Here is a 140,285-nt window from a genome sequence, read left to right as displayed (position 1 = left end):
TTGTTCAACAAGGGTATAATGGATTATAGAGCCAAGTTGGAGTTAAGCTACAGGCAGCAATGGTCTCATTGAATGGTGGAATGGGCTTGAGGGGCTGAATGGCCTCCTCCTCATTCTGTGTTACCTGTCCTAATATTTCCTTCTTTGGCTTGGTATTAATTTTGAACAATCCAAAATATTCGGCTCCAGTGAAGCACTTTGGGATGTTTTACAACATTGCAGGCGCTATATAAATGCAAGTTGCTCTTGCTATTAGCAGCCAATGTCTCACTACTACTAACATTAAAATTTAACTGGCATTCGGTGGGCTGGGAGGGGGGCAGTGGTGGGGGGGGCGCGGGATGGGGGGAAGGAAGGATACAGGGAATATGGGAATGAGAAAAGGTGGAAAGGAGGGAGGGGAGGAAGGAGAGATTGAGGAGAGGAGGGTAACTAACACTCAGTTAGAGGGGCAGCACATACTGTAAATAACTACACGTTAAAGAATGAAGAACCATCAATCATGGAAATATGTAGATTAACTTGCTCGAAAGTCAGCAAGAGATAGGTTGAGAGTGACAGGTGGAGAGTTTGCCTGCTCATGAATAAACAGATCTTAATCAGAATAAACTCTGACTATAATTGTAAATTTATCAGAAAAATCTAAAACACATCTGTTCACATAGCTCACCACAGAATTACATCACTTCTGGTGCAGGGGAATGCATCTTCAGCAACTCACTCACATGTCGTTACCAGTGTGAGAACTACCATGTCCGGGCTTACAGGCTTCACAAGATTTCATTTATACTCCTTGAGCACTTTGTGATAATCACTGAGAGTGGATCTAGATTCTCTACCTCGTCCCAATCCCTTCTTTTAATGAGTAAATGACTACGCACTGGAGAAAAATGTGGAAAATAAGAACTTGTGACTATTTCCTCCTGGCTGCCTTGTTTTACTTTGTCGTACATTTAGAAGGTAAGGGAGATACCCAATTGCCATATGTGGCAGAAATACAAATTGTCGTTTAATATGTAAGTTTTATTTTAGAGAAAGCTTTGAGGTATGGCTGTCACAGCTCAGAGATAGTGCAATTATCCCTATTTTTGTTAAAAATGCAGACAGGTTTCATGTTAACAGTAAACAGGTGATTGTTTGCAAAAAGCTTCACAAGAACATATATTTTTGTGCAATGTACATTCTTAGATTATTGGTCAGTGTGTTTTAAATTCTTTTTAGAACTGTCCAAACACAGAAGCAAAGGTATTTGGTAGAGAGTACTGACTAACTCTTTATCAATTGAACACAAAGCAGGGCTTCAGGAGCTGTAGCTTTACAATGGAACACTGTTGGCCACATCCCAGTTATTCAGAATATTCACTGCTGTTAGGTTCATAGAATCGTACAGCACGGAAGGAGGCCATTCAGCCCATCGTGCCTGTGCCGGTTCTTTGAAAGAACTATCCAGTCAGTCCCGCACCCTCTGCGCTTTCCCCATAGCCCTGCAAATATTTCCTTTTCAAGTATTTATCCAATTTCTTTCTGAAAGTTACTGTTGAATCTGCTTCCACTGCCTTTTCAGACAGCGTATTCCAGATCACAACAACTCACTGCGTAAAAAGAAATTCTTGTCATCCCCCACCACCACCTCCCCGTCCCCCTCCAACCCGTTGGGAATTTTTGCTGATTACCCTAAATCTGTGTCCTCTGGTTACTGACCCTCCTGCCACTGAAAACAGTTTCTCCTTATTTACTCTATCAAAACCTTTCTTAATTTTGAACACCTCGATTAAATCTACCCTTAACCTTCTCTGCTCTAAGGAGAACAATCCCAGCTTCTCCAGTCTCTCCACATAACTGAAATCCCTCATCCCTGGGACCATTCTAGTAAATCTCCTCAGCATCCTCTCTCCAAGGCCTCAGTTACAAGTAAATTCCAACACTGGAGTCAATGATGTCTGCCTGGTTATCGGAAGAAACTCGGCTTCAGATTGAGGGATCTCACTGGAAGATTAAAAGAGTAAGTGGGAAGAAATAGTTTCATACAGAGAGTTATTGGAGCAGGGAGTTTTATCTTACCGTAGAGGCAACTGTAACATAATTTAAAGAGAGGTGGGATCAGTATTTAACATGAAGAATATCAAATGATTATAGCTGAAGTGCAGGCGAATGAGGTCAGAGTCAACAGCTCCAGTTAAAGAGCTAGCATGAGGGGCTGAATGGCTTCCCCGAAACAAAGCAACCTAGAAGGAACATTGGACATGAATGGTATGGAAGGAGGCTTTTTGGCCCATCCTGTCTTTGATGGCCAAAATAGAGCCATCCAACCTAATCCCACTTTCCAGCTCTTGGTCCGTAGCCCCTGTAGGTTACGGCACTTCAAGTGCAGATCCAAGTGTTTCTTTTTAAATGCGATGAGGATTTCTGCCTCAAACAGTCTCTCAGGTAGGAATTCCAGATTACAACAACTCACTGCATAAAAAAATTCTCCTCACCTCCCTTCTGGAATTTTTGCCAATTATCTTAAATCTGTGTCCTCTGGTTACCGACCCTCCTGCCAGTGGAAACAGTTTCTCCTTATTTACTCTATCAAAACCTATGATGATTTTGAACACCTCGATTAAATCTCCCCTTAACCTTTTCTGCTCTAAGGAGAACAATCCCAGCTTCTGCAGTCTCTCCATGTAACTGAAATCCCTCATTCTTGGTACCATTCTAGTAAATCTCCTCCGCACCCTCTCTCTAAGGCCTTGATTACAGGTAAATTCCACCCCCTCCCCTCCCCAATCCTTCTGCCAATTACTTGAAATCTGTGTCCCTTGGATATTGACCTCTCTGCTAAGGGAAATAAGTCCTTCCCATCGACTCCTCATATTCTATACATCCGAATTAAATCTCCCCTCAGCTTCCTCTGTTCTAAAGGAAGCAACCTCAGCCTATCCAATCTTTCCTCATTGTTAAAATACTCCATTCCTGGCAACATCATCATAAATCTCCTCTATACCCTCACTAATATGATCACATCCTTCCTGTAATGAGGTGACCAGAACAGTACCCACTACTCTAACTGTGGCCTAACCAGTGTTTTATACAGTTCCAGCATAACCTCCCTGCTCTTATACTCTAGGCCTCAGCTAATAAAGGAAAGTGTCCCGTATGTCTTCTCAACCACCTTATCTACCTATCCTGCTACATTTGGTTGCTTTGTTAGCCTTCCCCAATTACGTTACTTCACACTCTTTCGGATTGGATTTCATTTGCCACATTTCGGCCCAACCAACCAATCCATTGATGTCTTCCTGCAGTCTACAGCTTTCTTCCTCACTATCAAACACATGGCCAATTTTCATATAGAGTCATAGAGTTATACAGCACAGAAACAGGCCCTTCGGCCCATCGTGGAGATTCACCAGGATGTTGCCTGGGCTGGAGCATTTGAGCTATGAAGAGAGACTTAAAAGGCTAGGGTTGTTTTCCTTAGAGCAGAGAAGGCTGAGGGGGGGACATGATTGAGGTATACAAAATTATGAAGGGCATGAATAGGTTAGATAGGAGGAAACTCTTTCCCTTAGCGGAGGGGTCAATAACCAGGGGGCATAGATTTAGGGCAAGGGGCAGGAGGTTTAGAGGGGATTTGAGGAAACATTTTTTCACCCAGAGGGTGGTTGGAATCTGGAACACACATTTAAGAAGTATTTAGATGAGCACTTGAAACGCCACAGCATACAGGGCCATATGATCTGCAAACTTCTTAATCATACCCCTATGTTAAGTCTTCAGTGATTTCTTTGGTTTGATCAAATATTTAAAATTTCCTTGTAAACAGCACCTCATTACACAGAATATTGTCCATTGAGTCTGATATGAGTGTTGATGAGATGGTGCTACTGTGTTTGATAAGATATAGATCCTTTCCAAATATCACTGAAGCAGAGTAATTATTTCTGAGAAGTATTACCCACAGAATCATTCTGACTGCTATTTTTTGGTAAAGGGTGAATTTTCAAACCTTTTTTCTTTGAGTTATACAATTTAAATGCTGATTTATACATCAAGAGCAAAGAAATGCCACAGTTCAAAGAGCAGTGTTCAGCTTTCTTCAAATGGATTGTTGCTCTCTTATGTTTAACATTGGCCTCATTTTTTTAACATTACGCAAACTTTGGGTCATATCGTATTTGACCCAGCTGACTGCTTAATATAATCATTGGATTCAGTTAATGCAAACATTTGTGTCGCTCCATCATTTACACTGTATATGCTTATCACGGACAACCTCTTACTTTGGACAAATGGTACTAACCATTCACCATTACCATCAATGCCAATTACAAAGGTGCCCTTTATAATGAACAAAACGTGCTGACCAAATCTTTGAAGGTGGCACGGCAAGTTGATAAGGTGGTTGAGAAAGTGTCCGGGATACTCCGCTTTGTAAACAGGTGCATTGAATACAAAAACGAGGAAGCCAAGGAAACCTCTAGAAATCATTGGTCAGAAAGGAAGGATGCCAAGGCTTTGGAGAGGGTGCAGAAGAGATTTATTAGAATGGTCCCAGGGATGAAGGTCTTCAGTTATGTGGAGAGACTGAAGAAGCTGGGATTGTTCTCCTTAGAGCAGAGAAGGTTAAGGGGAGATTTAACAGAGGTGTTCAAAATTAAGAAGGGTTTTTATAGAGTAAATCGGGAGAAACTGTTTCCACTGGCAAGTGGGTTAGTAACCAAGGGAGGCAGATTGAACATAATTAACAAAGGAATTAGAGAGGAAATATGGAGACATTTTTTCACACTGGGGGTTGTTGTGATCTGAAACACGCTACCTGAAAGGGTGGTGGAATCGAATTGCTGAGAACTTTCAAACAGCAATTGGGCATGTACTTGAAGAGAACTAATTTTCAGGGTAATGTTGAGAAAGCTGGGGTGTGGGCCTAAATTGATCAGCCCTTTTAAAGAGACGGCAAGGGCATAATGGGCTGAATGGCCTCCTTCTGTGCTGTAAAAGTCTATGATTATGTGACTATTTCAGGCAGTTCAATAAGGATTTGTCCATTTAAAAGGCTCTGCTATTTCAGCCAAAGTCAGGCCTTTGAGCAGTTTCAGTCAGCTGTTTGCAACTGGTTAAAGACCTGAGTGAGAAGTTTCTGGGCAAAGCAAATGTAACTTCTGACAATTAGAGCAGGGGGATTACTAAGTGAGATTTCCTGTTAAAACTATGTTTGTAACTTTGTTTTTTGGTTTTAATGCTCTCTGTGTACAGCTGGAAAATCCCATTAACAGTAATGCACTTACTATAAATGGTGGACTTAGTAATAAAATCATAGATCATTCATTTATTGAAGCAATATGACTGTTGAAGATTAATGTCTGCTGACTATATGATTATAGATAATTGATGGATCTCTCCACAATGTGATTACAGATCTTTGATGTAACCCCACTAAATGGGTGTAGGTTATTGATGTGTTCTGTTACGTGACTATTGATCCTCAAGTGATTATCATTTTGAAATAAAAAAAGAAATGAAGAATTTGTATTTCTACAGGACTTTTCATTGCTCAGGATGTCGCAAAGCGATTGAGAGCAAGTGAAATACTTTTGAAGTGTAGTCACTCGGTAACGTAGGAAACATGGCATTCGGTTTGGGCACAGCAAGCTCCCACACACAGCAACGAGTAGATAATCTGCTTTTTGTGATGTTGGTTGAGGGATAAATATTGACCAGGACACCAGGAAGAACTCCCCTGCTCCTCTTTAAAATAGTGGCTGTGAAATCTCATATATCGACCTGTAGGGACAGACAGGACCTCAGTTTAACAACTGCTCTGAAAGTCAGCACCTCTGACAGTACAGTGCTCCTCTCAGTATTGTACTGGAGTGGCAGCCGAGAATCATGTACTCAAAGTCTCTGGAGTGAGACTTGAACTCATGATCTCTTAACTCAGAGGTTAGTGTGTTACCAACTGAGCCACGGCTAACACAGAAAGTGCAGAGGCCATGGCTATGCAGGTAATGATTCGCTCAGCTAGATCCCATCTAATCAATGAGATGAATGACCAATTGTGTGATGTTAGCTGCGAGAGGAATATTGGCCAAAATTATTGCCACCTTTGAAGATTTGTGAATATGAATCCCAATGTCTCTGTTCTGGCAGCTAAGAAATGAACGTTCTTGTTTATAAATTTATGTTATTCAACAAGATAATAGGGTTTCAAAGGCATTTATTGGCTTTCATAGGAATTAAGCATACAATGATAACAATTATCACCAACAATTTCACATGTACAATGATACCCATTGCTAATAATAATGACTCAGATACTCTTTAACATCATAATGGGTTTATATAGGGTAAATAAAGAGAGGCTGTTTCCAATGGCTGAAGGGTCGATACCAGAGGGCACCTATTAAGGTGATTGGCAAAAGAACCAGGGGGCAACATGAGAAAAAACTTTCTGACACAACAGGTGGTTGGGATTTGAAATGCACTGCCTGAAAGAGTAGTGGACACAGAATCAATATTGACCTTCAAAAGGGAATTGGAGAAATACTTGAAGGAGAAAAAATTGCAATGCTATGGAGAATGAATGAGAGAGGGACTAACTGGAGAACTTTCAAAAAACTGGTGGGCCAAATGGCCGTCTTCTGTGCTGTATGATTCTACAAAGACACCAGGAGAATTCTCGTGACCTCTTTCAGTAGTAGTGTGGGATTTTTAACATACATACAAACATACGTACATACTAACAATGACGGCAAGAAACAACACTCTTGCCAATCCAGCCTGTCCCACACAATTGTGACACTTTGTGTATCACAACATAAACACTCCTCACCCCACCCTAAACCACATGACCTCTTGGGAGGGGCGAAAACCAGAGAAATCATGGAATCATAGAATGGTTACAGCACAGAATGAGAGAGGGACTAACTGGAGAACTTTCGCCATTCAGCCCGTCGTATCCTTGCTGGCTTTCTGTAACAGCAACTCAGCTAGTCCCACTCCCCTGCCCTTTCTCTGTAGCCCTGCAAAATATTTTCTCTTCAGATAATTATCCAATTCCCTTTTGAAAGCCACAATTAAATCAGCCTCCACCACACTTTCAGGCAGCACGTTCTAGATCTTTCGCCAGGCCATTTAAGGAAATGAAATTGAGGAAACTTCATTCTGACCCGAATTGAAACTATTCCAGGAGACCCCTCTGGCCCTGAATTCCATGCTGTAACCCTTTTGTATGAGGTGATCTCTGCCCCAGGCAGAAACAGGTCCAGCTCTCACTTGAAGGAATTCGATGAATCTGAGTCCACTGCACGAGACGACAGACTGTTCCAGGGACCACCATTCTCTGAGGAAAAAAAAAACATCTCCTGATATCTAACCTAGATCTAGCCTGAGACAACTTAAAATTGTGACAAAAACAGAAAATGCTGTAAACGCTCAGCAGGGCTGGCAACATCTATGGAGAGAAAAGCAGAGTTAATCTTTCAGGTTGATGACCTTTCATCAGAACTGGTCCACCTTAACCTGTTTAAGTGGAACACACTCTATTAACTTCATTATCCTACAAACCTCAATTAGATCAGTCCTAGGTCTTCACTTCTGTAAAGTGTAGAATCTACTGCACGAGCAGGCATGAATGGCCTGAAGGATAGTATATCAAATGCTGCGACACTCCTTCAGGAATGCACTGTGCGGTCACTCCTCATTAGCCTGAATCCTGGAGTAAGGGATTGAACTTGTAACATTCTGACTCAGAGTTGGACTTGCTGCCAAGCAGACATCTCACAAACTAAATTTCAAAGTAAGAGGAAGATAAAGGCTGTAGGAATGTGCCAAGGTTAGGCTCAGCATGCACAGGGTGTGGGACAGTGAAATCCAACACTTTACAGTCCGTCAATAAGATGTGTAGGTTGGAAATGGAGAGGAAAATCGTATCCAATTTGTTATAGGATGTGGGAATGCCGGCAAGCCCGGTATTTACTGTCCATCCACAGCTGCCCCGAGCAGGTAGTGACAGGTCTTCTTGAACCATTGCAATCCTTCTGAAGGTGATGGTGATCCCACATTGGGGTTGGGTGGGGGATTCCAGGATAAATTATGTTGCATCCTTGTCTTCAAATCCCTCCAGGGCCTCACCCCTCTCCCTGTAACCTACAACCCTCCGAGATCTCTGCACTCCTCCAATTTCGGCCTCTTCCGCATTCCCAATTTTAATCTCTTCGCCATTTGCTGCCGTGCCTTCAGCTGCCTGGGTCCTAAGCTCTGGAATTCCCTCCTTAAACCTCTCCTCCTTTCCCTCCTCCTTTAAGATGCTCCTTAAAACCTACCTCTTTGACCAAGTTTTTGGTCCCTGTATTAATAGCTCCTTATGTGGCTCGGTATCAAACTTTGTTTGATAATACTCCTGTGAAGCACCTTGGAATGGTTCACTGTGTTAAAGGTGCTATATAAATGAAAATTGTTGTTGTTGCTGAAAGAATACTGATTAATAAGTATGAGATAGAGGGGACTGAAAATATTGTGACTGATTTCAAAGTCTCATTTGAAACTGAAAAGCAAAACCAGTGATTAAGTTTTCTGTACAATATAATACAGGCTCAGTGGACTGTCATCACCGATTGGATAAACTATGTTGATGCCTGGTAACTGCCCTTTAAAGATACTTCATCAAATAGTGTCCTGTGGTTCTCAGTAAAGAGAGAAAGATTTGCATTTCGATAGCACTCTCTAAGTACTGAGTTGTTTTCTGGTGCCTGTGCTTGTCCATTGCAGTTTGAATTACAGAGCCTGTTGAACCAGTTCTATGTTTGTTACGTTCAGCACAGACTCGGAATATTCCAAAGTGCTTCACAGCCAGTGAATTGACACAATTGCAACACCAAATTGTGAACAGCACTTTCCATGATTCATCACGAATATGGTTCTAGCAGAGCATTAGGGCATGAAAGCAGCCACACTAACATTATAACCACCCACCCTCTCCTCCCACCTTATGTATCAAACTAGACCATTCAACAATTTAACTGATTGAACAAATGAAATTTGACAATGGGATTCCCAGAGATCTGAATAAATAATTCAGGCCAACTCTCCCGGTGCAGTACTGAGGGAGTGCTGCACTGTCAGAGGGGCAGTACTGAGGGAGTGCTGCACTGTCAGAGGGTCAGTACTGAGGGAGTGCTGCACCTTAGAGGGTCAGCACTGACGGAGTGCTGCACTGTCAGAGGGTCAGTACTGAGGGAGCGCTGCACTGTCAGAGTGTCAGCACTGAGGGAGTGCTGCACTGTCAGAGGGGCAGTACTGAGGGAGTGCTGCACTGTCAGAGTGTCAGCACTGAGGGAGTGCTGCACTGTCAGAGGGGCAGTACTGAGGGAGTGCTGCACTGTCAGAGTGTCAGCACTGAGGGAGTGCTGCACTGTCAGAGGGTCAGCACTGAAGGAGTGCTGCACTGTCAGAGGGTCAGTACTGAGGGAGTGCTGTGCTGTCAGAGGATCAGTACTGAGGCAGTGCTGCACTGTCAGAGGGTCAGTACTGAAGGAGCGCTGCATTGTTCGAGGGTCAGTACTGAAGGAATGCTGCACTGTTAGAGGTGCTGTTTTTTGAATGAGACTTGAACTGAGGCCATATTTGCTCTCTCAAGTGGACATAAAACTTCCCTTGGCCATTATTGAAAGAGGAGAAGGTGTGTTCTCTTGGTGCCCTGACAACACATTTGTACGAAAATAGATTAACTTGTCACTTAACTCACTGTTTTGGTGGGATCTTGCTGTGCCTTAATTGACTGCCGCATTTACCTACATAACAACAGTGACCACTTTTCCAAAGTTAATTCAAGAGCTTTTGGACATCCCAAGGAAGTGAAATGGATTAACAATCCAATACTAGTAAATACAATAATTTGATTTATAAGAATTGCCTACTTATTACTGGTTGTAATAAATCACTGTAAAGCCTTGTATTAGATGGGATTTTTCAGTGTAAAAGTACACCTTGATAAATTGCAACCAGACAGTGGGTATCAGTGAAAGCGCAGTGGGAGTTTAGTTCCTCTTCTGTATGACACACTGAATTTGTTTTGTCGTGAAGTCTGACTGGGATTTCCAATTTGCTCAAAACAGTATTGGCAGCTAAAATATTTGATGATAGCTTTTCTCTATTCTCGGGATCCTGGTGACACTGGAAAGACCACATTTATATATTGCCGATCCTGGTAATTCAATGTTCAGCTGGGTGGCTTGCGAGATTACTTAAGAGGATATTTAGGATCAATCATAATAACGTGGGATTGGACTCACATGTAGGCTAGACAGGGTGAGGGCAGTAGATTCCCTTCTCCAAAGGACATGAATGAATCAGCTGGGTTTTTACATCAAGCCAACAGCTTCTGTGGTCACTTTTCCCAAGACCAGCCCACAAATCAGAAACTTTATCAAACTCCGTTTGACAACGTGCCCTGGCGGGATTTGGTTGAATTGGGCAGTTTCTTCTTTTCTATTCCCTTTCTGCAATGGCATGGACACGATGGGCCGAATGGCCTCCTTCTGTGCTGTAACGAATCGTCGGACTCTATTGTATGATGGGATTGGAACTCATGGCCTTCTAGCTCATGACCATGAACACAACATCATCATACCCACAATGCTTAACATTTCACCTATTTGATAGTTGCCACAATTCTGGGTAACATCAGAAACAAGAGATTGCACCCGGTAATCTCCCTGCAAAGAACGACTTGCATTTCTATAGCATCTTTCACAACCTCAGGACATTCCAAAGTACTTTACAGCCAATGAAGTACTTTTTTGAAGTGTAGTCATTATTGTACAGCCAATTTGTGCACAGCAAGCTCCCAAAAACAGCAAAGTGATAATGACCAGATAGTCTGTTTTGCGATGTTGGTTGAGGATAAATATTGGCCCCAGGACACCAGGGAGAACTCTCCTGCTCTTCCTTGAAATAGTGGCCATGGGATCTTTTACGTCCACCCAAGAGGGCAGGCGGGGCCTCCATTTAATGTCTTATCCAAATTTCTTCCCCAACTTACAGTCATAGAGTTATACAGCACTGAAGCAGGCCTTTCGGCCCATCGTGGCTATGCCGGCCAACTATTCTAATCCCATATTCCTGCACTTGGCCCGTAGCCTTGTATGCTATGGTGTTTCAAGTGCACATCTAAATACTTAAATGTTGTGAGGGTTCCTGCCTCCACCACCTCTTCAGGCAGTGTGTTCCAGATTCCAACAACCCGCTGGGTAAAAATATTTTTCCTCAAATCCCCCTTAAACCTCCTGTCCCTTACCCTAAATCTATGCCCCCTGGTTATTGACCCCTCCACTAAGGGAAAAAGTTTCTTCCTATCTACCGTATCAATGCCCCTCATAATCTTGTACACCTCAATCATGTCCACCGTCAACCTTCTCTGCTCTAAGGAAAACAACCCTTGTCTTTTCAGTCTCTCTTCATAGCTGAAATGCTCCAGCCCAGGCAACATCCTGGTGAATCTTCCCTGCACCCTCTCCACCTTATCAAAATCGGCACAGTGGCGCAGTGGTTAGCACCGCAGCCTCACAGCTCCAGGGACCCGGGTTCGATTCCGGGTACTGCCTGTGTGGAGTTTGCAAGTTCTCCCTGTGTGTGCGTGGGTTTTCTCCGGGTGCTCCGGTTTCCTCCCACAAGCCAAAAGACTTGCAGGTTGATAGGTAAATTGGCCATTATAAATTGTCACTAGTATAGGTAGGTGGTAGGGAAATATAGGGACAGGTGGGGATGTTTGGTAGGAATATGGGATTAGTGTAGGATTAGTATAAATGGGTGGTTGATGTTCGGCACAGACACGGTGGGCTGAAGGGCCTGTTTCAGTGCTGTATCTCTAATCTAATCTAATCTAAACATCCTTCCTATAGTGTGGTGACCAGAACTGTACACAGTACTCCAGCTGTGGCCTAACTAGCGTTTTATACTGCTCCATCATAACCTCCCTGCTCTTATATTCTATGCCTTGGCTAATAAAGGCAAGTATCCCATATGCCTTCCTAACCACCTTATCTACCTGTGCTACTGCTTTCAGTGATCTATGGACAAGTACACCAAGGTCCCTCTGACCCTTTGTACTTCCTAGGGTCCTACCATCCATTGTATATTCCCTTGCCTTGTTAGTCCTCCCAAAATGCATCACCTCACACTTTTCAGGATTAAATTCCATTTGCCACAGCTCCGCCCATTTTACCAGCCCATCTATATCTCCCTGTAATCTAAGGATTTCCTCCTCACAATTTACAACACCACCAATTTTCGTGTCATCTGCGCACTTACTGATCATACCTCCTATATTCACGTGTAAATCATTAATGTACACTACAAACAGCAAGGGTCCCAGCACCGATCCCTGTGGTACACCACTGGTCACAGGCTTCCACTCGCAAAAACAACCCTCGACCATCACCCTCTGTTTCCTGCCACTGAGCCAGTTTTGGATCCAATTTGCCAAATTGCCCTGGATCCCATGGGCTCTTACCTTCTTAACCAATCTCCCATGCAGGACCTTACCAAAAGCCTTACTGAAATCCATGTATACTACATCTACTGCTTTACCCTCATCTACACATCTAGTCATCTCCTCGAAAAATTCAATCAAGTTAGTTAGACACCATAATAAAAGCAAAATACTGTGGATGCTGGAAATCTGAAATAAAAACAAGAAATGCTGGAACCACTCAGCAGGTCTGGCAGCATCTGTAAAAAGAGAAGCAGAGTTAACGTTTCGGATCAGTGACCCTTCTTCGGATCTTTAAACAAGCACCGGCCCAGGGAGCAGAGGGGGAGGGGGGAGAGGGGGATAGACACAGAGGGTGGGGGAAGGGGGATGGACACAGACGGGGGGGAGAGAGGGATGAACACAGAGAGGGGAGAGTGGGATAGACACACAGAGAGTGGGGAAGGAGATATGACACAGAGAGGGGGGAGAGAGGGATGAACACAGAGAGGGGAGAGTGGGATAGACACACAGAGAGTGGGGAAGGAGATATGACACAGAGAGGGGGGAGAGAGGAATGAATACAGAGGGGGAGAGAGGGGTGGACACAGAGAGAGAGACAGGGGGATGGACACAGAGAGGGGGAGAGAGAGGGATGAATATAGAGGGGGAGAGGGGGGTGGACACAGAGAGAGGGAGAGAGAGAGAGATCACAGTCACTCCTGACAGATGGACATCTATCCAAATTCCCTGCATCACTACATTAAGTGTGCAGGCAGACTTCGACTACTTGTGCAAGCAAGAACAATGCCAGTTATCTCACTAAATAAGGAGAAATGTGTTTTAAATCAGACTGTGTTTTTATAGCGTTAGGTTGGTTGTACACTTTATATACAGATTAATTGTCCCCATGCCTGTGGCTGAGTCAATAATTTTGTCAAATGTTCGTGGTGCAACATATCAGTGCCTCTCCTGATTACAACAGTAAAAAGCACTTAAACTGGCTGTGAAGCACTTTGAGATATGCTGAGGTCATGAAAGGTGCTATAGAAATTCAGGTCTTTCTGTGACATTCTGCTTTCATATCAACTTTTCTTCGCCTCTCTTCCTGGCCTCTTGCTCAATGCTTCAATCACAGTCACCATTGTGCCGATTTCTGCCGACAATATTCCTCTGCTATTCCAAGCATACAGAAATGACAGGAAGGAAAGGTCCAGCAGGGCCCAGGACTGCCCCACACTCACGGCAGGATCATTGCTGTAGATACGTCCTAACACCCACCTACCACTCCACAGCCATGTAATCTCCTGCGAGAGGTAGTCAGTACTGACCCTCCGACAGTGCAGCACTCCCTCAGTACTGACCCTCCAACAGTGCAGCACTCCCTCAGTACTGACCCTCCAACAGTGCAGTGCTCCTTCAGTACTGACCCTCCAACATTGCAGCTCTCCCTCAGTACTGACCCTCCAACAGTGCAGCGTTCCCTCAGTACTGACCCTCCGACAGTGCAGAGCTCCCTCAGTATAAGCTTTCACTAAAGCTCAGGAAGAAGTAAATTCCAAAGAGTAACATCCCAGTTGACGATGCATCGTGAATCGAGTATTTGAGATTTGAAGTGGTCCATTATGAAAGAAGGCCTGGCAGGATGACCAACCAGCAGGCAAGTAGATTCAGACTGCCAGCATCTGTAATTGTACCATTAGTGGATACTGACACTGTGTCTGAATTAAATGGATCTCACTGTGAGACTCTGGGGGAATCTTAATCTGCTGATTATTTTGCACACCCTCTAGTTAGATCCAGTGAAAATCATGACAGTCCCACACAGTGCAAACAATAGACTGAATGTTCACCACATTTCACTGAACCTTTTAACTGCAGCTGCAAAAAGCAAACACGACGTAACATGAGATTGTTACCAGAAAAGATTTATATCTCTGGTTTAAAAACTCAAATTTTTTCTTTATTTGTCCAGGTTTGCTGCTGAAAGCATCTATTATATACTTGGGAGTGTTTGCTCAGAGCCCTCCATCCAATGACAAACACAGAGAACTTCAGTTCTGGCGAGACTGGAGAAGCTGGGATTGTTCTTACAGCAAGAGAATGTTAAGAGGAAATTTAATAGAGGGGTTTTGTCAGAGTAAATAAGGAGAAACTGTTTCCAGTGGCAGGAGGGTCGGTAACCAGAGGACACAGATTTAAGGTGATTGGCAAAAGAATCAGGGAGGCGATGAGGAGAATTTTTTTACACAGTGAGTTGTTGTGATCTGGAACGCGCTGCCTGAAAGGGCAGTGGAAGCAGATTCAATAGTAACTTTCAAAAGGGAATTGGATAAATACTTGAAAAATAACATTTACAGAGTTATGAGGAAAGAGCAAGGGGGGAGGGGGTGGGACTAATTGAATAGCTCAATAAAGAGCTAACACAGGTACAATGGGCCAAATAGTCTCCCTCTGTGTTGTAAGATTCAATGATTCTATCCTGGGATACATTGGGAGTACAACAACAGCAGGTTAATTAATTTAAAAAATTGCATGGTGCTTTTTTTCTATTATGTCACAGAATCAGCTGCCTAAGGACTCGTTGGTCTCTGAAGGCAACCTGATAATATAGAGGTCTGTCTGATGGATGATTATACACAGATACCACTTGAGATATCTGACCACATAACACCATGTAACACATGGTCATGTATCAGAAATCTAATGCTCTGGTCAAGTATGTGATCTGTTCAAATGTGGTCTCCCACTTGACCCTGTGGTGTTCTATTTATACAACGGGTTAGTCATTGACATTTATTTTAGATTTTAAGCATCTGTTTTAGGAAAGAAAAGCTATTTTTCATATAATGGAGAGTATTGACACCACCATGTTAGTGAATGGGTAGGAAGTGGGCAGGACTTCAAGCAGGGCTTATAGCAAGCAAAGTCTCATTTACAGAAATAAAAACAGAAAATGCTGGAAATACTCAGTGTTTTGTGTGTACACCTTTAAGAGATATGGCTACAAGATAATGTTAGTGATGTAAGAGCTATGCTGTAACACACCATGTGATTCTGTGTCAGTCAGTCTTGACCATACAGCTGTACAGTAACCATCTCAATGTAATTGCTGCTCTCAGTAATCAATAAAGAATGCATAATATTGTGTTATTGATCCCATCTTGAGTGATCAGTCTTTGTGTAGTTTATACAAACACAGAGGTTCCAGGAATGCACAACACTCAGCAGGTCTGGCAGCATCTGTGGAGCAAGAAACAGAGTTAACCTTTCAGCTTGATGACTTTTCATCAGATCTAAGTATCTCCAAGGACTTTACAAACTCTCTGTACCAGAAAAAAAAGAGTTAACTTGCATTTATATAGCACCTTTCAGGACCTCAGGATGTTCCGAAGTGCTTTGCAACCAATTAAGTACATTTTGAAGTGTAGTCACTGTTGTAATGTAGGAAATGCTGCAGCCAATTTGTGCACAGCAAGATCCCCTAAACAGCAATGAAATAAATGACCAGACAATCTGTTTAAGTGAATAAAAGCAAAATACTGCAGATGCTGGAAATCAGAAATTAAAAACAGAAGGTGCTGGAAATACTCAGCAGGTCTGGCAGCATCTGTGGAGAGAGAAGCAGAGTTAACGTTTCAGGTCAGTGACCTTTCATTGGAACTGGCAAAGGGTAGAAATGTAATAGGCTTTGAGCAAGTGAAAGGGGAAAGGGGGGGAAGAACAAAAGGGAAGGTCTGTGATAGGGCAGAGGGCAGGAGAGATTAAATGACAATGATGTCATGGAATAAAAGGCAAAGGGAGTGGTAATATCTGAAGTAAAAGAATCTGTTTTAGTGATGTTGGTTGAGTGATAAATATTGGCCAGGACACTGGGATTCCCTGCTCTCCTTCAAAATAGTACCGTGGGATTGTTTACACCCACTTAAGAGGGCAGACAGGGTGCCAGTTTGACATCTCATCCAAAAGATGGCACCTCTGACAGTGCAACACTCCCTCAGTGCTGCTTTGGAAGTGTCAACCTAGATTATGCATTTAAGTCTCTAGAGTGTGGCTTGAATCTGCAACCTTCTGAGTCATGGCCTATTGCCTTTCTAGTGCTCCTAGCATGTCCAGGGATATTGCAGTCTCCGGCCCCAGCTTAACATCCTTCACTTTAAACAGCACAAAAAATAAAAACAAATAATATGTATTAATCAAGAGAATGGACACCAACATTGGTGAGGAAAGCTGAAACCATCCAAATTAGGGTTGGCAACCCTCCAGGATTGGTCTGAAGTCTCCAGAAATGGAAGATTAATCTCCAGGACACTGCCGGAAGCAAATCCAGGGGACAAATCATAGGCAGGGGCATTTAAAAAAGTTCTCATTTTCTATGAACACTTTCGTCTATTAGTTATGACAATATTGAAGATGAGGGAAAAGTTTGGTTTGACTTACCGTCAAGAACTATCCAATCAGCTTCCAGTTGGCGTGGGCGCCACAGGGATGGGACTGTTGGGTGACCAATGGCGTGAGCATGAGGGCGGGGCTGTTGAAGGTAGAGGTCATTTGATGAAAACTCCAGGACTATACATGACCATTCTGATGAAGGGTCACTGACCTGAAACGTTAACTCTGCTTCTCTCTCCACAGATGGTGCCAGATCTGCTGAGTATTTCCAGCACTTTCTGTTCTTATTTACTATACACGTGACCATGGTTGGTGACCCCTAATCCAAATTTGTCTAGTGTTGGACAACTTCACAAAATTGAGAACTTTGCATATTTCGACTCTGGAGAAAGGGCTGATCCTGCAGTAATATTAAAAAGCGGTCTGCGTAATTAGAGAGGAAGTCTGGCTATAAGATAAAAGTGTTGCAAAATGTTGCTGCAAACCTGTCAGAATCCCCTGTTGAAACACTTTGCAGAGAGATAATCTCACTACAAACCCGTAGAAGAATACCCTCAACTCAGACTGTTCCAAATATACAACGACAGAGTGCGTCCAGCCCACGGAACCCTATTAAGACAAAAAGATCAATGAACCAATATCATAGCACATTATCTCCAGCAAGCACAAACCTGCCCCCTGATGTTCTGATCATGAGCCAATTTAACAAGCTTTTAAAATGTAAGATTGCCTGGGAAGAAAACAAGAAATGAAAGACTTTTATTTATACAGCATCTTCCTCGGCTTCACTTTCTGATTGCTTTTAGTGGGATCTTGCTGTGTGCTTGTCTGCATTGCAACAGTGACTACACTTCAAAGTTTCTTCATTTGTTGCAAAGTGCTTTGGCACATCCTAAGGTCGTGAAAGATGCTATAGAAATGCAAGTTTTAGTTTCATTCTCTGTGTCTCTCTCTGCTCCAAGCAAGAAAAGGGTGGTTGACTCACCAAAATCACTCCTTACCCTTTCCCAATCTGTGTGTTTTCTCTCTCCAAGGAATACAGAAGCTAACAATGGAGTTGTATGGTTACATTCCCAGCAACATAGAAATCTCCTTTTACTGTTGGTTTAGTTTAAATTTAAAAATAAAATAATTAAATAGCATTATGTCAATGAAAACAGTTGAACATTAGAATTTACACCGACTTTGCTTTCTAAGTCTGAAATTGAGGTTTGCTTTTGAAAAGAAGTTTCTGTCCGCATAACTACGTCAGACTGTAGCCCTGTGTCCAATACAGTGAAGAGATATTCCATCCTGTGTTTGATAAAGGCACTGAGAGGAGGATTTAAGTAGGATTTAATCGCCGGTGCTTTCTGACAATGTTCAGCCGACTCTTCAATTTGTTCACTGGTGAGATGATAGTGAATGAGGCTGTAACCATTTCATATTTGAAATTAGCCACGTAACCAAAACCCTTCTCTCTCCTTCTCCTTCTTTCTCTCTCTCTAAATCTGATGCCTTCACAGGTATGCCTGTTCATGCTAACAGACTGACTGTACTCTGCTCCCACCCCATTCTGCACCCCTTTGCCCTGCATCTGGGGGTTTCTGTCAATCACATGATTCCCGGGATTTTGTGTGGCCCCCTGAGCAGGAACAGAGTCACCTACCCATCACCATGCAATCTTCCCGTGGGTGGGATAGGTTGACGATGGCCTTCCCGCCAGAGGCCAATTGAACCCCTTAAGTGGCTTATTAACTGCCAATTAAGGGCCTCCTTGCTGCCGCTGGGATCTTACCAGCAGCAGGCCAGGGGGGTGGGGGGGGAGGGCCTCCACCACGTGGGGAGCTCGCCTTATAAACGAGGCGCCCTCCCTGTGGGCTTGGGGAGAGGTCCCTCTGCCATAGCTAATTTGTGACCCATGGAAGACCCCACCAGTAACTGCTTTACCCCCTGGGATTTCCCCCCCTCCCCATCCTCTCCTGGACTACATGACCATCCCACAACACCCCCCCCCCCTCACTCAAGTCTTCCGGACTGGCCCCGGCAACCGCACCTCACTTACCTGCCGATACTGCTGAGCTGCTGGCTCTCTGATTGGTCATCAGCTCTTGGAGGCGGGTTCCCCATTTTTAAAGGGACGGAGATCCCGGCTCGTGAAACTTAGAAGCTAAAAGACTGGAGGATCACTCCAGGGGGGCTGCGAATAGTCCAAGACGGGGCTTCCGCAGCCTTTTCAGCCCAGCGCCAGGAGCCTCCCCTCCAGCACAAAATCCAGCCCAATGAACGAGCACAGTCTCCCTTTTGTGTTTGTTTTATGACTTTTACCTCCATAAATGCATTTTCGTTTGCATGAATGCATCCAAATAATAAAACCCAGAGAGATTATTAAGGATGTAAAATGCTTGCAAAATAATTACACAGCTGCAGTTGTGCAAGGGGTTCATGAATACTTCTTGTAAACAGCAGCGTGGAAACATTAGAGTGGAGAGTAGGCACAGAGGTGGTGAAACCATTGTTGGTAGGACATTGTTGTGGGGTGGTTTCAGAGCAACCCAAGAGCATCATCTTCTCCACATCCTGTTCAAATTCAGTAAAGAAAGACAAGGCAAAGGGCATAACTTTCAGTTTGTACATTTGGAAAGTACACCTCACAGGTCATACACTTCAGATTGTGGCTTGGGAGACAAATTAGGAAGAAAAATGATTTCTAAGGTGTTTGTTTCCTGCATTTGTGGATCTGTTTCTGTAAAAAAAAAAGCAACAATATTTGTATTAAAGATAATAAAAAAAACTAATTTATGACATTATGTGATGCCCAATAACCAACTGGCAGCCATTTACAACCATGCATTTAATATTCACTCATTCACATTAACTCATACAGTTACACTCCTTGGTTAATTCAGCGTAGAAGACATAGAATCATAGAATGACACAGTACAGAAGGAGGCCATTTGGCCCATCGTGCCTATGCTGGCTCTTTGAAAGAGCTATCCAATTAGTCTCACTCCTCTGCTCTTTCCCCATAGCCCTGCAATGTTTTCCCCTTCAAGTATTTATTCAATTCCCTTTTTAACAGTTATAAACACAGCACAATTCAGACATTGACCACGTAATAATTTTATAGCACACTATTCTATAGCCAGTCAGAGCTCAGATGTAGTGGCCATGTAATTAGCATGAGCCAATTAAGTTGCACAAAATGGATGGACAGACAAAAGGATAGCATTTTTATTGAACACAAATGATTTATAACAACAACAACGTGTATTTAGTGTATATAGTGTCTTTAACATAATAAAGCGTTCCAAGGTGCTTCACAGGAGTGTTAGCAAACAAAATTTGACAATGAGTCATATTAGGACAGATTGTCAAAAGTTTGGTCAAAGAGGTAGGTTTTAAGGAGCATCTTAAAGGAGGTGAGAGAGGTGGAGAGGCTTAGGGAGGGAATTCCAGAGCTTAGGATCCAGGCAGCTGAAGGCACGGTCACCACTGGTGGGCTGGTTAAAATCGGGAATGCGCAAGAGGCCAGAATTGGAGGAGTGTGGCAATCTCACAGGGTTTTGGGGCTGGAGGAGGTCACAGAGTTAGGGAGGGATGAGGCCCTGGAGGAATTAGAAAACAAGGATGAGAATTTTAAAATAAAGCATGAACTTTTTTGACAGATGTGCGATTAACGACACAGCTACATTTATGTATTCATATTCCAAAAGTGAGCCTGACACATCACTCTGTCTTGTCTCATTTGTTCCTCTCACTGACCCTACACCACATCACTGGCAGCCACACCCAGCACATCATACTCAGCTCAGCAACTAGTATCACTGGGAACCTGAATTGGTCATCTTGAACAGTTTCCACAGGAGACTGCAACCATTAAAGGTCTTGTAATCTAATATTGGCTGTTCTCACCCCTTGATGTCCTTCACCACTGGTGTTTCCATTTACATTAGTCTATCTGCTTGACAAGAGAATTCAGCAAGTAGAGAACTGACCACCAGGAGATAACATGAACAGGAGGAGGCCATTCAGCCCATCGAGCCAGTTCTGCCTGTTCAGTTGGATCATAGCTGATCTGTACCATGACTCCCCTAGCCTGCCTTTTCTATATAACCTTAACCAATTAAAAATATTTGAAACCTAACTAAAATATAAATAGAGATGGAGTCTGGCTCCAATATTCCCAACAAGCGAAATACCTGAATAATTTTATGCAAAAAAACATACCAGACTTGTGTTCAGATTAAAGCTGGAGTCCTGAAATTATTAAAATGTTTGAAAGAAGAAAAACTGTTTATTGTAAGTGCATTGCAATAAGCTAAAGAGGTTTGCCTGTGGTGTACTTCAGTGCAGATGTTACTAACCTCAAAACAGTGATCGATGCAGAGCAGCAGGTTGATTTCTGCAAGGCCTTGGAGAGGGTGCAGAGGAGATTTACTAGAATGGCAACAGGGATGAGGGAATTCAGTTACGTGGAGAGACTAGAGAAGCTGGGATTGTTTTCCTGGGAGCAGAGACAGCTAAGGGAGATTTAATACAGGCATCAAAATCATGAGGGTTTTGATAGAGTAAATAAGGAGAAACTATCCAGTGACAGGAGGGTTGGTAACCAGAAGACACAAATGTAATGTAATTGGTAAACGAACCAGAACGGAGCTGAGGAGATTTGTTTTTACACAGTGAGTTGTTGTGATCTGGAACGCACTGCCTGAAAGGGCGGTGGAAGCAGATTCAATAGTAACTTTCAAAAGGGAATTGGATGAATACTTGAAAAGGAGAAATTTTCAGGGTCATGGGGAAAGAGCAGGGGAGTGGGACTAATTGGATAGATCTTTCAAAGAGCTAGCACAGGCACGATGGACAGAATGGCCTCCCTCATACTGTAAGATTCTATGATTCTCTGAAATGCCAACATTAATAACAGCAAGGCAGAGTCAGGAATTGTTGTGACAGTATTGAAAGGAACCATGATTTTTGCATTACATCACTTCTGCATTTTAGCAGCCTGGCAACACACAGTCTGCTATCCAATCCCAGGGCCCCGTCTGTTATCCAATCCCAGAGCCCCATCTGCTATCCAATCCCAGGGTCCTGTCTGCTATCCAATCCCGGGACAGGTCTGCTATCCAATCCCAGGGGATGCTCTGCTATCCAATCCCAGGGCCCCATCTGCTATCCATTCCCAGGGTCCCATCTGCTATCCAATCCCAGGGCACCGTCTGCTATCCAATCTCAGGGCAAGGTCTGCTATCCAATCCTGGGGCAGGGTCTGCTATCCAATCCCAGGGCACTGTCTACTATCCAATCCCAGGGCACCATCTGGTGTCCAGTCCCGGGGCAGGGTCTGCTATCCAATCCCAGGGCACGGTCTGCTATCCAATCCCAGGGCATTGTCTGTTATCCAATCCCAGGGCCCCGTCTGCTATCCATCCCAGGGCATCGTCTGCTATCCAATCCTAGGGCACCATCTGGTGTCCAGTCCCAGGGCATGGTCTGCTATCCAATCCCAGGGCACGGTCTGCTATCCAATCCCAGGGCACTGTCTGCTATCTAATCCCAGGGCCCCGTCTGCTGTCCAATCCCAGGGCACTGTTTGCTATCCAATCCCAGGGCACAATCTGGTGTCCAGTCCTGGGGCAGGGTCTGCTATCCAATCCCAGGGCATGGTCTGCTATCCAATCCCAGGGCACTGTCTGTTATCCAATCCCAGGGCCCTGTCTGCTATCCAATCCCAGGGCCCTGTCTGCTATCCAATCACGGGACAGGGTCTGCTATCCAATCCCAGGAGATGCTCTGCTATCTAATCGCAGGGCCCCATCTGCTATCCAATCCCAGGGCCCCATCTGCTATCCAATCTCAGGGCCCCATCTACTATCCAATCCCGGGGCATGGTCTGCTATCCAATCCCAGGGCACCGTCTGATATCCAATCCCAGGGCACCATCTGGTGTCCAGTCCCTTGAACTTCTTCGTGCCATCACTCATCTTGGGATTGTCCTCAAGTCCTGGTGTGACCCCCAATCAGATCGAGAAATAAAAGGTTGCTTTCAACTAAAAGTGAATCCGTGAAACTGTTGGATTGGTATACAAATCCCAACTTGTTCACTATATGATCATTTTAGGGGAGGAAATCTGCCATTCTTTCTTGGTCTGGCCTATATGTAACTCCAGAACCACACCAACAGAGCTGACTCTTAACTCTCCTCTGAAGTGGCCCAAAAAGCCACTCAGTTGTATTCAGGGCAAGTAGGGATAGGCTATAAATGCCAGCAATGCCCACATCCCACGAATGAATAAATGAAAAGTTCATGGGTCTGATTGCTGGCTCACTAGAGTACATCCCACAGACGTGCAACAAGTGATATGTGATTAGTGTGATGAAGAACAAGGTTCACCCTTTACTCCAATCAACAAAATCACAGCAGAATAACATGAGTACAATTCCCAGCACTTATCCCGGAATGACGATCTCTGACCATTTTCCATTACCTTAGGGGTCAATTACTAAGGCATCACTTAGACTGTATTCGGCTCACTGACTATTCAGGTGGTTCAGGCAGCTGATCGCACCTTGTTAAAATAGGATTACCTGTCATTATGTCCTTTCAGTCACCCTCTTCCCCCTCCCCTCTGCCTCTTGTCTCCTCCCCCTCCCCTCCCCTCCCCTCCCCTCCTGTGAGCTCTAGACATGCAGCAATTTTTAAATTTTAAACTTTTTAAACCAGGGACAAAGATAAGGCAGGCGGTCTTGCTGTCACAGCCAGAGGGAAATGCAGGAATTAATCAACAACATAACTGACACAATAGAAAGCTGGGATCCTCAGGATTATGAGCACTATGTGTGTGTATCAGCCCAATTCAGCTCTCCCTGGGTGAAGTGTTGTTTGATCTCCTTGATATTGTTATTACAAACCAAACTGGAGATGAAGCAGACTAGAACTCCTTCTCTATCTCTCGGTCTTTCTCTCTCTCTCGGTCTTTCTCTCTCTCTCTCTCTCTCAGTCTCTTGGTCTCTCTCTCCCTCTCTCTCCCTCTTGGTCTCTCTCTCCCTCTATCTGTTTCTCTCTCCCTCTATCTGTCTCTCTCCCTCTCTCTGTCTCTTGGTCGCTCTGTCTCTCACCCTCTCTCTGCCTCTCCCTCTCTCTCTCTCTTGGTCTCTCCATCTCTGACCCTCTCTCTCTCTCTCTTCCTCTGTCTCTTTCTGCATCTGTCTCTCGACAATCAATGAGTTCAAAAGCCACTTGAAGGAAATAGACTTATAGGGCTATGGGGATTGAGCGGGGGAGTGGGGCTGACTGAATAGCTCCATGGAGAGCCGGCATGGACTAGATGGGCCGAATGGCCTCTTTCCATGCTGTAAATGACTCCATGACTCTATCTCTGTCTTTCTCTCTCTGTCTCTCAGTCTCTCTCTCTTGCTTGGGTCATTTCCCCAGTGTGAGTAACAGCACTGGCCATTTAGTAGAGAGAGAAGATGAAGATCCACTCCTGCTTACACCAGCCGTCACGTTTAGTGGGAAAATTGTGTTGATGCCAGTGTACCTGGCTTGTAATGAGAGTGTCTTTCCCACCTGCCATATTGGAGGGCACTTAACAGCCAGGAAATGGGATCTGCACTGTGGAATCTCAGGAGCATTGTTTGCAAATTTCTTTGTGTGAAAACGACAATAGAAAAACATCTGAACTTTTCTTTTACAGGAAGTGATCTTTGTTCATTGAGGGTAGGATGTCCCAGCATGATGCTCAATTACTCTGTTGGAGACAGTCTGACATTGAATTGTACAGTACTGTATTGTGCAGCAGATCGGCCTATTGTACACTGGTGTAAACTCCATTCAAACAGCTGCCAGCCACTGACTGAAGGATACAAGACAACCCTGAGAAATTCTTCCAATGCCACAGAATATGAAATGCTTCTAGCTTACACAATCTCTTCGCTTAACCTGACCGACAGTGGCACCTATCGTTGTGAAGCCACAGTAAGGGATACACGTGGAATGGGAAACGGAATCACTGTGACTGTGTTCGGTAAGTGCTGATACTTCTATGGCTGAGAATATTCATCCACCAAAACATTTTTCCTTCGTATCAAAGAAATATAATTTCACTGTCTGTTTCATGACTGTTGTCTGGAAATCTCTGAGGCTGAATCAGACAGTTTGAAACCTTACTGTCCCATTTGACCCTGAGCTGTGTTTCTGACCCCCATGCCACTCCATCACTAAGACAACCTACCTCTACCTCCATAACATTGATCGTCTGCGACCCTGCCTCAGCTCATCTGCTGCTACAACCCTCACCTGTGCCTTTGTCGCCTCCAGACTCGATTATCCCAGTGCTGTCCTGGCCAGCCTCCCACCTTACACATCTGTAAACTTGAGGCCATCCAAAGCTCTGCTGCTCACATTCTAATTCACACCGTACGATTCACCCATCACCCATGTCCTCACTGACTTACATTGGCTCCCAGTCCAGCAATGCCTCAATTTTTAAAATTCTTCATTCTTGTATTCAAATCCCTCCATTGCCTCACCCCCTCCCTATCCGGAACCTCCTCCAGCCCTACAAACCTCCAAGATCTCTGCATTCCTCCAAGTCTGGCCCCTTGCACATCCCTGATTTTCATCACTCCATTGGTAGCCGTGTATTCCCCCCCTAAACCTCTCCACCTCGCTACCTCTCTCCTCCTGTAAGATGCTCCTTAAAACCTAACTTTGAGCCCAAGCTTTCACTGATCTGTCCTAATATCTCCTTATGTGGCTCAGTGTAAAATTTTGTCTGACTTACGCTCCTGTGAAGCGCCTTTGGGATGTTTGAAGGTGCTATATAAATGCAAGTTGTTGTTGTTGACAGCCATTTTTTGGTGTAATTATCAGTTAATTTTCTCTTTCTCACAGTTTAATCTCATTAATATAGAAACCACCAGTTCCTTTTGTTCCTTGTTCAAAATATCCTTTACCAGCTGAGAGTTCTAACCTTCTGGTCCACATTTTCCAAATCTATAGTATTGACAATTGAACTTCCCATATTAAAGACTGTGGCTGCGTCGTTCACTAAACTACGTTTACTTCTCTTTCCCTTTATTACTCCCTCATCACCAAATTCTTGTCACAGCAATTGTTGCAGTAATACCTTGTACAACTCTCGGGTCTTCCCAGGGGACCAGTCAGTTAGCTGGATATCTGAGATATTCAATATTACCGGTAACAACTCATGCTGTGTATTATATACAATTTTATGAGCTTTTATTATCGCAAGCCCATTTTCTGGTCCTGCAGTTAGGACAGGGCAAGGGAGATCAGTCACTTGTGGCTGCTGGGTCGTAACCTTACTCGTTGGTAATTCGGATGTGGGAGTAACTGTGAGGCTTGGTGCTTCTTGTCCGTTTAATCTCACGACCTGGATTAGGAACTGTCCTTTTTTATTTTTCCCAACACAATAGAGCCAATAGCCCCTATCATTGTGTGGTTTCACACATATTGATCAGTTTCTACAGTCTTTATCATCGGAACCCGAGGCCATGTGGTGGGTCCCTGAAGGTGGTCCCTTTTGGGCATTCGACACATACCCACTGTCCAACAGTAACATTTACAAGAAAGACCCATCTCTCGTCGGAGTCTGGGACTTCCATCTTCCTGTACAAGTAATCCACACCCTGTCTGCCTAATCCTGTCCTCCACTGTAAAAGAACCCCCAACAAAAATTTTGATTGCCAGTTTGTTTGCTGGCTCCTTCCCTTGTACACCCCACACCCCCACTGATTTTGACACAAAAGGTCCCTTGAGGGCCTTTGCTGTCAAAACCTGACACTCATGGGGTTCACCCTGGTAGATTAAATTGCTGCCAGTTGTTTTTTTAGGAGATCATATCAAGGGGCTGCCTTTAAGGCAAATCCATCAATATGGTTCCTGCAATACCCAACAAGGCCCAAAATTGATCTCAGAGCCTTAATATCTTGTGGCAGTGGGAGTTGGAGGATTGTCTGTACTCACATCTGCCCTATCTCATGCTTTCCCTGTGTTATTACTATTCCCAAATAGGAAAACATTTCCTTCATTATCTGTGCCTTTTTAGGGTTAACTTTCACTCCGTCCTTCCAGAGGAGTCAAAGGAGCTCCTCCTTACTCTGTGCCAACCGCTGGTGGAATATCAACGGACTATTATGAAATGTCTGGGGTAGACATGTCCAGGTGAACTGTTGTCCCTGGAATGTAAATGCAAATTTATATTGACACTCTTGTGCCAGCGGGATGGAGCAAAACCCATTGCTAATGTCCAACACAGTAAACCACTTAGACTGGTTTTGTTTTTCTTTATTTCCTAAAACTTTGATTGTCCTCTTAAATGTCAGATAAATTTCCCTTTGAGTGCTTTAAATAACCACTCATATCAATTAAATTTTGTTTATCAATTCCAATCTCTTATGCCCAGACTTGGTGGTATTGCATTTTTTTTTATATACACAGTAAAGACAGAAGTGCTTGCAACTATCTCTCCTTCTCCAGCACTTTGTCTCATTGATGAAGATGCTGTGACATTTGATGTCTGCAATTAAGTTCTTAAATTCTTAAAGCTGCTGGATCTCTTGCTGTGACATCAGTTCTCATGTGGCCTTGGAATCTACCATCACCTGCTTAAAAAAAAAGAATCCATTGTGGCTCTGCCCCTGAGCCCAATGGGTTAATTTGTCCAATTATATCTGTCAATTTAGAAGTTTAAAATTTAATAATATATATAAATGTTACTTTCAGCAATACAAAAATTGTGTGTTGGATTAAATGGAAAAACAATAGCTGCAGCGAGGTTAATTTCTTTGTTTGTCTCCAAGGGGGTGGAGCAAAACATTCTCAGCTGCGTCACTTTATGTAACTTTTTTTTCTGATCGAAAAGAACTACACTCCATTTTAAATGGTTTTTTGTCAATTCTTTTGGTATCCTTAGGGTTTGAAAATAACAAAATAATTAGTAACATTCTCAACTCCAAAGGAAAGCATCTCCATCAGGAAAGACAGCATTTTAGATTAAACTCTAATTGTTTCCAAACTTTTAGCATCTTTTGTAAGAAGTTTCTAATCCAAGGATTTTTTTTTTACACAAAGACGATTCCAAATTCCAATTCACGGCAATAAACATTTAAAAATCAAAACTGCCGATGTTATATGAGCGAGTCTTACGTCCGGAATTAAAGACGCCCTCAAAACTTGACATAATAAACTTGAAAGTTCATTGTGGCCACAAATGTAATTCCAATTTTCTCAACTTAACAGGTCAGTTAACCTTAATAGTATAATCTTAATTCAGGCTTAAGTTATAATACTTATTAACTATACACAGAACACAATAGCACGTGCTTTTTTTTAAAAAGAAAAGGTACATTCCGTCATTTTTCTTGTTCTTCCTTCAGGTGCTATTTACAATGACTGTAATCAAAGCAAAAACTAAAGAAAAAGTTATTTAACATTCTTAAAACAAAAGATTTAACACCAGCTTCTTAAACAAACTTTAAGCAGACAGATTCTTTCCCATATCTCCTTTGTTTATCCTTCGCTCCCTTAAACCAATATCCAATTCCTAACATTTGCTACTTAAAACAGTCAGTAAAACATGTCTTTAATTTAAACTGCAAAAAAAAACAGATTTTAAACTGGAACTCCAATTAAAGCAGTGTTTAAACTTCAAATTGGATTTCTGCCAAACATCTTCAGACCTTCAAGGCTGAAGCTCATCTCTTAGAAAATTGTTTATTGCCTTTTCATAGTTGCAAAACCAACTTTTAAAATAAAAATAAAACTTTAACTTTAAATATAATTCAATTTTATACCCCACTTCTGTGTGCACAATCTTAAATTGAACTAAACACTGAACAACCACTTTTCACACTCATTCCATTCCAAACAACTTAGAAAATTGATTCCTGTAATGGGTTATGAGTTCAAAGTACCAAAATCTGTGTAAAATTCCCTGTCCCGATGCCAAGGAACACAAAGGTTCAACTAGTTCACAACCAAAACATGACTCAAGGTTCCCACAAAATATACATGTGTTAAAAAAAAGAACAAGTAACAGACTCATGCTTTCATCATTAAGGCCAGACAACAAATAGTTAATGACTGTCAATTCAACAGAACACAAGCTGCACATCTAAAGGACATTCATTTCATTCATGGAAGCTTCCAACATTCACACATTTGAATCAAAAGACACAGTAACTTGTTTTTACTCATTTGAAATTTCACTAAAACAGTCTTTTTGTCACTCTACCATAAACTTAGTCATGGAGCCCTCTGGCCCTCAGTTATTAATGGGCCAAAGGTAAGGCCAAGGTGGGGGCTGAAGCCTCGATTGGGGGTTCAGGCACTTCGGGGTGGGGGGGGGAGTGGGGGTGGTCATCCCAAGGACTGTAACCATCATCAGGATACTTATTGGCCTTATCTGCCAAACCGGCCTGATTAAAGTTGTCATTGTCATCATCCTCCCTATCCGCCAACACACATATTATACCCCTTTGTGCTGAGAGTTGAGACTGTAGTTTACTTATCACCTGCTGACATTTCATATACTCTGCTGACTGGTACACCCGCTCCTTCTGTGAGCGGTGCAGAACTGGCAATGCAGTCTGTAAGTCAGAGCATTTCAGTTCCGCTCTTGTGAGCTGTTCCATCGCCTTGTCCGCTTCCCTCTCAGCCTTACTGTGACTGTATTCAGCCTTTTCGACCTGAGACTGGAATTGGATTAAATGCACTACCTGTGCTGCACTAACTGTTTCTGCCTTCAGGACCCTATCATGACACATTCTTTTCTTTTTCTGACTTCTGCAACTCCTGCTTCAATCTTTCAACTTCACTCTCTTTTTCATCCAACTCCTTCATACAAGCAGTGGCTTTCACTAACTTAGGTGCCCGTTTGGCTTGGTGAGTATGCATATCCTCCCAATGCTGTACCCCAACAGACCCCTTGCCTGTGTACCGTTTAATGGCAAAATCTATCCACAAGGGCCACTTGTCCTTCAAGTATTCCCAGCATTCCAACTCCCACTGTGGCCTGGCCAGGGCCATAATTACTCAACTGTTGTCCTGTTTGTCAACTCAATTACTCAACCGTTCACCAATCTGATCTGTCAAACTCGTAACTTTGTTTTTTAAATCCGTTCAAACGTGGTGAGACTATTCAAAATAACTTGAAATAGCACTACAACCGAGTCCCTGTTCGGATGCAAATTATGTTGTGCCTAATCCGCACTTACTCTTAAAGAATCCATGGAAGCTGATTGGTGAAAGGTATATTAATATTTTATTCACACAGTATATCAAAGTACAAGCTCTCACTACTTGTACAGTATACTACCCGACAAGACATGAGGTGATCAGTCTCGGACTTGCGGCTGCTCTTCTGTTTGGAGCTGCTGGCTCAGGGTATCTTCGAGTGTTCTTCCTCGGGCTCTTATGCCTTCCCCCGTTTTCAGTCAGGGGTTAAATAGTGTTTCCAAGACCCTCCCCTCTTACTTATTCATAGGGGGTCTGGTATAATGACAATGATAATTCGTTATTTGGCTCAGTGAGAACCTGGTTCATTTCTTTACATTTTCCCATTGCCTACTGTAAGTCTAATCATATCTCGTGTCCATAGCGACACCTTTATCTGGCACTTGCAAGGACACTGAGTCTGCTAGCATCGTTGCTGTTCCCCTTTCTACCCAACCCTACTATGTTTCGACACACTGTGTAATTATGTGTAAACAGCCCTTTGTTTCAACTAAGTTCTTATATGTTTTTACTGTATGTGTTTTTACTGGGTCTACAGTACTGACCCTCCAACAATGCAGCGTTTACTCAGTACTGACCCTCCAACAATGCAGTGCTCCCTCAGTGCCACCCCTTTCTGTTGCAATAACAGCGTGCTGACTGGAATCAGGAGTAAATGATCTTGAAGGTGTTGTTAGCACCAGTATTGGCGATTGGCTTGATCTGTGTCACCAGGCTAAGAATCTTTTACTCACACATCAGCTGAGAGTTTCTCTTCAGGATCGAGACCTGAAATTGGAAATTAGAAAGTCTCCAAGTGTCTCCCAATGAAAGCGGGAACAGAGACATTTGCCCTCATGAGGGAGGGGGAGAAATTAAAACGGTTTCTTTCCACTCCTGGTAGCATTTCTATTACAATAGAGTGTTATTTATAATCTGCCTTTTTCCTGTTTCTCTTCCTGTATTTCTATCCACTAATCCCTTTATTGTTACATCAGAATGGATTCTCTATGTGATGCTAAGCCAGGTGATATCACAATGGGTGTTACTCACATAATAACTAGGCATATCTACACAATATTAAAGCAACTATGGACAAGGGTCCAGATTAATTCAGATTTTTATAGGTTCAGATTTATCATCAACGGATCTAAAATTTGGATCCCTGACTGCCAGAGTCAACCTTGAGCCCGTATCCATGTACTTTACTTTGGGCAAACCTTCTCGGGCAGAGGTGAGACTTTAACTCATTCTTCAGGATGTGGGCGTTGCTGGCAATGCCAGCATTTATTACCCATACTTTGTCACCCCTTGAGAAGGTGGTGGTGAGCTGCCTTTGTGAATCGCTGCAGTCCATTTGGGGTAGGTACACCCAGTGTTGTTAGGAAGGGAGTTCCAGGATTTTAACCTAGTGACAGTGAAGGAACAGCAATATAGTTGAAAGTCAGGATGGTGTGTGGCTTGGAGGGGAACTTGCAGGTGGTGGTGTTCCCATGCATTTGCTGCCCTTGTCCTTCTAGGTGGTAGAGATCGCAGGTTTGGAAGGTGTTGTTGAAGGAGACTTGGCAAGTTGCTGCAGTGCATCTTGTAGATGGTACACACTGCTGCCACTGTGCGTTGGTGGTGGAGGGAGTGAATGTTCAAGGTGGTGGATGAGGTGCTGATTGTACCACAAAGTGAATTCAGAATCAACTTTTTCAGTTGATTAACATTGTTGGTCTTCCTACTTCCTGATGAAATCCAGATATTGATGAGCTGGAAAGTGTTGTTTTTGGCGACTTGCTCATCTGTTTTTTTGCTCAGGGGCTGTGATCAGATTGATGCAGGTCTGCGCAGAGTTAGAGATAACAAATGCAACAGTTATCATATCCCACAATTCATGGTAACCTTTTTGAATCTACATTTATTTGTCTCTCTAGAATCAAAGCACCACATTGATGGAAACAACACCACTGGTGAGTCCTGAGCTGCTTTTTTTTTAGTGGCAACAATATCCAATGATTTTTGTACTAGTGTATTTTTCTCTTCTGTGCTATGATAAAACCCCAGCAAGTTTACAGTAAGCAGCAAGTGAGTTGTTTACTTGTTAGGAGCATCTTCTGGTTATATGTCCTTTACTCTAAACAATTAGGATCCTCTTGAAATGAGACAATCAGGTTACAATGATCTTCATCTCAATCAATGCTGTCATCAACAGTAGACATTGTCTCCATTGTTATTGGCTGTCTTTTCCATTGCTTAGCAACTTGAGTACAGTCATCTGATGGAACTAGAATTCTTTGCTTAGTTTGTAAAGGTGGCTGGAATACAAAGATAGAAATTGTGCTACAGTTATACAAAGCTTTTGTTGACTGGAGTCACTATGTTGAATTCTGGGCCTGCACCTCAAGAAGGTTGTATCAGCCTTGGAGAGGGTGCAGCCTAGATTCACCACAATGATCCTGGGGTTAAATTATGAGGATTTCGTAGACTAGGCTTGAATTTCCTCAAATGTCGATGATTATTGGATGATCTGACTGAGGTGTTTAAGATTTTGATAGGGTAGATTGAGAGAAACGGTTTCCTCTGGTGGTGGTAAAGCCTGGCTCGGGTATAAAATTAAAACCTGACCCAGGACCGACCCGACCCTAACCTGACCTGGGCCCCCAAGTCCTTCAATTTTCTTTCATGCCCGACCCAACCCGAAAATATCAAACACCGACCTGAAAATATCAAACATGTTATTAATACAGATAAATAAAATCGCATCAAAACGTAGATTAAGAAAATACAAAACAGCCAACCGGAACCCGACCCGACCCCGAATGCTGGACACCAAATATAGACCCGACCAGACCCAAACCCAACACATGTAGTCCAGTTTGGTCGGGTTCGGGTCGGGTAGACAGGCTTTAGGTGACGGGAGTCCAGAACAAGGGGCCATAACCTTAAAATTTGAGCCAGACCGTTCAGGGGTGAGGTCAGGAAGCATTCCTTCACACAAAGCCTAGTGGAAATCCGGAACTCTCTCCCTCGATACTACAGAAAGCCAAGAGGAGTATAGAAAGTGGAGGGGTGAAATCAAAAAGAAAATTAGGAAAACAAAGAGGGCATAAAAGAATATTGGCAAGAAAAATCAAGGTGAAGCCAAAGATGTTTTATCAATACATTAAGAGTAAGAGGATAACTAAGGAGAGAGTAGGCCCCATAAAAGACCAAAAAGGTAACCTATGTGTAGGAGTGGAAGATATTGGTATTATTCGTAATGAATACTTTGCGTCTGTCTTCACAAAACAGGGAACAATGCAGTTATTCTGGTTAAGGAGGAAGAGTGTGACATATTGGATGTGATAAACATAGGGAGAGAGGAAGTATTAATGGGATTAGGATCCTTAAAAGTTGATAAATCACCAGGGCCAGATGAAATGTACCCTAGGCTGTTAAAGGAAGCAAGTGACGAAATAGCAGAAGGTCTGACCATCATTTTCCAGTCCTCACTGGATACAGGTGTGGTGCCGGAAGATTGAAGAACTGCTAACGTTGTACCTCTGTTTAAAAAGGGAGCGAAGGATAGACCGAATAATTACAGGCCAATCAGTCTAACCTCAGTAGTGGGCAAATTTAGATTAGATTTTAGATTAGAGATACAGCACTGAAACAGGCCCTTCGGCCCACCGAGTATGTGCCGAACATCAACCACCCATTTTTATACTAATCCTCCACTAATCCCATAATCCTACCAAACATCCCCACCTGTCCCTATATTTCCCTACCACCTACCTATACTAGTGACAATTTATAATGGCCAATTTACCTATCAACCTGCAAGTCTTTTGGCTTGTGGGAGGAAACCGGAGCACCCGGAGAAAACCCACGCAGACACAGGGAGAACTTGCAAACTCCACACAGGCAGTACCCGGAATCGAACCCGGGTGCCTGGAGCTGTGAGGCTGCGGTGCTAAGAGACAGGATAAACGGTCAATTTGAAAGGCCCAGGTTAATCAAGGATAATCAGCATGGATTTGTTAAGGGAAGATCTTGTTTGACCAACTTGATCAAATTTTTTGAAGTAACAAGGAAGATAGATGAGGGTAATGCAGTTCATGTGGTCTACAAGGCTTTTGACAAGGTCCCACGTGGCAGACTGTTTAAAAAAATAAAATCCCATGGGATCGAGGGAAATGCAGCAAGGTGATTACAAAATTGGTTCAGTGGCAGGAAACAAAGGGTAATTGTTGACAGGTGTTTGTGACTGGAGGACTGTTTCCAGTGGCGTTCCACAGGGCTCAGTACTGGGTCCCCTGATTAACGATTTGGATGTAAATGTAAATGTAGGGGGGTATGATCAAGAAGTTTCTAGACAGCACAAAGATTGGTCATGTGGTAGATAGCGAGGGGGATAGCTGTAGGCTACAGGAAAATATTGATGGTCTGGTCAGATGGGCAGAAAAGTGGCAAATGGAATTCAATCTGGAGAAGTGTGAGGTGCGCATTTGGGGATATCAAACTAGGCAAAGGAATACACGATTAGTGGGAAAACACTGAGAAGTGTAGAGGAAGTAAGCAACCTTGGAGTGAATGTCCACAGATCCCTGAAGGTAGCAAGACAGGTCGATAAGGTGGTTAAGAAGGCATATGGAATCCTTTCCTTTATTAGCCAAGGTATAGAATATAAGAGCAGGAAGGTTTTGCTGGAACTTTGTAACTCATTGGTTCGGCCACAACTTGATTACTGTATGCAGTTCTGGTCACCTCATTACAGAAAGGATGTAATTGCACTAGAGAGGGTACAGAAGAGATTTACGAGGATGTTGCCAGGACTGGAAAAATGCAGCTATGAGGAAAGATTGGATAGGCTGGGGTTGTTCTCCTTGAAACAGAGAAGGCTGAGGGGAGATTTGATTGAAATGTACAAAATTTTGAGGGGACTGGATAGAGTGGAGGTGAAGGGCCTATTTACCTTAGCAGAGAGGTCAGTGACTAGGGGACATAGATTTAAAGTGATTGGTAGAAAAATTAGAGGGGAGATGAGGGAAAAACTTTTTCACCCAGAGGGTGGTGATGGTCTGGAACTCACTGCCCGAAAGGGTAGTTGAGGCAGAGACCCTCAACTCATTCAAAAGGAGTCTGGATATGCACCTCAAGTGCCGTAATCTGCAGGACTACAGACCAAATGCTGGAAGGTGGGATTAGAATGGGTGGATCGTTTTTCAGCCGGCACAGACACAATGGGCCAAGTGGCCTCTTTCTAGGCGTTAAACCTTCTACGATGGTATGACTTTATAAAAAGCTGTTGAGGCTGAGGGTGAATTGTTAATTTCAAAACTGAGGTAGATAGATTTTTGTTGGGTAAGGGGGTTTAAGGTTTACAAAACCAAGGCGGGAAAGTAGAGTTAAGATACAGGTCAACCATGATCTAATTGAATGGCTGAACTCGTTCGAGGGGCTGAATGGCCTCCTCCTGTTCCTATTCATGTGTTCCAATAAGATTTTAAAATTTAATCAAAGGGAGGTGCGGAGAAACTTACCCTCGTTTTATGGCCAAGTAGTCTAACCAGTTCCAGAAAGATCTCAGCATTAGTGGAGGTTAATCTGTTGCTCCTTTGCAAGTTAACACCTCAGTATTGTCAGACTTTGCAATTCTGCTGACAGTTCCTTCTGTCTCTGTGGGAGCCTCAGACTAAATTCTCTACAAAAGAGGCATATTTGACAAATTTATAAAATAATGCTATTATCACTTTACTACTAACTTCACAGGAAAGGTCCCTGCAACTTTCCCTGCTGCTGGAACCATAATGCTGCCACATGATTGAGTTAAAGCCCTGGATTTGAGAGACACTGTTCCCAGGGAGGAGTCACACTCAATGGGAGCATGGATCAGAGACTAGGGCAAAGAGCCCAGTACAACCAGCTCACAATGTTCCTGATTCTCTGGCCATTATAATCAATGGATCACTAATTGGTCCATAATCGGGCACTGATCTTCAACTCCAATTACTGATACGAGCTACTGAGCACAAAGCATTGTATCAAGGCTGACAACTTATACAATGCACCCCATGATACTTACAACTAATCATAGAATTATAGAATGGGTACAGCACAGAAGGAAACCATTCGGCCCATTGTGTCAGGGCCGGCTCTCGGCAAGAGCAACTCACCTACTCCCACTCCCCTGCCTTTTCCCCGTAGCCCTGGAACTCTTTTCAGATAATTATCCAGTTCCCTTTTGAATGCCTCGATTGAATCTGCCTCCACCACACACTCAGGCAGTGCATTCCAGACCTTAACCACTTGCTGCGTAAAAAGTTTTTCTCCACGTCACTGTTGCTTCTTTTGCCAAACACCTTAAATCGGTGTCCTCTGGTTCTGGATCCTTCCGCCAATGGGAACAGTTTCTCTCTATCTGCTCTGTCCAGACCACTCATGATTTTGAGCACCTCTGTCAGATCTCCTCTTAATCTTCTCTAAGGAAAACAGCCCCAGCTTCTCCAATCTATCCATGTAACTGAAGTTCCTCATCCCTGGAACCATTCTCATGAATCTTTCCTGTACCCTCTCAATGCCTTAACATCCTTCTGAGAGCGTGGTGCCCAAAACTGGACAAAATACTCCAGTTGAGGCCGAACCAATGGTTTGTACAAGTTTATCATAACTTCCTTGCTTTTGTACTCTATGCCCATACTTATAAAGCCCAGGATCCCAACTACTTTATTAACCACTTTCTCAACCTGCCCTGCCACCTTCAATGATTTGTGCAGATATACCCCCAGGTCCCACTGCCCCTGCAGACCTTTTAGAATTGGATCGTTTAATTAATATTGCCTCTCATTCTTCCTACCAAAATGAATCCCTTCACACTTTCCTGCTTTAAATTTCATCTGCCACTTGTTCGCCCATTCCACCGGACTGTATGTCCCCCTGAAGTCTCTCACTATCCTCCTCACAGTTCTCAATACTTCCAAGTTTTGTCATCTGCAAATTTTGAAATTGTGCCCTGCACACCCAAGTCTAGGTCATTAATATTGATCAAGAAAAGCAGCAACTTCTCTGTTTCCTGTCATTCAGCCAATTTCATATCCATGTTGCTACTGTCTTGTTTATTCCGTGGGCTCTAACTTTGCTGACAAGCCTGTTATGTGGCACTTTATCAAATGCTTTTTGGAAGTCCATGTACACATCAACTGCATTACCCTCATCAACCCTCTGTTACCTCATCAAAAAACTCAAGCAAGTTCGTTAAACTTACCATTTATTTTCACATTTCTTCTCTCGAGAGTGACTTCTCTTCTGTATTTCCACCATTTCTCTCCCATGAATTTTTAATGGTCTCAGCTGTGGCTCAGTGGGTGACACTCACATCAGATGGATGTAAAAAAATCCCATGCCACTGTTTTGAAGAGCAGGGGAGTTCTCCCCAGTGTCATGGCCAATATTTAGCCCTCAACCAAAATCTAAAAATAGATTATCTGTTCATTATCACATTGCTGCTTGTGGGATCTTACTGTGTGCAAATTGACTGCCATCTTTGTTACATTATAACAGTGGCTACACTTCAAAAAGTATTTCATTGGCTGTAAAGTGCCTTAGGGTGTCCCAAGGTTGCGAAAGGCACCACAGAAATGCAAGTCTTTCTTTTTTGATAAAGAAATAAAATTTCATACCATAAAGGTCAGTCAGCGACTCCCTTTCCGTTATGTGCATTGACAAGCCCCAATATTCACACATCAGTCTGATGTTGTCACAGTTCCTTATGCTGTATCCGAGGATAAGAATCAATCTGCAGGATCCCAGCCCACGAACACCTGCAACCCACAGGGTTTGATGATTGACTATCACGCTCAGTACAGCCAGCTGACATTATTCACAAGGACTGAAAGAGACCAGACCAGTCTAATGAGAAGGAAAGGATACAATTATCATCATCACCCTCTTTGGCAAGGATACTGGTTTGCTTTTTTGCAAATCAATCCACTGAAAACAGAAGACCGGAAACTTTACAATATATGGAATGCTGCTACGGTGGTGGTTTCAGGCAGGAGCAGACCTTCAGCCCATCTAACCCACCTATCCACAACATTCCCTTGCTAATAACCTTGAATCTCATTTGCTAACAAGAGACTGCTTCGCTCCTCTTGAAATCCATTGAAGTTTCATGTTCCACCACCTGCACCTGCAATCTGTTCCACCTCTTCAGACTTTTAGTAAAAACGTTCACAGAATAATACAGTGCAGAAGAGGCCCTTCGGCCCATTGAGTCTGCACCGATGCATTAAAACACTTGACCTGTATACCTAATCCCATTTGCCAGCACTTGGCCCATAGCCTTGAATGTTATGACGTGCCAAGTGCTCATCCAGGTACTTTTTAAAGGATGTGAGGCAACCTGCCTCTACCACCCTCCCAGGCAGGGCATTCCAGATCGTCACCACCCTCTGGGTAAAAAAAGTTCTTCTGCAAGTCCCCCTTAAACCTCCCACCCCTCACCTTAAACTTGTGACCCCTCATAACTGACCCTTCAACTAAGGGGAACAGCTGCTCCCTATCCACCCTGTCCATGCCCCTCAATCTAGTGCACCTCGATCAGGTCACCCCTCAGTCTTCTCTGCTCCAATGAAAACAACCCAAGCCTATCCAACCTCTCTTCATAGCTTAAATGTTCCATCCCAGGCAACATCCTGGTGAATCGCCTCTGCACCCCCTCCAATGCAATCACATCCTTCCTATAATGTGGCGACCAGAATTGCACACAGTACTCCAGCTGTGGCCTTACCAAAGTTCTATACAACTCCAACATGACCTCCTTGCTTTTGTAATCTATGCCTCGATTGATAAAGGCAAGTGTCCCATATGCCTTTTTCACCACCCTATTAACCTGCCCTTCTGCCTTCAGAGATCTCCAGACAAACACGCCAAGGTCCCCTTGTTCCTCGGAACTTCCCAGTGTCAGGCCATTCATTGAATACTCCTGTGTCACATTACTCCTTCCAAAGTGTATCACCTCACTTTTCATGGTTAAATTCCATCTGCCACTTTTCTGCCCATTTGACCATCCCGTCTATATCGTCCTGTAACCCAAGACGCTCCTCCTCACTGTTAACCACTTGGCCAATCTTTGTCATCTGCGAACTTACTGATCCTACCCCCCACATAGTTATCTATGTCATTTATATAAATGACAAACAATAGGGGACCCAGCACAGATCCCTGTGGTATGTTACTGGACACTGGCTTCCAGTCACTAAAACAGCCGTGTGTCATCACTCTGTCTCCTACAGCTAAGCCAATTTTGAATCCACCTTATCAAGTTACCTTGTATCCCATGTGCATTTGCTTTCTTGATAAGTCTCCCATGTGGGACCTTGTCAAAGGCTTTGCTGAAATCCATGTAAACTACATCAACTGCACTACCCTCATCTACACACCTGATCACATGCTCAAAACATTCATTCAATCAAATATGTTAGGCATGACCCTCCCTCTGACAAAGCCATACTGACTATTCCTAATCAAATTTTGCCTCTCCAAGTGGAGATAGATTTTCTCCTTCAGAATTTTCTCCAATAGTTTCCCTACCACTGACGTGAGACTCACTGGTCTGTAGTTCCATGGCTTATCTCTATAACCTTTCTTAAATAGTGGGACCACATTAGCTGTTCCCTAGTCCTCTGGCACCTCCCCTGTGGCCAGAGAGGAATTAAAAATTAGGGTCACAGCCCCTGCAATTTCCACCCTTGCCTCCCACAGCATCCTGGGACACATCATCCAGACCTGGAGATTTGTCCACTTTTAAGCCTTCCAAAACCTCCAATACCTTGTCACTCCCTATGACAATTTGCTCAAGAACCTCACAGTCTCTCTCCAAGTTCAATGACTACATCCTCATTCTCTTGGGTGAAGACAGATGTGAAGTATTCATTCAACAGCCTAACAATGTCCTCTGGCTCCACCCACAAATTTCTCCATTGGTCCCCAACAGGTCCTAATCTTTCCATTGACATACTTATAGAATATCTCAGGATTTTCCCTACTTTTACCAGCCAGAGCTTTCTCATATCCCCTCTTTGCTCTCCTAATTGCTTTCCTAAGCTCCATCCTACACTTTCTGTACTCCACTAATGCTTCCATTGATTTGCTCTCCTTGTATTTGCTAAAAGCCTCTCTTTTCCTTATCATACCCTGAATGTTTCTGGTCATCCATGGTTCTCTGGGCTTGTTGCTCCTACCTATTACCCTAAAGGTAACATGTTGGGACTGCACCCTCCCCATTTCCTTTTTGAATGCCCCCCACTGCTCTTCTGTAGATTTCCCGAAAAGTAACTCTTTCCAGTCTACCTTGGCCAGATCCTGCCTTATTTTACTAAAATTCGCTCTCCCCCAATCCAAAACCTTTTTTAACAACTTGTCTATTTCTTTCTCCATAACAAGCTTAAATTGTACCATGTTATGGCCACTATCACCAAAATGCTCCCCCACCAACACATTAACCACCTGTCCGGCTTCATTCCCCAGAATTAGGTCAAGCACTGCACCCTCCCTTGTTGGATCCTCTACATATTGGGCTAAAAAGTTCTCCTGTATACATTAAGAATTCCACTCCATCTAAGCCCTTAACACGATGACTATCCCAATTAATGCTGGGAAAGTTGAAATCACCTAATATAATTACCCTATTATTTTTATACACTTCTGCAAAGTGTACAAATTGCTCCTCAATTTCCCACTAACTATCTGGGAGTCTATAAGAAACACCTAACAATGTGGCTGTCCCTTTTTTATTCCTAAACTCCACCCATAAAGCTTCATTTGATGCCCCCTCCAAGATATCACCTCCTTACTGCAGTAACTGACACCTTAACTAATATTGCAATGCCCCCTCCTCTGTCTCGCCTGAAGATTCTATATCCCAGGATATTGAGCTACCAATCCTGCCCCTCTCTCAACCATGTCTCAGTGATGGCTACTATATCACAATTCCATATGTCAATCATTGCCCTTAACTCATTTGATTTACCTGCAATACTCCTGGCATTAAAGTAGAGGCCATCCATCCTGGTCTTACTCCCCTTGAAACTTACTTCTGCTGTATTCCCTCTGACTTGTTTGCTTTCCTGTGCTTAGCTGTGTCCCTATTCTGCTAGGAGTCTGCATCCCCTCCCCCTGTCAAATTAGTTTAAACTTCTCCCAACAGCACTAGCAAACCCACCAGCAAGGATGTTAGTCCCCCTCTGGTTCAGATGTAGACTGTCCTGCTTGTACAGGTTCCACCTTCCCCAGAAACAGTCCCAGTGGTCCAGGAATCTAAAACCCTCCCTCCTGCACCAACTCTTAAGTCACACACTCATCTGTGCTATTCTCCTAGTTCTATACTCACTAGCACGTGGCACTGGGAGTAAGCCAGAGATTACAACCAGAGAGGTCCTGCTTTTTAGTCTACTGCCTAACTGCCTGAATTCTTGATGCAAGACCTCATCCCTCTTTCTACCTATGTCATTGGTACCAACATGAACTATGACCTCTGCCTTATCACCCTCCCCCTTCAGGATGCCCTGCAGCCAGTGACATCTGAGGCACCAGGGAGGCAACACACCATCCTGAAGTCACATTGACAGCCACAGTAGTGCCTATCTGTTCCCCTGACTATAGAATCCCCTATTACTATTGCTCTTCTTCTCTTTCCCTCTTCCTGTGCAGCCAGGTTGCTTGCAGTGCCAGAAGCTTGGCTCTGTCCGCACTCCCTGGAGGAACCACCCTCATCAGCCTCCAAAATGGAATACCAATTTGCAAGCGGGACCCCAGGGGACTCCTGAACTACCTGCCTGTTTCTCTTGGACTGCCTGGTGGTCACCCATTCCCTTCCTTCCTCAAGCCCCTTCAGTTGTGGTGTGACCACCTCTATACGTGCTATCCACAATGCTCTCAGACACTCCAGTGTTTCCAGCCGCCGTTCCAGCTCTGAAACCCGAGCTTCCAGGAGCTGCAGCTGGACACACTTCCTGCACACATGCTGGTCCCGGGGACTGGAAATGTTCCTGGATTCCCACATGCAGCAAGAGGAGCAAACCATGGCTTCAAACTCTCCTGCCATGACTAAACCCTTTAAATTTAAAACTATAGAAGATTATAATTTAAAAAAACAATGAAGTCTTGCTAAAACATTGACTTACAATTCAATCCACTTTGAAAAATATCCACCAGGATTACGCACCAGTCAGTTGTGCTCTTTGGAAGCTCTCGGCTCTCCTCACTGAGGATAAGTAGGAAATGAAAGGAGCTCCTCACTCCCTCCATTACCAAACTTTCACTATAGCACTCTAATGCAAACAAAGTCAGCACTGTAACATGGCCCAATTTTACACTAACTGACTCTAGTCCCCTGAAAACTGGTTTAAACCAATTCTCTAATTAACAAGGTGCAGCTGCAAGCAGAGCCTGAGTGAACTCTGTTTAAAGCTGATGTAAAACTCACATTCTCCAACCCTAACAGCAACTGTTAAGTTAATCTGCTAAATAAAAGACAGATTAGACTTAAGATAAAATTAACCCTTAATTATCCTCAGTCACCAAACTTCCACTGTAGCACTCTAATACAACCCAAGTCAGCGCTCCAGTACAAACAAAGTCAACACTCCAGTACAAACAAAGTCAGCACTCCAGTGCAAAATGTTCCTCCTGAATTTCCTATTTTCCTTTGTGTTTAATTTGTAAATATGACGTTTTGTGTTTAAATTCTGCACACGACAGAAAAGCTTCCTGTGCACTGGGCTCAGCTGCCAATTCTCTGATGGCTGAATATAAGCTGACCTTTACAAAGGATGAAGACACCTGGGAGAGGTGCTGTAAACTTGATGAAGCGAATTGGAGTTGTTCTCCAGGCTGAATCATTGTTGTCAGAAAAGAAAGGAAGCAATTAAAGGGGGAAAAAAATTATCCTTTTATTTTAAATTCATTCTGGGGTTGTGGACATCACTGGCAAGGTCAGCATTTATTGCCTATCCCTAATTGACCTTGAGAAGGTGGTGGTGAGCTGCCTTCTCGAACTGCTGCAGTCCATGTGAGGTAGGTACACCCACAGTGCTGTTAGGAAGGGAGTTCCAGGATTTTGATCCAGCGACAGTGAAGGAACTGCGATATAGTTCCAAGTCAGGATGGTGTGGGTCAAAAGGTTGAGTCTGTTGATCGAATGGCTTGGGTGGAAATTCTAATTGATAAACTTTGTCCACCAATACTGAACGTGCTTCGATTACTGTCCTGCTAGTGTATTTGATGTCAGCATAAACCCATTTACTTTGAACGGGCTACCCCTTGATAAAAACTAGTACACTCAAGAAATGAAGAATATGTAGGACATTGCAATCTCTGCCAGTCTGTTACTTATGAGTTTATATGGACGAATAAGATGTTTGGTGCCTGTAGGGACCATCATCACCCCCTGGGAGAAGTGTGAATCCCAATTTCCAACACTTACCCCCTTTACACTTAGCCCCTCAACACTTACCCCCTTTTATTTCCAGGACAACTAAGTCAAGATTCCTGTCAGAATCTAGCCATTAGACTGAGGCACCATCTGCTGTCCTCAGCTGGACAACAACAACTTTTATTTATATAGCGCCTTTAATGTAGTAAACCATTCTGAGGCACTTCCCATGAGCGATACCAAATATTGAACCACATGAACAGATGTTAAGACAGGTGACCTAAAGCTTAGTCAAATAGATCATTTTTAATGAGTATCCTAATGGAGGAAAGAGAGATGAAAAAGTTTAAGGGAGAGAGTTCCAGAGCTTACGGCCCAGGCAGCTGAAGGCATGGCCACCAATGACAGAGCAATGAAAATCCAGTATGCTCGAGAGGCCAGAATTGTCAGATTGCAGAGATCTAGGAAGGTTGTAGGGCTGGAGGAGATTACAGAGATAAGGTGGGGCGAGGCCGTGGTGGCATTTGAAAACAAAGATAAGAATTTTGAAATCAAGGCAGTGTATAACCTGGAGACAATGTAGATCAGTGAGTAGGGGGTGATGGGTGAACGGGATTTGTTGTGAGTTAGAGCAGGGCAGCAGTGTTTTGGATGACTGCAACTTAATGAATGGTAGAATGTGGGAGGTCTGCCGTGACTGTGTTAGAATAGTCAAGTCTAGAGGTAACAAAGGATGTAAATGAACCTATTGGCATTGTTTTGAAGAGCAGGACACATCTCCCCCATAACCTGGCCAACATTTATCCCTCAATCAATATCATTTAAACAGACTAGCCAGACACTATCTCATTGCTGTTTATGGGATCTTGCTGTGTGCAATTGGATGTTGCGTTTCCTACATTACAACAGTCACTACACTTGAAAAGCATTTAATTGGCTGTAAAGCACTTTGGGACATCCTGAGATTGTGAAAGGTGCTATATAAATGCAACACTTCTTTCCCAGTGACCATGTTTGAAAATGTTACCAGGGAGTGCGGAATGTATGGCTGCTCAGCTCGCACATAGCCCGCGAGCTATAACCTCTGTACCTTTTGTGTTTACAGCGACTGCCACAACCTCTACAATGAAGATGTCAAATATCAACACCCCATTGTGGATTTTATACAGTATTATCGTAATGGGAATTGTGGGTACTGTCCTATTTCTTGTACTGATCACGTATTTCTGCATCAGAAACTTTAATGGTGAGAGTTCCAGTGCAATCGGCATTGTCTCTGTTTCATTTAATAACAACTTTATTTTCAAATATGCTTCCTCTTTCATTGATGCATAATTGGCCTTTTCAACATTGTTCTAGAAACCAAAGAACCCACTGCCAACTGTCGAAGAAATGAATGCCTTGTAAGTCTGGACTTTTTCATTATTTCAGTCACTTTAGAGAGATCATATTGACCTGAAAGTCAAAGCAATGTCTTACTTCCTCTTCTGCTACAATACAGAAAAAGGCCATTTGGCCCATTGTGCTTTGTGCGGGCTCTTTGAAGGAGTTATACAATTAGTCCTGATTTCATGCTCTTTCCCCATAGCCCTGCAACACTCTGAGATCGCTGCCAATTCCAGCCTCTTGCTCATCCCTGAATTTAATGGCTCCACCATTGGCAGTCGTGCCTTCAGTTGCCTGGGCCCTAGGCTCGGGAATTCCCTTCCTAAACCTGCCCGCCCATCTCTCCTCCTTTAAGATGCTCATTGAAACCTTCCTCTTTGATCAAGCTTTTGGTCACCTGTCCTAATATCTCCTTAAGTGCCTTGGTGTCACATCCTGTTTAATAACACTCCTTTAAAGCACCTTGGGACATTTTACTACATTAGAGGCATTATATAAGTGCAAATTGTTGTTGTAGCCCTGCAATATTTTCTTTTCCAAGTATTTATCCAATTCCCTTTTGAAAGTTACTATTGAATCTGCTTCCACTGCCCTTTCAGGCAGCGCATTCCAGATCACAACAACTCACTGTGTAAAAAAAAATTCTCATCTCCCCTTTGATTCTTTTTTCAATTACCTTAAATCTGTGTCCACTGGTCACCGATCCTCCTGCCACTGGAAACAGTTTCTACTTACTTATTCTATCAAAACCCTATATGATTTTTAACACGATAGCTGAGTATATCAAATGGACCTATCCACCTTAAACTGTCTTGACACAATTTCCTACTCTAAGATCATTGACTTCTACCTCCAGAACATTGTTCATCTCTGCCCAAGCCTCAGCCCATTTGCTGCTGAACCTCTCACCAGTACCTCTTGCTATTTCCAGACTAGACTATTCCAATGCTCTCCTGGCTGACCCTCCGGCCTCCAGCCTCCACAGATTTTAGCTCAAACAAAACTCCGCTCACCCGAGTCCCGCTCACCCATCACCCTGTGCTCGCTGACCTACATTGGCTCCCGGTCCAGTAACACCTTGATGCTAAATTTCTCATCCCTCAGATCCCTCCGTGATCTCTCACTCCATCTCCCCATCTCTGTAAACTCCTCCAGCCCTACAACCCTTCAAGAACTGGTGCTTTTCCAGGAAAGATGTAACAGGCAAATTTCTTTAAGATTATGAAAGGCTTCGATTGGGTAGACAGAATCATAGAATCACAGAATTGTTACAATGCAGAAGGAGACCATTCAGCCCTTCATGGGGCGGCACAGTGGCGCAGTGGTTAGCACCGCAGCCTCACAGCTCCAGCGACCCGGGTTCAATTCCGGGTACTGCCTGTGTGGAGTTTGCAAGTTCTCCCTGTGTCTGCGTGGGTTTGCTCCGGGTGCTCCGGTTTCCTCCCACATGCCAAAGACTTGCAGGTTGATAGATAAATTGGCCATTAGAAATTGCCCCTAGTGTAGGTAGGTGGTAGGGAAAATATAGGGACAGGTGGGGATGTGGTAGGAATATGGAATTAGTGTAGGATTAGTATAAATGGGTGGTTGATGGTCGGCACAGACTCGGTGGGCCGAAGGGCCTGTTTCAGTGTTGTATCTCTAAAAATAAAATGTCTGCACCGGCTCTCCGAATGAGCAATTCATCTAATGCCACTCCCCCGGTAACCCTGCACATCCTTCCTTTTCAGATAACAGTCTAATTCTCTTTTCAATGCCTCAATTGAACCTGCCTTCACCACACTCTCAGACAGTGCATTCCAGATCCTAAAGACACACAGAACCTGCCTCCACCACACTCTCATACAGTGCATTCCACATCCTAAACATACACAGAACCTGCCTCCACCACACTCTCAGGCAGTGCATTCCAGATCCTAAACACTCACTGAACCTGCCTCCACCACACTCTCAGACAGTCCATTCCAGATCCTAAACACTCACTGAACTTGCCTCCACCACACTCTCAGGCAGTGCATTCCAGATCCTAAACACTCACTGAACCTGCCTCCACCACACTCTCAGACAGTGCATTCCAGATCCTAAACACACACTGAACCTGCCTCCACCACACTCTCAGGCAGTGCATTCCAGATCCTAAACACTCACTGAACCTGCCTCCACCACACTCTTAGACAGTGCATTCCAGATCCTAAACACACACAGAACCTGCCTCCACCACACTCTCAGGCAGTGCATTCCAGATCCTAAACACTCACTGAACCTGCCTCCACCACACTCTCAGACAGTCCATTCCAGATCCTAAACACTCACTGAACTTGCCTCCACCACACTCTCAGGCAGTGCATTCCAGATCCTAAACACTCACTGAACCTGCCTCCACCACACTCTCAGACAGTGCATTCCAGATCCTAAACACACACTGAACCTGCCTCCACCACACTCTCAGGCAGTGCATTCCAGATCCTAAACACTCACTGAACCTGCCTCCACCACACTCTTAGACAGTGCATTCCAGATCCTAAACACACACTGAACCTGCCTCCACCACACTCTCAGGCAGTGCATTCCAGATCCTAAACACTCACTGAACCTGCCTCCACCACACTCTCAGGCAGTGCATTCCAGATCCTAAACACTCACTGAACCTGCCTTCACCACACTCTCAGACAGTGCATTCCAGATCCTAAACACTCGCTGAATCTGCCTCCACCACACTCTCAGACAGTGCATTCCACATCCTAAACACACACTGAAACTGCCTCCATCACACTCTCAGACAGTGCATTCCAGATCCTAAACACTCACTGAACCTGCCTCCACCACACTCTCAGGCAGTGCATTCCAGATCTTAAACACTCACTGAACCTGCCTCCACCACACTCTCAGACAGTCCATTCCAGATCCTAAACACTCGCTGAATCTGCCTCCACCACACTCTCATACAGTGCATTCCACATCCTAAACACACACTGAAACTGCCTCCATCACACTCTCAGACAGTGCATTCCAGATCCTAAACACTCACTGAACCTGCCTCCACCACACTCTCAGACAGTGCATTCCAGAGCCTAAACACTCACTGAACCTGCCTCCACCACACTCTCAGGCAGTGCATTCCAGAGCCTAAACACTCACTGAACCTGCCTCCATCACACTCTCAGACAGTGCATTCCAGATCCTAAACACACACAGAACCTGCCTCCACCACACTCTCAGACAGTGCATTCCAGATCCTAAACACACACTGAACCTGCCTCCACCACACTCTCATACAGTGCATTCCACATCCTAAACACACACTGAAACTGCCTCCATCACACTCTCAGACAGTGCATTCCAGATCCTAAACACACACTGAACCTGCCTCCACCACACTCTCAGACAGTGCATTCCAGATCCTAAACACACACTGAACCTGCCTCCACCACACTCTCAGACAGTGCATTCCAGATCCTAAACACACACTGAACCTGCCTCCACCACACTCTCAGACAGTGCATTCCAGATCTTAAACACTCACTGAACCTGCCTCCACCACACTCTCAGACAGTCCATTCCAGATCCTAAACACTCGCTGAATCTGCCTCCACCACACTCTCATACAGTGCATTCCACATCCTAAACACACACTGAAACTGCCTCCATCACACTCTCAGACAGTGCATTCCAGATCCTAAACACTCACTGAACCTGCCTCCACCACACTCTCAGACAGTGCATTCCAGAGCCTAAACACTCACTGAACCTGCCTCCACCACACTCTCAGACAGTGCATTCCAGATCCTAAACACTCATTGAACTTGCCTCCACCACACTCTCAGGCAGTGCATTCCAGATGCTAAACACACACTGAACCTGCCTCCACCACACTCTCAGACAGTGCATTCCAGATCTTAAACACTCACTGAACCTGCCTCCACCACACTCTCAGACAGTCCATTCCAGATCCTAAACACTCGCTGAATCTGCCTCCACCACATTCTCATACAGTGCATTCCACATCCTAAACACACACTGAAACTGCCTCCATCACACTCTCAGACAGTGCATTCCAGATCCTAAACACTCACTGAACCTGCCTCCACCACACTCTCAGACAGTGCATTCCAGAGCCTAAACACTCACTGAACCTGCCTCCACCACACTCTCAGGCAGTGCATTCCTGAGCCTAAACACTCACTGAACCTGCCTCCACCACACTCTCAGACAGTGCATTCCAGATCCTAAACACTCACTGAACCTGCCTCCACCACACTCTCAGACAGTGCATTCCACATCCTAAACACACACTGAACCTGCCTTCACCACACTCTCAGACAGTGCATTCCAGATCCTAAACACACACTGAACCTGCCTCCACCACACTCTCAGACAGTGCATTCCAGATCCTAAACACACACTGAACCTGCCTCCACCACACTCTCAGACAGTGCATTCCAGATCCTAAACACTCACTGAACCTGCCTCCACCACACTCTCAGGCAGTGCATTCCAGATCCTAAACACTCACTGAACCTGCCTGCACCACACTATCAGACAGTGCATTCCAGATCCTAAACACACACTGAACCTGCCTCCACCACACTCTCAGACAGTGCATTCCAGATCTTAAACACTCACTGAACCTGCCTCCACCACACTCTCAGACAGTCCATTCCAGATCCTAAACACTCGCTGAATCTGCCTCCACCACACTCTCATACAGTGCATTCCACATCCTAAACACACACTGAAACTGCCTCCATCACACTCTCAGACAGTGCATTCCAGATCCTAAACACACACTGAACCTGCCTCCACCACACTCTCAGACAGTGCATTCCAGATCCTAAACACACACTGAACCTGCCTCCACCACACTCTCAGACAGTGCATTCCAGATCCTAAACACACACTGAACCTGCCTCCACCACACTCTCAGACAGTGCATTCCAGATCTTAAACACTCACTGAACCTGCCTCCACCACACTCTCAGACAGTCCATTCCAGATCCTAAACACTCGCTGAATCTGCCTCCACCACACTCTCATACAGTGCATTCCACATCCTAAACACACACTGAAACTGCCTCCATCACACTCTCAGGCAGTGCATTCCAGATCCTAAACACTCACTGAACCTGCCTCCACCACACTCTTAGACAGTGCATTCCAGATCCTAAACACACACAGAACCTGCCTCCACCACACTCTCAGGCAGTGCATTCCAGATCCTAAACACTCACTGAACCTGCCTCCACCACACTCTCAGGCAGTGCATTCCAGATCCTAAACACTCACTGAACCTGCCTTCACCACACTCTCAGACAGTGCATTCCAGATCCTAAACACTCGCTGAATCTGCCTCCACCACACTCTCATACAGTGCATTCCACATCCTAAACACACACTGAAACTGCCTCCATCACACTCTCAGACAGTGCATTCCAGATCCTAAACACTCACTGAACCTGCCTCCACCACACTCTCAGGCAGTGCATTCCAGATCTTAAACACTCACTGAACCTGCCTCCACCACACTCTCAGACAGTCCATTCCAGATCCTAAACACTCGCTGAATCTGCCTCCACCACACTCTCATACAGTGCATTCCACATCCTAAACACACACTGAAACTGCCTCCATCACACTCTCAGACAGTGCATTCCAGATCCTAAACACTCACTGAACCTGCCTCCACCACACTCTCAGACAGTGCATTCCAGAGCCTAAACACTCACTGAACCTGCCTCCACCACACTCTCAGGCAGTGCATTCCAGAGCCTAAACACTCACTGAACCTGCCTCCATCACACTCTCAGACAGTGCATTCCAGATCCTAAACACACACAGAACCTGCCTCCACCACACTCTCAGACAGTGCATTCCAGATCCTAAACACACACTGAACCTGCCTCCACCACACTCTCATACAGTGCATTCCACATCCTAAACACACACTGAAACTGCCTCCATCACACTCTCAGACAGTGCATTCCAGATCCTAAACACACACTGAACCTGCCTCCACCACACTCTCAGACAGTGCATTCCAGATCCTAAACACACACTGAACCTGCCTCCACCACACTCTCAGACAGTGCATTCCAGATCCTAAACACACACTGAACCTGCCTCCACCACACTCTCAGACAGTGCATTCCAGATCTTAAACACTCACTGAACCTGCCTCCACCACACTCTCAGACAGTCCATTCCAGATCCTAAACACTCGCTGAATCTGCCTCCACCACACTCTCATACAGTGCATTCCACATCCTAAACACACACTGAAACTGCCTCCATCACACTCTCAGACAGTGCATTCCAGATCCTAAACACTCACTGAACCTGCCTCCACCACACTCTCAGACAGTGCATTCCAGAGCCTAAACACTCACTGAACCTGCCTCCACCACACTCTCAGACAGTGCATTCCAGATCCTAAACACTCATTGAACTTGCCTCCACCACACTCTCAGGCAGTGCATTCCAGATGCTAAACACACACTGAACCTGCCTCCACCACACTCTCAGACAGTGCATTCCAGATCTTAAACACTCACTGAACCTGCCTCCACCACACTCTCAGACAGTCCATTCCAGATCCTAAACACTCGCTGAATCTGCCTCCACCACATTCTCATACAGTGCATTCCACATCCTAAACACACACTGAAACTGCCTCCATCACACTCTCAGACAGTGCATTCCAGATCCTAAACACTCACTGAACCTGCCTCCACCACACTCTCAGACAGTGCATTCCAGAGCCTAAACACTCACTGAACCTGCCTCCACCACACTCTCAGGCAGTGCATTCCTGAGCCTAAACACTCACTGAACCTGCCTCCACCACACTCTCAGACAGTGCATTCCAGATCCTAAACACTCACTGAACCTGCCTCCACCACACTCTCAGACAGTGCATTCCACATCCTAAACACACACTGAACCTGCCTTCACCACACTCTCAGACAGTGCATTCCAGATCCTAAACACACACTGAACCTGCCTCCACCACACTCTCAGACAGTGCATTCCAGATCCTAAACACACACTGAACCTGCCTCCACCACACTCTCAGACAGTGCATTCCAGATCCTAAACACTCACTGAACCTGCCTCCACCACACTCTCAGGCAGTGCATTCCAGATCCTAAACACTCACTGAACCTGCCTGCACCACACTATCAGACAGTGCATTCCAGATCCTAAACACACACTGAACCTGCCTCCACCACACTCTCAGACAGTGCATTCCAGATCTTAAACACTCACTGAACCTGCCTCCACCACACTCTCAGACAGTCCATTCCAGATCCTAAACACTCGCTGAATCTGCCTCCACCACACTCTCATACAGTGCATTCCACATCCTAAACACACACTGAAACTGCCTCCATCACACTCTCAGACAGTGCATTCCAGATCCTAAACACACACTGAACCTGCCTCCACCACACTCTCAGACAGTGCATTCCAGATCCTAAACACACACTGAACCTGCCTCCACCACACTCTCAGACAGTGCATTCCAGATCCTAAACACACACTGAACCTGCCTCCACCACACTCTCAGACAGTGCATTCCAGATCTTAAACACTCACTGAACCTGCCTCCACCACACTCTCAGACAGTCCATTCCAGATCCTAAACACTCGCTGAATCTGCCTCCACCACACTCTCATACAGTGCATTCCACATCCTAAACACACACTGAAACTGCCTCCATCACACTCTCAGACAGTGCATTCCAGATCCTAAACACTCACTGAACCTGCCTCCACCACACTCTCAGACAGTGCATTCCAGAGCCTAAACACTCACTGAACCTGCCTCCACCACACTCTCAGGCAGTGCATTCCAGAGCCTAAACACTCACTGAACCTGCCTCCACCACACTCTCAGACAGTGCATTCCAGATCCTAAACACTCACTGAACTTGCCTCCACCACACTCTCAGGCAGTGCATTCCAGATGCTAAACACACACTGAACCTGCCTCCACCACACTCTCAGACAGTGCATTCCAGATCCTAAACACACACTGAACCTGCCTCCACCACACTCTCAGGCAGTGCATTCCAGATCCTAAACACTCACTGAACCTGCCTCCACCACACTCTCAGACAGTGCATTCCAGAGCCTAAACACTCACTGAACCTGCCTCCACCACACTCTCAGACAGTGCATTCCAGATCCTAAACACACACAGAACCTGCCTCCACCACACTCTCAGACAGTGCATTCCACATCCTAAACACACACTGAACCTGCCTTCACCACACTCTCAGACAGTGCATTCCAGATCCTAAACACACACTGAACCTGCCTCCACCACACTCTCAGACAGTGCATTCCAGATCCTAAACACACACTGAACCTGCCTCCACCACACTCTCAGACAGTGCATTCCAGATCCTAAACACTCACTGAACCTGCCTCCACCACACTCTCAGGCAGTGCATTCCAGATCCTAAACACTCACTGAACCTGCCTGCACCACACTATCAGACAGTGCATTCCAGATCCTAAACACTCACTGAACCTGCCTCCACCGCATTCTCAGGCAGTGCATTCCAGATCCAAAACACTCACTGAACCTGCCTCCACCACACTCTCAAACAGTGCATTACAGATCCTCAACACACACTGAACCTGCCTCCACCACACTGTCACACAGTGCATTCCACATCCTAAACACACACTGAACCTGCCTCCACCACACTCTCAGACAGTGCATTCCAGATCCTAAGCACTCACTGAACCTGCCTCCACCACACTCTCTGATAGTGCATTCCAGATCCTAAACACTCACTGAACCTGCCTCCACCACACTCTCAGACAGTGCATTCCAGATCCTAAACACTCACTGAACCTGCCTCCACCACACTCTCAGACAGTGCATTCCAGATCCTAAACAATCACTGAACCTGCCTCCACCACACTCTCAGGCAGTGCATTCCAGATCCTAAACACTCACTGAACCTGCCTCCACCACACTCTCAGGCAGTGCATTCCAGATCCTAAACACTCACTGAACCTGCCTCCACCACACTCTCAGACAGTGCATTCCAGATCCTAAACACTCACTTCGTGAAGAACTTTTTCCTCATGTCACTTTTGCTTATTTTGCCTATCACATTAAATCTGTGCCCTCTCGTTCTCGATCCTTTCACAAGTGGGAACAGTTTGTCCCTATCCACTCTGTCTAGACCCCTCATGATTTTGAATACCTCTATCAAATCACCTCTCAGTATTACATGGAAAAGATTTTTCCATTTGTTGGGGAGTTCAAAAGTAGGGGCCACAAATATAAGATCGCCACTAATAAATCCAATGGGGAAAACAGGAGCAACTTCTTTCCCCAGAGAGTGGGGTGAATGCGGAACTCACTACCACAAGGAGTGGTTGACGTGACTAGTATCGATACATTGAAGGGAAAATTGGATAAACACATGAGGGAGAAAGGAATAGAAGGACATGTTGATGGGTGAGGTGAAGAGGGAGTGAGGAGGCTCATGTGGAGCATAAACACCAAAATAGTTGGGTTGAATGGTCCATAAATTCTATGTAAAAAAAAGTAAGGGAAGGGATCTGTCTGCAAATAGTTTTGCTAGTTTTAATAGTTTTCAATTGGAATTGATCTTATTAGAGTTTATCTTCAGTTACATGCTCGGTCAAACATGGTATGCAGGTTATACATGGTATGCATGCACCATTTATTTCTCAGTATGAAACATTCCCGACTGATGCAATGATGAGCAAGAAGGTGTGAGACCATTAAAAGCTTAGAAAACTACAATAAGATTTTATTCTGAAACTGAGTGCAAATAGGGGCTCTTCCAATCCAAAACCTCATTCATTATAGCTTAACTATATCGTGAATATTTCTACTTTAAATAAATAATAATTTTAACATTTGTTTCCAGTTCCATCGTTCTAGATCTGAGGCAGAGAATTGAGGGAGATTCAGCGCAGTGCATCAATCAGGTGTTTTATAATAGTGTTCAGCCACTTTGATACTTACTATAGCCTTATTCATAGACCTAGTAGTTTTGACGAAACTTTTAACTAGACTGAAGCAGATTAGACTGATTTGCACAGCTGCTGCTGAAGAGGGAGTTGAGAACTTTGGGTCCACTTTTCATTGGAGGACTGGAAGATGAGGAATGGCCTGATAGAGGTCTTCCAGACTAGGAAGGGTCCCGACAAGATGAATAATGATAGATTGTTTCCATGGAGACAATAACACTAATTTGTGAAGGCAAAAATTTATGAAAATCATAAAAAGAATTGATAGAGACATTTTCCAAAACTGATTTTACACACATGGACACCAGAATGTTGACATTTCAGCTCAAACCACAGTTGAACCAGGACTGATAATGACGGGCTGAATTTTACCGGCCCCTCAACACCGTGGTTTGTGGTGGGGAGGCCCGTAAAATGCTAGTGGGAGTTGACCGCCACGACCCACGACGCCATGAAGGACCCGCCGGATATAAGTGGCAGCGGTGGAGCCTTCATCTAAATATTTAATTGAGCATTAATAAAAGGCAAATTAACTTACCTGCCGATGGCAGCTGTCCCACGCCGATTTTACGGCCAACCAGCCACGGCTCGCACGCCTTCGGAACTCGGTTGGAGTACCGAGCCGAGACACTGGTGAAAAGGAGGAAGGAATAAAATTATCAGGGTGGGAGGGGTAGGGGCAGGGGGAAAAACACTTTTTATTGAGTGTGGGAATGGTGGGAAGGGGTTGAAGGGAAAGTTCGGGTCGGGAATAAAACAGGTTTTGGGAATATAGGGCAATGAAAAGACCATGCGGGGTTGGGAGGTTTGGATAGGGCTGCCATCTAATAATTTATTATAAACAAATGAATCTAATATCACTTTAAAAATGTAAATTTTTGCAAAGGGCTCGAAGCCCTTTAAAAATGGCCCCAGCGCCTGCATCATCAGGGGCAGCAGCTCCACCTCCTCCATTTAAATCAGCCCCCGAGCATAATATCGCCAACTTCACAGCGGGCAGCACGCTGAAAAAATTCAGCCTGTAGTCTTATAATGAGGAGTGGGTGGGTGCGCGGGGGGGATATTAAAGGAGATTGGGAGTAACGGAGAGAGTGGGATTAGACTGGGTGGGATATTAAAGGTGTGGGGAGTGAGGGGGAGAGTGGGATTAGACTGGGTGGGATATTAAAGGGTATGGAGAGTGAGGGGGAGAGTAGGATTAGACTGGGTGGGATATTAAAGGGTGTGGGGAGTGAGGGGGAGAGTAGGATTAGACTGGGTGGGATATTAAAGGGTGTGGGGAGTGAGGGGGAGAGTGGGATTAGACTGGGTGGGATATTAAAGGGTGTGGGAAGGGAAGTGAGGGGGAGAGTAGGATTAGACTGGGTGGGATATTAAAGGGTGTGGGGAGTGAGGGGGAGAGTAGGATTAGACTGGGTGGGATATTAAAGGGTGTGGGGAGTGAGGGGGTAAGTGAGATTAGACTGGGTGGGATATTAAAGGGTGTGGGAAGGGAAGTGAAGGGGAGAGTGGGATTAGACTGGGTGGGATATTAAAGGGTGTGGAGAGTGAGGGAAGAGTGGGATTAGACTGGGTGGGATATTAAAGGTAGTGGGAGTGGGGAGTGAGGGGGAGAGTGGGATTAGACTGGGTGGGATATTAAAGGGTGTGGGGAGTGAGGGGGAGAGTAGGATTAGACTGGGTGGGATATTAAAGGGTGTGCGGAGTGAGGGGGTAAGTGAGATTAGACTGGGTGGGATATTAAAGGGTGTGGGAAGGGAAGTGAAGGGGAGAGTGGGATTAGACTGGGTGGGATATTAAAGGGTGTGGAGAGTGAGGGAAGAGTGAGATTAGACTGGGTGGGATATTAAAGGTAGTGGGGAGTGGGGAGTGAGGGGGAGAGTGGGATTAGACTGGGTGGGATATTAAAGGGTGTGGGGAGTGAGGGGGAGAGTGGGATTAGACTGGGTGGGATATTAAAGGGTGTGGGGAGTGAGGGGGAGAGTGGGATTAGACTGGGTGGGATATTAAAGGGTGTGGGGAGTGAGGGGGAGAGTAGGATTAGACTGGGTGGGATATTAAAGGGTCTGGGGAGTGAGGGGGAGAGTGGGATTAGACTGGGTGGGATATTAAAGGGTGTGGGGAGTGAGGGGGAGAGTGGGATTAGACTGGGTGGGATATTAAAGGGTGTGGGGAGTGAGGGGGAGAGTAGGATCAGACTGGGTGGGATATTAAAGGGTGTGGGGAGTGAGGGGGAGAGTAGGATTAGACTGGGTGGGATATTAAAGGGTGTGGGGAGTGAGGGGGTAAGTGGGATTAGACTGGGTGGGATATTGAAGTGTGTACGGAGTGAAGGGGAGAGTGGGATTAGACTGGTTGCTTCATGTCTAACTTGGGTCAGTGGGTCACTCTCTCCACTCTGAATCAGACGGCCGTGGGTTCATGTCCCGCTCCGGAGTCTCTGCTCCTGTACTTTCATCATCACCCTGTAAAATCTCACACACGAGCGCTTCACCAAACAACACATCTGGAACAGGCAGTAGATTCGTCCCAAAACCAGGGCTTAGACTGTCAAACAGCCGAGGAAATAGACAGCAGTCTGACTATTATTGTTATAGACAATCAACATCAATAAAAGTAGATTTTCAGGTCATTATCACTTTGCTGTTTGGACAATCTTGCAAGTTGGTTCTCACATTTTCTCCATTACAACAGTGACTACACATCAAAAACAATGCATCATTGGCTGTAAAACACTTTAGCACATCCTGACATAGTGAAACATGCAAGTCTTTCTTTACAAGTGTCTGTTCACCAAAATGGATGGAAGGTTGTAGGGTTGAGAATGGACACAAATTGCCAGCAATCCATTAGTGGGTGCAGTTCTTGTGGTGAAATGAAGAATCTCTTTGGCAAATGGCCTATACTCATGCTGAATGGAATGTTTGGTGATGTTGCTTTCAAATTTTCCTGGATTTCCTTTGCCAGAAATTTCACAGGCTCTCGCCTTGTTGAAAGCTTTAGGAGAGGTACTCAGGAGAATCCCACACGGTGTGACATGTACCTGATACTGGAGAAAAGTGTCTCTCCATTCCATATTCCTTTGTGGAAATCTGGAACTCTCTCCCGCAAAAAGCTGTTGAGGTTGGGGTGTCAACTGAAAACTGTAAAACTGAGATTGATAGATTTTTGTTGGGTAATGATCTTAAGGGCTGTGGAACCAAGGTGGGGAGATGGAGTTAGAATACAGTTCAGCCATGATCTAACTGAATGGCAGAACAAGACTGAGGGGCTGAATGGTCTTCTTGTGCTCCTATGTTCGTATCTGCCACTTGTACCTACAAGGAAGAAAGATGATTTCCAATTGTACGATTCTGCACACTTTCTGAAACGTTTTGAGCATCTGACATATCTATATCAATACATATATATATAATACATTGTACAGCGAGCTCGCCACTGGTATCAGACCCACCGGCCGTCCATGTCTCCGTTATAAAGACGTCTGCAAACGCGACATGAAATCGTGTGACATTGATCACAAGTCGTGGGAGTCAGTTGCCAGCATTCGCCAGAGCTGGCGGGCAGCCATAAAGACAGGGCTAAATTGTGGCGAGTCGAAGAGACTTAGTAGTTGGCAGGAAAAAAGACAGAGGCGCAAGGGGAGAGCCAACTGTGCAACAGCCCCAACAAACAAATTTCTCTGCAGCACCTGTGGAAGAGCCTGTTACTCCAGAATTGGCCTTTATAGCCACTCCAGGCGCTGCTTCACAAACCACTGACCACCTCCAGGCGCGTATCCATTGTCTCTCGAGATAAGGAGGCCCAAAAGAAGAATATATATATATACTAATCATGCTTTGAGTACATAAGATACAGAAGCTATCAGCACCAAAACTTAATGCAGCAAATTTTTCTTATTCCTCCATTTGCTTTGAAACCAAGCATTTATTATGCAAGTTAATAGTTTTCAGTCTGCACTGTATCTCACTATATATGTCTGTGTAAAAACTAATTGCTTCCTTTTTCATTTTAAGGCTATGAGTGAAAATAATGGCAAGCCTACAATCTATGAAAATGCGAATGAATGTTGTGAAGGCACTGGCTCTGCAACTGCAAATTCCTTAACTGTTAATAATTGCAATTCTCCTGGAAATCACAGAAATGATGCAGCTCCACACAATACAATTATTTATGCTTCATTGAACACATCCAGGTTATGCAGAAAGCCATCAATCACTGTTCCTAATGAAGAAGATACAGAATATGCTGCCATAAATATTAAGAATTAAACTGAATGTTTCTTTATTAAAACTGAGAAGGTATGAGAGGTGAAGGACACCCTTTTATGCTATTTTTCTAGACTTGCGCTGGCTCTGAACGTCCTATTTCTACAGGTGCTTCACTCCATGTGCTACCTTATTACTAATTTGATCAATGCTGTGATTTTCGGAATTTATGAACCAAGTTGCATAGCTTCCAGTTAATGGGCCTGTTGTCAATAAGCAGATTCGATGATGAAGAGAGCAAATGTTCATTTACCCTCATGTCTACCAATTCAAATGCTGACCCAGAAAAGGACATTTTACGACACTGGTTACAGGCACTTGATACAACAAAGAGACTATTTCGCAAAGCGCAAGACATTGCTTTCAGGAATAATGGCTTGTGTCAGAGGCTGTTTGTATATTTTTTTAATGAAATTGGGTGATGAATATACATGGGACTTCTGAACATGTGATTTTGATTTTTGTAAAATGTAAACAGTTTGTTACAAGAAGAATGATTTTCATTTGCCTGTGCTAAGATTGAACTTATAACAGAATAATTATTTAACAAATGCATTTAAAACAGATATTTTTAATGATTAATATTAAATGGATAAATATTAACAGAATTTACATTGCGTTAAATAGAATGGATGAGATGTTAAGCCAAGACTCTGTCTGACTTCTCAGGTGGAAGTAAAAGATCCCAGGGCGTATTTTGAAGACGAGCAGGGGAGTTCACCCCAGTGTCCCGGCCAATATTTATCCCTCAACCAACATCACTTAAACAGATTATCTGGTGATTATCACATTGCTGTTTGTGGGATCTTGCTGTGCACAAATTGGCTGCCACATTTCCTGCATTACAACGGCGACTACACTTCAAAAATACGTCATTGGCTGTAAAGCACTTTGGGACACCCTGTAGATGTGAAAGACACCATTTAAACACAAGCACAAGTTCTTTCTTTCCTTAACTCCCACCACTTTTCAGCCAGCAAAAATAACAACGCCGATCAGGGAAAATAAAATCTGGGAAATTCCTCTCTGATCCCCACAGGTGATTAAAGCTAGTCTAGATCATGTTGATCTTGTATACATCACCTGGTATCTTTTATAATATACAATCTTCTTCCCAATCAGAGCAATTCCTCATGGTTACAAATTATTTCTCTCCACCCATCCATGGTATGTTCGAGTTGAATTTTTGTGGGGGTCAATTTTTGGGGAGTCCTCCCACTTATCTGCTCTAAATTTCCAGAAAAAAACAGTAAGGGGTGTATTCCTCAGGTTAATTCTGTTGATGGAGGTTGAGATGGACAGTTGGGTTAGTTGGTCTGTTTTCATGCTGTACATTCCATGTGAGACACACCAGATCACTTGCTCGAATCTTGGTGCAAGTCCCATTTCTCTCTGACACAAACACAGTACATGTACCAAATATCACAAGTGCTGGTCACAGCAATGTGAAGAGTGAAGACTCATGGGCGTCATCAATGGAGGGTGAAGGTTTCCTATGTCACATGGAGCTCATCAGGAACAAAATGCACCGTTGTACCTCAAATTAAAACCCATGTTGGGCTACATGTCAAAAAGTGCTACGTTTTGAAGAGAATACAAATTCACATTGAACCAGTGGGGAAAGCCATGAGTTGTGATCTGGAATGCGCTGCCTGAAAGGGCAATGGAAGCAGATTCAATAGTAACTTTCAAATGGGAATTGGATAAATACCTCGAAAGGAAAACATTTGTAAAGCTATGGGGAAAGAGCAGAGGAGTGGGACTAATTGGATAGCACTTTCAAAGGGCTGGCACAGGCATGAGGGGACAAATGGCCTCCTTCTTTGCTGTGTGATTGTATGATAACTGGAGGTTTCCCTGCAGGAGCTCACAATATGTTCATTATTGTACAAAAAAAGCCTTAAGCTAAGTTGAATAAGGTGAAACTCCACAGCGGTGAATTGCGATGGGGATCGTCCGTCTGCGCATCATAACTTCAGCAGATATGCATCGGAAAAGCCGTGAAAGGCATAAACAGCGCTACATGTCACATGTGCCATCAATCTTTGCTCACATTGAGGCAGGCATCGCTGTGGGCTTTTGCTTTGCAGCACTTAAGACAAAAGACTAGTGGTCAAGTAGTGCTCAAACCTAGAGCATTCAGTGAGTCTGGATAAAGGATTAAGCATTTAAACTTCACATTCTACGTCAGAGACTGACTAATGTGTGAAGCTTTCCTGGAAGATGGGGATCTACACCTTAATATCAGCATTAAATCAACAAGTTAAATTATAAGGACAAGTGGCATAAGCTTGGTGGAGTAGCAGATAGTGAAGGGGACTGTCAGAGAATACAGCAGAATATAGATAGATTGGAGAGTTGGGCAGAGAAATGGCAGATGGAGTTCAATCAGGGCAAATGCGAGGTGATGCATTTTGGAAGATCCAATTCAAGAGTGAACTACACAGTAAATGGAAAAGTCCTGGGGAAAATTGATGTACAGAGAGATTTGGGTGTTCAGGTCCATTGTTCCCTGAAGGTATGCAACGCAGGTCAATAGAGTGGTCAAGAATCATACGGCATGCTTTCCTTCATCGGACGGGGTATTGAGTACAAGAGTTGGCAGGTCATGTTACAGTTGTATAAGACTTTGGTTTGGCCACATTTGGAATACTGCGTGCAGTTCTGGTCGCCACATTACCAAAAGGATGTAGATGCTTTGGAGAGGGTGCAGAGGAGGTTCACCAGGATGTTGCCTGGTATGGAGGCCGCTTGCTATGAAGAGAGGTTGAGTAGATTAGGATTATTTTCATTAAAAAGACGGAGGTTGAGGGGGGACCTAATTGAGGTGTACAAAATCATGAGAGGTATAGACAGGGTGGATAGCAAGAAGCTTTTTCCCAGAGTGGGGGATTCAATTACTAGGGGTCACGAGTTCAAAGTGAGAGGGGAAAAGTTTAGGGGGGATATGCGTGGAAAGTTCTTTACGCAGAGGGTGGTGGGTGCCTGGAACGCGTTGCCAGCGGAGGTGGTAGACGCGGGCACGATAGCGTCTTTTAAGATGTATCTAGACAGATACATGAATGGGCAGGAAGCAAAGAGATACAGACCCTTAGAAAATAGGCGACATGTTTAGATAGAGGATCTGGATCGGCGCAGGCTTGGAGGGCCGAAGGGCCTGTTCCTGTGCTGTAATTTTCTTTGTTCTTTGTTCTTGGCTTCTGTTCCCTCAGATTGAGAAAATGATCTAATCGAGGTGTTTAAAATGGTACGGGAAAGGCCATAACAAGGAGGCATAACCTCAAAATTAGAGCCAGGCTGTTCAGGAGCAAAACCAGGGAACAATTCTTCACACAAAGGGTAGTGGAAATGTGAAATCCTCTGCTCCCCAAAAAGCTATGGATAGAATTAGAGCTATCAAGAATAAGATCACTGATTTTTGTTAGATAAGAGTATCAAGGAATATGGATCAAAGGCAGTAAAATGGAGATGAGATGCAGATCAACCTTGACCTCATTGATTGACAAGCTCGAGGGGCTGAATGCCCTCCTCCTGTTCCTCATGGTGCCTGACTTTGTTGGATGTGTTTCCTGTTGTCCCCACCCTTCATATCACATCCGAGATATGATTACAAACTCCAATTTGCTGCTCCATGGACTCCTGACACTATGGTTCTCCCTGTCGGTCAAAGTGCCAGGTCACAGAGATGGTCGAGATATAAAGTGCCAGGCAGAAACGTCATATACATACAATAGCTTCAAACAATTTCTTTAATGACTGTGGCATCAGCCACAAACCACAGTTTATCTGCCAACTACCAAGCTTTTGGAAAAACGGTTGAGATGATAAATGGCAACAGAAGTGTCAATAGAGATTATTTTCATTTGCAGATGCATTACACTTTTTTTGAAAAGTCCAAACGGGACTCGTTTGCAGGTTTCTAACGTTCCCCAAATGGTCCATATAGACAGAGGCAGGTCACATGGAGAAAAGTTACATCATTTACAAGATGAATTAATGTGTCTCTGAGTCATGAGTTCAGAACACATATCAGAGACTTGAGCACAAACTCTTGCTAAGCTCTCGGGGAAATCTTGTATTGTCCTCTTGGGGACTGGTGTTTGATGGGACATGCTGGTTACAAAACAAATCAAATTTGAAAAAATAATGTCATAGATTTACAGTAATCAGGTAATTAAGGATTTAGAGTTATATAATGATATACAGCAGGAGGCTATGCAGCCCATCGTGCCTGTGCTGGCTCTTTGGTAGATCTATTGAATTAGTCCCATTCCCTGCTCTTTCCCCATAGCCCTGCAAATTTTTTTTCCACTTGAAATATTTATCCAATTCCCTTTTGAAAGTTATTATTGAATCTGCTTCCACCGCCCTTTCAGGCAGCGCGTTCCAGATCACAACAACTCACTGCGTAAAAAAGTTTCTTTATGTCACTTCTGGTTCTTTTGCCAGAACCTCCTGCCAGTGGAAACAGTTTCTCCTTACTTACTCTATCAAAATCCTTCATAATTTTGAACATCTCTACCAAACCTCCTCTTAACTCTCTTTGCTCTAAGGAGAATAACCCCAGCTTCGCCAGTCTCTCCACATAACTTATCCCTGGTGCCATTCTAATTTATTCAAAAACTGATGTTTGCACTTATTAAATAGGGATGGAGAACAGTTGGTTTGCATGGGAATGCAGCAGTACAGGTTGCAAAATATTTAAAAGAATATAGAGAGAAAATAAAATGCTGGAAATCTGAAATAAACAAAGGAGATAAACATTTTTCTGAAGCATGCATGTCAGTATCTGTGAAGCAAAAAAAGAACCTCTTGCTTGGAGTTTACTATCCAACTAGGATCATCAACCCTTGTGGCTTGTCCTGGAGTCTCCAAGAATTAAAGATTAATCTCTGGAACTTTGCTGCAAGCAAACACAGGAGAAAAATCATTTTCTTGAACACTTTTGTTTGTTAGCTGTAAAGATTTTTGGAGATGGGAAAATAGACTGTTTGATTGGGATCAATTGGAAGCGGGAGGTCATGTGATAACTTCCAGGAATTTGCCCAACCACAGTTGGCAACCTTATATCTAACCCAATGGGGGCCAGATGGACAAGTAACCTAGAGTATCCTCGTTAACTTGGCCTTTACAACTTGCTCACTAACTTCTTCTGAAACCTCCTGCTAACCTTCCTTTCAGTCATCCAGTAACAGAGGTTGAGTTCTTTTAGGCATCAAGCCAAGCCCTCTGGCATCTATATATAAACTGGTTCAAGATACTCCCATTATTTTCAAGTCAGTTATCCTGTTATCCAGAATTCAGTTCTATCAAATGTATGACGGTTAAAGGAAAGAGGAAATTGTGGCAATGCACATTCTAATACTTTGGGTTGAGAAAATCAGAAATGGAAATAAAGAGAAATGAAACCTTTAGTAGAGTGGAAATGAAAGCAAGGTGGGGAAGGAACAACCATTACTGCAATGACAAAGAACTGGAGTAATCTCTTCTTCTTCCCTATCCCTTAGCTATTTGCAACCATATAAAGGACCTAGTTTATATCAGTCTTCTTCAGAAATGGAAACAGAGAAAGGCTTTTCAAAGGAAAAAACATATTCAATGTTAAATCAAGGTTTCTCAAACTCCCAGAATAAGTGGCCCTTTAGGGAGCTCCTGCACATCCCTAAAAATCTATATTCTGGAAATACCTTCACTCATTTATTTTTAATTGATCATTGAGGTATCTAGATCCTTAATGGTTAAAAAGTGGTGCTCATAAAAGCACAGAATCATACAGAAGGAGGCAATTCAGCCCATCGTGTCTATACTGGCTCATTGAAAGATCTATCCAATTTGTCCCACTCCACTATTCTTACCCCACAGCCCTGCAAATTTTTCCTTTTCAAGTATTTATCCAATTCCCTTTTGAAAGTTACTATTGAATCTGCTTCCACCGCTCTTTCAGGCAGCGCATTCCAGTTCACAATTCACTGATTAAAAAGAAATTCTCATTTCCCCTTTGGTTCTTTTACCAATTACCTTAAATCTGTGCCCTCTGGTTATCGTTCCTCCAGCCACTGGAAACTGTTTCTCCTTATTTACTCCATTAAAACGTTTCATAATTTTGAACACCTCTATTAAATCTCCCCTTAACCTTCTCTGCCCTAAGCAGAACAATCCCAGCTTCTCCAGTCTCTCCACACAACTGAAGTCCCTCATCCCTGGGACCATTCCAGTAAATCTCCTCCGCACCCTCTCCAATACCTTGATATCCTTCCGAAAGTGTGGTGCTCAGAATTGTCCACAATACTCTCCAGCTGGGGCTTAGCCAGTGAGTTATAAAAATTAAGCATAACATCTTTATTTGGGTTTTTAAAAAAGTTACATAATCACCCACAATGATGTGAACAAGATGTCCAATAGTCCTGCTTAAATATCAACATGCATGCTGAGTTTTTATAGCACCTTAGAAAATGCAGGGTGGTGTCTGTCTGCAAAGGATAAACACTTGAATGTTACAAACAAACCTGACAGGTAATGGGCTTCGTGCCTGCAGGAGACTCTGTGTTCTCGTGGGCATGTCTAGTTGCATTGTCACACAGGTAGGTGATAGAAAATCGTTATTAACGCTTTGTTTGCTGAATGCTGCAAAGGGGTCTGTCCATTTGCGCTCCCTCTGTGATGCCAGTTTCACTGAAGGCTGTGCAATAAACAGACCTACAGCTCAAATTCTTCCTTTAATGAACAGTGTAAGCATCAAACTGTACAAAGCTTGTTTGTCAAAATTATTCTATTATTTAAGAGGATTTTCTTTGCTTCAGGGCAGCTAACACAATTGATTTTAGCACACATGTCCTGTGGTTAATTTACCTCAACATGCAAACTGTTTGAGGTTGAGACAGCAGCAAGTCATATGAGCATGTTTATTTGCAAATGTAGCACAATATTTTCAATTATTTTTGAAAAGTGAGCAGCTCATTTGTGTTACATCCGTAGTTCAGTGGGTAGCACTCTTGCCTCTGAAGACACAAGGTCACGGGTGCTAGAACCCACTCCAGAGACTTGAGCACATAATTTAGCCTGACAGAGCGCCGCACTGTCAGAGGGGCAGCAGTGAGGGAGTGCCGCACTGTCAGAGGGGCAGCACTGAGGGATTGCCACACTGTCAGAGGGGCAGCAGTGAGGGAGCGCCGCACTGTCAGAGGGGCAGCACTGAGGGAGTGCCGCACTGTCGGAGGGGCAGCACTGAGGGAGTGCCAGACTGTCAGAGGGGCAGCAGTGAGGGAGTGCCGCACTGTCGGCGGGGCAGCAGTGAGGGAGTGCCGCACTGTCAGAGGGGCAGCACTGAGGGAGTGCCACACTGTCAGAGGGGCAGCAGTGAGGGAGTGCCGCACTGTTGGAGGGGCAGCAGTGAGGGAGCGCCGCACTGTCAGAGGGGCAGCAGTGAGGGAGTGCCGCACTGTCAGAGGGGCAGCACTGAGGGAGTGCCACACTGTCAGAGGGGCAGCAGTGAGGGAGTGCCGCACTGTCAGAGGGGCAGCACTGAGGGAGCGCCGCACTGTCAGAGGGGCAGCAGTGAGGGAGTGCCGCACTGTCGGAGGGGCAGCAGTGAGGGAGTGCCGCACTGTCGGAGGGGCAGCACTGAGGGAGTGCCGCACTGTCGGAGGGGCAGCAGTGAGGGATTGCCGCACTGTGGGAGATGCCGTCGTTCGTATGAGATATTAAAATGCGGAACAGTCTTGACGGCCTGAATGGCCTCCTCCTGTTTCTATGCTCCTAAACCGAGGTGCCATCTGCTCTCTCCGGTGAACATAAAAGATCCCATGATACTATTTCAAAGAAGAGAAGTGGAGATCTCTGTGATAAAAACTAGAAATGCTGGAAACCCTCAGCAGGTCTGGCAGCATCTGTGGACAGAGAAGCAGAGCTAACGTTTCAAGTCAGGGACCCTTCTTCAGAACTAGCAAATATTAGAAATGTAAAAGGTTATAAGCAAGTAAAGCGGGGGTGGGGCAAGAGATAACAAAGGAGGTGTAGCTAGGACAAGGTCACAGAATAGCTGACCAGAAGGTCATGGAGCAAAGGCAAACAATATGTTAATGGTGTATTGAAAGACAAAGCATTAGTACAGATAGGGTGTTAACAGACTGAAAATTGAACAGCTGCAAGTACAAACATGAAAAAAGTGGGTAAACAAACTGAACAAACTAAGATGAAATAAAATAAACACAAAAATATTTCTATAATAAAGGAAAAAGAAAAAAATAACTAAAAATAAAAGTAAAATGGAGCCCGTCATGCTCTGAAATTATTGAACTCAATGTTCAGTCCGGCAGGCTGTAATGTACCTAACCGGTAAATGAGATGCTGTTCCTCAAGCTTGCGTTGATGTTGGAGATCTCTGTGGCCTGGTCAATATTTATCCCTTCACTTAAAAAAATCATAATCTGGTTATCATCACTTTGCTCTTTGTGGGAGCTTGCTGTGCACATATTGGCTGCAGCATTTCCTACATTATAATTGTGACCGCATTTCAAAAAAAGTACTTCATTGGCTGTAGAGCCCTTTGGGATTCCTGAGGTCATGAAAGGTGCTACAGAAATGTAAGTTCTTTCTTTCTTATACAAATAATATAATTATTTTCAAAAAGGTCGCAATAAAGATTAATTTGGCACAGGGGGAAATATCATTATTGTACAGAATATTTTAATGTTGCCAAAGAACAAAGGCAAATTCAAGAGAAATTAGAGATAGAACCACAGAAATCGGCAGTGCAATTAGGACTTAAATTCATGCTGAACTTGTACTTTATTTGCTACGTTAGATCAGGATTCAACACTCAGCACACATTTTGGTTATACTGCACCAATAGAGTTTGGTCATAAAGACCTGTGTAGATCAGTAATGTTTAGTCTTGTTGCAGCAATAAACAGCCATGTTTCAATAAAGAAAGAATTGGTTTTCTATAGCAACTTTCACAACCTCAGGACATCCCAAAGCACTTTACAGCCAATGAAGTACTTTTTGAAGTGTAGTCACTGTTGTAATCTATGAAACACAGCAGTCAATTTGCACACAGCAAGATCCCACAAACAGCAATGAAAACCAGATAATATACTTTTAGTGATGTTGGTTAAGGAATAATATTGAACAGGACGCTAAGGAGAACTCCCCTACTTTACTTCAAAATAGTGCCTGGGGATCTTTTACACCCAGCTGAGGGGGCAAGCGGGGCCTTGCTTTATCCAAAAGACAGCACTCTGACAGTGCAGCACTCCCTCAGTATGACAATGGGGATGTCAGCAGAGATATTGTGCTTCAGTCTCTGAGTGGGACTTGAACCCTCTGACTCAGAGGCAAAAGTGATACACGTTGACACGCTTTGGCCCTTCCAAATGTCTATTCTGGGTAGCTCAAATCACCAATGGTAGTTGTCCTCTGCTGATATGAAAGAGATAGCTTTGTACAGCGAGCTCGTCAGTGGTATTAGACCCACCGGCCATCCATGTCTCCGCTTTAAAGACGTCTGCAAACGCGACATGAACTCCTGTGACATTGATCACAAGTCGTGGGAGTCAGTTGCCAGTGATCGCCAGAGCTGGTAGACAGCCTTAAAGGCGGGGCTAAAGAGTGGTGAGTCGAAGAGATTTAGCCGTTGGCAGGAATAAAGACAGAAGCACAAGGGGAGAGCCAACTGTGTAACAGCCCCGACAACCAATTTTATCTGCAGCACCTGTGGAAGAGTCTGTCACTCGAGAATTGGCCTTTATAGCCACTCCAGGTGCTGCTTCACAAACCACTGATCACCTCTAGGCGCTTACCCATTGTCTCTCGAGACAAGGAGGCCAAAGAAGAAGCAGCTTTAGCCCTGGTGAACATTCACTACTGCCCCCAGCTAGATCCATACTTCCCTTCTGAAGCTTCCCACTGTGTAAAAATTGCCGCAAAAGATCATCTCATTCTGTGAAATCACGAGCGTATCCATGGCTAGACTGTATCATCTTCATCACTGCAGACAACTGCATTTGTATCACAATTCACAAACCATTGGTTGTAGCCAAAGCTAAATGATGTGTTATTTGAGGTGTCAACAATATCATTTTGATAGACACCCACTGGACCTCTCCCGAACTATGTGAAAGTGCCACCTTTCACACAAATGAAGGTGTAAAGATACTTTCAAATGTAGAAAATCAATCCTGTGCACTTAATCTTCAAATACTGAAGCCATTTCCTTGCTGGTACATAACCATAAGTCTGACCTGCCAAACATGCTTACATATCCAGACATTGGTACTGATCTGACGTTTTGAAACTGAAATTAAAAATGTGTCAGTCAATGAACATCAGTCTCACAAAGTATACTGAGTGGTAAAAGGCAAATCTGAAAATTAACTTTGAATTAAATGCCAGAGTAGAATGAGGAGACATGGGTTCAAGCTAGTAAAAGGGAAATTTAGGGCCCATGCCAGCAAATTTCTCATCACACAGAGATCAACATATGGAATGGACATGCACATAGTGCAGTAAAAATGAAAGAAGTTGCATTTCTATAGTGATGGTCACAGCCTCAGGACGTCCTAGAGTGCTTTACAGCCAAGGAAGTACTTCTTGAAGTGTAGTCACTGTTGTAATGTGAGAAACTTCTTGGAGCAGAAGAGGCTGAGGGGAGATTTAATTGGAGTGTATAAAATTCTGAGGGGCCTAAATAGAGTGGGTAGGAAGGATCTATCCTTCTATTAGCAGAGGTCAATAACCAAGGGACATAGAATTAAAGTAATTGGTAGAAGAATTAGAGGAGAGTTGAGAAGTAATTTTTTCACCCAGAGGGTGGCGGGGGTCTGGAACTCACTGCCCGAAAGGGTGGTAGAGTTAGAAACCCTCATTGCATTTACAAAAAACACTTGGATATGTACTTGAAGTGCTTTAATCTACAGTGCTATAGGACCAGGAGTTGGAAGGTGGAATTACGCTGGATACCTTATTCAGTCAGCAGGGATATGATGGGTGAATATCCTCCTTCTGTGACGTCAATTTTTCTATGTTATGAAGAAACCCAGCAGCCGATTTTTAGACAGCAAGCTCCCACAAACAGCTATGTGACAATAACCAGATAATCTGTTTTAGTGATGTTGGTTGAGGGATGAATGTTGGCCAGGACACCGGGGAGAACTCAAATAAAAATAGAAAGTGCTGGAAATACTCAGCAGGTCAGGCAGCATCTGTGGAGAGAGAAGCAGTTCCGATGAAGGGTCACTGACCTGAAACGTTAACTCTGTTTCTCTCTCCACAGATGCTGCCAGACCTGCTGAGTATTTCCAGCATTACTTGTTTTTATTTCAGATTTCCAGCATCTGCAGTATTTTGCTTTTATTTTACTGGGAAGAACTCCCCTGATTTTCTTCAAAAAGCAGCTATGGGATATTTTACTTCCACCTGAGAGTACAGACAGGGCCTCAGGTTTAACCTCGTGTCCTCATGATGTGCATCATAATATGAACTTTAACCCTGATGGTGCATGGGAACAGCAAACCTGAAACTGAAATATAACGAGAACAGAAAGTGCCGAAATACTCAGCAGGTCTGGCAGCATCTATAAAGAGAGAAACAGAGTTAATGTTTCAGGTCTGTGACCTTTCATCTGAACTGAAATATAATTCTTTTTTAATTCAGCTGTGGACAAGATTCAAAGCTTGCACTGAGCCTTCACACTGTTGAAATGTACAGACATTGCCTTCTGGTGCTCACTCACTGTTAGTTCAATGAGACATCAGGCTTGTGATGCAAAATGCTCAATGACCCTGAATTTCCTGTAACGGCCCAACTGGCAGACTATGCTGAAATTTCCTGAGCCATAAAATCCAGCGTTAAACAAACAAAAACTGGCACCAACAGCGAGGAGCATACTTTGTTTTCCTTCTTTCAGGTAAGAAAAAAGAAAGTTCTCATGCCGCCACACCTGTCTTTATGCATCTTACAACAGCTAGCGTTTAACAGTTTAAAATGTCCCAGTTCGCTTCACAGGAGTGATCAAACAAAATATGACACTGAGCTACATAAGGAGATATTAGGACATGTGACCAAAAGCTTAGTCAAAGAGGTAGGTTTTAAGGAGCATCTTAAAGAAGAGGCAGAGGGTTTAGGGAGGGAATACCAGAGCTTAGGGCCCAGGCAGCGATTAAAATTGGACATGCTCAACAGGCCAGAATTGGAGATCTCGGGCATACTTTGCAGAAAATGCCATTGTGATTTTTAATGCAACTTATTCTGATACTGTAAACATGCATCCAGGGGAGAAGTTAAAAAATTATTCTAAGAATAGGGGTCCATTCGTGATGCTAACAGAAATCGTGCAAAAGACTCAATCAGCACTGAGCTGGAGAACAAAGATGTCACTGGGGAGATGGTGGGGTAAAAGTGCAGCTGCATAGAATTAGCGTCAGGGCAAGGAAGGCTCCACCTACACAGTAATATCTCACAGATAAGCATCGAGTGTGTTGTGCCACGCGTACAAGAAGTGCGACGATGACAAATTTTGGACTAAAACTGAAGAGTTATAAAAATTGACTTTGTCTTTTAACAAATGGACCTTTCTTTTAAAAAGTGAACAATGTGCTCTAAAATGGTCACTGAAGGTTAAAAGACTTGACCTTCGTATATTCAAACTGTCTGACAGGGACAAAGGAATACATTCAAAACTAAGAGGTGTCAACAGCACCCATCCTACACCCATCCTGAAACATTCCTGAATTGAATTGGTTCTTCTGAAACAAAGAAGGTGCGAAGTGGAATCATCCTAGACCATTGTTGGTCACCCTAGCAGAGGCAGGATGTAACAAACCTTTACCTTAAAAGACAGCCCTCGAAGAGAGACAGACATCCAGAAAGAAGCATTCAAGAACCTTGTTTTCCAGCTAAGGATTGAAAGAAATCCATAAAGAAGGGAAGCACCCTGCTGTAGAATTCTACATCTATACTTGTACAGCAGTGAATTAGAAGTAATCCACTGTCTTCAACTGAACTTTCAACCTAGAGAGAAACCTACAAACACCTCAGGCATGCAACCAACAAGAACTTGACTTCCAAGAGAATTCAACAGTTTAACCATGACCCCTGAAACCTATCCCCACTTGAAACCCACTTACCCCTTTTCCTCTCTATCTGTCTCTTCTTGTCTCTGCGTGTGCGCGAATGAATGAGTGAGTGGATGCGGGAGTGACAATTTTGGAATAAGGAGTAATGATCGATAAATAATTGATTTTCTGTTTCAAAACCTACAAGAAAACCTGCTTCTGTCTGTTTATTTGACAAATAAAACATAAAGGGGCTAAACCCTAGTAACAAACACACATGTTGCGGTCAGGTGGGAATTGAACAGTGGGAACCTCTCAAACCCCTCACTACATGGCCATAACAGCTGGCAAAGCTTGGACAGTGTTGAGTATTATGGTAGTTCAGGCATACTGCATCACATCACCTTTCCGAGTGGAAATTGGGGTTAATACACTGCTGCTAACTCCTTTTATGGGGAGGTTACACCCTATGTTTCTCCAGGAAAGGAAAGGTTGTTTGCTATTTTGTCTAACAAATAGAGGCCGAGAACTCCCTGTTTGAAATGGCCTTTCTCCTAGACAAGCTTTATCCATGCTTTTTTGTAGAAGTGGATGCCTTTCACCTGAGCATAAGCATCACCCGCTCACCGTACAGTGCAGAGCTGTGCTACTCTGAATCAATGGTCACTGTTTTGGCTAGCCCTGTGGAATGGAGAATCCACATCACTGTAACCTCCTCCAGCCCTCTGAGATACCCTAATTCTGGCCTCTTGCACTTTGTTTTTAATTGCTTTACTATTGGCGGCTGTGCCTTCGGCTGCCTGGCCCCTAAGCTCTGGAATTACCTCCCTAAACCCCTCTGGTTCTTTCTCCTCCTTTAAGATGCTCCTTAAAACCTACCTCTTTGACCAAGCTTTTGATCATCTCTCCTTATGTGACTCAGTGTCAAATTGTGTCTGATAACACTCCTGTGAAGTACTATGGGACATTTTACTACGTTAAAGGTGCTATACAAATGCAAGTTATTATTGAATTACTGATTTTGTGTATTGGTTGAACATTTCAAGGAGAAGGATGTGTCTTTCCATCTCCCTGTACAATGTAAAAGGAAAGAATTAGAGTCTGAAAATATACACAACCTCTACATTCAGTTATCTGAGGTGGCTGCTCTTCAATCTCTGGCTCCATCTTATCCCAACACTCCTGATCTTTGGCCATTCGTTGCAGAGGGGAGGCAGGCATGTTACAGAATGTTCTCGTAGGTCTACACCTGGACCTGGCTAAGGTGGTCATTCATGGGTCCAAGATAGACACAGTCCAGGATGGGGTGCTCTAGCTGCCCACCTCTGTTCTATGGTCTTGTTCCTGCCCGGGTGATCCTGAAGAGAGAGCATTCAATGCCCACCAGGATGTTTGGATCCTCCTGCAGCCAGTGGGCACTGCAGAGAATATAGAGTCTGATGAACACCAGTAATCGCATCATAATTTCATTTTCTAAGTTTCTTCTTGGTTCTGTTGAAATCGGGCTTTATGTTTCAATTCTTTCCTTAGTTGTGCTTCCCGGAAACGATTTGGACTGGGAATCGGAAATATAATTTCATAACTTGCAAATTAGGGTGCTGTGGGTGGGGCAGCAGCAATTGTAGTTAACGTAGGAGTAAATGCTAGCTACTCCAACTGGTTAAAGGTAGGATGTGGTGTTCCACAAGGATCAGTGTTGGGACAACTTACATTTATATAATGATGCGCAAATGAAAAACGAGTTGCAGTATGGATGAGTATGAGATGGTACCTTTTGGTAGGAAGAATAAGGAGGCCACGTACACCTTGGAAAATAAAAGTTTGAATATGCTGGAGAAGTAAAGGGATCTCGTGGTACAGATTCACAAAGTAAAAGTAGAGACACAGGTTAACAAGACTGTTAAAAAAAAAATGCAAGGGACTGGGATTCACTTTGAAGATGCTTACTTGTTTCCCTGCTGATGATGCTGGGACCTGTAATGTTAAACTAGAACTATCTAATGAAAATCGCTGGTCAGCACAACAACAAAATTAATGTCCATTTATAACCAAACCAATTATTTATTCACAAGTATGTACAAAAACCATTAGAAAAATTCCCAATAAAGTTAACAATTAAATGCATACAGAATCAAGTTTGTCACTCGTTCAGATATTTTTAAATATATTTACAACCTGATTGACATGGGAGAGAGAGAGAGTGACCACCTGTTATACTTTGCATGCTCTTCAGTGCTGGGTGTGGTGTGAAACAGCCATCTTCCTCAAGCATCACTGTACAATTGAACATCTCAATACAGTTCAACACACATACACGCACCTATCAATTTCCTGGCATTTTAAATGACTTCTCTGAACTCACACCGTCAGATCAAAGGATTTACAAAAATTAGCAAAGCACTTAAGTAAAAGATTGCAGTTTCTAGCATTTCCTACGGTGTGAAAACTGTGAGGATTATATATCTGAAGCTCTTTATTGAAGCCATCCCCTGTCTGAATAGTATTACATCCAAAAACTAAATCAGAACATCACAAAAAAGTCACCTAAGAAAATATATTTTGAACGAGTTTAACCCATTTTCTATTTCTGTATATTGTGCAAGCACTAAATATCTAAATATCCACTTTCGACGGTTGGTTATATTATAGTCTATCCTTACACACACCATCATCTTGCACCAAAATAAAAGTAAAATACTGCGGATGCTGGAAATCTGAAATAAAAACAGAAGGTGCTGGAAATACTCAGCAGGTCTGAAGAAGTCATATCCGACTCTCTCCACAGATGCTGCTAGACCTGCTGAATATTTCCAGCACTTTCTGTTTTTACATCATCTTGTTTTAGTTTAGTCTAGTTTAGAGATACAGCACTGAAACAGGCCCTTCGGCCCACCGAGTCTGTGCCGACCATCAACCACCCATTTATACTAATCCTACACTAATCCCATATTCCTATCACATCCCCACCTGTCCCTATATATTTCCCTACCACCTACCTATACTAGGGGCAATTTATAATGGCCAATTAACCTATCAACCTGCAAGTCTTTGGCATGTGGGAGGAAACCGGAGCACCCGGAGGAAACCCACGCAGACACAGGGAGAACTTGCAAACTCCGCACAGGCAGTACCCAGAATCGAACCCGGGTCCCTGGAGCTGTGAGGCTGCGGTGCTAACCACTGCGCCACTGTGCCGCCCTTTTGTTTTTATTGGATTAGTATAATTAATAATGGCATTATCTGTCACTTTCAAGTACTGACTTGAGCAAGTTACTTGATTAAAACTTAATTTTTTTCAAAAAATGAACTGCTTTCAGAATCTTTGAGCAGGTTGAAGGAGTTTGGCGACTTCAATGTTTAGGAAGCTACACAAGTCAGACTAAAGGAAAACTACTCCGAACTAGTGACAGGTATGGTTTTGATGTCAAGACAAGTGCTCCTGCTCTAATTCCACAGCACCTTATTCAAGGGTTTCCATTTTTAAATTGTTCAGTGTCAAAAATCTCTCTCAAAAAAGTTTTAAAGGAACAAGGCACTGGTTTTGAACTGAAGTATTACAGCTCAGGTGAGAAGGTTTTGCAATATATGCATGTATTAAACTATAAGCTTACATGGACATGACCAGCATTGACTTCGAGCACTATTCCCATGATGAGGCGCTAAATTTTCTACATCGTGAGAACTGGTATAAGTGGCCACACTCAAATCACAAGAGATGATCAAGTAAAAAATCTAATTTGTTGTTAGTTGCAGGGGTGGTGGTAGAGGCTTAAAAGATAACCTGGTCAGTTCATGTTCGCTTGTGCAGCACAATTAATGTTCAGTGGTAGTTCAGCACAAGTTTCACAGAATCATTGAAACTTACAGCACATGAGGCCATTCAGCCTGTCACGCCTATGCTAGCTCTTTAAAAGAGCAGTCGTGCTTGGAGCCACACATCCCCCTTTAGTCTGCAACCCATAGACTGGTAAATAAGCCCTTTAGAATTATCCAAAGGGTGAGCTGCTGGCCTTTCGCCTCTCAAGACCGACATTCCAAATCTAGCCCCGGCTGATAGCAGTGAAATCTCCTCTGGCTCCTCACTCTCAGGGCCTTAGCAAGGCCTGTTTAACTGGTTTCAGCCCACAGTGTAAGACTCTCCTTCATTTGGCAATGCCAGTCAGACTGGTCATTTACCCATTTCCATTTGTAATCTGCTGCTTTGTAATAATTAATGTACTGATGAATTTTTGAAAGATTAATTTGAATGATTCTGAGGTTCAGTTTTCCTGTTGACTTCTTTTTTTGTTCCCAGTTGCAGAGTCATTGATATCAGTGAGTAAACTATTGGAGGCATTTCTGAGCTTAATAATGTGTATTTATACAGGGCTTTTAATGCATAAAGTCTCAAGGTGCTTCACAGAAGGGGAAAAAAAAGAGAGATTAAGCCACAGTGGAAAAGTAACAAGATTTAGTTCAACAGATGGTTCTTAAAGATGGAGAGAGAAGAGGGAGTTGCTCTGGGAGGGTGATCTCTGCAGTAGGATGACAGGATCCCATTGGTGGGATAACAGGAGGCAACAGAAAAAGCCAGAGGCGGAGAACCGAAAGACAGAAGACTGGGTCAAAGCCATAGTGGGATTTGAGATAAGGATTATAAAGTTAATGGATTAGGGACAGGCCGCCAGTAAGGCTAGAAGTGATGGACAATAATGTTCAACAGTACTAGCTTTAAATGGGGTCTGAGTTCACATGCACACAACTAATGTCCAAATATCCCAGTATCAACTATCAGAATGAGAAAATCCTCTAAGCCCGTAACCCCTTTAAAGTCATCGAGATTCTGAGGGGTCTTTGACAGAGCAGATCAGAAGCAGCAGTTCCCACTTTACAACCAGAGGACAGAGCTTTAAGATAATTGGCAAAAAGTCCTGAAAAAGGGTGGGAGGGAGATGATAAGATTTTCTTTTTCCTTTTTTCCACAGCAACTTATGATGATCTGGAATGTGCTACTTGAAAGCAGATTCAATAGCAACATTCAAAAGAGAAAAGGATAAACACGTGGAAAAGATATTTGCAGGGCTGTGGGGAAAGAGCAAAGGTTTGGGACTAATTGGATGGCTCTTTCAGAGAGTCTGCAAAGGTACAGTGGCCTGAATGTCCTCCTTCTGTGCGATATCATTCTATGTACTATGAACAAATCAAATCACAGAATGTGGGGATGAGACATACAATTGCGGAGAATGTGATTTGGTTAGCATAAGGAAACTAAAATTTACAGAGTAACTTCATCCAAACACCAACATGGGACAAAATTCAGATCAAGAGTTGAAAGAAGTTTATAACTTGGACCAAGGCAAGGGAGGTGGTTGGGGCCTGGAAAGGAAGGGGAGGGGCAAGTAAATTGCCTCAATGACAGGAGGGGGGGTGGTGGTGGGGGGGAGTGCAGAGGCAATAAACTACATCAGCACAGGGGAGAAAGGGGGTACAACAACAGTGAGGAGAGAGAAGGATTTTAATAAGGATTCAATTATGAAGGGATGCAATTTTTTTTGTTTACAAGTCAGATTTTATGGATTTTAGAAGCTTCTGGCTTTACAGATGTTACGAGTCCCTGATGCTACAGGTTTTAAAGGGTCTTGATTTTAATGAATTTTCAGGAGGCCTTCAATATTACCTTTCTGTGCAAGCAATGCTTAGCTAAGTTTGAGAGAGCAAGATTCCTGTAGAAGCACCAATAATGAGTTAGGCGGCTAAAATTAGCTAGCAGCACCACCTACAGGGCATAGGAGATATTGCAATAGAATGCAGTTACTGATTTTAATACATAAAATGAGATTCTTTGAAAACCTAGCAGTGATTTCTTTCCCCAAATAATACATGCAATGTGAAGAAAATGTCTTTTATTTTAGAAAAACCTGCATACTGTACAATACATTATACTACAATAGACCAAAAATGGAGGTAGGTGCAACTTTAAGGTTTTTTTCACTTGTAACAATGGTTCCAAGTCTCATAGCAAGGTACAGGAACAATAAATTGTTGCCCCCTGCGTTTGCTCACACTCAAAACACCTCACCAGATTTTTGTGTTATGATACAAAACACCTGGCAGGCTGGACAAAAGGACAATGACAAACCAAGAGCTTGCCTGTGTAACAGATGTCTAAAACAGAGTTATTTATACCTGTTTGATGGTGCTCTGTGCAAAAGATAAATCTAATTTGATAAACAAAGATTTCTGCATGGAAATGAAAAAGGCAAATGTGGTTTCTGATACTGGTGGTGTTCAAGACTGTAGAATAAATTTTAATAGTCTCTCATTTGTGTTTTCAGCACCTGCAGAACTGCCTCAGTCAACACTCTGGAAACACTCACTTGTGTCACAGGTTACTTTCAGCATGTTTAATATTTGTATTTTTAGGTGAATTTTGTTACACAACAGTGCTGGTGAACAGAACCTTTTTTAAAAAAAAAACAGCACTCCCAGGTCAGACACAGCCCCTAAACAATCATGGTTTAACCCCAACCTCAGATCTGCACCATTTAAAGCAACTGTCTAATGCCTTTACCCTGACTATACCAGCCATCCTTCTGGCATAATCAAGTGGAATTGTCAATCATGCACATTACAGGCAGATTGATGCATGCCCTTTAAATCGGGCTGAGAAGGTCCCAAAGTTATTCCACTTGGAACCCTTATAATTAAGGAAAAAGATGGCAAATAACTCCAGCAGAGATTCCAGACTCGAGCCAGAAGTGAAAGGAGAATATGCTAACTTATTGCAAGATTCAGTCCTCTGATTTAAGCTTTAAGGTCTGAGGTGCACAAAGTACCATAAACAACTCAGGAATACAAATGCACAAGTGGCCATTTGTGGAGCATGCCCTCTAATAGTAATGCAGCATATGGAGAATGGGGCAATCTATTAATATTGTCTTAATCTGTGAAGTGCCAATGAATCAAGCAGATAGAAACTGATCTTGTGATGAACTGAACTTTATGGTTAGCAATGGCTGTAAAACCATTTGTTTCTAACTTTAATCCCTGCTCAAGTCAAATTTCAGATAGGCTCCTGTGGAGAAGGATGAGAGCCACTTTCCATCTAAACACAGAAGGTACTTAAATCATCTTCAGCACATAGAATAACTCAAATTGAAATACATTTTTATGGAAATTAACCAGAATTTTTATTTAAATATATTATACAACACTCATTATTCAGCACCTCATCCACAAAATAAATTTCAAATTTAAATGGCTCCCCTCTGTCTATCCTTCAGTTGAATTAATAGCAGCCTTACTAGTACAAAGAATTTTAAATACATTGGTGGTTGGGGGAGGCGGGGAACAATCGATTGTCTAATTAACCAAATTTACTCAGGCAAACTTGATCTAATGGGCATAATTCATGAACAGATTTATCCTATACAGAAAGTGATTGTACCTCAAAAAGGTTTAGAGCATGACTTAAATTTGGGTCATTAATGAAAAGTCCGAACGCACTTTCTCCTCCTACACTTTACTCTGTTACACAGGCAAAGCAACAAGCCAAGCTGCTAGTCACAAAAATAATTATAAGAAGTATTCTGTGCTCAAAATAATGGCCAACATCAGACCCAACAAATATTTGCTGCTATAATGGTGTGCTAATTTTTCCCCCACATATTTACATTTTAATGCTTATTCAGTCCTATGAATGCCTTGAAGCATTAATAGATTGCAAACCTATATACTAATCGAGTATATACAAGACACCTTATTCTGCCTGCAGTTTCTGAAAACTGTGTCCTTCCGAACAGCACATTGCGTGGCACATGAATATTTTTCTATCAGCGATGGCAGGTGACCACTAGGTAGCACCTGTATTCACACACCCATCATTCGTCGTCCTGTCCAATTCACTCACCTCAACGACCCCACTGAGACCTTTCCACAAATGGTACCAAAGAGAAAGTATCTTGTATATGTCAAAGTAACATCTGCTTAAAGAGACAAACTAAAGATCATTATGAACATGGGGGTGCTGGGGGTGTGTGGAGGGAAGGGTAATGTTGATTTTTGGGCTTTTGTAGGTGCACAACTAATCTTCACTCGGGAAACAGATCCATAATCCACCCTGACCGTTCACTAAAGCACGTGCAACTAGAGCAGTCCAACAGAAATAAAGGTGGAACTTCTAGCAGTGTCTAGTCCTACACGGCGGAGCTGCCATCATGGCCCAGTATGTGGCTTATATTGTGAGCAGATCGGTTTGAGTGTTGCTTGGAGACGTCGGAAAGAGCTGGGTTGGTTAAAGGCAACAAAGGTGACATGGGCATGGCCGCGCTCTCCGGGGCGAGGGGAGCAGCAGCAATTTCAGGGAAGAGAGTGGTTAGGTTGAAGTTGGAGAGGTGCGGGGTGATGCTGGAAGTGTTGGCCATGGGCCTGGCCGGGATGTCAGGGAGAAGGGGGAAGTTTGGCTGTGGGAAGCCAACTGGACGAGGGGGAGACAAAATGGACCCGAATGGGTTGTTAAGTGCCCCAGCGTTGGCCTTCTCTGTGCTTGGACTGCTGAAGATCTGGTTGGAAAAGTAGGGAATTGAGAGATCATTGGAAAGGTTGGGATGAGCTGGAGAGTACGGAGGGTAAAATGAAGACAAAGGGTTCTGCGGCTCCACTGGTATGAGAGCCGGGGTACGGTTTGTGCCTGGTTGAGTTACAGGGGGGATGAATGATGGGTTAGCATTAATCGGAGGGTTCATGCTACTTTCCGGTATGAAAGGGAATCCAAAGTTCTGAGACAGCGAATGCTGGTCAGGGGCTAAATTATCATTAGGTAACTGTTGCCCCTCAGTCATGAAACGCACAATGCTTCCTGTCCGTGCAGTCACAGGCTGCTGACGACCAAGGATCATACCGCCACTGGATGTCAGGGGCAACTGTAGGCTGTGCTCAAAAACATTGCCACTTCTGTGGTTCCCAGAGCTAGAGCGCTCAGTCTGCCGCATCTTCGAAGCAGATCCATCCTGGGCTGGATGGCGCGCACGCTGGCTAACTGAGGAACTGGGCTGCTGAATCGAGTGCCCCTGCTCATTCCCACCGTGGGAAACTGCAGCATGGGACATCACTGGTCTAACCGCTCCATGCACATTGGGAGAAACCTGCGAGTTTGGGTGGCACTTATTTGCTTGACTTTTGTTCATTCTGAGGGAGTTCTTCTGCGCTGATACATTTGGACTCGTGTTTCGGCCCTGGCTGTCCGCTACGGAGGAAGGATTTGAGTAGGAGATGCTTAAAGAGCTGTTTCTGGAACTAAGTGCGCCTAAAGTCATGTCACAACTTTCACGATTTTGCACCTCACCATCCCTTCTAATGTGAACGCCCTCCCTCACGGATGGACAACTGTATGCGATGCTTGCCGGAGGGACACACTGCGAGTTCCTTGGATGTTCTGACACTGACCTTTGGTTTCCACTTATTTGCTCGCTGAGCGGAGGAGCCAGTAGACTTTGCATAAAGCTTTGATGACAGGAACCTTCGTTCTCCCTTAAAGAAACTCCACTTCCTGATGAGATCCCTTGCATCGGCAAATAGGGCAGCCTGGCCTGCCTTTCAGTCCCAGCACTGTGCCCTAGCCTGAAGCCATGTGGCTGCATGCCTCTGTGAGTTGGCATACTATTCACCATCTCACTGCCCCTCGATGACTGCACCTCAAAAGTGCCAACTCCCTGAGTTGTTGCACTCACTTTAAAAGGAGGACAGTCAGGAAGGCCTTGAACATCAGAATTCATGCAATGGTCGAGTGACAACTTAGCCTGCAAACCAGGCACAGGCATGTTTTTGTTCATTGATAAATCAAGATAGGTTCGCATTTCAGACTGCTCCAGGTTACTTCTAGGGCTCTGCATTGCCATTGCCATTCGGGATTCTGCATTTGAAGGTGCTTTTCTGATCAGTGCCTCTGCGGAATAACTGGAAATTCTGTTCCTTTCTTGCCTGTGGGAGGTACATTGCATGTCTGAAGGCCGTGACACGGAGTTGGATTTGGAAACCATTTGCTGATCCAATGACCTTGAGGTCAGCAACCTCTGGATCCGAGATTGCCCAGACTGTTCTGCAGGCACGCCGGATCCTTGTTGCCCACTTCTAGCATTATCCTGCTGCTGTTGGTGCATGAGATCCTGGCTGTGGAGGCTCTGTGTATGGCTGCTGTGATGATTTCTGTTGGTCACAGAGTTGTCACATCTTTTATCTTGTTGCGAACTTCCAAAGTGCGGATGTGGCATTTGCTGCTGAAGCTGCTGCTGTTGATGGTGCTGCTGATGATGGTGGTGATTCCCTTTCTGTCGTCCTTGACCATTCCCACTCGGGTGTTGCTTTTGTTGCAGCGGTAATTGGGAAGCTTGACTCCCTCGCATGAGCCCTCGTTTCTTCTGCATTTGAATATCTTGCTGTGCAGCGCGGGGCTGCTGGGCACCGTGAGCCTGTGGTTGGACTGAGCTCTCATTGTGCGAAAGGTGATGTTGAAGCTGGTATAAATGCCTTTCTCGTATCTGCCCCTGATGGTGCTTGTAATACAAATGGCCATGGTGGACATTAAGCCCTGTTTGTGAGGAGACAGTCTGCTGAGGTACCACGTGCTGCTGCAGCTGCTGGCTGCCTTGTCCTTCTTGGATTCGTGGCTGGATGTTACAATGAGCTTCAGATGGCCTTAAAGTTTCAACAACATTAGAAGTCAGGAAGTTAGTTGGCGGGAATAAGGTGCTAAGACTATCTGTATGTCCTGGATTACTACCCGAAACTAATAAACTCGAAGAATTTGTTGGCAACTGACCAATAAATGCTTGGCCGCAGTCAGAAATATGTTCAGGTACTGTACTTACTGTGGACTTGCTTTCAAGTCTCATGTTTGCATTCTGGCACTGCTTTTGCCTCTTTGCTGTTGAGATTAAGTCGTCACCTGGCCCAGTCCGCTTTGTTGTGTCTTTTCGGCTCTCGCCACTTTGCTTCAAGCGTGGCTCCAAAACTAGAGAAGTCTGAGAGTTACCTTTCACCGAATCTAGCTGCTCATGAGAATATTCTACCAATAGGGTGGTTTGGGAAGACTGTTCTGTGTATGAAGTGGGTCCATTTGATAGATCAGCTGTAGCACAGACTGGAAGATGTTCGACAAGTTGGGTCTGACCCGGTGAGCAGGCATGCATTTGACTAGCTTCACTATAGCATGCATGGTTAATTACACTCAGATTAGCAGAGACAGAAGATGTACAAATCAGTGGCATATTTGATATTTCTTTTACTGCAGAAGTTGAACTCTTATTTATAGATGTTCCTGTTGAGTTGGTGTCCATTGGCACTGATTGTTGCACTTGATCTTCAGTTGCACTAGCCTCCATCAAACTTGGACAGCTCTCCTTACCACCAAGGCTTTTAGATGATTGTTGACTTGGACACTCTTCTTTCTCTGCAAAAGGGATTTTCTGAGCTTTGGATCGAACATCACATACAGTAACCTCTGAGGTCAAACCTTTCCCTGGACTTCCATGTTCAAAAATTGCTCTAGCAGCAAGGGCCACTATGTCATTCTGCTCAGATAAACTGTAGTTATTAAAAGTGCTGGTCATTGTACTGATGCAGGAAGGATCTTCCCTGGTGGAGTCAGGCAGCATGGAAGCAACAGAGAAGCCACGGCTGCTCCCTGAGCTGGTAGACATGGGTGACTCAGTCTGGCGGTGGACAATCAAGGAACCTCCCATGCCCTCCTGATCTGGATTGCACAACTGCTGCTGCACATTGCTTTCTGTGCTCACCAACAAAATGTCTTTCTGGGGTTCACCTTTTTCATAAAACAACATGCCAGTCGAGGTCTCTCTGGAACGGTCAACACACAACTCATTGTCAGCGCAGGAGTCTTTCACAAACGACAGCAAGGAGCTCTTCTCATTTGATGTTGCTTTGTCACTATGCGTGACTCCGCGCATCAAGCTACTGCCATCTTGATTGCTAATTTCTTTTGTTGCTGAAAACCTGTCCATCTCTAACCGCCCTTTGTGCCAGTCTTGGCTCCTTTCTTTGTCACTTGCACTACCTTGGTGCGGCACAGCTGTGAGAGATTCCAACTGTGCAGAAACGGTGGTTATCCCAGGTGTGCTGCAAACATTTGCTACGGCAGTTTGCAACTCAACTAAGTCACTGTCCTTGTCCACTGAAAACCCTCCTGATATGTGAAGAGGTGCATTTGAACAGTAAGGTGACGAGGGAGGAACTGATGTTGATATGTCTGTGATTACACATGGGGAGGAAGATACACACAAAACATTCTTTGGCATATCACCCTGAGATGAAGAGGGTGGCAATGATGAGGTTAAAACTGATGTAGCTGATATCTCAGCCAGTATGTCGGACTGCTCTTGAGGGATTGATTCAGCCAATGCTGGTTCTGTTAAACATGGTGGTAGTACATGTTGAGACAAGCTGGACACTGATTGCTGCCTGTCTATTACCTCCTGAGAAGCAACAGAAGTAGTCATTGTAGCTGCCACTAACATTGGGATCTGAGACTGTGATGATGTTTGAGAAATTGTCAACCCTTTCGATGATGAAATTTGATCATCACTGGTTAACAACTGCAATAGGTTGTCTTTGTTAGATCTGGTATATTCAACGCAATTGGCAGCCACCTTCGATTTGTTCCCAATACACGTGGCCTTCCTCGTGACCCCTTGCTTTGCAGAGAGGGGTTTCTTCTGCAGCTTTTTTGTTTTACAGCTAGGGGCAGGACCGAGGGGAGGTTTTAGGGAGCACAAACTGGTTGTGTGCCACGCTGATGAACTCAGTGAAGTCCTTGAAATATCTGTGCTTGTCACTGTGGTTTCAGATGCAGAGCTGCTGACACTGATAATCTGGCCATTGGCAGTAACTGAAGGATTGGCCGTGTGGCCACTGCCCAATTGTAAGCCCCCCTGCCCTGCCATCTGCGAGATACTTTGACTGAGGTTCGTCAATGCGCCAAAAGTATTAAGGGCCACGTTGGTGTTTGGATCGGCACTGGTTGTTGGCTGAATGATCTGCATGGTGTTCTGGCTGGAAGCCCCGGACTGCTTTACTGGCTGCAGAGCAAACAATTGACCATTGACAGAGATGGTCTGCTGCTGTTGGCCTGATCCTGTAACAGGGAAGGACTGCGAGCTCGTGGAAGAGGATGAAGAAACTGGCCGTGGCAATATGTGGACAAGGTGCTTCCCTCCCACTGTTTGAATGCTGGGAGTGCTCTGTGCGTTACTACTGCTGCACACCAATTGATTGGAGTCATGGGCCGGTAACCTATTATTCGTTTGAGCTGGGACTACAGAGACTGCATTCTGACTGGCCGCTTGTATGATTACAATTTGCTGGCCTTGTGCCTGGCTGTTGATGGCACCTCTCACTACAGCTGGTGAGGTAGGATTAGCTGGCTGAAGGATGATCAGATTCTGATTGTTGGGAGTCGAGGAGACAGACGATCCTGCAGGGCGGGCCATCTGAATCACTTGCAAGGGAGGAAGCAACGAAACCACCTTGGCAGCTGGTTGTGCTGGAATTTGCGGCTGTGCTAGAACTGGCTGCAAGGGTAGAGGCTGTATAGGGGGCTGCAGAGTAACTGCCACCTGTTGCTTTAGTTGCCTGTAGGCAGAACAGAAAGAAACCCCGTGAAATGACGTTGAAGCCGAGGGAACTACAGTGACATTATTAAACGGCTGGCCACTTTCAGAAATGGAGAAAGTATTTCTGGCGCTCAAATTTTCACTTAATGGCGCTGGCAAGATATTACAGCCCACCTGGCTGACAGGATGCACAGTGTTGCCTGCTAGCTGTAATGTAGTCCATGTTGTCTGTGTGTTACCTGCAGAAGTCATGCGTGAAAAAGTACTAACACTGTTTGAGTCAGAAGTACCAGTGTATGTAGAAGTTGGGAAGGAGATTGTCCACGAGCTGGCCATTGGACAAGAAGACATTACACCTCTGTTAGACATTGCCCCGAGTTTGAAAGATGGTGATGCAATGACAAAACCGCCAACTGACACAGGAGCACTTTGGCAAATGTTTGACGTCAACATGTTTTGTGAGCATTCAGTAACAGATAATCTTGTTGATCTCAACTCGGGGCTCTGGCTGCTCACAGGTGACAACCCCAAAACTGATTCCTGTGATGCCCCACTGGGGCTGTCCACACCTGTGCATGGCGTACCTATCTGCTGTGAGTGCAACGGCAAAGCAAAGCAAGTACTAGTAGTAATGTCAAGAACGTTCTGCGTCTGACGTCCGTTGGCAGCATCTAAGATGCTCTGTACAAACGTACCCATGGAACGTTCCAGTACAATTTGTGCGGAGGTGCTTGTAGGACAAGCTAAAGGGGTTGATGCACAACTGCTGAGGGGGCACTGAAGAACCACTTTCCCAGAACCGTTGGTGGAAACATTCAGCACACTCTGTACAATGCTGCTGCTGGAGGTGCATTGAACAGTGTTCAGAGAAGATTTAGTTGTAGGGAGACATTCGGGAACTTCCTGCTGTGAGATCTGTGTGTGTAGTTGAGCCCCATTTGCTAATGGGCAAATATCAGGCATTGCCACTGGCACCATTATATCAAGACAAGTTTCTGATGTATTAGTGTTCAGGGTGTTCAGAGCCACCTCTGGTGAACTGTGCACTGCAGCCTGTTGGCAATTTCCATTCAATTGGTTTCCATTTGTGCAGACCAGTATATCATCTTGCATTTGGTTGGAGGAAATCACCATTGTAACTTTTGTACTCTTGAGTTTCCTCTTCCAGTGAATTGTAGGGTCATCATGCAAGCAGATGTCATTGGCTTTCAGCAATTCCGCAAAACGGTCATTTTCTTTCTGTAGCTCATTCAACTGCTTCCGTAGTCTTACAATCTCTTCACCTGCAGAACAGAACGCAAATTTAATCAAATAAATCAGCTCTCAAATCTATGCGTCAGGTCTCCCATACCTGATGCTACGCAAAATAAGGAACAGTTTTGTCGTTTCTTCCAAATTGCCCCTCATTACTCCAAAATAGTTACCCACTTTGCTATTCCTGTAGTTTAAAACCAAGAATATGGCACAATCCAGGCTTTGGTCTTTGACAAGAGCCACTACAGAATGCTCTTGCAGAAAGGTGTTAAGAGTTAACTTTCCCAATATTTAATCATTTTTAAATTCTCAATATACAATGGGTGGGTTGTCCATCCAATAAAGCAAAAATGGCCATATGCCTGTCACTGCAAAGCCTTCTTTTCCCCTTCCTACATGAAGGTGTCTTCAGTGATTTAGGGAGGGAATTCCAGAGCTTAGGGCACTGGCAGCAGAAGGCCCTATTTTAATCGTGTAAGAGGCTAGAATTAGAGGAGCACAGATATCTGAGGGTTGTGGGACAGGTGGAGGGGGTAAAGCCATGGAAGAATTTGAAAACCAGGATGAAAATTTTAAAATCAAATCATTGCTTAACCAGATGCCCAGGTAGGTCAGTGAGCACAGGGGTGAATGGGACTGTGCGAGTAAGGACAACAGAATTTTGGTTGACCTCAAGTTTATGAAGGGTAAAATATGGGAGGCAGGCCAGGAATGCACTGGAATAGTCAAGTCTAGAGGTAAAAAAGGCAAGGATGAAGGTTTCAGCAGAAGATGAGCTGAGGCAGGGGTGGAGTTTGGCGATGTTATGGAGGTGGAAATAGGCGGTCTTGGTGATGGAAGTGGATTATGTGATCAGAAGCTCATCTCAGGGGCAACTATGACACCAAGGTTACAAACAGTCTGGTTCAGCCTCAGACAGTTGATTGGGAAAGGGATGGAGTCTGTGACTGAGGAACAAAATTTGTAGTGGGGACTGAAGACAATGGCTTAGGTTTTCCCAATATTAATTAGAGGAAGTTTCTGCTCATTCAGTACTGAATACCAGACAAGCAGTCTGATAACTTAGAGACAGTAGAGAAGTCGAGGGAGGTGGTGGTAAAGTAGAGTCACATTGTTCAGAGCCTTTGTGGTACTGTGGCAGGAGCAGAAACCAAGTTGGATGGATTCAAAATGCAGTTCCAGGAAAGATGGGCATGGAATTGGGAAGCAACAACACGTTCAAGGAATTTGGAAAGGAAAGGGAAGTTGGAGATGCAGCAGTAGTTTGCAATGATGGTGGGATCAAGGTTTTTTTTTGGGGGAGTGTTGACAGCAGATTTGAAGGAGAGGGAGACAGAGACAGTAACTGGAAAAGAGAGAACTGTTAACAAAACCAGCTAACATGGGAACCAGGAAGGGAAGTTGGGTAGTCAGCGGCTTAGTGGGAATTGGATCGAGGGAGCAGGTGGTGAGCCTCATGGACAAAATGAGTTTGGAGAGGGCATGAGGGGAGCTGATGAGGGGAGGATATGAATTTAGGGTTAGGGCTGGGGGGGTGCATTTTAGAGAAGGGTTGGCCCGGTAGGCTAGGGGAAGGGAGGGAAGTAGCTGATTAGATGGTCTCAGTCTTAGTGAGCTTCTTGCATTTATTGTGGGAGGTGGAAGTGGAGGGGACAGGGAGGAGGGGTTTAAGAAGAGAGTTCACAGTAGAGAAAAGAAGCCAGGGGTTATCTTTGCATTCCATGATGACCCTGGAATAGCGTGAAGTTTTAGCAGATGAGAGCAGGACCCAATAGTGCTTCATGTGGTCCAGTTAGATATGGCAATGGATGGCTAAACCAGTTGTCCACCATATCTGTTCAAGTCTGCATCCCTTAGACTTAAAAGAACAGAGATCATGTATGGTTGCACAAGAAAATCTTTGGACTGAATGCTAATGGAACCAGTCTCGTTCCAAGACACTGTCAGGGGCAGGCAATTTTCATTGCTCCTCTCTCAACGACACACTGGGAGAGCAAACCTATCTGATCTGACAAATAATGGAAATGTGCCTCCAGTTGCGTATAGAACACTAAAGCTCGGCAAACATCAACTGAAGAGTATTTCCTTTTAGTGGAAGATTGTAGGTAGTGAGTAAAGCCTCGGCTCCAGACAGATGAACCTTGGGTTCTATTTCAACAAGAGATAAAAGCTTTGGTGTTATGACTGTCCAGTATGAAAAATATAGATACTGACATGGTCTATTGCTAAATGTCACGAACCCAATTTTTTAAAATGTATTCGTGGCATGTGGAAGTCACTGGCAAGGCCAACATTTATTGCCCATCTGAAGGTGCTGGTGAGCAGCCTTCTTGAACTGCTGCACTCCTTGGGGTGTAGCTATACCACAATGCTGTTAGGAAGGGAGTTCCAGGGTTTTGACCCAGCAACAGTGAAGGAATGACGTTATGGTTCCAAATTAGGATGGTGTGTGTCTTGGAGGGGAATATGCAGGTGGTGGTGTTCCCATGCATCTGCTGCCCTCGTCCTTCTAGGTGGTAGAGGTCGCCGGTTTGGAAAGTGCTATCGAAGGAGGCTTGGTGAGTTGCTGCAATGCATGTAGATGGTACACACTGCTGCCACTCTTCATTGGTGGTAGAGGGTCTGAATGTTGAAGGTGGTGGATGGGGTGCCAATCAAGCAGGCTGCTTTGTCCTGGATGGTGTCGAGCTTCCAGAGTGTTGTGGGAGCTGCACCCATCCAGGCAACTGGACAGCATTCCATCACACTCCTGGCTTGTGCCTTGTAGATGGTAGGCAGGCACTGGGGAGACAGGTGGTGAGTCACACGCCGCAGAATTCCCAGCTTCTGACCTGCTCTTGTAGCCACAGCATTTATGTGGATAGTCCAGTTCAGTTTCTAGTTAGTGGTAACCCCCACGATGTTGATAGTGGGGGATTCAGCGATCGCAATGCCATTGAACATCAAGGGGAGATGGTGAGATTTTCTCTTGTTGGAGATGGTCATTGCCTGGCACTTGCATGGCGTAAATGTTACTTGCCACTTATCAGTCCAAGCCTGGATGATGTCCAGGCCTTTCTGTACCTGGACATGGGCTGCTTCAGTATCTGAGGAGTCACAAATGGTGCTGAACATTGTGCAATCTTCAGCGAACATCCTCACTTCTGACCTTATGATGGATGAAAGATCTATGATGGAGCAGCTAAAGATGGTTGGGCCTAGGACACTACCCCGAGGAACTCCTGCAGTGATATCCTGGGACTGAGATGATTGACCTCCAACAAGTACAACCATCTTCCTTTGTGCTAGGTATGACTCCAACCAGCAGAGAACTTTCCCCGATTCCCATTGACTCCAGTTTTGCTAGGGCTTTTTGATGCCATACTCGGTCAAATGTTGCCGAGGGCAGTCACTTTCATCTCATCGCTGGAGTTCAGCTTTTTTGTCCATGTTTGGCCAAAGGCTATAATGAGGTCAGGAGCTGAGTGGCTTTGGCGGAATCCAAACTGAGCGTCAGTGAGCAGGTTATTGCTGTTTAAGTGGTGCTTGATAGCACTGGTATCGACCCCTTCCAACACTTTGCTGATGATTGAGAGTAGACTGATGGGGCAGTAACTGGCATGGTTGGATTTGTCCTGTTTTTCGTGCACTGGACATACCCGGGCAATTTTCCACAATGACGGGTAGATGCCAGTGTTGTAGCTGTACAGGAACAGCTTGGCTAGGGGTGCGGCTAGTTCTGGAGCACAGGTTTTCATGCAATTGCCGGAATATTGTCAGGACCCATAACCTTTGCAGTATCCAATGCCTTTAGCCATTATCATGAGGAGTGCATCGGATTGGCTGAAGACTGGCATCTGTGATGCTGGGGACCTCAGGAGGAGGCCGAAATGGATCATCCACTCAGCACTTCTAGCTGAAGATGGATGCAAATGCTTCAGCCTTGTCTTTTGCACTGATGTGCTGGGCTCCCCCATTGCTGAGGATGGGAACATTTATGGAGCCTCCTCCTGTTAGTTAATTGTCCACCACCATTCACAACTGAATATGGAAGGACTGCAGAACTTAGATCTGATCCGTTGGTTGTGGAATCGCTTAGCCCTGTCTATTGCATGTTGCTTCTGCTGCTTGGCATGCAAGTAGTCCTGTGTCGTAGCTTCCCCAAGCTGACAGCTCATTGTTAGGTATGCCTGGTGCTGCTCCTGGCATGCCCTCCTGCACACTTCATTGAACCAGCGTTGCTCCCCCAGCTTGATGGTAATCGTACAGTGGGGGATATGCCGGGCCATATGGTTCCAGATTGTGGTTGAATGCAATTCTGCTGCTGCTGATGGCCATCATGGATGCCCAGTTTTGAGTTGCTAGATCTGTTTGAAATCTATCCCATTTAGCACGGTGGTAGTGCCACACAACATGATGGAGGGTATCCTCAATGTGTAGATGGGACTTTGTCTCCACTAGAACTGTGCAGTGGTCACGCCTACCAATACTGTCATGGACAGATGCATTTGCAGAGGTAGATTGGGGAGGACAAGGTCAAGTAGGTTTTTCCCTCTTGTTGGTTCCCTCAAAACCTGCCACAGACCCAGTCTAGCAGCTATGTCCTTTAGGCCAGCTCAGTCAGTAGTGGTGCTACCGAGCCATTCTTGGTGATGCACACTGAAGTCCCCCACCCAGACTACATTCTGTGCCATTGCTGCCCTCAGTGCTTCTTCCAAGTGGTATTCAACATGGAGAAGTACAGATTCATCAGCTGAGGGTGAGGGACAGTAGATGGTTATCAGCAGGAGGTTTCCTTGCCCATGTTTGACCTGATGTCATGAAACTTCATGGGGTCCAGAGTCAATGTTGAGGGCTCCCAGGGCAACCCCCTCCTGACTGTATACCACTGCCACCACCTCCGGTGGGTATGTCCTGTGGTTGTGATGGTCGTGTCTGGGACATTGTCTGTCAGGTATGACTCCGTGAGAATGACTATGTCAGGCTGTTGCCAATTTTGGCACAAGATGTTAGTAAGGAGGACTTTGCAGGGTCGACAGGGCTGGGTTTGCCGTTGTCATTTCCAGTGCCTAGGTCGATGCTGGGTGGTTTGCCCGGTTTCATTCCCTTTGTTAGACTTCGTAGCAGTTTGATACAACGGAGTGGCTTGCTAGGCCATTTCAGAGGGCATTTAAGAGTCAACCACATTGCTGTGGAGTCACATGTAGGCCAGATCAGGTAAGGACGGCACATTTCCTTCCCTAAGCCAACAATTGACAATGGTGTTGCCATTCCAGATTTTATTAATTGAATTCAAATTTCACCATCTGCCGTGGTGGGATTCGAACCCATGTTCCCAAAGCATTAGTCTAGCCTTTCGATTATTAGTCCAGTGACATTACCACTACACCACCGCCTCCCCTATATGCTGAAATGAAAGCAGGTCTCAAATGCAAGGTTTCCTGAAGTTACAGTTTCAAATGTGTTGGGCATAGGCCCGTTTAACACAGGATCATTATCCCAGGTTACAAACCGGTAAACAAGTAGTTTGACTTTCTGGTTGCTCGTCACGAGTTTACACACTATTAGGGTGTTCATCAGCTGGAGGGCTCACCAATGGCCACTGATGGTCTTTAATGGCTAGCAAGTAAACCCCCAGCAAGCTGGGTACCAAGATACAAATGGCACTTTAAAGAGGTCAGTACAGCTGGGATATCCCCAATGATTGCGGCAATTTACAAACCTTTTCCATTTAGCGGTGTAGAATTTGTTACAGACACACACATTTACCACTAAAGGATAGACATGTTTGGTTAAACCAGCCTCTCTCAAGAGACACAATAAGAAAAGGAAAGTTCGGAAGAACCTTGAACTATATTTGACCCTCCATCTGTGACAGTAGGTTGTGTCTGTGTAACAGGTAGAACGGCTAGCAATACACAGACAGTAACAATCCAAGAAACATTGCTCCTTGTCCAGTAAGGGACTGCTCTATTTGGAACTTGTGAATGATCTCATGTGTAGGAGGAAACAAAAGGAAAGCATTGAAGACCATGGGATAACTGGCCCTTGCAAAGCCTCTGTTACAGCTCTTCACTGGAGTCCAGGTGAGTTCTGTGCTTTCCATCACACCCACTGTTTAGTCAGTCCTATTACAAGCTGCAAAGCTTTTAGCATTTGGTATTATGGGCTGGCGTCGTCAAACCTGGCCAGCCTGTCGACCAGTTCCCACAGCCTCTCTCGCACTCTCTCTCTGTCCCTAGTCTCCCTCCAAATCAGAGTCCCGGTTCCTACTACCCACTCTCTCTCAATGCTTCTCCTATCAAGTCAGATGCCCATCTCCTACTGCTCTCTCTGCTCTGTCCACAGAATTTCATATAATTTACAGCACAGAAACATGCCACTTGGCCTGACTAGTCAATGCCAATGACCATGCTCCACATGAGACCCTCCCACCCTACTTCATCTCATCCCATCAGCATATCCTTCTATTCCTTCCTCATGCATTTATCCAACTTCCCTTTAATGCATCTATATGGTAGCAAGTTCCACACTCGCTGGGTAAAGACGTTTCTCCTGAATTCCCTATTGGATTTACTAGTGACTATCTTATATTTATGGTCCCTAATTTTGGACTCTCCCAATGTGTATCCTTCAAATAACACAGAATTTCACCAGTCTTTGAAAAAATTTCTGGACAGTTCCACTTGTTAAACACAATCTCAGTTGTCTTGTGACAGATGATCTATTTAAGATGTTGTCTTTGCTGATAATGTTTGCTCTCACGTACAGTTGTCCTTGCACTCAGCACAAGGGGCTGTGGGGCTCCAATGACACCAATGAGGCACAGGACCTAGGTACAAAGCCAAACCCACGCCTATCTACTTAACTACGCTGACATTCCCTGTCAAAATCTTCAACATTCTGTTGCATTCAAAGCAGCATGAGAAAAGTAGAATGGCAGGGTGGAGGGGAGTGGGGGTTGGGGGGGGGGGGCGGGGTGCTGTGGAAGAGAAAGCAAATCGCTGAAGGTAACTAAGGTTTGTTTATGTTGGAAATAAGTTCCTACTTCTTAGCTACAGTAATGGAAGTGATTACACAATGATTGCCTCATCGTACATTTACCTTGTTCTTTGGTTCCTCCATTCAATAGAATTTCATCATTCTGTCTCTTCAGTTCAGAGATGTACTTGTACGCTTGATCTAGTATCATGTTTTTACTCTGCAAACAACAGGAAATTGTAGGTTAACAAAACCCAGTCCAATAGCATTTTTAAAAGCCGTACGAGGGAAAACGGGGCAATTGGTTAAGTTAGAAGAAAGGTGATGTCATGTTGGCACAACTGAATGGTGAGGAACTAGGATCTGTAGTGGAGCAGAGAGATTTGGAAGTCTAAGTGCACAAATTATTTAAAACTAGTGTACAGTTCCAAAAATTAATCAAAAAGGCTACTGGAATGTTGGTCTTCATCTCAAGGTGGCTGGAAAACAAAAGGAGCAAGTAATCCTTCAATTTTAGAGCGCCTCGGTCAGACCCCGTTTGGAGTACTGCATTCATCTCTGGGCACTGGACCTCGGGAAAGGATTTAATGGCCATGGATGGGGATCAAGAACAAGGGAGTATAATCTTAAAACAAGAACCAGGCCACTTAGCAAAGAAGGAAGCACTTTTAATGCAGGGTGTAGAAATCTAGAATTCTCTCCCCCCAAAGGCTGTGAACACTGGGGTCAATTGGAGCTTACCGGGCTGAGACTGATAGATTTTTGTTAGGTAAGGGTAACGAGAGATATGGGGAAAAGGCAAGTAAATGGAGTTGAGGTATAGATCAGTCATGATCTAACGGAATAGCCTCCTCCTGCTCCTATCTTTGGATCCCTCCTTTTCCTCATCTATATTTTTCCATAATCCCTTTCGAAACCTCCACTATCTCTGTGCTGTCGGACTGCTTGTTCGACATCCAGTCCTAGATGAGCCGCAATTTCCTGTGGTTAAACATTAGGAAAACCAAAGTAATCGGTTTCGGCTCCCACCATAACTCCATACGCTCACCACCAATGCCATCACCTCCCCGGCCATTGTCTCAGGCTGAACCAGACTGTTCACAAAGTCAGTGGCCTATTCAACCCTGAGCTGAACGTCTGAACTCATGTCCTCTCCATCATAAAGAGCACCTACTTCCATAATGTCACCAACCTTTGCCCCTACCCCAGCCTATGTGCCACAGAGCCCCACCTTCCATGCTTTTGTCTCTTCCAATGCTCCCCTATCCAGTCCACCTTTCCTCCACCCTCTGTAAAATTCAGCTCATCCAAAAATCTTCCGCCTGCATCCTATTGCATACCAAATATTATTCACTCTCCCAAATGTTGTTCACTCATTACACCTGTCTTCACTGGCCAGCACTGGCTCCTGGCCATCAGTAACTCAAAATTCTCATCCTAGTGTTCAATCCCCTCCATAGCTTCACTGCTCCCCATCTCTGCAGCCTTCTTGAGCTCTACAACCCCCAATCAATTGTAATCTCCTTCCCCTAACTCCGCACCTTTTGTGCATCCTACTTTACCCCAGCTCTATTCCAATCCCTGAAATTTTCCCCTCTAAAACCCTATACCTTTCCACTTCCCTCTCATCCTTTTAGATTCTTCTTAAACTTGCCTCATTGACCAAATTTTTGCTCACCCCTCCCAACATCCACGGTGACCCTTTCTTCTATACGCCTCTGTGACACACTGTGGGAGGTTTTATTACATTAAGGGTGCTATATAAATTCAAGTCCTTATTGGCGGCAGCAGTGGTTGAGGCTTCAACCAATAGAACCAATTTGGGAAAACTACCTCCCAAGTGTCAGCTTGTCTCGTTTAGTATCACTTTCACCACTGAATCAGACCCTGGTCCTGCACTTAGCATTTCAATTTAGCACCGTGGGAATGTTGTGTTGTTAAACTATAGTAGCCAAAAGATTATGGACATTAAACTAAACTTAGGCTAAATGTAAACAATACCATACTCGTGGCCAACTACTTTACTGCAACACCTGGAAACTTGTTGGAAATCATAGAATAGTACAGCACTGCAATTTTTTCTCTTTCAAGTGTTTGTCCAATTCCCTTTTGAAGGCTACTAATGAATCTGAATCCACCACCCTGTCAGGCAAAACATTCCAATCTTAACCATTCATTGCGTAAAAACGTTTTTCCACAAAATCACTTCTTTTTTCCCATCACCTTAAACCTATGCCCTTTGGTTATCACCCCTTCAACAATTTCTCTTTATTTACACTATCTAAACCTTTCGTGATTTTGAACACCTCTATCAAATCTCCTCTTAGCCTTTTCTGCTCTAAGGAGAACTACCCCAACTTCTTCAGTTTCTCCACATAAGTCCCCATCCCCGGTACTATTCTAACGCTAAAAAATAATAAATCTTTTTTGTACTACATAATTAGAAAAAAGAAAATGCATTTCTATAGCGCCTTTCATGATCTCAAGACACCCTAAAGTGCTTTACAGCTAATTCATTACTTATGAAGTGCAATCACTGCCTCAATGTAGGAAACATGGCAGCCAATTTGCGCACAGCAAGCTCTCACAAACATCAATGAGATAAATGACAAAGAATCAGTTTTGGTGATTGGACTTGAGGAATAAATATTGACCAGGGCATCAGGAGAACTCTTTTTGCTCTACTTTAAGATAATGCCATGGGCTTTTTTACTTGGAAAGGTAGACAGAGCCTCAGAATAACATCTCATACAAAAGCTGAGATACAGAACAATACTAAGTACCTCAGTGTGGTATAATTAGAGAAAAGTAATGAGTTCTCAGCACCAACAAATTCAAGCAACTGGGGACAAAGGCCAATTGGTGACTTTAGGACAAGCTTGCATCCAGAAATCTTGCTTCGAAACATTTAAAATAGTAATACTTGTATTTATATAGAACATTAAAACTCTGAAATGTCTCAAAATATCACACAGTTAATTATATAGATATCATAGAAAATTTACGACACAGATGGAGGTCATTCAGCCCATTGTATTCGTGCAGGTCAATGAAGAGCTACCCAGCCTAATCCCACCTCCTTTCACTAAATCCATAGCCCTGCAGGTCACAGCTGTTCAAGTAGATATCCGAGTACTTTTTAAATGTGCTGAGAGTTTCTGCCTCTACTACTCACATACACATACATACGCAACGAGTAAGAAACATCAAGTGAATCATTCATGATCTAACTACAGGCTCAAAGAGCTGAATGGCTTATTCCTCTTCCTATATTCCTATCGAAAGCCCTACCAAATTCTGCTACTATGAAAGTGAACCACATCCCATAACAAAAGAAACCATTAAAATCTCCCTTCTGCCAATGAAAAGGACTCCTTTCTCAGGAATGTTGTTTATAGGTGAGTGCCATCACTCCCTGGCATTGCCCAATCTCACTGAAACAGCTATACTTTCAAGTTGTATAATTTAAAAACAAAATATTCTTTCGTTCTGGCTCTAAAAACATCCATTTTTAGGCAGTCAACATGTTACAGTGATGGCAGGCCAGGGAGTCCCATTCACTATAGCTGCTCCACATCTCAGATTCAGTGTTTAAGGCCATTTTAAAGACTGACTGGGGATGAATAACCATGTCTTATTTCCCAACTTTCCATCAAGTATTATCCAAGAGATAAGAATGAAAGACACGGAGCAGGTCTATCAGTATCTGAAAACATAAGGGGCAGATTAATGCTTTCGGTTGTGTCTCAGTTAATTATCCTCAGTAGTATTATCATGATATTATCTATTTAGTCTGTATTAATGATTTTCAAATCCAAACAGGATATGAATAGTATTGGAAACAGTTTTACCTGCTTCAGAGCGGGAGAGCATGGAATAAGTTCTCCAATTTTATTTATTCCAGAGTTAATCTTCTTCTTTCGATGCCTTTCCACTAGGAACAACAGAATTTGTTCTTTTAAAAATTACTGAGTTAGAAAGTAGCTGTGCAAAAATCTACTTTTCTTCCCTTTCCCTCAAGGTTTCTTAATGTACCCATGCACAGCTGACAGTCAGGAAGTTAGTGTTGCAAATATGAACTGTATTCCTATTACTCCACGTCACAACCTCATGGAATTCATGTATGCTGCGCATTAACTAGATATTCAAAACACTTACACTCTTGTTAAACATGTAATAACCCCCCACCCCCCACTTTGTCCACCATAGGTAATTATTCAGTCAAATATCCAATGGCCAGTTAAAGCTCAAACTGAGAAAACTTCAGTTTTCAAATTTAGTTTATACCCAGCAGTGTTTACTGAAGCTCAGGTAATCCCCTGGCCTTGAAAGGACGTTTCTTGGATGGGTGGCTGGCTCTTTTAGGCGCACACTGCATTTTGCCAGCCCAACACTGCATCACTCGGCTTCTCTTCCCACATAGAAGTGTAGGGAAAGGTTATGTTGAACTCACTGAACATACAGAGCCTGCTCCACCTTTTCAGGAGGAGGAAGAGCACGCACATATTTCTGGATCACTTTTTAAAAAATAATGTCATTAAAAGAATCAAATCAACAGGTGATTAGAAAAAAGACAATGTGCCCTGTACTGCAATGGCACATTACAATGGACATGACCATTACTGTAACAGTTCAATGGACATGACCATTATTGTAATGGTATAACATTTAAAACTTGACCATCACTGAAGCTACAATGGGTACAGCCATTGCTATAACAGGATAATACAGTGGAAGTGTCCATTGCTGTAATGAGATAATGCAATTAATGTGCTGATTGCTGTAGATAGACAATATAGTGGATATGCCCAATGCTGTGGAAAGGGTGAGACAATGAATACACCCATTACTATCACAGGACAATACAACCTCTAAGCTTCTCTCCTGGTTTATCCACATTAGCTCTTCCTGCCCAGTACTCTACAAGAAGCACTCCTAGTACATTCTCTTGTGACACTAGGGAGAAATGGTGAGAAAGTTGGCATGAAGAAAATGACCTCAACTGATGAGTGACTACATCTTATTGAATCGACTTTCCTTTTCTCCTTCACATTGCTCAGAGAAAGTGCTGCACTACAGGAGAGGACCTAAGGAACACAACACAGGCCAAAGTCCTTCCAATATGGCACATAAAGTGTTCCGTGATACAACATTTTAATGGAGACACATGCTCCAGCACGCAAAGCTCTTGTTCCAGGAATACCACAGATGAAAAAGAATCCTGTGTCCATTGTAGACTAATTGATAGAGATTGATCATTGTGATTAGTCAACAACTCCAATATTGTAGTATCATGTGACTATCAGGGCGGTAGGTGAAAGAGATGGACGTTGATCTTTTACCATCCAGCAATTCCGGTGTACGGTGCTGTTTTAGACAAAATCTTCAAAATGATACATTGTACTATGAAACCTATACAGTTAATAAACACTGGACAGACGACTTCACACCTCATTAGGATGAAAGGCTCTGGGGGGCTTTCACACTCACATTGAATAGTGAATATCAACATAGTATGATGCATGTTGTAGTTACTGCAGACGTGACTTTCTCTCACGAGTGTACCTACACAAAGCACTGAATTATCAAAATTAAGTCTGTTTACAACAATACTAGTATATTTGCTATAAAGTAAAATTTAGTTTCCATGTAGGAAGGAACCCAATATTCTGTAATTATTATAGGCGTATTCCACTAAACTGCCACCCAACAAAAGCGCAGGGGCGTGGGACTAATTGGATAGCTTTCAGAGAGCTGGCACAGGCATGATGTGCCAAATGGATCCTTCTGTGCTGTATGATTCAATGAAAGCTAAATATCTTAGTGAAACAACTATGTGCTTGGTGCTGCGGCTCAGTCTTGCTTTCTGTGCCGGAGCTGCTTGTCCAAGAAGCCTGCGAGCACTGTTTCTGCAGCTTCACCACCAAGCTCAAAGAAAGAGGGCTCCACAACAATTTTCTGTATCCAAGCTGCTGCTGGGCAACAAACCAAAAATATGAACCAAGGCAACACAGGGGAAGAACAGTAACTGTGCCATGACAAGACAAAAGATAGCAAGAAAATAAATTTTAAAACAAACAATCCGATATATTTAGAACTACTATGCAAAACACCTGGGACAACTCCAGGCAATGTCATATACTGCATTTTTCCTCATAGTAAGATTGCTACCTGTGCAGATTGTCAAAATATAGGTAACTCTGTCCTCACTGCTGTTAAAAATATACTATTTTTTCTTTATTAATTCTTAGAACACAGGCATTGCTGGCAAGGTCATCCCTACAGCCAAGATTCAGCACTTCAGTCACCTCAAGTGATAAGGTGAGTAGTACTAAAGTGTGTCTTTTTATTTATTATTTTAAATTAGTGTAATTTATTAAGGACTTTAGATTGTAGTGGGTAGTGTTTGGAGGTAAGTCATGGCAGGAGAGCTCGCACCCGTGATATGCTCCTCTTGCGCTATGTGGGAAATCAGGGACGCTTCCAGTGTCCCTGACGACCATGTGTGTGGGAAGTGTATCCATCTGCAGCTACTGGCTACCCGCATTACGGAGCTAGAGCTGCGGGTGGATTCACTGTGGAGCATCCGCGATGCTGAGGACGTTGTGGATAGCACGTTTAGAGAGGTGGTCACACTGCAGGTAATGGCAGCACAGGCAGAAAAGAGATGGGTGACCACCAGATGGAGTAGTAGGCGTAGACAGGTAGTACAGGAGTCCCCTATGGCCATCCTCCTCTCAAACAGATATACTGCTTTGGATACTGTTGTGGGGGTGAGGGGGCCTCCCAGGGGAAAGCAGCAACAGCCAGGTCCGTGACATCAAGGATGGTTCTCTGCTGCAGAGCAGGGGAAAAAAGGAGTGGAAGAGCTATAGTGATGGGGTATTCTATCGTAAGGGGTACAGATAGGCATTTCTGTGGCCGCAAACGTGACTCCAGCATGGTATGTTGCCTCCCTGGTGCTAGGGTCAAGGATGTCACAGAGCGGCTGCAGGACATTCTGAAGGGGGAGGGGGAGCAGCCAGAGGTCATGGTACACATTGGTACCAACGACATAGGCAGAAAAAGGGATGATGTCCCGCAACAAGAATTTAGGGAGCTCGGTAGCAGATTAAAAAGCAGGACCTCTAAGGTTGTAATCTCTGGATTACTCCTGGTGCCATGTGCTAGTGAGTTTAGAAATAGGAATATACAGCAGATGAATGCGTGGCTGAGGAGATGGTGCAGGAGGGAGGGCTTTAGTTTCCTGGATCACTGGGTCTGTTTCTGGCAAAGGTGAGACCTGTACAAGTTGGACAGGTTGCACCTGAACCGGAATGGGACAAGCATCCTTGCTGGGAGGTTTGCTTGTGCTGTTGGTGGGGGGGGGGGGGTTTAAACTAATTTGGCAGGGGGGTGGGATAGAGTGGAGGTACAGTAGGAGGTAATATAGAACAGAAACTGAGTCTGTCTGGAAAGCAGAGCAAATATAGATCTGGTAAGGCACAAGTGAAAAATGTAAGGCTGGATTACATCTATTTCATGCAAGGAGTCTTACTAGTAAGGCAGATGAATTGAGGACGTTGATTAGCACATGGGATTATGATATTATTGCTATCACAGAGAGATGGTTGAGGGAGGAACAGGACTGGCAGCTCAATATTCCAGGGTATAGAATCTTCAGACGCAAGAGGGGAGGGGATAAAAGAGGAGATAGCATTGCACTGTTGATCAAGGAGTCAATTACTGCAGTAAGGAGGGATGAGATCTTAGAAGGTTCCTCAAATGAGGCCATTTGGGTAGAACTTAAAAACAAAAAGGGGGCAATCACTTGGCTGGGTGTGTACTACAGGCCTCCAAACAATCAGGAAGAGATAGAAGAGCAAATACATAGGCAAATCTCAGAGAGGTGTAAAAATAATAGGTAATAATAGTAGGGGATTTCAACTTCTGCAATAGTAACCACTGACCACCTCTAGGCGCTTACCCACTGTCTCGAGACAAGGAGGCCAAAGAAGAAGTAGTCGTCTTAGTGCAAAAGGCTTAAAGGGAGCGGAATTCTTAAAATGCATAGAGGAGAGCTTTTTGAGCCAGTACGTGGAAAGTCCTACAAGAGAAGGGGCAGTACTGGACCTAATCCTAGGGAATGAAGCTGGACAAGTGGTAGAAGTGTCATTTCGGGGATAGTGACCATAATCCTCTAAGATTTAAGGTAGTTATGGAAAAGGACAAAGATGGACCAGAAATAAAGGTACTGAATTGGGGGAAGGCCGATTTCAATATGATAAAACAAGATCTGGCCAAAGTGGACTGGGAGCAGTTACTTGTAGGAAAGTCTACAGCACATCAGTGGGAGTCATTCAAAGAGGAAATTGTGAGAGTTCAGATCCAACATGTACCCGTTAAGGTGAAGGGTAGGACCAACAGGTCCAGGGAACCCTGGATGTCAAGGGATATAGAGGCTTACGGCAGATCCCAAGCGCTGAAAACAGCGGAGGCACTAGAGGAGTATAGAGAAAGTGTAGGGTGGCACTTAAAAAAGTAATTAGGAGAGCGAAGAGGGGACATGGAAAAACACTAGCGGGCAAGATAACGGAAAATCCTAAGGAGTTTTATAAGTATATTAAGGGTATGAGGATAACCAGGGAAAGAGTAGGGTCCATTAGGGACCCACGTGGCAATCTTCGTGTGGAGCCAGAGGACATAGATGAGGTTTTAAATTGTTATTTTTCATCGGTGTTCACTATGGAGAAGGACGATGCAGGTGTAGAGATCAGGGAGGGGGATTGTGATATACTTGAAGAAATTAGCATCGAAAGGGAGGAAGTATTAGCTGCTTTAGCGGACTAAATTTAATAGGTGCCCGTGAAATCAAAATACTGTTGGCAAATCAATGACTGTAGAGCAGACAAGGCAAAAGACATAATTCTGAGGCAGGAAGATATTTTTTGAACTCGAGAGTCAGCCACACTGAAGATCATGCATTTTCTAGTTACCTGCAATCCTACCCATGATCCTAACTTCATTTTTTGTGTATGAAGTGGAAGTACATTACCCAAACTTGTTAATGAATACTTTCAAGGTCATTAGACAACATATCCACTTTATCCATCACGTATTCCAGATAAAGATGTCTTCTTTATTGGTTCCTCGTTACTTGGTACAGGCCCAGCCTGGTACTCTACCTGTCTCACTCTTCTTTAATTTGGGGACCTGGGAAAACTGGTGCCTAGGATTAGTAACACTCATGAGATTGGTGGGTCTAGAGTTGAAATGCAGTATGATAAGCTAGAAGTACATTTTTCACATGTGAGACAAGAGGAGACAGGCCAAGAGTAAACAACATTTGTAGTTATAATGGCCATTATCAAAAAATAAGAGTGATATGTTTTCTCACACTCCCCTTTATATGGTCCAAAACTAAGATGCTGAACGATTACACTGCTCAACCATTAATAAATGCAAACACTTACCTGCGTTGTGAGTTTCTCGGTTTTTCTTCCTATTAAGAAAAAAACAAATGAGACACTGCACTTCAGATAGAACATCCAGCACAGAAACAGGCCATTCGGCCCAACTGGTCTATGCTGGTGCTTATGCCACAGGAGGCTCCTCCCACCCTGTTTTATCTCACCCCATCAGCATATCCTTCCATTCTTTTCTCCCTCATATGTCTTTCTAGATTCCCCTTAAATGTGTCTATGTTATTTGCCTCAACCACTCCCTTTGGTAGTGAGTTCCACATTCACCACTCTCTAGGTAAAGAAATTTCTCCTAAATTCCCTATTGGATTTGTTAGTGACTATCTTATATTTATTGCCCCTTATTCTGGACTCCCCCCACAATTGGAAACATCTTCTCCACACTTTCAGAATTTTAAGGACCTCTATCGGGTCACCTGTAAGCCTTCTCTTTTCTATAGAAGAGAACTCCAGGCTGTTAATTCTTTCCCGATAGTTATAACCTCTTCTATGTGTAACATTTTCTGCAAATTATTATAATTTTGAGCATTTAATCAGTATTTGCCCTCAATTTACATGTATACCAACAGCTTGGCAGAGATATAATGAGAGCTTAGTCTTTAGTGATGCCAAGAGCAAAGAGATGAGTAACCAGCTTGCTGGTTTGTAGTGGTACTGGTAGAGGAAGACATGCTGACAATGATGCTGGGAGATACTACCAGCCCTTCTCCAAATATTATCATAAGATCGTTAACATGCAGTCAAACCCAGTGGAGCTTTGGGCTTAAAGGCATCTCTGGCACTGCCGCACTCTCTCCTCTGCAGTGACAGACCAGCCTGGATTATATTTCAAATGTCGAACCCTCAACCTTCTGACTCAAGAGACAAGAGGACTGTCAACTGATCCAAGTTTAAGAAAATGGTTATAAATAGTTTATTTTGCCAACTAAGCATTTAAACAGTCCTAAACAGAAACAAATTAAAATAGTGGAATGCAGAGGGCTGGACAAGTTTTGGTTGTGCAGTGCTGAAAACTGTTTGGCTTTAAAATGGTCTTATCATACTGATCATTTTTTTGGAACATTACAGGATTTATCTGCCATCACAATTCAAGTGTAACATTCCATAAATCTACAAACAGAAATGCCCTAAGATCTCAGTGATTCAAAACGGGTGATGCTTTTATGCAGCTGCAGTATAAATGAAATACAATATTATTGTGACAGCATTTCCCTCCCATGTGCCCTCTACCAAAAAAAGGCAAGAGTAGCACAACTGAGGAAGGAGCACCACTTCCAGTATCTCCTCCAAGTCACAATTCATCCTGACTTGTCATTCCTTCATCATTGCTGGGACAATATTCTCGAATTCCCTATATAACAGCATAGTCCAAAGCCACTTGGGCGGCAGTGGTTCAAGGAAAAGGCCCATCATCATCTTCTCTGGGTAACTTGGGATGGACAAGAAATGCAGCCTTTCCATATCTAAAGAATAAGTTATTAAAAAGGAAGCGATTCGATTAACCCAAACAAGTCACTGGATTATTTTAGTAAACTTCCAAGTCCGTTTTCTGATATTTTACAATGGCTTGTGCTGAACTTTACTAAATTTTAAATATGTTCACTGAGAAATACCTTGGAATACTACACATGCCAGCTCTGAGTTTTGACCCATGTGTCTGCTTGTTTTTGCTTCACATAAAAAATTCAGCGGTACCTCAAGAACTGGAGATGATCAGTATCAATCAGATTAATTACAGGCTGGGACTGAAGGTTCCACTCAGGTCCCCCCGGAAACACAACCATAATTAGAAATATTACTATGGGGAATCACAACATCCAGACAGCTCCCTGCCTCTTTCTTCATCACTTCCATAACTTAGTACAAGAGGTATATCGTTTTCATGTGTTAAAGCCCTACCCATATACCAATACCATTAACCTGCAATTGGAGTGCACCATTTTTACACGATGCAGACAACCCAGATTTTAGACAGATGAATATGTTCAAGCATCCAGTTGCGTGCAATCCCAACATATATTCTAAATATAATTTAAAACAGCTTTAGAATAGATCCCAATAGGTTGGAAGCAAGCACACTCTTATTAGTTAGAGTCATAGAGACATTTACAGCGTGGAAGGAGGCCATTCGGCCCATCAAGTCCATGACGGCTCTCCAAGGAGCTATTCAGTCAATCCCACTCCCCTGCTCAATTCCTGTAGCCCTATAAGTCTATTTCCTTCAAGTGGCCATCCAATTTCCCTTTGAGGTTGTTGATTGTCTCCGCTTCCACCACCCTGTAGGCAGTGAGTTCCAGGTCATCACCACATGCTGTGTAAAAAAAGTGCTTCCTTAGACTCCCCCTGTATCGCTTGCCCAAAACTTCAATCAGTGTCCCCTTGTCCTTGTACCTTTAGTAATGGGAACAGTTTAACCTTGTCTAACTTATCCAAACCAGTGATGTAATGAAACTGGAGAAACTTTTGAGGGTCTGCTCATTTTGGAAGGGGATAATAGATAGTTAACTGTGGCCCTAAAGAGGTACATTACTGGGGCCTGTCCAGTGCATACTGGGACCAGGACCTAAGAGCAGTTCAATTTGATCTGGATTATTGGTACATGTGAATGCAACCTTTATACCCAGAAAAAATTCAATCACAAATCTGTTTCCAGAAAATTGCACCACACTTGCCTGTGAGTCCTATGCATGGGTGTCTGATTTTCTGTCATTTCTGGCATTGTGACTGTAGGCTCCCCTCCACCGCCTTCCACTGTAATAAATAAAAAAATAAATTAATGGCATATCAATGTAAAATCTAATTAGGTCAATCCAAGAGAAAGAATACAAGACTGGGATTGGATATGTTTGAGGATATTAGGCTTGTCTGCAATACTCCCTGTGGTGAAACAGCCTGCCAACATTCACCATCAGGACTCAACATGCAATGATCACTTGGATGCTGCTGGGCCTAAGTGGAGCTGCGCCCAGGCAAGCAGACAATGCCTCTTCCAGCCAAACCAAGCGCTAGTTGCCTGTGGCCCAAACACTATGACACAGAACTTGCTGGCAAAATAACTGCACGTTTTACAGCACTCGCTGTTATTAATGTGTAAATCCTCCAGCGACTTGTGGTGATGACAAGATTCCCTGAGAGTTTTGAATTGCCACAAGTTGCTGAACACTTTGCTCTGCTCCGCTGTTAACCTTGCAGAAACGGCAACTTGCCCTCAACCTCCCTGTGAGTTTCAATAAATTGTTGCATTTTCATGTTAATTACCCATTAAATTCACTGTAGAAAGTTAAACATAAGGATCCTTTTAATGAGGAGATTTCTGTTCCTTCAATGCCGCTCAACCTGTGTGGACCAGAAAGGGAACTGAAATTGTGGAGTTTCACTCCTGCAGCTGGTAAATTATTTAGTGATTTTACATTTTTAATTTTTTCCCTACTTTTCCTGTGTCATTTTTTTCTCTTTTAATCCAATCTATCTTTTGCTCTCTATTTCTTTCTGTCCCTGATTTGACTCCAATTCACCCAATTTCCTTCTCGGTCATTCCTCTGTTTTTTTTCTCAATCCTTAAACCTCGTTGATTCAGGAGACAGACTGTTGATCCTGTCAGTTCCTGAGGTCCAATATCCCTGTTACCCTCACCGCACCATCATCAGCTCACACTCCCAGCAAGTTGTGGCGCAAAACGTTTTTGAGCTGAAGTTTGAGGGGAAAAGTCTAACTAACGGGACACGCCGCGAGATGACCCACTCCAGCTAATTCTGGGCCATTATTGCAAAAATAGGCTTACAGTAAGGGTATTCCTCATCGATTTCCAGCTCTAGGTTTTTAAAACATACTGGTGGTATTGCTCAGTGAATTACAAGATACAATGTACTTTCTACATACTTAGAAAATAAGATACATCAGAAGTGCAAAGGAGACCATGGATTTGGTAAGAATTTTGTGAGGTGTGCACAGATGCACTGATAAAAGTGTTGAAATGTGTTTTTTTTTGGAACCAATCTGAAAAGCTTGGCAGATTGCATGTGTTATGGACACAGAAGACTATTCTTGTATCCTAGGTTGATTTTTGTGCTCTGCCAATCACAGTGGCAATGTCGCTAGACTCTGCTCATTTGCTGCTGAAAATCTGCTACTCAAGGTCATCCAAAACTCTGCTGCTCATATCCTAACTTGCACTATGTAAAGCTCACCCATCACCCTGCGCTCACTGGCCTAGATCGGCTCCCCATCCAGCAACATCTCAATTTTAAAATTCTCATTCTAGTTTTCAAAATCCTCCATGCTCTTTCCCATCTCTGTAACCTGCTTCAGCCCTAGAACTCTCCCGAGATCTCTGCACTCCAACAATTCTGGCCTCTTGAACATCCCTGGTTTTAATCGCTCCACCATGGTGGCTGTGCCCGAAGCGCTGAAATTCCCTCCCTAAACCTCTCCACCTCTCTCAGCTCTTTTAAGACACTCCTTAAAGCCTACTTCTTTAACCAAGCTTTTGATCACCTGTCTGAATATCTCATGTGCTTGGTTTCAAATTTTGTTTGATAATTGCTCCTGCAAGATGTCCTGGTACATTTTACTACATTAAAAGCGTTACATAAATATAAGTTGTCGTTGTTTGGATAAGGCCACTTCATCCCTGTTGGGCAGCTCTCCAGCTATTTAGAGAAGTTGGCAGAGGGAGTGGAGGGTCACATTGGACAGCTGCATTTTAGGACACAACATTCACACAGAGAAACAGCAAGTAAAAGAAACATTTATTGAGTGTTAGAGGAGCAAGACTTAATCATTAACCTCTCTGGTTTTAGCAAACAAATGTTGTAATCATTAAAAACACCAATGTTTAGATCATACCCAAGGTCCTCACCACAGCCATTCAATTAAAGAAAGACCAAATCCAATGCCTCAAATTTATTCCTTTTAATCCGATTGTGAAAAATTATGGGTCAGAATTAACTTTCTTGTGGATCTCAAAGGACTAATAGGGAAAACAAGCACCTAGAATTTTAACAACCATAACAGCATTTCTCTCCACTTTCAATCTGCAAGTTCAAATGCCTCAAACAATTGGCTTTCCTGCCACTGACTGAATAGGACGGATGCCCAGCCCAATGAGCCAATGGGGAACAGCAAGCTGCCAATGCCTGAAGAACACTTTAAGTTACAGAAAGGGCTGTTCTGATCGCCCATTTAAGAGAGATGAGAAGAAATTCTTTTCCTCTGGGAGGGTCATGAGTCTTTGGAATTCTCTTCCTCAAAAGGCGGTGGAAGCAGAGTCTTTGAATATTTTTAAGGCAGAGGTAGATAGATTCTTGATAAACAAGGGGGTGGAAGGTTATCGGGGGTAGGTGGAAATGTGGAGTAATCAGTTCAGCCATGAACTTATTGAATGGCGGAGCAGACTCAAAAGGCCGAGTAGCCTACTCCTGCTCCTAATTCGTATGTTCGTATAATTATATTCCAAGCAAATCAGGTCTATGTCTTTAATGTAGAAGAACGTTCTTCATCAATCCCATGCAAGTTCCAAATTTCTAACAGCTTATCAGGTATGCACCCAACTGCATTTGAATGTATGCTTGAAAGCCCAATTTCATAATCCCAGACACAAGAAATTCAGTGCAACACCAAAATAGGATTTTCACAGAATTGACCAGTTAATGGAAAGTTTGTAAGCACACCCAAAAGTAAAAGCACTCAACTAGATTGGAACATCACACATTCACTCTGTCTAAAGCAGGACTTCCCACCCGCCTTTTTTTATATTCTTTCATGGGATGCGAGCATCGCTGGCAAGGCCAGCAAATGCTGCCCATCCCTAATTGCCCTAGACAACTGAGTGCCTTGCTAGGCCATCTCAGAGGACAGTTAAGCGTCAACTACATTGCTGTGGGTCTGGAGTCACATGTAGGCCAGATCAAGCAAGGACAGCAGATTTTCTTCCCGAAAGGACATTAGTGAACCAGATGGGTTTTTACAACAATCAATGATAGTTTCACGGCACCAATACTGAGACTAGCTTTTAATTCCAGATTTTCATTAATTAATTGAATTTAAATTCCACTAGCTGCCATGGTGGGATTTGAACCTGTGTCCCCAGGGCATTAGCTTGAGCCTTTGGATTATTAGTTCAGTGACATTACCACTCCACCCACTCCCCAATTAGAATTGTGAATTAGTTTGAATCCTACTGAGAAACTGGCCCTAAATTTTCTCAACATCAGTTGCGCCATTGTTAAGTTGGAAAGTTAAACCATTCACCCACGGGGGAAGTTACACACAAATTTGCTGGGCTAAGTAAATATAAGTGCTGCATCTTCAAGTAACTTCCATGTCTTCTTCACTGTCAGCACAAGGTCAAACACTGATTTTGCACAACTATTTAAATGTGTGAGATTCAGAGAGATGAGAGGGAAAGGGAAAGAGAAAGGGGAAGAAAGAAAATCTGTACTTCCTGTTGCCCACATGAAAATAATAGTGCAAAAACAAATTAATTGCTAACAACGAAAAAAATGCTGGCATAAAAATGCTAGTGCCAGAAAATTGACCAGAAATGCTTGTCGGATTGTCAATTTCTATAAACCACCAAAATCAATACCAAATTATTGTATCACTTACACAAAGTCTCCACCCACTTCCTAAATAAATATAGTCTGAACAATCTGGAACTATCTCAGCTGCAGTGACGCACAGAACCACTAACAGGGGCTATTTTCTGGCGCTCGCCCACAAATTCACTTCCACATCCTGCACATGGTGGAATCTGAACAAGTGACTTCTGGGTCGCTAGTCCAAGACTATGAGCATTATGACACTGTTCCCACATCAGTGCCATAACCCTTAAGATCGACTGGCATCCCCAAAAGTGTTAATTGAGCCAGTCTGGTTATTGCTATTACCCGTTGTTCTTAGTGTATAAATGTAGTGCTTGCTAAGAACATGGCTCATGTTAAGTGTGTTCTGGTCAAGTGAGGAAGGGTCGAAGGTCTTCCCTCTTTCCCCAACCTTGTTTAACCACAAGTTTAATTCTTTCTTAAAGTGGATGCACTGTTCAATTCAGTAGGTGTTTGATTATTTACTTGCTATGATCATAACAAGAACCAATCAGACAGGTTTTCTTGAATTAACAATGAAAGAGGTTAACTTTATTGTACCTAAACCGAACTAATAAAATAACACACACCAACTTTCACTCTCAGACACACTAGAGGTTTACACACACACACACAAATAGGGTTAGAGTAGGAAAAGGTAAATTGGTTGAATTAGAGTCCATAAAAAAGGTATACAGTCTGTGGAATTTGGTGATTCAGCTGGTTTCGAGCTGATTTCAGTGGTTCTGAGGCTTTTAGTTTGAAGAGGTAGGTGACTGGTTTGGTGAGTCTCTTGGAGATAGCGATGTGGAAGATTTCCTCCAACTGTGTTTCTGGTTGTAGCTGGAATATGCAAAGGTGGTCAGTCAACAGCAGGATTTAAAAGCTTAAAAGTTGGAATGGGGAGAGAGACAGACAGAGAGAGAGAGACCCCCACTTGGGGTCTGCTCATGTCAGAGTCATTGCTTCTCCTTTGCTGCAGAGAAAAACACCAGGTTAAAATCACAGGTGGGAAGGAGCTTGCCACATGACAGTCACTGAGTCATTCAAACATAACAGTTAGCAGTATTTCTCTGCTTGCTGAGAGAACAGGCAGTTCCTTTAAACTTCCTGGGTCCTGATTCCCACTGGGAAATGCAGACATTTCGTCTCTGTCCTCACAACATTGCAATGTAGAATACAGTGCAGCAAAGTAGGTGATCATCTTAAGCGGAAAGGATGACTTTGTTGGCAGCTTGTCTTTTAAAAAATACAAATTCAGATCTCCAGTCAGTGCGTTCAAGAAAATTATCATTCAAAAAAGCATATTGGCGTAAAAGTGTGACAGCAACAGCATTGCTTGGAGTAGGACAACTATCTAATTTGAAATGTTGCCAGCAATTTTCTCCTTGTCTGGAACAGAGATGCTGATTGACAGGGGGAAATGGTGGCCTAATGGTAATGCCACTGAACTAGTAACCCTGGGCTAATGTCCTGGAGACATGGGTTCAAATCCCACCATGTCAGCTGGTGGAATTTAAATTCAATTAACTAATTTAAAAAATCTGGAATTGAAAGCTAGTGATGGTGTCATGAAACTACCAATTGTCATAAAAACTCATCCGGTTCACTAATGTCCTTGGGGGAAGGAAATCTGCCGTCCTTACCTGTTCTGGTCCAAATGTGACTTCAGACCCACAGCAATGGGGTTGACTCTTAACTGCCCTCTGAAATGACCTAGCAAGCCACTCAGTTATCAAGGACAATTAGGGATGGGCAACAAATGCTGGACTTGCCAGCAACGCCCAAATGCCTTGACAGAATAAAAAAAATTCCACAAACTGTGTACACTAGGAAACTTCCATTGACCTTTTGATTTTTAGGTAGAGTTTTGCACTCAAAAAGGCAAGTTAAATTATTTGCTGTTTTTGGTATCCGGTGTTAGTATGAAACACTCCCAGGTTCGATTTACTCCCATCGCTACCCAACAAGTGACGCCCATCAGGGAATAGCCCTCAAAACATGTGAATTGCCCATTCCTACTCCAATGCTGCTTATGGTCTCTACGTTGCTTGGACTGCTATTCCCCAAGTGAATTATCACATCCTTCCTCTGCAGCTAAAATTGGCAAAGTTGTCAATTTGGTTCCAAAACAACATCTATTTCATTCTAAGTTCTAGAATCCACTAATAACTGGGTTCAGATTGTATAAACTGAACTCAGGTAGTCACTAAAAGATAGTAAGGGAGATTTTCACCCCTCCCCTGCTCTTCTTTGGATAGCACCATGGGATTTTTTTTTACATTTACCTGAAAGAGCAGACAGGGCCCAGTTTAACATCACATCCAATAAACAGCACCTTTAACTGTACAGTACTCCCTCATTACTGCACTGGGGAGCGTCAGCCTGGACTATGGGCTCAAGTCTCTGGAGTGGGGCGTGAACCCATGACCTTGTGACTCAGAGGCAAGGGTGTTAGCACTAAGTCAAGGCTGAGTAAGTAAGCTGAACCAGTCACCTTTGACACCATTATCAGTAATATAAGTGCAAGCTGGGATGAAATCACACCATGCCCACTATATATATCTGCACATTTACTACTCTAATAGTCTCTATCAATTTATAGGACTGTTGCAATACTCCATAGCAATCCCGTCTGAATCATCAAGTGGCATTTATCCAATGACGTGACTTCACACAAGGCTCCGGCCTCCTTTCTGACCAAATAAAGCAATCAAAATCACAGAAAAGTGACAATCAGAATCATGCAGAACACAGCCTCACAGGAATACCTCCTCCTGCAGCTGCATGCAATTAAAGATTGCCAGGAACTTTGTGTCAAATCTATAAACTGCCAGCAGTGGCATGTCAATATGTACTGTCTGGGTGTGCATGATCCTGCCAATGCAACTAACTTGCAGTCTACTACATTGTGCAATGGAGCTGGCCTCAAGATGCAAATCAAGAGGAAAGCAAGGTGCCATTTCAATTAGGCTGTTGGGAACATGTCTGGTACAGAAGTGTTGCTCCACTGCGAGGAGAGAGGAAATGATACTGCAAAGTCAACTCTCAAACACCGCATTATAGACTGATAGAAGACAAGGGGTGGGGGGGATGGGGAGATCGCTCACTCTCTGAAAGGATGCTGCAATAACTTGGGAAAGGAGAAAAGCACAAAACAACATATTGAAGACAATATGGAAGGGGGGGGGAAGAATTTGTTTGATGTTGCATGTGCACCCTTCCCAAATGACATACTGGTCATTTCTGAAAAACAACATCCCACAATCAGTAAAGCTGCAGAAACAAAATACACGCTCTCTTACTAGACTCGTGCTTTCTGGCCAATGCGCATACTTTCATGTCGGGCATTTGACGTGCCTCACTGCAAAAGCATCCAAGCATGAGGATTAAACGGTCATTGTCTGAGCCAAGCTAAAATAACTGAACTAACTCAGCGCCAACGTTTACAAGAGCATTTTTAGACAATTTCTAATGAACATATATCTGAATTTAGCACACACCCACTGGAACCCACTATCTGATAAGGTGGGATCGCTTCATACATAGAACTAAACAAGATATTAAGTGATACTGTTTAGTTTAGTTTAGAGATACAGCACTGAAACAGGCCCTTCGGCCCGCCGAGTCTGTGCCGACCATCAACCACCCATTTATACTAATCCTACACTAATCCCATATTCCTACCACATCCCCACCTGTCCCTATATTTCCCTACCACCTACCTATACTAGGGGCAATTTATAATGGCCAATTTACCTACCAACCTGCAAGTCTTTTGGCTTGTGGGAGGAAACCGGAGCACCCGGAGGAAACCCACGCAGACGCAGGGAGAACTTGCAAACTCCACACAGGCAGTACCCAGAATTGAACCCGGGTCACTGGAGCTGTGAGGCTGCGGTGCTAACCACTGCGCCGCCCTGTATTAAGAACACATCACGTAACGTCCTTACTCTTTTTGTCCAAACTTTACCTAATTTCTGTAACAATGACTTTACCATTTACAGCACCCGATGAAGTGGGTAATTCAAACAAATTACATTCACATAGTGTTCCTCACACAGGCTGATGTATCAAAGCACATCATAAGGGGAAGAGGTGGACACTGAACATGGATGAGTTATTAAAGGTGATAAACCTGTCTGAATCATAACTACTTGTATTTCTATAGTGCCTTTAACACAATAAAATGACCCAAGGAGCTTCACAGGAGCATTATAAAGCAAAATATGACACCGAGCCACCTAAGGCAATATTAGGGCAGATGGCCAAAAGCTTGGTTTTAAAGAGCGTCTTAAAGGAGGGGAGAGGGGTAGAGGGGCGGAAACATGTAGGAGGGAATTCCAGAGCTCAGGGCCCAGGCAGCTGAAGGCACGGCCGCCAATGGTGGAGCGATTAAAATCAGGGATGCGCAAGAGGCCAGAATTAGAGCAGTGCAGAGATCTCGGAGGGTTGTGGGGCTGGAGGGGGTTACACAGATAGGGAGGGTCGAGGCCCTGGAATGATTTGAAAACAAGGAAGAGAATTTTTAAATCAAGGTATTTCTTAACTGGGAGCCAGTGTAGGTCAGCGAGCACAGGGGAGATGGGTGAACGGGACTTAGCGCAAGTAAGGACACGGGCAGCAGAGTTTTGGATGATCTCAAGTTTACGGTGGGTAGAAGGTTGGCCAGGGTGCATTCAAATAGTCAAATATAGGAGATAGCAAAGACATGGATGAAGGTTTTGGCAGCAGATGACGTGAGGCAGGGACGGAGTTGGGAGATATTGGCACAGGAACAGGATAATCAGCATGGATTTGTTAAGGGAAGATCTTGTTTGACCAAATTGATCAGATTTTTTGAAGAAGTAACAAGGAAGATAGATGAGGGTAATGCAGTTGATGTGGTCTACATGGATTTTAGCAAGGCTTTTGACAAGGTCCCACATGGCAGACTGGTTAAAAAAATAAAATCCCATGGGATCCAGGGAAATGCAGCAAGGTGGATACAGAATTGGCTCAGTGGCAGTAACCAAAGGGTAATTGTTGACAGCTGTTTTAGCAACTGGAGGGCTGTTTCCAGTGGCGTTCCACAAGCCTCAGTACTGGTTCCCCTGCTTTTTGTGGTATATTTTATCTATTTGGACATAAATGCAGGGGCATGATCAAAAAGTTTGCAGACGACACAAAGATTGGCCGTGTGGTAGATAGCGAGGAGGATAGCTGTCGGCTGTAGGAAGATTTTGATGGTCTGGTCAGATGGGCAGAAAAGCGGCAAATGGAATTCAACCTGGAGAAGTGTGAGGTGATGCAGTTGGGGAGGTCAAACTAGGCAAAGGAATACACGATTAATGGAAAAATACTGAGAAGTGTAGAAGAATGAAGGGACCTTGGAGTGAATGTCCACAGGTCCCTGAAGGTAGCAAGACATGTCAATAAGGTGGTTAAGAAAGCATATGCAGTCCTTTCCTTTATTAGCCGAGGTATAGAATATAAGAGCAGGAAGGTGTTGCTGGAACTGTGTAACTCATTGGTTACTGTGTGCAGTTCTGGTCACCTCATTACAGAAAGGATGTAATTGCACTAGAGAGGGTACAGAGGAGATTTACGATGAAGTTTGCCAGAACTGGAAAAATGCAGCTATGAGGAAAGATTGGATAGGCTGGGCTTGTTCTCCTTGAAACAGAGAATGCGGAGGGGAGATCTGATTGAAATGTACAAAGTTTTGACGGGCCTGGTTAGAGTGGAGGTGAAGGGTCTATTCACCTTAGCAGAGAGGTCAGTGACGAGGGGGCATAGATTTGAAGTGATTGGTAGAAAAATTAGAGGGGAGATGAGGAAAAACTTTTTCACCCAGAGGGTGGTGGAGCTCTGGAACTCACTGCCTGTAAGGGTAGTTGAGGCAGAGACCCTCAACTCATTTAAAAGGAGTCTGGACATGCACTTCAAGTGCTGTAATTTGCAGGGCTACGGACCAAATGCTGGAAAGTGGGAAAAGAATAGGTGGATCGTTTTTCAGTCGGCACAGACATGATGGGCCAAGTGTCCTCTTTCTGTACGTTAATCTTTCTATGATTCTATGATATTATGGAGGTGGAAATAAGCAGTTTTAGCGATGGTGTGCATATGGGGTCAGAAGCTCATCTAGAAGCCAAATATGACACCAAGGTTGTGAACAGTCTGCTTCAGCCAGTTGCCAGGGAGAGGGATGGAGTCGGTAGCTAGGGAACAGAATTTGTGGTGGTAACATAATAACATAACTCTCCATATTGCTGGCAGTAACTACAAATTATACCCCAAGTAATTGGTCCACTCCATAACCATGGCTTTCAACTGTTTTCACACAGAATATACTGAGTGAATCAATATGCAAACTGATTGTGCATGTCTGCAGTCCCAACCTGCAACACGTCAAAAAACTCAAGCGGACCTGTACAGGTAGCAGTCAGTGGTCTAACAGAAGCAATGCTTGTGTTGTCATCGGCTGGGAAACTCTGCAAACCGCAAGATCCCTGCTATAGAATATAAAACAGTTGAAGTGGAACTCTACATACACTGAAGACCTGGAAAGAAGCTTACAAGTACTAAAAGCCTCCTATTATCTGGCCATAATTTCACACGCAAGAGCAAATAAAGTTATTCTCTCAAGAAAAGTCACTCAGGGGTTGATTCAATAAAGACCTAGATTATAAACTTCAGTAAGGATGTCAGTTATGCAGAGAGACCCAAGAAGTTGGGATTGTTCTCTTTACAGCAGAGAAGGTTAAGGGGAGATTTAAAGGTTTTCAAAACTATGAGGGGTTAAATATAAAGAAACTTTTTCCACTGGTGAGGACACAAATTTAAGGTAATTGGCAGAAGAACAGAGGGGAGATGAGGATTTTTCTTTTATGCAGCAAGTTATCATAATCAGGAATGCGCTGCCTGAAAGGGCGACGGAAGCAGATTCAACAGTAACTTTCAAAAGATATTTGGATATATACAATGCATATCAAACTTTGATTTCAATTCAAAGGTCAACAAGGAATCTGGAGTCAGACTCTTGAGACAGGAAACTAAGAAAAGCAGCGATCAAAGGCAAGTGTATGGAGGGAGATCAGCTCAGATTAATTGAAAGGCTTTCTCTGAAGACTGAAAACATCCAGTAAATAGTCTACCAAGCTCCTATCCTATTCCTTGCTGGTGGTTATAGACGCAGCAGTAATACCAACAGGTCAATGAATTGCAGGATTAACAGATGAATTAAAGCCGTTTCCAGACTAAACCTGGAAGGGGGAGTCCAGAACCAGGGGTCATAGTCTAAGGATATGGGATAAACCTTTCAGGACTGAGATGAGGAGAAATTTCTTCACCCAGAGTGGTGAGCCTGTGGAATTCACTACCACAGAAAGCAGTTGAGGCCAAAACACTGTATGCTTTCAAGAAGGAGTTAGATATAGCTCTTGGGGCGAAAGGGATCCAAGGATATAGGGGGAATGTGGGAACAGGTTACTGAGTTGGATGATCAGCTATGATTATAATGAATGGCAGAGAAGGCTCAAAGGGCCGAATGGCCTACTGCTTCTCCTATTTTCTATGTAAACCACTCATAGAATAATACAGCACAGCAGATCATTCGGCCCATCGTCTCTGTGCCAGCTCTTTGAAAGAGCTAGCCAATTAATCCCACTCCCCCCCCCCCCCCCCCCCCCCCCCCCCGAGTCCTGCAAACTTTTCCCCTTCAAGTATTTATCCAATTCCCTTTTGAAAGTTACTATTGAATCTGCTTCTACTGCCCTTTCAGGCAGTGCGTTCCAGATCACAACAAATCACTGTGTAAAAAAAGTTTTCATCTGCCCCTGGACTTTTTGTCAACTACCTTAAATCTGTGTCCTCTGGTTACTGACCCTCCTGCTACTGGAAAAAGTTTCTCCCCATCTAGTTTGTCAAAGGCTTTAATAATTTTGAACACCTTTCATTCCAATTTTATTAACTTTTGGTCATTTTTATTTACAATTTTCATTGACAGTGTTATTGTAATGAAAACTTATATTCTAAACATCAGCATCTCAAGCAGGGGGACTGGTCCACGTAGCTCCCTTTTTAAAATCACAGACTTCAATGTAATAGCCTTGCACAAAAGTTACATGGGAGAAAAATACCATGGACAGCACTTCAGGATCACAGCAGTCTAGACTTTCTGCCCGTGCTCTGACAGTTTATCGGGGATCTGCGGCAGGCATAGTGGAAACTTGTTGCAGGGTGGGAAGGGGGAGATTTGCTGCAGTTTTCTTATTTGCCAGCAAGTGGAATCTGTGTTTTAATGCTGGAGATCAGACCCACCTCGGACACCCTGCCTCTTAACGTTTAAAGGGTCAAGAAAAGAATGGGAAGAGCAGTAAACACCTGTGGTGTTACTCCCCAAAGAGAAGTATGCTTTTATTTAGCTTTTACCAGCAGCTCTGGGCCTGCCAGCACACTCGCACTCTGCCCGCTGATCCTGATTTCCATTCTGATTCTGACGGGAACTAGTTATATAACTGAATCCTATCAGCAGGAAGTTCCTGCCAGGGTCACAGGGGTATCTCTACAGTAGGATGAAGCTCCCCAAGAAGCTGCTGAGGCTGGAGGCTCAATCGCAAATTTCAAAACCCAGATGGATAGATTTTTGTTAGGCCAGGGCATTAAGGGACATGGAACCAAGACGAGTAGATGGAGATGAGGTACAGATTAGTTATGATCTAATTGAATGATGGAACAGCTTCGAGGACTGAATGGCCTCTTCCTGTTCTTAAAGGCCTTCCCACAATGGAAAATGCAGATGGAAATATTCAGCAGTTACACAAAATGCCAATTTTCCACACCGATTATCACATATCCACATCCACTTGCCAAGGCCCTAATCACTGGAATTCCCTCCCATACATACAAACATATGAATTAGGAGCAGGAGTAGGCCATTTGGCCCCTCGAGCCTACTCTGCCATTTGATAAGATCATGGGTGATCTGATTGTGGTCTCAACTCTACTTTCCTGTCTACCTGCAATAACCTTTGACTCCATTGTCAGTATAGAATCTGTCCAACTCAGGCTTAAAAATATTGGATGGCCATGCCTCCACTGCTCTCTGGGGGAGAGAATTCCACAGATTAACAACCCTCTGAGAAAAAAAATTCTCATCTCCGCCTTAAATGGGAGACCCCTAATTTTTAAACTGTCTGCCCTAGTTCTCGTCTCTCCCATTAGGGGAAACATCTTCTCAGCATCCAGCCTGTCAAGTCCCCTCAGGACCTTATATGTTTCAATAAGATCACCTCCCATTCTTCTAAACTCCAATGGATACAGCCCACAACCTCTGCGCATCTCTCTCCTGCTTTAAAATACTCCTTAAAAACTATCTCTGTGAGCAAACTTTTGGTGACTTATCCTAACATTTCCATGTGGCTTGTATCAAATTTTATTTTATAACTCTCCTGTGAAGCGCCTTTGGATGTTTTACTACGTTAAAGGCACTTATATAAAAAATGTGCATTATTGTTGTCATCAATACTAAAAATGCAGATGAAATATAGACTGATTATTCTGTATATGGAATGGTGCAAAAACGTTATCTATCACTGAGACCCAGCACCACAACCTCTCGCAGCACCCCCCAAAAAAAACTTTATCACAGGGTGGCACAGTGGTTAGCACCGCAGCCTCACAGCTCCAGCGACCCAGGTTCGGTTCTGGGTACTGCCTGTGCGGAGTTTGCAAGTTCTCCCTGTGACCGCGTGGGTTTCCTCCGGGTGCTCCGGTTTCCTCCCACAGCCAAAGACTTGCAAGTTGATAGGTAAATTGGCCATTGTAAAAATTGCCCCTAGTGTAGGTAGGTGGTAGGACAATTGAGGGAAATGCAGACTGGTTTCAATCTCATTTTGAAGAGCTGGAACCTGTCATAGCCACTAAGCGCATTGCACTGCTGAACTACAAGAAAGCCCCCAGCAAGTTAACATCCATAGCACTTAAAGCAGCCAGAAACGCTGCACAAAGAACAGCCAGGCGCTGCGCAAGTGACTACTGGCAACACCTATGCAGTCATATTCAGCTGGCCTCAGACACCGGAAACATCAGAGGAATGTATGATGGCATTTAGAGCTTTTGAGCCAACCATAAAGAAGATCGCCCCCCTCAAATCTAAATCAGGGGAAACGATCACTGACCAACACAAACAAATGGACCGCTGGGTTGAGCACTACCTAGAACTGTACTCCAGGGAGAATGTCGTCACTGAGACCGCCCTCAATGCAGCCCAGCCTCTGCCAGTCATGGATGAGCTGGACGTACAGCCAACAAAATTGGAACTCAGTGATGCCACTGATTCTCTAGCCAGCGGAAAAGCCCGAGAAGGACGGCATTACCCCTGAAATAGTCAAGAGTGCTAAGCCTGCTATACTCTCAGCACTCTACGAACTGCTTTGCCTGTGCTGGGAAGAGGGAGCAGTACAACAGGACATGCGCAATGCCAATATCATCACCCTCTAGGGTGACTGCGGTGACTGCAACAACTACCGTGGAATCGCCCAGCTCAGCATAGTGGGGAAAGTCTTCGCTCCAGTCGCTTTAAACAGGCTCCAGAAGCTGGTCGAGCATGATACCCTGATGCACAGTGTGGCTTTCAATCAGAGAGATCGACCATTGACATGCTGTTCTCCCTTCGCCAGCTACAGGAGAAATGCCGCGAACAACAGATGCCCCACTACGTTGCTTTCATAGATCTCACCAAAGCCTTTGACCTCGTCAGCAGACGTGGTCTCTTCAGACTACTAGCAAAGATCGGATGTCCACCAAAGCTACTAAGTATCATCACCTCATTCCATGACAATATGAAAGGCACAATTCAGCATAGCGGCGCCTCATCAGACCCCTTTTATATCCTGAGTGGTGTGAAACAGGACTGTGTTCTCGCACCCACACTGTTTGGGATTTTCTTCTCACTGCTGCTCTCACATGCATTCAAGTCTTAAAAAGAAGGAATTTTCCTCCACACAAGATCATGTGGCAGGTTGTTCAACCTTGCCCGTCTAAGAGCGAAGACCAAAGTACGGAAATTCCTCACCAGGGAACTCCTCTTTGCTGACGATGCTGCATTAACATCTCACACTGAAGAGTGTCTGCAGAGTCTCATCGACAGGTTTGCGGCTGCCTGCAACGAATTTGGCCTAACCATCAGCCTCAAGAAAACGAACATCATGGGACAGGACGTCAGAAATGCTCCATCCATCAATATCGGCGACCACGCTCTGGAAGTGGTTCAAGAGCTCACCTACCTAGGCTCAACTATCACCAGTAACCTGTTGCTCGATGCAGAAATCAACAAGCGCATGGGAAAGGCTTCCACTGCTACGTCCAGACTGGCCAAGAGAGTGTGGGAAAATGGCTCACTGACACGGAACACAAAAGTCCGAGTGTATCAAGCCTGTGTCCTCAGTACCTTGCTCTACGGCAGCGAGGCCTGGACAACGTATGTCAGCCAAGAGCGACGTCTCAACTCATTCCATCTTCGCTGTCTCCGGAGAATCCTTGGCATCAGGTGGCAGGACCGTATCTCTAACACAGAAGTCCTCGAGGCGGCCAACATCCTCAGCTTATACACCCTACTGAGTCAGCGGCACTTGAGATGGCTTGGCCATGTGAGCCGCATGGAAGTTGGCAGGATCCCCAAGCACATATTGTACAGAGAACTTGCCACTGGTATCAGACCTACCGGCCGTCCATGTCTCCACTTTAAAGACGTCTGCAAATGCGACATGAGGTCCTGTGACATTGATCACAAATCGTGGGAGTCAGTTGCCAGCGATCGCCAGAGCTGGCGGGCAGCCATAAAGGCAGGGCTAAAGTGTGGCGAGTCGAAGAGACTTAGAAGTTGGTAGGAAAAAAGACAGAAGCGCAAGGGGAGAGCCAACTGTGTAATAGCCCCGACAACCAATTTTTTCTGCAGCACCTGTGGAAGAGTCTGTCACTCTAGTATTGGCCTCTATAGCCACTCCAGGCGCTGCTCCACAAACCACTGACCACCTCCAGGCGCTTACCCATTGTCTCCCGAGACAAGGAGGCCAAAGAAGAAGAAGAGTATAAATGGGTGGCTGATGGCCGGCGTGGACTCGTTGGGCCTGTTTCGGTGCTGTATTTCTCTATGACTCTATACATAATTATATAGGTCCAATAAGCATCTGGTAATAGGCTTATATAGAATTTACAGCACAGAAACAGACCATTCAGCCCAACTGGTCTCTGCTGGTGTTTATGTTCCACACGATTTTCCTCCCACTCTACATCTAACCCGATCAACATATCCTTCAATTCCTTTCTCCCTAATGTACTTATCTAGGTTTTCCTTACATACATCAAGAAGACTGGAAGTATCAAAGCACACAGCTGGCACGGGGAAAGTCCACAATGAGGGAAAGCGGGTGCAGAGTGCATAATCTGCTAATTGTGAGAACCACAAAAGCACAATACAAGGAGAGCGATAATAAACAAACTGGAAATCCACCAAGACCGCAGAATTCTGGAGATGCACAAAGGCCAGTCAATAACAACATCCACTTATGTAGCACCTGTAATGTAGTAAAATGTCCCAAGGCAGTTATTAGGACCCTCTGAGAAAAGATTTCTCCTCATCTCTGTCTTAAATGGGCGACCCCTTATTTTTAAACAGTGACCCCTAGTTCTAGATTCTCCCACAACGGGAAACATCCTTTCCACATCCACCCTGTCAAGACCGCTCAGGAACTTATATGTTTTAATTTAAGGAGCGTCTTACAGGAGGGGAGAGTTCTACAGTGCCTTTCAGAAAGTGCTTACAGCCAATGAAGTACTTTTGAAGTGTAGTCACTGCTGTAATGTAGGCAACACAGCAGTCAATTCACAGACAGCAGGATCACACAAAGGGCAATGTGATAACTTTTTTAGTGATGTTGAGGGATAAATATTGGTCAGGACATCTGGAATAACTCCCCTGCTCTTTTTCCAACAATGCCATGGGATCTTTTACGTCCACCCAAGAAGGCGCCGGGACTCGGTTTAACACCTCGGACAAAGGCCAGCACCGCCTCAGTACTGCACTGGCAGTGCCAGCCTGGATTATGAGCTCACATTTCTGGAGTTGAGACTTGAACCCACAACGTTCTGACTCAGAGGCAAGAGTGCCAGCCACTGTGAAACATCGGGCACCGGTTAACGTCCTGGGTGCAGAACTGAGAGACGCGAGTATCACTGCCAGGGCAAGGGTGAGGGCAGCATCACTGACTCCGCAACACCCCAAATGCCCTCTCCCTCCCCCAAACAAAGCCCCAGCCTTACCTCAGGGTCCGGTCAGGAAGGAGTCCAATGCTGCAGCCACCCACATGGTCCTGGCAGTCAGTGCCCACATTGCCCCCCCTTACCCCTTACATCCTTGGGGGCGGGGGGGGGGAAGGGGGGAGAGAGAGGGTTGGTGGGGGTAATATGGAGGTTTAGAGTGCAGGCCTGACCAGGCCAGGTTCCTGGGCTTTCAGCCTCCAGCAAACCATCTACTGGAGGGAAAATACCAGACTCACTCCCTCCACAAAGGCAGCTGCAGGCCTCAGGGCCTGGGCTGGGGGTTAGGGTGAGGGAGGGGGTCAGACCCCCTCAGGCACTCGATCCCAAACTGCTGCAACTTTTCACCTGCCCCCTCTCCCTGTCTCACTCAGTGTCGGAGGGCTCAGGCCTTCCCCCCTCCCCCGCCCCCCCCAAAACCTCAGTTCCCAGCGCAGCCTAACCTGCTGCCCGCCGTTGTCATGGCGATCAGCCTATCGGCGCGCCGGCCGTGGCGTCACCAGACCAATGGGAGCCGCCGGTGAAGTCGGAGCCGGAAGTGTCGGCAAGGCGGGAGGGGCGGGGCCGGCCGCATGTGACGTCACTTGATTGACGGCGGGTTGCAGGGGCGGTGCCTGCGTTCCGGGGGCGGGTTTACGAGCTGACGTACACTAGCGTGGGGGCGGGGTCGGCCGCATGTGACGTCACTTGATTGACGGCGGGTTGCAGGGGCGGTGCCTGCGTTCCGGGGGCGGGTTTACGAGCTGACGTACACTAGCGTGGGGGCGGGGTCTGGCTTGACATTATAAAAACAAGAAGTGCCGGATCCACTCAGCAGGTCTGGCAGCATCTGTGAAAAGAGAAGCAGAGTTAACGTTTCGGGTCAGTGACCCTTCGGAACTGACAAATATTAGAAAAGTCACAGATTATAAGCAGGTGAGGTAAAGGTGGGGCAAGAGATAACAAAGGAGGTCTAGATTGGACCAGGCCACATAGCTGACCAAAAGGTCATGGAGCAAAGGCAAACAATATGTTAATGGTGTGTTGAAAGACAAAGCATTAGTACAGATTAGGCGTTAGTACACTGAATATTGAACAGCAGCAAGTGCAAACCTGAAAAAAATAGTGGCTAAGCAAACTAAGATGAAATGAAATAAATGCAAAAAAAAGATGGTAAAAAATGTAGAAAAAAAAGGAAGAAAAAATAACTAAAAATGAAAGTAAAATGGGGGGCTGTCATGCTCTGAAATTATTGAACTCAATGTTCAGTCCGGCAGGCTGTAGTGTGCCTAATCGGTAGGTGAGATGCTGTTCCTCGAGCTTGCGTTGATGTTCACTGGAACACTGCAGCAATCCCAGGACAGAGATGTGAGCATAAGAACAGGGGGGTGTGTTGAAATGGCAAGCAACTGGAAGCTCAGGGTCCTGCTTGCGGACTGAGCGGAGACTGTCTCCTGGCTTGATGTTACCGCGCGTGTGGTGGGTGATTGACAGCTCGGCTCAGCGGGCCGCCTCCTGCCTGTGTCAGAGCGTGGTGGGTTCGATTCCTGCTCCAGTAGCTGGGCAGCAACCCTAGGCTAATACTGAGGATGCTGGAAATCTGAAATATAAAGAGAAAATGTTGGAAATACTCAGCCAGCAGGTAGCATCTGTGGAGGGAGAAACCGAGTTAATGTTTCAGGTTGATGACCTTTCATCAGAACTGGCAAAAGTTGGAAATGTAAAAGGTTTTAAGCAAGTGAAATGGGGGAGGGTGGAACAAGAACAAAAGGGAAGGTCTGTGATAGGGTGGGGGGCAGGAGAGATTAAATGACAGCAGAGTTAGTGGTGCAGAGCAAAAGGGAGTGGTAATGGAACAAGTAAAAAAACAGATGTGTTTCGAGGAGGTGGGAATGGCAGAATGATGAACAGCAAAAACAAAAGAAAAAGGAGAGTGAAACCAAAACCTGCAAGGGAACAAAATGAAGGCAGAGTTCATGTTCTGAAATTGTTGAACTCGATGTTGTCCTGAGGCTGTAAATTGCCTAATTGAAAGATGAGGTGCTGTTCCTCAAGCTTACATTGAGCTTCAGCGGAACACTGCAGGAGGTCGAGGACAGCGAGGTCAGTGTGAGAGACACATCTGTCTCAGCGAAGGGTCACTGACCCGAAACGTTAACTCTGCTTCTCTTTCCACAGATGCTGCCAGACATGCTGAGTGGTTCCAGCATTTCTTGTTATTTCAGATTTCCAGCATCCGCAGTATTTTGCTTTTATTACATCTGTCTCTACTTGTTCCATTGCCTTCCCGCCTTTGGCCTTGCAGCACAAACTCTTTTGTCATTTAATCTGCCCTGTCTTCCATCCTACTACAGACCTTCCCTTTTGTTCTTTTCCCCTCTCCCACCTTTCACTTACTTAATACTTATTACATTTCCAGCTTTTCCCAGTTCTGATCAAAAGTCATTGACCTGAAATGTTAACTCTGTTTCTCTGTCCACAGATGCTGCCAGACCTCCAACTTGTTGTGATCAGGAATGCGCTGCCTGAAAGAGTGGTGGAATTATTAAATTAGAGTCATAACAGCACAGAAGCCGATTCAATGGTAATTTTCAAAAGGGAATTGGGTATAAACTTGAAGGGGAAACATTTACAGGGCTATGGGGAAAGAGCAGGGTGTGTGAGACTAATTAGATAGCTCTTTCAAAGAGTTGGCACAGCCACGATGGGCCGAATGGTCTCCTAATGTTCTGTATCTTCCTATGATATTAGATCTAGGTATTAAATGCTTCCCATGGTACTATTCAATGCAGACTCCTGACCTATATTAACCAAAACAAGTTAACTGTCATTGATCTTAATCATTGTTCCAGAGCCATGCACTGTGTGAATTGGCTGCTGTGCTTGCTGAACTTTCCAACGCTGGTTGGATGTATATCTGTAAATTTACTACCTACACACCTTAATTAGCGTACTTCGGAGAATAGGAATGGGGGGAGGCCCTTTAGCTCCTTTAGCCTGTTCCATCATTCAATGAGATCATGGCTGATCTGTGACCTAACTCCATATACCCAACTTTGTCCCATATCCCTTAATACCTTTGGTTAACAAATGTCTATCAATCTCAGATTTAAAATTAAAAATTGATCTCTCATCAATTGCTGTTTGCAGAAGAGAATTCCAAACTTCTACCACCCTTTGTGTGTAGAAGTGTTTTCTTATTTCACTCCTGAAAGGTCTGGCTTTAAATTTTAGACTATGTCCCCTAGTCCCAGATACCCCCAACCAGCAGAAATAGTTTCTCTCTATCTACCCTATCTCTTCCCCTTACCTGAAGAACATTGCGATTTTGGTGATGTTCAAATGCAAATAAATAAGACATCTTAATTTCAACAATGCACTTCCAGTGATTTTATTTCAATATTTATAAAAGCTGAAATGATAGATAGCACCATGCTTAAACTCAAGGCTGAGACTCAAGACCATTTGTGTAAACACTGAAGCTCATCACCATTGTATATTCCACACTCAAGAACACATCAATACTCAAATGCTATATTAGTTTCAAGAAGAACAACTTTTTTTATACATATACATTCATGGGATGTAAGTGTCACTGGCAAGGCCATAGATGGAGTGCAGCGGAGGTTCACCAGGCTGATTCCTGGGATGGTGGGATTGTCCTATGAGGAGAGATTGAGGAGACTGGGGCTGTATTCTCTGGAGTTTAGAAGAATGAGAGGCGACCTCATAGAAACTTACAAAATTCTTAAAGGGATAGACAGAGTAGATGCAGAAAGGATGTTTCCCCTGGCTGTGTCGAGAACCAGGGGACACAGTCTCAGAATAAAAGGCAAGCCATTTAGGACTAAAATGAGGAGGAATTTCTTCACTCAGAGGGTGGTGAATCTTTGGAATTCTCTACCCCAGAGGCTGGTGGAAGCTCAGTCATTGAGTAAGTTCAAGACAGAGATTGATAGATTTCTAGCTGCTAGTGACAACAAGGGATATGGGGATAGTGCAGGAATATGACATTGAGGTAGATGATCAGCCATGATCTAGAATGGCAGAGCAGGCTCGAAGGGCTGAATGGCCTACTCCTGCTCCTATATTCCTATTTATTGTCCATCCCTAAATGGTCTTGAGAAGGTGGTGCTGGGCTACCTTCTTGAACCACTATAGGCCATGTGGTGTAGTTACTCCCGGAGGGAGTACATTTCCAAGTCAGGATGGTGTGTGACTTGGAGGGGAATTTGGCAGGTTTGGAAGGTGTTGTCGAAGATGTAAAATGTTAACGTGCTCAGTTACTGCATTTTAGGAGTCAAATAGAGAATGTGCAACCAGGTAGAATCCCATTGCATGTATGTACCCATTTATCTTTAAAATATTCTATTCTGGGGGTTCCTTCAATTGCTACTTGCCGTGAAGCCGTGTATAAAGTTTAATCCCTGTTCCCGCTGATCCCCAAATATCTCAGTTTGCTGATACCAACAGATCTTGGTGATCCACTTCAGGATTTATCCACTAATCAGACAACAGCCCTAAAAAGAGCCTGTCAAAACCTCCAGGCCCACAATTTTGGGACTGAGAAGAATGATCACACTGAGTGAAGCCCAGAAATTCAGCCCTCAAAGCCCAGAATAACAGAACTGGGCCTCAAAGCATGGGCTGTACATATCTGTTCTCTGCATCAGTGTGTCCAGTTCTAATTAAAGGTCCGTACCTAAAACGTTAACTTGACCGTTTCTCCTGACATGTTTTGCCTAAACTGTTTGTTTCTGCCTTTTTAAAATATACATTCTTCCAACTTCCCTGACTCATTTCCCAGCCACAATATCCTAACGACATGAAGAATTTGACATTCATGGTTATGAACGTCATACACAACTTTAATGAGCTACTGAAAATAATAGCATTTTTTGAACTTTATAACATCCTTAGATTGCCTTTAGTGACACATTCTGATAAGCAATTCACTTAACTTTTACATTTTCTTTTAAACTCCAGTATTCCTCCATTGTAATTTTGCACATTGTCAAATCACAGAAGGAAAACAGGAATTGCTGTATGAATGTTATTTTCTGAAATATTTAATTTGTATTTGAATCAATATTAACTGCTCCCATCGTCTCCCTAGGGTGTCTGTTCCACAGATTGACCACTCACTCACTGAAATATTAGGCCATAATTTTGCTGTAGTAGGACATCGAACCCCCCAGCATCTGCCGTTAGTTAGACTCACCCTTGCACATTTAGCTTTTTTAATTTTTTACGTGGCAAGTTGCTGAAAGTGAGAACTGATAATGTTGCAGCAAGAGAGAACAGGACATCTGAATGAAGAGGGCAACTAACATGATATCTCCTTAACCAATCAGATTGAAGGAATGGGAAATGAACAGCACGATGATTTGAGATGGAATTGGGTCAATTAAAATCAGGTACAGAAAAAGAGAGATTGGATTGAGAGAGAGAAAAAGAGAGACAGGAAAGAAAAATAAAAGATGCTTTAATTTTAAATTACTTTCTCAAATGTACAACAACAATTAAAACCTGAAAGTATGGAAGGAATATTAGGATTGGAGGCCATGCCTGTAGATACCAGACAGTCATCACTCCGGGATAAAAGTGACAAGTGGGCTCACTACAGTCCTTTAAAAGGGAACATGACAAGTTCCTGAGATACCAATCCCGATTACAGGCATCAGTTTAGATTGTGGGGTCACTGACCACGGAGTTAGTGATTAGTGTAGAATGTGGTGTCTCTCCTGGAGCTCCAGGGAGTGGGAGAGGAATTGCCTGTTTTTCCTGAATCAGCTACATTTCTTTGTCTGTTCCAAGAGACAGTGCTACTGGGAGGTGGGAGGGCAGTGGCTGAGGTTATACAGTCTACTGGATGTGGCAGGCTTGATGGGCCTGATATTGTCTACTTGCTATAGAGTCACAGAGTCATTTACAACACAGGAGGCCATTCAGCCCATCGAGTCCATGCCAGCTCTCCACAGAGCTATGCTGTCAGTCCCACTCCCCAGCTCGATCCCCGTGGCCCTGCAAGTCTATTTCTTTCAAGTGCCCATCCAATTTCCTTTTGAAATCATTGATCGTCTCTGCCTCCACCACACTTGTGGGCAGTGAGTTCCAGGTCATTACCACTCACTGCGTAAAAAGTTCTTCCTCATATTCGCCCTGCATCTCTGTCCAAAATCTTCAAACTGTGTCCCCTAGTCCTTGTACCATTTTTAAAAATTCTTTCATGGGACAAGGCTAGGATTTGTTGTCCATCTCTAATTGCCCTTGAGAAGGTGGTGGTGAGCTGCCTTCTTGAACCGCTGCAGTCCATGTGGGGTAGGTACACCCACAGTGCTGTTAGGAAGAGACTTCCAGGATTTTGACCCAGCGACAGTGAAGGAACGGCGATATAGTTCCAAGTCAAGATGGTGTGTGGCTTGGAGGGGAACTTGCAAGTGGTGGAGTTCCCATGCATCTGCTGTCCTTGTTCTTCTAGGTGGTAGAGGTCGCAGGTTTGGAAAGTGCTGTCAAAGGAGCCTTGGTGAGTTGCTGCAGTGCATCTTGTAGATGGTACACACTGCTGCCACTGTGTGTTAATGAGGAAGTGAATGTTTAAGCTGGTAGATGGGGTGCCGATCAAGCAGGCTGCTTTGTCCTGGATGGTGTCGAGCTTCCTGAGTGTTGTTTGAGCCGCACTCATCCTGACTTGTGCCTTGTAGATGGTGGGTAGACTTTGGGGAGTCAGGAAATGAGTTTCTCGCTGCAGAATTCCCAGTCTCTGACCTGCTCTTGTAGCCACAGTATTTATGTGGCTGCTCCAGTTCAGTTTCTGATCATTGGTAACCCCCCAGGATGTTGATAGTGGGAACAGCGGTTGAGATATTTCAGATGGCACATCCTCCTCCGCCTGTTCTATCGTTGAGGACTTGTTTGCCAGAGTCCCATCTGCTGAGCATTTCTAGGGTTCCTAACAGGCCTTCACGGTAACTGAAGCAGCCCAGGACATAAAGAGTCCCACCATACTTCATCCTGTTTTTATCGACCCTTTCTTACTCATTGCTTAGGTTCCGCGGCGTGGACAAGGGGGTGAACTTTGGAACCCATCACACAACCCTGTTCCCATCGTCATTTGCTGGTCACCAAAGGACTTGGAGGATGTACTTGGAAAGGAAGAGGACTGTACGTGACGTCTTTGAATGTGGAGAAACCATTGCACACCAGCTTCCACATGTATCTTGACAGAACAACACCTTGAGCCAATGGCAAGGAAGCCAAGATAACTGGAGGGGTTTCGTTCTGCTTTGGACCGATCCAGATGGAAGCAGAGTCCAGGGGAAGGATCCCAGCATTTAGAGATCCAATGACGACAAAATGAAGAGGAAAAGCGAGAGCGGCGGAAAGAAAAGCCATGACCTGAACTAATAATACACGACCAGGCATCCCATATGACAACAAATGCCTGACGGGCCGTAGAGTCTGTAAATCCAAATTGGCCTCGTCAGCCATCTTCAGGCTCACGGAAGACAATCATCCTCGCCTGTGAGGGATAACCAATAATAATAATGATTGTGGGGGATTCAGCGATGGTAATGCCGTTGAATGCCAAGGGGAGATGGTTAGATTCTCTCTTATTGGAGATGGTCATTGCCTGGCACTTGTGTGGTGTGAACATTACTTACCTCTTGTCAGCCCAAGTTAATGGGAAGTTTATTTTTGTCTAACGTATCTAAGCCTGTCATAATCTTGTACCCTTCTACTAAATCTCCCCTGAATCTCATTTGTTCTAAGGAGAACAAACCTAGTTTTTCCAATCTAACCTTGTAACTAAAATCCTCCATCCCTGGAACCATTCTGGTAAATCTACTCTGCACCCTCTCAAGGACCCTCACATCCTTCCTGAAGTGTGGTGACCAGAACTGGATGCAATACTCCAGTTGGAGCCTAACCAGAGCTTTATAAATGTTCAGCATAACTTCCCTGCTTTTGTACTCAATGCCTCTATTTATGAAGCCCCAGATCCCATATGCTTTACTAACCACTCTCTCAATCTGTCCTGCCACCTTCAAAGATCGATGCACATGCACCCCCAGGTCCCTCTGTTCCTGCACACTCTTTAGAACTGTGCCATTAAGTATATAATGCCTCTCCCTATTTCTTCTGTCAAAATGCATCACCTCACACTTGTCAGTATTAATTTTCCATCTGCTACTCCTCTGCCCATTCTGCTAGCCTATCTATGTCCTGTTGCAGGTGGTTCATATCATCCTCACTGATTGTCACACGTCCAAGTTTGGTGTCACTGGCAAATTTTGAGTTTCTACTCTGTATTCCAAGATCCAAGTCAAGCTGAAAAGCAGTGGTCCCAGCACTGACCCTTGGGGAACATCACTGTCTACCATCCTGTAGTCTGAAAAACAACTATTTACCACGACTCGCTGTTTTCTGTCCTTAAGCCAATTTTTTATCCAGTTGGACACTGACCCTCCTATTCCATGATCCTCAATTTTGTTAACCAGCCTTTTATGTGGTACCTTATCAAATGCTTTCGTAAAATCCACATAGACAACATCCACCGCATTCCCTTCATCAACCTTCTCTGTTACTTCATCAAAAAATTCAGTTAGATTAGTCAAGCATGATATACCTTTTACAAATCCGTGCTGAATATCATTAAGTAACTTTAACCTCTCGGACCGTCTGTTGATTTTTTTCCCTGATTATTGTTTCTAAAACCTTACCCACCACTGATGTTAAACTAACTGGCCTGTAGTTACTAGGACTGTCCTTACACCCTTTCTTGAATAAAGGTGTCACATTTGCCACTCTCCAATCCTCTGGCACCCACCCCGTATCCAGGGAAAATTGGAAGACGACGGCTAGCCCTTCTGCTATCTCCATCCTCACTTCCTTTAGCAACCTGGGATGCAAGCCATCCAGACCAGGTGACTTATCTACCCCAAGCATAGCCAGCCTTTCCAGTAACCTGCCCCTTCTCAATTTTTACCCTATCCATTGCCCCTACACTCTCCACTTCTAGCGATATTTTGTCAGATTCCATTTCTTTAGTAAACACTAATACAAAGTAGTCATTAAATATTGTGGCCTTGCCCTGTCCCTCTAAGTATATATTACCCTCTTTGTCCCGAATAGGCCCCACTCCACTTCTTACTGTTGGTTTACTATTTACATGCCGGTAGAAGATTTTTGGGTTCCCTTTTGTGTTAACTGCCATTCTATTTTCATATTGTCTCTTTGCCAGTCATATTTTCCTCTTCATCTCCTCTCTCAACTACTTTGTGCCTGTTTTCCCTGCCTGGTGTGGGGCTCAGAGAGTTCATGCAATCAATCACTGAGCCCAGGTACAACTCCCCATTGGAAAACTCATTCCTTCTCCTTTCTGTTCCTTGATATGATCCATGCAAAAATCAGAAAACACAGTTGTGAGTTTTCCTTCCACTTATATTTTCAGGTACTAATCTTCTCACATTTAAATCATTGAAATAACCGGATGCTTAAAACATACGAACAATGATGGACAGGAAAAGATTTTCTGGTGCATCCAAACAGTTCCCACACAACATCACAATATACACTGGTCCAGGAGAACACTCTGGCCTGATCAAGCCATGCATTACAAGGCGATTGCTTTTCCAGTCCTACACTGCGGACACCATCTGTACACAGGGCTTTGGAGCGTAGTCTCCAATGATCTCCAGCCCTGATCTGTAACAGCAGACATTCCCAAGCATTCGGTGATGACTTGATATCTGTCGATGGGTTGCCCAGAGTTCCCACTTCTGTGCCATTACAGCTCAGACCAAAAATGTCCCCAATCTCTTTTTTTTAAATTGTCAGCTATAACATCCTTTAATTCACTGGGATCTAATTCCATTCCTTTAATTTGCTGGGCTTTAATCTCATTCCTTTAATCAGTCAATGAGCTCCCTTTTCTTCATTTAAACTGGTTTGTGCAGCCTCCTGCCTCATATTAGCCCAGTTTGCAAACCTATTGTGAGGTCTGATCTCAGTGTGATGCATAGTGTGAGGGTGAGGCTGACCCTTGTGATCTCATGGTTTGACTCATCCTTGACAAAACAGTGTTTGGCAAATATTAAAATTAGAGATAAGCCATTCAGGAGCGAAATCAGGAAGAACTTTTACACACTAAGTGTAGTAAAAATCTGGAACTTTCTCTCCTAAAAGCTATGTGGATGCTGAGGAACAATTCAAGCTTCCAAGACTGAGATAGATAAGATTTTTTTTTGCATATTAGTATCAAGGGATATGGAGCAAAGGTAGGTAAATGGAGGTGAGCTAATTAATCGGCAGGACAAGCTGGAGGGATGGGATGGCCTCTCCCTGTTCCCATGTAGGAACTGCACTGGAATGTTGGCTGTGGCTCAACACACTCATCTCTGAGCCAAAAGGTTGGGGGATCAAGTCCCACGACAGATATTTGAGGACAGAAATCTCAGCTGACACCCCAATGCAGCACTGAGGGTGTATCAGAGGTGCTGGCTTTCAGCTGAGATATTAAGCTGAGGCCCTGTCTCATTTCCCTCAGGTAAATGTGAAAGATCCCATGGCACTATTTCAGAGAAGAGCAGAGGAGTTATCACCAGTATCCTGGCCAGCAATTCTCCTTCAGGTGACAGTGTAAAACCAGACTGTCAGATCATTATCTCATTGCTGTTTGTTGGAAACTTACTGTGTGCAAATTGGCTGCTGTGTTTCCGACACTTCAAAAAGTATTTAATTGGCTATCAAGCACTTTGGGGTGTTCTGAGGTTGTGAAAGGCAAGCTTTTTTAGTAACACATTATTGAGCCCCCTCTTTATGACTCTTTCCTGTCATAGGAGGAAGTGACATTCTAGCCCAAGGTGTGTGAGGCTGCAGTCTAAGCATTCAGGTGAGAGGTACAAAAACTGGCTTTATAGCCTCTGCAACAAAGGACTGCACTGCACACGTCTTGAGGCGTCACTTATTCCAAGGCTGGTTGCAGTCTTTCAGTGCTGTGCCCAAGAACCCCACATACTGACGTGGACTGTTCCACAAAAGCTGAATCCCATCGATCAGAGTCCCTTCCCTCCACCCTCCAATCAGATGTTCCCTACTCCTCATTGAGCACTTTCAGCTGCTACATGTTCACTTCTGCTCTACTGATCTCCCACTGTACTGCCTGAAACTGATATATCAACTGCCACTGCCCACCCCACGCCACACTGGGAGGATCTGTGGGGGCACTGGTGGGAGTAAGATAGATTGGCATCAGTTACAGAGGTTTTGTTATTAATGATAATGGGTCTGATTGGGTTCCACTTATGAGTGGAGTTCCTCAGTATGCATTACTGTTCATTTTTTCATTGATCCAGAGCAGGAATAAACATAATATTCTAAAATTGAGTGAATTGGTTACAGGTGCATGTAGATTAGTTACTGAATGGACTGGTCTGGGGCAGACATTACTTTACAAAGAATTTCCAGCACAGAAACAGTTCATTTGGCCCAACTGGTGTTTATGCTCCATATGAGCCTCCTTCCAACCTCAGCAATATTTTCCCATTCCTTTTTCCCTCATGTGTTTATCTAGTTTCCCCTTAAATGCATCTATACTATTCACCTCAACTATTCCCTGTGATAGTGAGTTCCACATTCTCACCACTCTCTGGGTAAAGAGGTTTTTCCTGAATTCCCTATTGGATTTATTAGTGACTATTTTAGATTTATGACCCCTAGTTTTGATCTCCTGAATATGTGGAAACATCTTCTCTACAACTACCCAATCAAACCCGTTCATAATTTTGTCATGGTCCTGTAGTTTTTTTTTCCGGGAATATGCGGTTTGCCTTTAAGGCTTGCAAAGGATCAGTATTGCTTTAAGAACCAGCAAGCCTCAGGGGTTTTGGAAAGTGCATTTTCGTTGCCTTAGAAACAACCATTTGGAGACTGCGATTCAAAGGATGCATTCTCATTACCATGGATACAGCCACTGGTAGTGAGTATCAAGCGATACATTTGTTACAATTCAATTTTGAACTGGCTTTTTGGTTGAAGACAGTTTGTTCTAATGGAACACAGAAACAAAGGACACACAGACAGACAGTTGTGGTGTTTAGCACCTGGAAAAAGAGCTCACAGCCATTTAAACTGAAGGAACTGGATTTTTGTCTGTTTAATTATTATCTCTCAAAATTCTAAAAAAGTTAAGCCAAAACAGCGTAATTTAAACTGAAGGAAGGGAAGTTAGACTGTGACAATCTTTTATCCCTCAAAAACTCTAAAGTCAGATTGATTCTATTGAAAGTGTTTGCAAGTCATTAATTGTTGAAATTCACTGGAGAAGGAAAGCATCACCTACTGCTGGAGTCAGACAATGGACTGTTCTACTGTGGAAGAATCTTTTTTCTGCATCGGACGACTGTGAGGACTTCAAGCAACATTCTGTGAGGACTTCAAGCAATATTGGACTGTAAATTTGCAAGGACTCTAATTTTTTCTATTTTAAATGTTTACATCTTCATAGTGTTTAAGAATTTAGTTCTAATTAAAGAGTTAATTTGTTGATTTAAAGACACCTGGTTTGGTTAGCCTCATTCGGGGGTTAATAAATGGCACAATTTGGCTAGGTCTTTCTTTAATTTGGAAAGTTTTAAATAATATGTTAGGTGATCTGTGGAGCAATGGGATTGAATTAACAGTGCGTTTCTCCCACCACATTCAGAATCGTATATTTTAATTGGGGGCTTTGACTGGAGCAGTCGATCGTAATATATTTATTGGGGGCTCATCTGCGATTTGAATAACATTAATTGGGTTTCTTGGGATTTGAATCATATCTTAATTGGGGGCTTGCTCGCAGTTGAATCATATTTAATTCGGTGGCTCACGTCTGGGATGAGAATCAGACAAATTTGGAGAGCTTGCATTTGAAATCATAGTAATTACTCGTCTCCGGGATAACATATTTAAATTGGTGTCTTGCGTTTGGCATCAGATTAATTGCTCTCGAGTCTGGGATTTTATCACTTGGAAACTTGATTGTTGGGATCTAAATCTGACACCAATTACAAAGAAATTAAAAGAACCAGGTCTCTTGTATAATAAGGTACAGTCTATACCATTCTTATGGCATTAGTGGTTGTAGCAGAGTTTTTGGGAAAGCAGAATGTTCCCCTGAATGACTTGATAACTTTAACTAAGAACAAATTAAAAGAATTGGCAGCGAAATTGGGGTTGGTGGTGCCAAAAAAGCAGAGATAATTGGAACATCTGGAATTAGCAGAAGATGATGATGATGATGATAATACAGATGAAGGGCAATACAAGGAACAAGAAGGTAGTAGGTCCAAGAGTGATGCAGTGGTATTGGCTAGGATTCAGTTCGAAACAAAAAAAACTTGAGGTAGAAAAAGAATTAAGAAAACTTGAATTGGAAAAAGAGGAAAGGGAGAAAGAGAGAGCATTTCAGAGAGAATGTGAAAAAGAGAGGGAATTTAAGTTAAAAGAGATAGTACTAAGACAAAGGGTAGTCTTAAATCCAGGGAAAATTTGGGTCAGGAAGAATCTGAATTTAGATCAGGACCAGCGAGAAGTTGTTTAAATTTATACAGGCTCTTCCAAAGTTCGAGGAAAGGGACATAGAGGCATTTTTCATATCTTTTGAAAAAATAGCCAAACATGAACTGGCTGAAAGAAAGCTGGACATTGCTTATGCAGGGCGGGCTGGTAGGCAGAGCTCATGAAGTTTCTGCCATGCTTTCTGAAGAGACTTCTGCAGATTATGAGATGGCAAAAAAGGCTATTCTCGCTGTGTATGAGTTAGTCCCTGAAGTTTAACGTCAGAAGTTTAGGAACCTACGGAGATTGACTGGGCAGACTTATTTAAAATTTGAGAGGGTGAAGCAAATGAATTTTGACAGTTGGATATGGGCATTAAAGATAGAAACCACATATGAGAACCTTCGAGAATTGATTCTCTTAGAAGAATTTAAAAACTCCATTCCTTCAGTAGTGAGAACTCATATAGATAACCTGAAAGCTAGGCAAGCAGCAGAGATTGCTGATGATTTTGAGCTTGTGAATAAGCCAACCTATTTTGTCCATCACCCCCATAAACCCAAGAAGGATAGAAAGTGGGAGAGTGAAAAGAAGACAAGTAGCTGGGGACAAGAAGGAACAGCTGGGAATGCCCCAGGATCACCTCCTCAGGTCAGAAAGGAAGGTGCTGAGGGTAGAAGTGAGGTTCGCAAGCCAAAGTGTTATCATTGCAACACAATGGGTCATCTTTGTTCAGAGTGCTGGAATTTGCGATGTAAACCCATAGGACTTGTTGGGGTACGCAAAGTTAGTGCAGAGGAAAAGACTCTGACTGAGAGTATAGCAGACCAGGCTATAGCTTTAACGACAGCTGTGAATGTGAAATCAGATACTAAAACTAAGAAGAGTGTAGAGATTAAGAATAAAATACCTGAGAGTTATAATGATTTTTTGTCAAAGGGGAGAGTAACTCCGTATCCTGTAAGTGAGGCAGAAAAACCTATCATTATACTCAGGGATACAGGAGCAACCCAACACTCTTGCTGAGGAAAGATATGAGGTTTCCACCAGGGAGCACCTTGAACGCTAAGGTTTTAGTTAATGGAATTGGTGGGGTGTGTATACCTGTACCTTTGTATAATGTACGCCTAGAGAGTGACTTAATATCTGGGATAGTAACTGTAGGTGTTGTTCACGGTTTACCAGTAAAGGGAATTGATCTACTCCGAGGAAATTATTTGGCTGGATCAAAAATATCAGTTTCTCCTATCGTTACAGAGGAACCATGTGAAATTAAGGAAACAGAGCAATTACATGAACAAGTTCCAGGAATATTTCCTGCGCGTGTAGTTACCCAAGCAATGGCTAAACAGGATCTACTGTCGGAGGTAAAAGGGGCACCACAAATAGACAGCCAGGCATCTGAAACCTTATTTGGGGATTTAGATAATCCAAGTGAGATGTTTAACAGATCATCTCCCATTGCAGCACAGCAAGCTGATCCAGAGATCTACCAAATAGCACAGACGGCTCTGTCAGAAGCTGAGGGGAAAGGCATTCCGGAAGGCTATTATATGGCAAACGGGGTTTTGAGGAAGAAATGGAGACTGCCTCAAGGACCTGCCGACAAAGACTGGACAGTTGTTGAACAGATAGTGGTACCACCTAAATATCAACAAGAATTATTAAGGTTAGCACATGACATTCCTTTTTCAGGACATAGGGGAATTCGGAAGACCAAATCACACATCAGCCAACATTATTACTGGCCAGGTCTTACAAAGGATGTAAGACAATTTTGTAGGGCATGCCACACCTGTCAAACCACAACCTACCATAAAACCAGGGGATAAGGTTACCGTCACAGGGAGAACCAGTGAAAGCATGGTTCAGTGGCCCATATAGAGTGATCGAAAAAGTGGGTAAGGTAGATGACTTGACTGACACCCCTGATCACCGGATGAAGAACTGGTTGTGCCACATTAATTTGCTCAAACCATATTACCGCAGGGAGGAGGATAAGGCAGTATAGGTATGTCAGGTAATCGGGACAGTGGAGAAGGAAAAGGATAGTGAGGATGAGGCAGAGGTAGGCCTAGGAAATTCTCAGATTGAACCTCTAACTATCCCATTAGTGAATGCAGAACGGCTAGGAAAATTAAACAATTGGCTTTTACACTTGGAAGCAAAACAGCGTGAAGTCCTAACCAGGATTTTCACAATGTTTCAAAAAGTTTGTAGGGATAAGCCAGGATCTACAATCTTAACCACATGTGATGTGGGTATAGGGGAACCATTCCTTTAAAACGACATCCTTGTTGCTTAGGTCCAGACAGACAGCCCGAGTGGAAGCAGAGGTGCAATGCATGCTGAAGGGCAGCTTAGATAAACCTAGTCAGGACAGCTGGAATTCGCTGATGGTCTTGATGACTAAACCTGGTGGGATGGCTCAAACTTGCATAAACTCTAGAAAAGTCACCGTTGTAAAGAAGGCAGACTCCTACCCAAATTCTCATTTAAAGGACTGTATGGACTGAGTGGGCAACACAATGTGTCTTAAAGAGACAGATGTGTTAGAAGGATACTGTCAAATTCCTTTGACACCCCAGGGGAAGAAAAAATCAGCTTCTGTTACACTGGACAGAGTTTTCCAGTGTCAAGTGATGCCACATAGGTTAAGGGATACTTAAGAAACTTCTCACAGAATTGTAAACCCAGTAGCGGTCAGTGCTGCTAGCTGTGCAATTCACCTGGCTGAGCTGATGGATAATAGGGACACTTGGAAGGAAAAAAACAATTGGAAGACTATGCTTGTAAATTTGAAATGGGTTAATTGGAACAACCTTTTGAAAATTTAAAGACGAAATGTTTAGTTTAGAGATACAGCACTGAAACAGGCCCTTCGGCCCACCGAGTCTGTGCCGACCATCAACCACCCATTTATACTAATCCTACACTAATCCCACATTCCTACCACATCCCCACCTGTCCCTATATTTCCCTACCACCTACCTATACTAGGGGTAATTTATAATGGCCAATTAACCTATCAACCTGCAAGTCTTTGGCATGTGGGAGGAAACCGGAGCACCCGGAGTAAACCCACGCAGACACAGGGAGAACTTGCAAACTCCACACAGGCAGTACCCAGAATTGAACCCGGGTCACTGGAGCTGTGAGGCTGCGGTGCTAACCACTGCGCCACTGGGCCGCCCAAGTTCTGGTGGAACTTGTTGCTGTAGTCTAAACATTTTTTTTTTAGAAATGTGTATATCTCTAAATGCGTGAAAAAAAGTTAGAATTTTTTCAATTTGTATTTTCTTTACCCATTGTAAACAGATGCATTTCAGGAATGGTGTTTCATTCCACTAGGGGCGGAGGTGTCATGGTCCTGTAGTATTTTTCCAGGAATATGCGGTTTGCCTTTAAGGCTTGCAAA

General features: G+C 44.0%; 2 protein-coding genes and 2 long non-coding RNA genes across 7 annotated transcripts; 2 read left to right on the top strand and 2 right to left on the bottom strand.

Moving 5' to 3' along the window:
- Positions 1 to 479: 479 nt before the first annotated feature.
- Positions 480 to 59,758, top strand: LOC137371502 (B- and T-lymphocyte attenuator-like). Of its 2 annotated transcripts, XM_068034194.1 has the most exons (6): positions 482 to 960; positions 24,523 to 24,852; positions 31,985 to 32,020; positions 44,567 to 44,707; positions 44,821 to 44,864; positions 58,884 to 59,758. In XM_068034194.1, exons 1-6 carry the CDS (start codon positions 870 to 872, stop codon positions 59,136 to 59,138), a joined length of 897 nt encoding a protein of 298 aa, XP_067890295.1. In that variant the 5' UTR covers positions 482 to 869; the 3' UTR covers positions 59,139 to 59,758. The 2 variants fall into 2 exon arrangements, with proteins under 2 accessions (XP_067890296.1, XP_067890295.1); XM_068034195.1 differs by lacking the exon at positions 31,985 to 32,020 and having other exon boundaries at positions 480 to 960.
- On the bottom strand, positions 6,200 to 42,387 carry LOC137371506 (uncharacterized). 3 transcript variants are annotated; one of them, XR_010975232.1, is made up of 4 exons: positions 42,212 to 42,387; positions 37,709 to 37,937; positions 35,573 to 35,733; positions 30,125 to 31,893 (listed from the first exon to the last, which is right to left on the bottom strand). It is a non-coding gene; the product is annotated as an uncharacterized lncRNA (long non-coding RNA). The 3 variants fall into 3 exon arrangements; XR_010975233.1 differs by lacking the exons at positions 30,125 to 31,893; positions 35,573 to 35,733 and adding an exon at positions 6,200 to 7,324; XR_010975234.1 differs by lacking the exon at positions 35,573 to 35,733.
- A 19,573-nt stretch (positions 59,759 to 79,331) lies between the features above and the next one.
- On the bottom strand, positions 79,332 to 123,772 carry LOC137371505 (basic helix-loop-helix domain-containing protein USF3). The gene is made up of 6 exons (XM_068034196.1): positions 123,350 to 123,772; positions 106,135 to 106,217; positions 103,458 to 103,482; positions 97,857 to 97,939; positions 94,129 to 94,225; positions 79,332 to 87,074 (listed from the first exon to the last, which is right to left on the bottom strand). Exons 2-6 carry the CDS (start codon positions 106,183 to 106,185, stop codon positions 80,362 to 80,364), a joined length of 6,969 nt encoding a protein of 2,322 aa, XP_067890297.1. The 5' UTR covers positions 106,186 to 106,217; positions 123,350 to 123,772; the 3' UTR covers positions 79,332 to 80,361.
- Positions 123,773 to 124,176: 404 nt separating this feature from the next.
- LOC137371021 (uncharacterized) lies at positions 124,177 to 135,772 on the top strand. Its single transcript, XR_010975166.1, has 3 exons — positions 124,177 to 124,261; positions 125,808 to 125,909; positions 130,375 to 135,772. It is a non-coding gene; the product is annotated as an uncharacterized lncRNA (long non-coding RNA).
- Positions 135,773 to 140,285: the final 4,513 nt, after the last annotated feature.

The sequence above is a fragment of the Heterodontus francisci genome, chromosome 6 (assembly GCF_036365525.1).
Source record: "Heterodontus francisci isolate sHetFra1 chromosome 6, sHetFra1.hap1, whole genome shotgun sequence".
Taxonomy (NCBI): Eukaryota; Metazoa; Chordata; class Chondrichthyes; order Heterodontiformes; family Heterodontidae; genus Heterodontus; species Heterodontus francisci.
The sequence above is the reverse complement of the archived record's forward strand: the minus strand, read 5'-3'. Positions and strand labels throughout refer to the sequence as shown.

Bases quoted from the DNA above. Each gene is read 5' to 3' on its own strand.
- LOC137371502 (XM_068034194.1), top strand. From the start codon at position 870: ATGACTACGCACTGGAGAAAAATGTGGAAAATAAGAACTTGTGACTAT. The intron at 24,853-31,984 runs GTAAGTGCTGAT...TTGTCTCTCTAG, and splicing joins AATCACTGTGACTGTGTTCG to AATCAAAGCACCACATTGAT. The intron at 32,021-44,566 runs GTGAGTCCTGAG...TTGTGTTTACAG, and splicing joins TGATGGAAACAACACCACTG to CGACTGCCACAACCTCTACA.
- LOC137371505 (XM_068034196.1), bottom strand. From the start codon at position 106,185: ATGCCAGAAATGACAGAAAATCAGACACCCATGCATAGGACTCACAGG. The intron at 94,226-97,856 runs GTAAAACTGTTT...TGTTGTTTGCAG, and splicing joins GCTCTCCCGCTCTGAAGCAG to AGTAAAAACATGATACTAGA. The intron at 87,075-94,128 runs GTAAATGTACGA...TCTGTTCTGCAG, and splicing joins TGGAGGAACCAAAGAACAAG to GTGAAGAGATTGTAAGACTA.